Source organism: Mauremys reevesii, linkage group 1 (genome assembly GCF_016161935.1).
Source record: "Mauremys reevesii isolate NIE-2019 linkage group 1, ASM1616193v1, whole genome shotgun sequence".
Lineage (NCBI taxonomy): Eukaryota > Metazoa > Chordata > Testudines > Geoemydidae > Mauremys > Mauremys reevesii.
In genome coordinates this window covers 41,743,904-41,870,587 of record NC_052623.1, presented here as the reverse complement: position 1 = coordinate 41,870,587, position 126,684 = coordinate 41,743,904, and the positions used below count along the sequence as shown (strand labels likewise).

General features: G+C 43.6%; 2 protein-coding genes and 1 long non-coding RNA gene across 5 annotated transcripts; 1 reads left to right on the top strand and 2 right to left on the bottom strand.

Annotated features, from left to right (window-relative positions):
* Positions 1–30,828: 30,828 nt before the first annotated feature.
* RAB39A (RAB39A, member RAS oncogene family) lies at positions 30,829–48,882 on the bottom strand. The gene is made up of 2 exons (XM_039519362.1): positions 48,529–48,882; positions 30,829–31,334 (listed from the first exon to the last, which is right to left on the bottom strand). The coding sequence occupies exons 1-2, from the start codon at positions 48,849–48,851 to the stop codon at positions 30,908–30,910; spliced, it is 750 nt and encodes a 249-aa protein (XP_039375296.1). The 5' UTR covers positions 48,852–48,882; the 3' UTR covers positions 30,829–30,907.
* Positions 48,883–56,454: 7,572 nt separating this feature from the next.
* LOC120395194 lies at positions 56,455–67,039 on the bottom strand. The gene is made up of 3 exons (XR_005592512.1): positions 66,902–67,039; positions 58,178–58,316; positions 56,455–56,556 (listed from the first exon to the last, which is right to left on the bottom strand). It is a non-coding gene; the product is annotated as an uncharacterized LOC120395194 (long non-coding RNA).
* A 49-nt stretch (positions 67,040–67,088) lies between these two features.
* Positions 67,089–105,688, top strand: SLC35F2 (solute carrier family 35 member F2). Of its 3 annotated transcripts, none has more exons than XM_039519359.1 (8): positions 67,089–67,372; positions 79,391–79,566; positions 80,554–80,681; positions 89,983–90,142; positions 92,887–93,043; positions 94,103–94,155; positions 96,006–96,160; positions 104,126–105,688. In XM_039519359.1, exons 1-8 carry the CDS (start codon positions 67,236–67,238, stop codon positions 104,348–104,350), a joined length of 1,191 nt encoding a protein of 396 aa, XP_039375293.1. In that variant the 5' UTR covers positions 67,089–67,235; the 3' UTR covers positions 104,351–105,688. The 3 variants fall into 3 exon arrangements, with proteins under 3 accessions (XP_039375293.1, XP_039375294.1, XP_039375295.1); XM_039519360.1 differs by having other exon boundaries at positions 67,356–67,468; XM_039519361.1 differs by lacking the exons at positions 67,089–67,372; positions 79,391–79,566 and adding an exon at positions 67,430–67,468.
* Positions 105,689–126,684: the final 20,996 nt, after the last annotated feature.

Genomic DNA, 126,684 nt, shown 5'->3' with positions numbered 1-126,684 from the left:
CAAGCAGTTCCTATTAGTGTTTACCTCCTTAAAAACATTAAAGAGCTCTCTATCCATCTCTAAGCTAGATCCTGGCGGTCTATAGCACACCCCAATCACTATCCCGGTGAGGCTCTGGTAGTTTTCTTCCCCAATGTGACCATTGCCCAAACAGACTCTGTATTGTCCATTGCAGTGCTAGTTATCTCATTACATTTCACCTCATTATTGATATACAGTGCTACTCCCCCACCTTTACCTTTGCATCGGTCTTTCCTAAACAGCACATACCCTTCCATACCTGTACTCCAGTCATGGCTACCGTTCCACCATGTTTCTGTTATTCCTACGATATCCGGTTTCAATTCCCGGACCAGGAGCTCCAGTTCCTCCATTTTGTTACCTAAGCTTCTCGCATTGGTGAACAAACATCCTAATTTTTCCTGTTGGGCTCCTCTCACTCTTTTCACCCAACTCGGTAGGGACACAGTACTTCCAGTATGACTTGTAGATCTAGTATCTGTCCCCCCCCTCTTCCTTACACGTAACCGCCCCCCTCTGGCTATATCTGTTGTTATCTTGTTGTCCTCACTCCCAATGTGAAAATTTGGCGTGGAGAGCACTAGGACCTCTCCCGACCGTCTCCCCCCAGTGTCTAGTTTAAAGCTCTTTTAATCAGATGAGCCAGCCTCCTTCCTAGAAGTCTACTTCCTTCCCTACTTAGGTGGAGCCCATCCCTTGAGAACAGTTGTCTGTCCCCAAAAGCCTCCCAGTGCCCATACATCCCAAAGCCCTCCTTGTAACACCACTCCCTCAGCCAACTATTAATCGTCACGATCCTCTCACCCCTTTGGCGCCTTCTTCCTAGGGACAGGTAGAATCCCACTGAAGATCACCTGAGCCTCAATTTCCTTGAGCGTCCTACCCAACCTGGCATAGTCTCCCTTGATCCTCTCTAGCGAGAATCTAGCCGTGTCATTCATTCCTACATGAAGGATGATCAAAGGGTTCTTACCCGCTCCTCTTAGGATCCTTTTCAACCTCAGGTCCACATCCCGTATTTTAGCACCCGGTAGACAGCACACCCTTCTGTTCTCTGGATCGGCCCTGGTCACAGGCCTGTCCAACCTTCGCAGTATGGAATCCCCAATCACGTAGACCTGCCTTCGCCTGGGGACAGCACGGTCCTCTAACCTATCCCCTGTTCCCCCTGGTTGCAAGCTCCTTCCATTCCTATCATCCCTTGTGGTTCCCCTTAAGCCATCCTGTATCCTCCCTGGGCCCAAACTTGGTGCTACTTCCATCGACTCCTCCCCTTTTTCTATGGGACTGGCTGCTCGTCTCTTTTTCTTTGGCCTCCCACTGTCAGCTACCACTTGCTGTACCCCTTCCTCATTCTCCAAACCTTCAAACCTGTTCCTTAGCTCAATTTCCCCCTCACTGGCTCTCCTTTTCCTTGGCCTGCTTCTCACCGTCACATGCTTCCACCGCCCATCTTCCTCCTCTGGTGGTCCCCCTTCCTTGGCCTCGGCCCCTGCTCCCCCCTGTGCCCCTGGGCGTTCCCCTTCAGTTACTGCTTGCCATTGCTTCATCAGCCTCTCAAACCCCCTTCTATTCTCTATCAGGGTTTCTACCTGCAGCTCTAGGCCCTGGATCTTTTCCTCCAGCAGCTCTATTAGGCGACACTTCATGCATACATAATGATGATTTCCTGTTCTGTTCATTTCCTCTGGGGCACCTGGCTTTGACCACTGTCGGAAGACAGGATACTGGGCTAGATTGTCCTTTGGTCTGACCCAGTATGGCTGTTCTTATGTTCTTATGAATACAATCATTTAGTGAGCTAGGAGTACAAAATATGATGCAGCGAGTGTAGCAAGACTAAACAGAAATGCTTGTATTTTGCACCACTACTGTAGTCTAGTAGCAGCACCATTCAAACTTTCACTCTGACTAGCCGGGCTAAGAGTGCCACAGAGGCAGCATCCTCAGCCCCTAAGCTTTTTCTTTCTTGTTAGCCTTGCACGCCCTTTCCCTTTGGCAGCGTACAGAGTTATATTAATGTTGTGCTCTAGAAGAAGTCAGTCTCTCTGAACTGGAAGCAGGGTCACTGCAGTGGAGGGCCTCAGGGAGAGGAGGTAAATGGGGAGAAGAAGCAAAATGGAGTCTCAAGTTATACTTCATCTCCTTGAAAAAAAACCTACAGTCTATATGTTGTACATAAGAACGGCCATACTGGGTCAGACCAAAGGTCTATCTAGCCCAGCATCCTGTCTTCTGACAGTGGCCAATGCCAGGTGCCCCTGAGGGAATGAACAGAACAGGTAATCATCTAGTGATCCATCCCCGGTTGCCCTGGCAAAGCTGCACTAAATGGAAAAGGAAACAGGACTAAGATAGTGGCATAGTCATTAATTAGTTAGGCCCAGATCCACAAAGGGACTTAGGCATTGTGATGCTCAACATTGCAGCACCCAACTTCTAGGTGTCTAGAAAACCACTGGAACAACCATGGGATTCGCAAAGCCTGAGTTAGGCACCTAGCTCCCTATACAATGTATGCTGAGGGGGCGTTAGATGCTTAAGAATGACATTCACAAAAGCCAGCACGCTAAGTGAGGAGCTGCCTAAGCACCCAATGGGAGCTGTCAACAATGTTTCCTAAGCCCTGCCCCTTTCATGGAGATAGGCACTTAAGTCTGGGGGCAGGGAGGTGCCTTTCTCTGCTTGTGATCAACAACCGAGCCAGGCAGCTTCAACGCCTAAGGCATTTCTTGCAAGAATGAGATAGGCAGGTGTCTGCCTAGCTCCACACAAAATGGGGATGGGGTAGGGAAGGAGAAGGAGGAGGTGTCGGTGGTGATGATGGTTTCCACATTGTAACTTTTAGCCCATTAGTTAGAGCATACACCTGGGATGAGGGAGACCTAGGTTCAATTGCCCCTTCTCCCTGATGGGGAGAAAACAGTTAAAGCACTCACCCGAGGGGTGTGGGAGACAGGGAAAGTGGCAACTGAGCAGGGCTTTTGTGGATCTCAGTGGATCCTAAAACTGGGATTTAGGCATCTAAATTTGGAGCTTAGGCACTCGAGTCCCTTTTTGGATCTGGGTCCTAATGCACTAAGTTCCAAGAGGTGGGTTATTCCTTTTAGGATAGAAAATTAGTGGTCAGAAGACACTGGAATATTAAATTATCCTAATCCATTTTTATTTACAAATGCACGGTTCCCAGACTTTTGAACAAAAATGGGAATTAATTGCAAAGACAGCAAAATTCAAGCTTGCAGAAGTGGACTCATAGCCATGACTTTTCTCACCAAGGTCTCAATGTACAGTTCTCTAGAGGCAAAATGCTGACGTCCTTATTCAGGCAAAAGTCTCAAGGACTTCAGGGTTTGGCCCTTTTCCCATCAGAGCTCAGATGCTTTTCCATATAACTAATTTTTCAGAGGTACCTCACATAGCTTGAAAGGCTCTGTGTGCAACTCCAACCCAAACAATACTTCCCCTCAGTCCATGCTTGCTTGGTGCCTGTCCAGATTCCTTTGCTAGACCAGTCACTCCTCAAGCACTTCAGTGGGACTAGCTATGTGTGTGTCTGAAGTTAAGCAACTGCGTAAATGTTTGCAGAATTCGGGATAGAGAGGGTAACATGAGACAGGTCATTGAATCTGTGTTTCCATGAATCTATGAATTGAAGTTTCCTCTTTTTTTTAAAATGGGAATAACAACATTGGCCTCATAGAGATATTGTGAGGATCAGTCAGCGTGCATGTAGTGTGTTGGAGATATAAAGTGCTGAGTGTTAATATTAGTATAGACTAGAGTTATTGGTTCACAAGCTGACAGGCCTCGTCCTCTCAGAAGAAATAATACTTCCTACCTCTTTCATATATCTTGTTTAATATGAGGTTATTTCCAATGGATCTGTAATGATTTAGTTTCCATTTACAAAGTTGAATCCTCACCTCAGTTACTAACTGTTATACCTAACATTTTTGTATCTTTGCTATTTCTGCCACAATTTAGTGATTTTTTTAGTGATTTTTGCTTTTGAGAAAGGATTTTAGCCAAGATGCAAATTGATATGCAGAGGATGACTCCAGTTCTCAAACATTGGCGCGGAGTTTATAGTACAAAACCACAGTGCAACTCATCAGAATTTCATGACTTGCAAATTTTGCTTATCCAGCATTCAAACAGGATGAACTTGTAAGATTTTTTTTAATGTTATGATTTACAACAAACTCACCATGGAGATACATACATTGCTTTTTATTTATCATCTATTATTATTTATCTAATTATTATTTATCTTTTTATTTCTCTCCCTTAGTAATGCAGGTTGACAAGCAGTGGTGGTTCTTGAACTGTGTTGTGTCTTGTTACATCCTCTTTAGCTTTTGTGGTTGGTGTTGATAAAACAAGTTTGTTTCCTCCATAGGATTTTTACATGTGCTGTAGCTTACAGTGATTACACATTCCCTGTAAAAATATCAAATGCTGCAAGGCAAATGTAAATGCACCCAGGTTGCAGAAGTGTCTGAATACCCTGCAAGCTCTTGTCTGCATAAACATTTAAAAAAATTCTTCCACCATTGCTCTAGCAATGGTGTGGTTCAACTGGTGATGCAACAGTGAGAGCTTTAGCATAGAGAGAGCACATACCATTAGCTGAGGGGGAAGGGATTGCTCAGTGGTTTGAGCATTGGCCTGCTAAACTTAGTATTGTGAGCTCAATCCTTGAGGGAGCCATTTAGGGATCTGGGGCAAAAATCCATTTGGGGTCTGGTCCTGCTTTGAGCAGGGGGGTTGGACTAGATGAACTCCTGGGATCCTTTCCAACCTTGATATTCTATGATTTGTTCTAAAATAAGCTTTGGGAGAAAAGATAGCTAGGGAAGAAAGGGTATTTAAACAAAAAAAACCCACAAGGTAAAGAAATAATGGTATTTCTGCTGATAAATAAAGCTTAATTTATTCTGCATGGTTTTGACAATATCTATATGATCTTTCTATAAGGCCTATAGAGTATCTTTGCTGGAAAGGGAAGAGCTCTTTAAGCATCATGGTTTATTGTTTATTTAGTACCTGCCTCAATAGTTATATAAGTATGAATAATGAAGGAGTTACATAATTTTGTCTTATTAGTTTTAATGATTGCAAGCTGATTATTACTAAATGATGATGGTGACAAAAGATTAATGATTTATTAATGAGTACATGGTGTTACATTGATTGACAATTACAAATATATTGCATGAATTTAAAAGATAATAATGAAAGACATTTAGCAGTTATATCACCTTCAAAATGATTTGCAAAACATTAGCTAATTCAGATTTGGCAGATGACAGAAATAAATATTGGATATAATGTCCTAGAGATATTGGGTCGAATTTATCCCTGGTGTAATTCCATTGATGATAACTGATTTACATCAGAGATAAATTTGGGGCATTAAGAGCCTTACCAGGACTTAGTATCAGCATGTTATGCACAACCTGTATAGAATTTATCCCACTTTTTACTGAGTGCATGATGGGACAGTTTAATTATTTTTATGCCACCCTCCAATCAGGCTGGATGTATTCAATAAAGCTGTTTGGCCGAGATCCTCAGAGGTATTTGGGGTCCTAAACTCCACTGATTTCAATGAGAAATAGGAACCCAAATACCTTTGAGGATCTTGGCCCTAGTTCTTTATGTTCCATTGCTATTTGGCAACACTTGGCTTGTCAACCCAACACATAACCTCAACATTAAGGCAAAGGTAATATTAACAAAATGCCAATCTTCTACTTGGGTTTTATAAACTTCTTTGCACCTTTATCAAGTATTTTATACATACAGTTATAAGAATGTTATAGCAAAAATGTTAAAAATATAACAATTTTGCTATGTGTGGTTATCCCACCTTTGGCTCCCAAACACAAGAAAGTGTCATGAAAATGTAATACCCTCAAAGTGTTTGCTGAAACTTGCATTTAAAATTCATTTTAGTTTAATTTTTTATATGCTTTTTTTTTATGTTATGTTAAAGGGAAGTAACAGTTGTTAAAGTTTGTGCTTCTATACAGTTAACAAAAGTGGAATTGGTATCACCAGCAAATTAACTGTAAAAGATTTGGGTAAAAATTCTGTTACTAACTTTTTTGCTAAAACAGTGCTCAACAGGGGAAAGCATACATCTTCTCATAAAAGGTTGTGAGCATTTATTTTAGCAGTCAAGCATTATATTTAGTATAAGGCTGTCAATTAATCGCAGTTAACTAAAACGATTAACTCAAAAAAATTAACTGCGAATTAAAAAATTAACCACGATTAATCGCACTGTTAAACAATATAATACCAACTGAAATTTATTAAATATATTTGGATTTTTTCCCTATATTTTCAAATATATTGATTTCTATTACAACACAGAATAAAGAGTGTACAGTACTCACTTTATATTATTTTTTATTACAAATATTTGCACTGTAAAATGATATACAAAAGAAATAGTATTTTTCAATTCACCTCATACAAGTACTGTAGTGCAATCTCTATCATGAAAGTGCAACTTACAAATGTAGATTTTTTGTTACATAACTGCACTCAAAAACAAAACAATGTAAAACTTTAGAGCCTACAAGTCCACTCAGTCCTACTTCCTGTTCAGCCAGTTGCTAAGAGAAACAAGTTTGTTTACATCAGGCGTTCTCAAACTGGGGGTTGAGACCCCTCAGAGGGTCATGAGGTTATTACATGGGGGGTCGTGAGCTGTCAGTCTCCACCCCAAACCCTGCTTTGCCTCCAGCATTTATAATCGTGTTAAATATATAAAAATGAGGGCTTGCTATGTGGAAGGGGTCACCAGTACAAAAGTATGAGAACCACTGGTTTACATTGATGGGAGATACTGCTGCCTGCTTCTTATTTACAATGTCACCTGAAGGTGAGAACAGGTTTTTGCATAGCACTTTTGTAGCCGGCGTTGCAAGGTATTTATGTGCCAGATATGCTAAACATTCGTATGCCCCTTCATGCTTCAGCCAACATTCCAGAGGACATGCTTCCATGCTGATGATGTTCGTTAAAAAAAAATAGTGTGTTAATTAAATTTGTGACTGAACTCCTTGGGGGAGAATTGTATGTCCCTGCTCTGTTTTACCCACATTCTGACATGTATTTCATGTTACAGCAGTCTTGGATGATGACCCAACACATGTTTGATTTACAAACACTGTCACTGCAGATTTGACAAAACGCAAATGTGAGATTTCTAAAAATAGCTACAGCACTCGACCCAAGGTTTAAGAATCTGAACTGCGGTCCAAAATCTGAGAGGGATGACACGTGGAGCATGCTTTCGGAAGTCTTAAAAGAGCAATACTCTGATGCGGAAACTACAGAACCCGAACCATAAAAAAAATAAAAATAAATCAACCTTCTGCTGATGGCATCTGACTCAAACGATGAAAATGAACATGCATCGGTCTGCCCTGCTTTGGATTGTTATCGAGCAGAACCCGTCATCAGCATGGAGGCATATCCTCTGGAATGGTGGTTGAAGCATGAAGGGACATATGAATCTTTAGCACATCTGGCACATAAATATCTTGCGACGCCGATTACAACAGTGCCATGAGAACGCCTGTTCTCACTTTCAGATGACATTGTAAGCAAGAAGTGGGCACCATTATTTCCTGCAAAAGTAACCAAAATTTTTTGTCTGAGCGATTGGCTGAAGTAGGACTGAGTGGACTTGTAGGCTCTAAAGTTTTACATTGTTTTATTTTTGAATGCAGTTATTTTTTTGTACGTAATTCTACATTTATAAATTCAACTTTCATGATAAAGAGATTGTACTACGGCACTTGTATTAGGTGAATTGAAATATGCTATTTCCTTTGTTTTACACAGTGCAAATATTTGTATTAAAAAGAAAAAGAAAATGAGCACTACACACTTTGTATTCTGTATTGTAATTGAAATCAATATATTTGAAAATGTAGAAAACATCCCAAAATATTTAAATAAATGGTATTCTATTATTGTTTAACAGTGCAATTAATCGTGATTAATTTGTTTAATCACTTGACAGCCCTAATTTAGTATAAAATATTGGTAATGCACCTCAAGTGAAAATAAATGTCTATACAACAATTGCAAAAGTATAGCTTGTGTTATAAAACACTTGATCTCTATTACATTGTAAACAAACTAAGTTCATCTGTGTATTTTGGGTTACTGAAAACAAGAAAAATGTAAACAAACAAGCAAAAATTGTATTAAGTTAACTAACTTAAGCTGTTTAAGGTTGCATCCCACAGACCAAAGACACCAGAAGATATCACACCACAAAGACACCAGAAGACGTCAGTATACAGTGAAGGAATCCCCAAGCATCAAGAAAAGCAAAGTGAAGTGCTTTATAAATAAGACACTGGTCAACTACACCTCAGTCTACCATATATTGACAATTAAGTTGGCAATCAGCTCGAAACCACTAGCTGGACCAGGTTAAACTGTCATTTACTTAGAATTTGGCTACTGTATAAAAGCACCTGTATTACTGCTGTATTATGGCATTATTGCTTTATTATTGCTGTACAACATTTACAATGTGCATAACATTGCTAAACTATTTAACCAAAACACAGGTAAAAATCAACAAATGAATGGCAGGAAACAACATGAAGGCAAGAAAAAAAAATTGGTAAAGAAATTAAGTTACATAGTAACTATAAATTAGGTAAACAAATTCCCTGTTAGTAATAGTCACAAATTGGGGTCAGTGACACTGCATCCTAACTGAGGCACATGTAATTCAAAAACATCTTGTTCAGTGTCTGGGTACTAATACTAACTCCTAACACAGCAATATTTAATATATTGGTTACTGTCCATTCAGTAGATTATCTGGAAAACAGCATATATAAGAAACAAATGGATCTATGTCAACTACTGGTGTATCGCAGAGCAATGCAACCAATGGAACAGAGAAGCCAGCCGCTCCTGTTTCCTGCCCAGAAAAGCTTACCAGAGGGTGACAACCAGCAGTAAGGGTAACCTATAACATGGATGGACAGTACTGTGTAGTAACTAATTATAAACATATTATACGTAAAGGCCTCATTTGTAATGTCACTACTCCAAATTTTTGTTTTACTTCTTATATACATAGCACTATGGGACACACTGTAATACCTAGCCCAGTATTTCAAAACACTCAGCCTACTACTAATGATACAGGTAATAACTATAATTGCCCTAAAAGGAGTGTGTTGCTATCTGCGGTACAAAAGTAAAAGGGCCAGACTACACCACCAGGCTGGAAAAAGATTGTCATGCTTGGATATAAGGTGGCGTCATGTGTGCACATACATACTATACATATATACCCATATAAACTACACATATAGTTTATGTGCCCTCAAGGCTCAATTATAAAACTACATTCCTCAATACAAGTCCTGGGCCTAACATTCCCAGGCCCACCATAAAAAACTAAACACAATTAAAAAATAAAATCTGTCCATCAGTCGTACGAGGGAATGTGCAGCCCAAGGGCAGATGGGGCATGAATGGGTGAATGATAAAATAAGGTGGCCATATAACAGTGGTTAGCCCACTGGGTCATCTTCAGTCCATGCATTATGCTTTTCTGGGATGATGGGTAAACATCCTCCCCATAAAAAGACAAAAAATGGGGGGAATGTAGTAGAAAGAGAGACCTGAAGCATGGGCCTCGTGCAAGGCCTGAGGCCTGAACCAAAGTCAGCAAAAGTTATGCTATGAGCAACAGTCAGGCCCTAGCAAAAGCAGCTGCTTGCCTGCAAGTCAGTGTCTGGTACACGAACTCGGCACCACTATGTAGCATTGTTAAAACACACTGACTATGTAACACATTCCAGCTGGCCAGCACAAGAACACCCCAACCTAGCACACGATAAAATGGTTAGACAAAAATGATGAATAGTGATATTTTGTCTGAAACATTATTCCTGGGGGCATTCTGCACCAAAAAATTAAAAATTCTGCACATAGCATTTTAAAATTTTGCAAATATGTCAAAATAATACTAGATAATCACGCCAGTTTCAATTATTTTGGTAATTTATTTCAAAATACCTGTCAGGAAATATGTCTGTAACAATACAGACACACACAAAATTTCCCCCAGGAGTAGAGAGTTAAAGAAACCCCTATGACAACCCAGTTCCTGTTTCTCTGCCACCTTCCGCCTCACCCCCACCAAGCCCAGCTGCGGGGCCCCTGCTTGCTCAGATACCCACATTCCCTCCCCACCAGAGCCCATCCATGCCCCTCCCTTCCCATGGCCCAGGGATCCAGAGGGAGAAACAGCCTGATGCTGGGTCCCGGCTTGCACAGAGTTTCCTGCGTGCTGCCCTCTCCTTCCCTCAGGGCATGCTGGGAACTGCAGCTGCCAGGAACCCTCTAGCTCCCTAGGGATCACCAATGGGAGGTAACAAACATGTCATGAAACATGTAAGGTGATACCTACGTTATTTATCCCAGATTGTTTGTCTCAGTCTATAAATGTTGGGATACCTCGCTTTAACCTTTCATCCAGCCTAGGAGGCAGTGGAAAGTCCTGCCACTGAGCTGTGTCCATCGTCACAGGTATACATGTGCTAGTGTAAGCATTGATCCAGGAACCTAGGACTGTGCTTTGTTGGCAATAAACCTTACTGAGTTCCTTCGTTACTAAAACAGGTCTTGTGGTCTCATTGGGCAGTTCGATCGGAGCCTGCTGTATGGGCTAACTGGCCAGAGCCAGTGCGGCACACAGAAAGAACACATGCATGCAGCCGAACATCTGATGACATTCAACACTTGGCTTGTCAACCCAAAACACAACCAGCACCCATGGGAAAGAAGCAATCATAATCAGCATGTTGTGTGTATGAATTTAATGATGATAATATTAGTAACACAAGATGTCAGATAGGGTCAATTGGAATTATTTAATGAAAGATTATTAGTATGATACGGGAGAGTAGCACAATATGGGATACAGAAAGAAAGGCATAGTTTACCAAATCCTCTGTAACTGGTGAAGCAATAGCAACTTGTCCACTTTCAGCATAGCTAACTTTTCCCTTTTATAGGGTGTGGGACAAAGATATTCCTTTGGGAAGAAGAGAAGCTACTTTCCCACAGTTGATCCCACTATGTGTTGATATCTCAGTTTATGTAATTACTTACGGAACTTTTTTTATGGTATCACAGTTCACATGACTGATAGGGATTTCTAATCCAGTCATTATTGCTAAGAACGTGTGTGGCAACTAGCAATTCCTAATGAGTTATAAACATCTTTCAAGGGGTCATTATTTAATAAATCACAGAAAACAATAACAAATATATCTTACCAATCACAGAATGGATAGGTACTTGTTATTTATTACACTGTTCTAGTGAAGTGATGAATCATCCTTGAATTATAGCCTGATTAAACTACATGTGGAAATGAGTCGTTCTTGTGTTAGGCTCCAGCCAATCCACAAGCCAGGAGCTGGTCTTGTGACTCTCAGGGCAGGTACATACCTTACAGGATTAGACACAGCAGCTCAGTTTGCTCACCATTGCTCCATGGGGTGGAATGCTACTCTGCCTGATGTGACAGATTCCACAGGCCTCATCCCAGCTTTTGCTCCAGTCTTCTCTCTAGTCCTGCTCCAGCCTGGCTCCCAGCCCTGCTCTTGCCGTGTTCCAACCCTGCTTTTGAGTTCTGATTTCAGTGCTGACCCTTGGCTCTGACCCGTAGGCCTGACTAACATTGTTCCAATCCCTAGGCATGACCAGCCTCGCCTTGGTTTCTGACAGTCTTGCATTCTTTTTACAACACACATCTGTCATAACAGCCTCTGACACTTTTTTGGGCTAGCTGAGGTGTCCAGGTGAATCACTACCACCTGCTCACAGCAGGACAGAGTCTCCTCTGCACCCAGCAGAAGAAACTCTCCTCAACTACCAGCTAATGGCAACTTAAGCGCTCTGTTCCAGGCTCCACAAGCCCTGCCCTTTGTCTATGCAGGCTAGCAATTTACACACCTCACTTTGTTACACTTGAGTGCCCAGTCCCTTATCTTCATCTGCAGGATACACTGATTCGCTGTTTCCAGTGAAGTAGTGCACCCCAGTTCACTGGCTTCCCCTCAGCTCAACGCTCTCTTGAGTGCAAGTTACTTAGACAAATCTATAGTAAAACCAGATTTAAGTTTATTTAACAGAGCTTGAGATAGCAATTCAAATAAAAGTGAGGCTAAGGATTTGGAAACATAAGGTTACAGGAAAAAGAAAAACATAAGATGCAATCTAGAGCCTATACTTACCAACAGGTTACGTTCCTGTCTAACAATGTATTTCTCACCCCAAAGTTATTCCATGCAGTGCTTGGCCATGAGACATCCCTGCTGGCAGAGAGTCTCCTCCTGTGATGGGTAACAACTTCTGTTGTTTCTTCTGCTCTTTTACCATTACAGGCTATTGTCTCTTAGCCTGCCCCCCACCCACCCACTTCAGAGAGCTCTCCTGGGGTTCTTTTTCTTTGACAATATTCAACTCTCTACCTGGACCAGAAACTAAACTAAGTGCTGTCTCCATAGATGTCCATTGTTCTTAACGTTGTTTGAATTAGTGCTGAACCTGCCTTGCCTCAGGTGATAAGTCTCACTTCAACAGTTTTGCAACTTCATAGTCTACATTTGACATATCTCACAAACTGTTTTCCATACAAACATTTTGTAATAACTATGACAATGAGCTAGTTCTTAGCTTTTGGCAGAGACCACACACAACCCCTTTTGGTGTAATATCAAGAAGATGGTCTGACATAGGCGTACCCTGCCTGGGTATGCAGGGGCATGTCTGTGTCACACAGGTATCCTTTGTCAGTCACCAGAGGTCTCTTTCTGGACATGTGGACACAATTCTCCATGGGTTAACAGGGTCAGATTAAAGGTTATGTTATTAACTACATACATTTCTTCATTTGCTCATCCACTGTGGTTTTACCCAAAGTACAAAGAACTTTTCAGTTTGATACATAGAGAGCACTAGATTTGTAATTAAAAAACATATTGGTTTATACACGGAAAGGATTTTAGTTAGTGGTTATGGTTGTGAGAGGACGGGAAGTACCACCTTAGAACCAGGAAAGACCTCCATGTTTGCAGGCAGGGTGGCCCAAAAACATACATAAGAATGACCATGCTGGCTCAGACCATCATTCCATCTGGGACAGTTTCTTGTCTCTTCTAGTTGTCAGTGTAAGGTTCTTCAGATGGGGATGCAAGAAATACCATAGAGGACAACTATGGAATGACATCCACATAGGGAAACTTCTTTTCTAACGTCATCAGAAGTGATTGGCATATACCCTGAAATATGAGGGTTTATCACTCATACATTTTTTTCCTCCTAGCTAATGTTGCTGTGGATGTTCTCATTATCCATATAAATGTCTAATCCTTTTGTGAATTGTACTAAGCTTTTGCTTTCAATGTCTTGTGGGAATAAATTCCACAGTTTAATTGTGTTATGTCAAAGAGTATTTCTCATTATCAGTTTTAAAGTATTTGCTTTTGAATTTCATTTAATGACCCCTTGCTCTAGCATTATGAAAAAAGATAAATTAGAGTGCCAGAATTACCCTCACATTTTATTTACCTCTATTATATCCTCTCTTATATGAATTGTCTCTTAACCAAGCAGCACCAATCATTTCACTCTCTCTTCATATGGAAGTCCCTCACCCACGCCAGCTGATGAGCAAGCTGCTATTTGCTGGAAAGGGTAGTAAACTGGTTTGTATATATAAATATACATATTAGGGCTGTCAAGCGATTAAAAAATTAAACAACAATAGAATACCATTTAGTTAAATATGTTGGATGTTTTATACATTTTCAAATATATTGATTTCACTTACAACACAGAACACAAAGTATACAGTGCTCACATATATTTATTTTTATTACAAATATTTGAGCTGTAAAAACCAAAAGAAATAGTATTTTTCAATTCCCCTCATACAAGTACTGTAGTGCAATCTCTTTATCATGAAAGTTGAATTTATAAATGGAGAATAATGTACAAAATATAACCATATTCAGAAATAAAACAATGTAAAACTTTAGTGCCTACAAGTCCACTCAGTCCTACTGCTTGTTCAGTCAGTCACTCAGACAAATACGTTTGTTTACATTTGCAGGAGATAATGCTACCCACTTCTTGTTTACAATGTCACCTGAAAGACAGAACAGGAGTTCACATGGCACTGTTGTACCAGGCATCGCAAAATATTTACATGCCAGATGCGTTAAAGAGTCATATGTCCCTTCATGCATCAACCACCATTCTAGAGGACATGCATCCATCCTAAAGAGAGGTTCTGCCTGATAATGATCCAAAACAGTGCAGACCAATGCATGTTCACTTTTATCATCTGAGTCAGATGCCATCAGCAGAAGGTTGATTTTCTTTTTTGGTGGTTTGGGTTCTGTAGTTTTCACATTGGAGTGTTGCTCTTTTAAGACTTCTGTAAGCATGCTCCACACCTCATCCCTCTCAGATTTTGGAAGGCACTTCAGATTCTTAAACCCGGGGTTGAGTGCTGTAGCTATCTTTAGAAATCTCACATTGGTACCTTCTTTGCATTTTGTCAAATCTGCTGTGAAAGTGTTCTTAAATGAACATGTGCTGGGTCATCATCCAAGACTGCCATAAATGAAATATATGTCAGAATGTGGGTAAAATATAGCAGGAGACATACTACTCTCCCCCAAGGAGTTCAGTCACAAATTTAATTAATGCATTATTTTTTTAATGAGCGCCATCAGCATGGAAGCATGTCCTCTGGAATGGTGGCTGAAGCATGAAGGGGCATACGAATGTTTAGCATATTGGCACGTAAATACCTTACAATGCCAGCTTCAAAAGTCCCATGTGAACGCCTGTTCTCACTTTCAGATGACATTGTAAATAAGAAGCAGGCAGCATTATCTCCCATAAATGTAAACAGACTTGTTTGTCTTAGTGATTGGCTGAACAAGAAGTAGGACTGTAGGCTCTCTAAACTAAAGTCTTACATTGTTTTGTTTATGAGTGCAGTTATGTAACAAAAAAAAATCTACATCTATAAGTTGTACTTTCACGATAAAGAGATTGCACCACAGTACTGGTATGAGTTGAATTGAAAAATACTATTTCTTTTGTTTATCATTTTTACAATGCAAATATGTGTAATAAAAATAATAATATAAAGTGAGCATGGTACACTTTGTATTCTGTAATTGAAATCGATATATTTGAAAATGTAGAAAAACATCCAAATTATTTAATAAATTTCAATTGGAATTCTATTGTTTAACAGTGTGATTAAAACTGCAATTAATTGCGATTAATTTTTTAATTGCATTTAATTTTTTTTAGTCAATTGTGTGAGTTAACTGCAATTAATCAACAGCCCTAATATATATACACACAGCTCTTTATGTAGGGGAGTTTGGAAGTGAAGAGTTCATGAAACAAGCTCTCTTCATCTTTAGTACTGTTTTTGACATTACGCCCCCATATTCTTCATAGAAATATTGTTATGATATGAATATGGCATAACTAAGATATGTTTTATGCAAGATGCATCATGTGAGTTATCATTGGAAAGGTTATGATTTACTGAATATGATTATCCAATTTGTATACATGTATCATTTCTGTATCTGAAGTTAGGAATATTGACTATATAACAATTATAACTGTGTGTGTACTTTGAGAATGCCCACCAGACAGTAGGCAATCAGCCTGGGATGGGCCATTAAGAAGGACAATAGGACTTTGAAATTACTAATCTCCCTCCTTCCTGAGAAGTTTCCTGGGATGCTGCTTTGACACTGCAGGGTCATGTGATCATGTCACCTGGTACAGGATACCATCTTAAAATGCTGTGCCTATCTTCCTCCACATTGAGGGAGAGGGTGAATTCCATGAGCTTATGCTATATAGATCTCTATACAGTGTAAGACATATAATTTGGGGTTTGCAGTCCAGAGGGTGTGTGCACTAGAGTGCTGGGCAATTCCCCGAGCTGAGTCTTCCCACACAGAGCTTATTTCAGACTGTGAGATTCTACAGCTGGGTACATCCCTACCTGCACGCGCGTGTGTGTGTGTGTGTGTGTGTGTGTGTGTGTGTGCGCGCGCGCGCAGCAGGACAGGGTGAGGGAGCCCAGGCTGGTGGAATGGGCAGGCTCAATGGGACTCCAGCAAGTCAAGGGGCACCCCAGAAGGGGGGTCCAACCCGTCACACTGTTCTTAATTCATCACATGCATTTCTCTCTTTCACAACTGTGAAAATAAATGTTTAGTTCCTCACCTTAATCTTCTGTGAATGCAAATTGCTTAAAAAGAATTTATAGTATTATTGTTTATGACAATACAGTGTGTGACTTCTTTTCCGTCCTTTTCACTGATGGAATCTCAATGCTCTTTGTTATGTATTTGCTTTACATAGTGTGTTAATGGAATAACTAATGGTAACATTTTCAAAAGCCCCTAAGTCCCATTTTCAAAAGTGACTTAGGCCCTTAGGTGCATAAATTTACTTGAAAGTCAATGGGAAATAGGACTTTCACAGCTCATTCTTTTATTGCAGAAGGCATGGCTATATGTCATGCAAAGATGGAAAAGGTGCAGGTTTTCAAAAGGACCAGCATCAGCTTTATTTGTTTTATATACAGGAATGTCTATAGCATTTTTACTTTTTAAATTTACAAATCATTGTCCTTCCATTATTGCTTTAAAAAGTTTAGAAACATGTCCTATTTCTAGCAAGTCCTCAGATTCATGATCTGGAATATATAGCCTGAAGATTAGTGTAGTTCTGAGTCTGCTGGGCTGTTGAAGTTATTCACAATCGATTAATTTGCAAATGTATCTATTACTGCTTATTGGCTCCAAACGTAATTATCTAGTTCTGTCTGCTTTCTTATAACCGAGTACTTCTACTTTTGTATCATGACTGCATGTACTAAAGGTTAGTGGTATCTCAATGTAGGTAAGAATAAAATACACAAAAGGTGCAATCAGAGCCAATTTACAACAATGGGTATAGGTCATACTGACTGTATTCAAAACAGAGTGTTTAAATTGTAATGAAAGAGGTCTGGGGTTCAAGCAATGTTTTTACATTCATAAGTGATGCAGCAAGCCCAGAGGTGCAAGGGCTATGAACTGCCAAGCCCTGGCACAAATTAAGTACTGGTAATACTTACACTGTGGAGCATCCATTGATAGAGAGGGGCACAGTGTGGCTGGGTCATAATGGCTATCATGACTACTGAGAAAATAACAGACAGGATTAATGTAGTAGTATGGGAAGTAATCTGCATTAGAAATAATGGGTTGGGTTGGACAAACTAATATTAGGCTGTGACACTCTGTACCTCGGGGAAACACCCTGCACCCGCATGTTAATCCTTATAGTATGATTGTGTGGTATCCAATGCAAAGTTTGTCATGTCGGGTGTCTTCGGAAGGCTCATGATGCACTAAGCATTGTTGTTATAGTAAGGTTATAGTAAGGTTATAGGTTATAATTTCATGTATATTGTTATGAGGATGAAAATGTGTCCTCATGGCTTAAAACAAGCCCAGGCCAAACTCTCCAGGAGCAGAGGGGCAGTTCACACCTCATCAGGGCATGTATGGGACAAACCCAGCCCAGCCTCACAGGAACAAAGGACACTGGCCTAGGCAGCAACAAAGGCTCTGTTGGACTCTTGAGTGAGTCACCCCCCTTCCTTTGGGCAGTTTGGGACTACGATGAGGTAATGCTCACCTGACCCTGAGGGGGCAGGGCAAAGCCAAGAGGGAAGAAAGAACATGGTAAGAGGGAAAGATGTTTGTCATGCTCTTCCTCTCTCTTCCACCTCCATCTATAGACATCACCACCAAGTGACTGAAGCGCTGAGCAAAGGGGAGAGCCTGGCTGAAGGGCAACCAGCCAGCCTGTGATGAGAAGCATCTAAGTTTATAAGGGCACTGAAAGTGCTAAGATCAGCTTAGAATGCATTTTGCTTTTATTTCATTTGACCAAATCTGACTTCTTGTGCTTTGACTTATAATCACTTAAAATCTATCTTTTGTAGTTAATAAATTTGTTGGTTTATTCTACCTGAAGCAGTTTGGTTTGAAGTGTGTCAGAGACTCCCCTTGGGATAACAAGCCTGGTACATATCAATTTCTATGTTAAATTGAGGAACTCATATAAGCTTACAGCGTCCAGTGGGCATAACTGGACACTGCAAGATGGAGGTTCCTAGGGTTGTGTCTGAGACCGGAGATATTGGCTAGTGTCATTGGGTTGCACAATGCCAGAAGCTGTGCATGAACAGCTCAGGAGTGGGCGTTCTCACAGCAGAGCAGGGTAAGGCTGGGTCCCAGAGTCAAGGATTGGAGTGACCTGGCAGATCACCAATCCAGATAACACCAGGAGAAAGTCACATAGGCTAAGAAAGATACCAAGGGAAGTGGTACCATAGAAAGTCCATCACTTGGACCTTTAAAAACCATACTAGGCAAAGCATTTGAAAATGTATTTTAGGGAGTAATCCTGCCCTGATAGGGACAGGTATCAGATGATTGAATAGATCTCTTTGATTTTTAACTTCTATGACCTACAAGGTCCCTTCCAGCCTTAATTTGCGATCCAATTCTATGACCATTGTTTATATATGTGACTAGATTGTCAAAAAGTAACAAAAAAGTAATTCAAATTTGTTATTTAGCCTTAAAAAGCAATCAGATGAGTCACAGGAGTTTTAAAAATCAACTATTACTGCAACCATGTACTTTAAATAGTTAATCGATTACATGTATCTGGTTACTTTAACAGCCCTCTGGCTAAAATATGAGTTTGTAAATACTTTTTGAGAAAATCTGTTCTATTCTATTCTGCATAGGTTCTTATACTGCACACATCACCATATTATCTGAGTGCCTTCCAGTATGCATTAAATGACATGATTAACTTCAGTCATGTGTTGTTTGTTCTCTCAACCTCTTCCCCAGGCGGGGAATGATACTCACATATGTGGAACTCTCTGAGATCTGTAGATGAAAAGTGTTAAATATTATAATGAACTAAAGGAACATTTTAGACTTAAGTTTACTATAAACAGTGTAAATTTAGAATCACTCTCTCATGAACAATCTTTCTATTTTACAATTCTTCATTTTGCTTCAAAATGTGGGGGCACTGGGAAGCTATGAACTCCATAATGTCCGATTACATGCGCTCCATAATGTCTGGATGATGCAGCAACTTTGCTGTGTTGTTCTAGGGAACAATGCCTAGAAATTCATGGTAATAATACTCCAGCTGTTTAGCAGGGATTGAAACACTGTGGGAAGTAGAGACCATCCCCCTGGGAGAAATGAGTATCAGAGGGGTAGCCGTCTTAGTCTGTATCCACAAAAACAACAAGGAGTCTGGTGACGCCTTAAAGACTAACAGATTTATTTAGGCATAAGCTTTCATGGGTAAAAAATCCACTTCTTCAGATGCGTGGAGTGAAAATTACAGACACAGGCATAAATATACTGGCACATGAAGAGAAGGGAGTTACCTTACAAGTGAAGAACCAGTGTTGACGAGGCCAGTTCAGTAAGGGTGGATGTTGTCCACTCCCAATAATTGATAAGGAGGTGTCAATACCAAGAGGGGGAAAATTGCTTTTGTAGTGAGCCAGCCACTCCCAGTCCCTGTTCAAGCCCAAATTAATTGTGTTAAGTTTGCATATGAATTGTAGCTCTGCAGTTTCTGTATGAAGTCTGTTTTTGATGTTTTTTTGTTGAAGGATGGCTATTTTTAAATCTGTTAGTGAATGTCCAGGGAGATTGAAGTGTTCTCCTACTGGCTTTTGTATGTTACTATTCCTGATGTCTGATTTGTGTCCATTTACTTTTATGTAGAGACTGTCCAGTTTGGCCAATGTACATAGCAGAGGGGCATTGCTGGAACATGATGGCATATATCACATTAGTAGATGTGCAGGTGAATGAGCCCCTGATGATGTGGCTGATGTGGTCGGATCCTATGATGGTGTCGCTAGAGTAGATATGGGGACAGAATAGGCAATCGGGTTATTACAGGGATTGGTTCCTGGGTTAGTGTTCTGATGGTGTGGTATGTAGTTGCTGGTGAGTATTTGCTTCAGGTTGGGGGAGCTGTCTGTAAGTGAGGACTGGCCTGCCTCCCAAGGTCTGTGAGAGTGAGGGATTGTTTTCCAGGATAGATTGTAGATCATTGATGATGTGCTGGAGAGGTTCTAGCTGGGGCCTGTACGTGATGGCCAGTGGTGTTCTGTTATTTTCCTTGTTGGGCCTGTCCTGTAGTAGGTGACTTCTGAGTACCCATCTCACTCTGTCAATCTATTTCCTCACTTCCCAAGTTTTAAGAATGCTCTCAAAAAGATTGAGAAATAATCTAATAATCTAATAAAGAAAGAATAAAAGAATAAATAATGATTTCAGATGTTATCCAGTAAAACCATATTCTTCACATTATGAAAGTGAATATAATTGGATATGCTTTAATAACTACATGAGTTTAACAGATTAACTCAAAAATAAATTGTGATTAAAAATTAATTGCACTGTTAAACAATAGAACCAATTGAAATATATTAATTATTTTTGTTTTTTTTTTTTTTCATTTTCAAATATATTGATTTACAACACAACACAGAAAAGTGAATGAACAGTGCTCACTATATTTTTATTTTATATTTGCACTGTAAAGCGGAAAAAAGAAAAGAAATATTTTTCAATACACCACCTCATACACTGAGAGTGATGGATATGCAGAAGACAACAAAAGGTGTAGATTCCATTTATCCTTTTCTTAGAGACTGTCCAGTTTGGCCATGTACATAGCAGAGGGGGCATTGCTGGCATATGATGCATATTTACATTGGGGGTGGCAGGTGAATGAACCGGATGTGATGGTGTGGCTGATCTGGTTAGGTGGTGTGATGGTGTCGTGTGTGTGTGTAGATATGTTGGTAGGCAGGTTTGTTTGTTGCTGGGGCATGGATTGGTTCCTGAGAGTTGGTGTGGTGTGTGCAGTTACTGGAGAGAATATGCTGCAGGGTGCTTGGTGGTGGCGAGTGGGCTGACTGCCCTGCACCCAAGGCCTGTGAAGGCCTGTGGGGTCAGGGTCCAGATGGGTGTGGGGGATGCGTTTGATCTGGAGATATATATTGTCATCAAATTTGAAATAGTATGCTGGTTTTTTCTCCATAATGGATGGAGAGTAGGAGAGATGAGATGATTGGTAACATCAGAAGACAGGAAACAAATGACAGTTTGTGAGGAGCAGCATCACCTTCCAAGGACATGTAGTCAGTGAGATTGGGTTGGAACCCCAACCACAGAAACTGAATGTTATAAAGGACTGTAAAGTTCAAGCTAAATGTAAGATGATGTCACTCCTGTGGTATACTACAGCCAATCCACAAGTTAGGAACTGATCTGGTGACTCTCAGGGCAGGTATATAAGCCTCACAGGAAGAACAGCAACTCAATCAGCTCAATGTCACTCCAGGGCTTGCAACTCAATCCTGCCTGCCTGGCATCTTTCCCTCTGAGGCATCTGCCATTGGCCACTGTTGGGAGACAGGATACAGGGCTAGATGGACCATTGGTTTGCCCCAGTATGGCCATTCTTATGTTCTTATGTCTGTCTGTCTCTCTCTTCACCGTAAACCTGGAAAGCAAAATGTGCTTGCAGATGCTGTCAGCCAGGTGAGACCAGTGAGAATAGACTCAGCCTGGTCTTATGAGGACATCTGGCAAGAACAGACTAAGGACTCTGAATTATGTTCAATGTGCCAACAGCTCTACCAAAGGAGACCCAGACTGGGGAGGTTCAACGCAGCTCAAGAGCAATTATCCATTAATCCTGCGACTGACTTGGTGGTGTAGGAAGGTAACAGAAATGTCTTTCCAGTAATCTTGCAGAGAATGGTACTGAAGGGTCTTCATGATAACTGAGCAGCAGGCCATCTTGCACCATTGATTTGATGGTTAGAATCTTAGTCAGTGAAGACCAATGAGACTGGGGTATGAAGACACCTTTTGTTGTCTTTGCATATCCATCACTCTTCTTTATTAGATTATTTCTGAAATAATATAATTATTGTTGATATAACAGGCACCACACAAACTTGGTGGAATGATGATAATTAATGGACATGGTAATATTACGGTGCAAAATATAATGGAATGACAGAATAGGTCATCCTGGTGGGGGATTGGCACTATATGTGATAGAAAGCGTAGAGTTAAATATAGTAAAAATCTTAAATGAATCAAGCGATTCCATAGAATCTCTATGGACAGAAATTCCATGCTTGAATTATAAGAGTATAGCAGTAGCAATATACAACCAACTGCCTGACCAGGATGGTGATGGTGACTGTGAAATGCTCTGGGAGATTAGAAAGGCTACAAAAACAGAAAACTCCATATTAATGGTATAGTAAGATGATGCCCTGAAACATAAACCCTTATCAGAGGCCCAGTATGAGGCCTGAGGCCTGAACTAAAGTAATGGTCGAGACTTTGCTAACATAAAGCAAAGTTAAGCTGTGAGCCAGAGGCAGGCCCTGCTCACAGAAGCTGGCAAGGAAAGGGCTGATACTGCAAAAAGAGACATACCTAGAAGGTACTGGACACCAGATATAAGAACATTCGCATACTTGTTATCCGTGTGGAGTGTACAAGGAACAGGCTGACCCATCCCAATGACAAGGCCAAAAGGGTAATATGATGGATAGAGTTGTTTTGTTCGAACCAACATGTACAAGGTGAGAGGCGGCACCTTACTACATAGAGGGGTTATACCTTGCTACATAGAGGGGTTGCACCTCAATACGTCAAGAGTGATGTGTAACTTGTTTGTACCCATGTATAAGACTGCATCCCTGAGTGGATGTCTTTGTCCAGCCTAGGGGGCAGTGGAAAGTCCCGCCACTGACTGAGCTGAGCCCATTGCCAGGGGGCACATATTCGTAGTATGTCCTGCAGAGTAAAGTCTAGAAGGAATTATTATTGTGCTTTGTTTGACAATAAACCTGGCCGAAGTGCCTTCGTACCTTACTAGAGTCTGTGGTCATTGGGGGTTCTCTCGGGGTCTGCTGTGTCAGCTATCTGCGCAGAGCTGGGACAGCACACAGAGGGAACACATGCATGCAGCCGATTGATATCAACTTTGAACAGAGCAGAGCACCACACCGGTAGCATCTGACAACAAATGGGTGATTTCAACTACCACATATTAGCTGGGTACATCACCCCAGAATGAGATGTGGAGATAGAATTTGTAGACACCATTAATGACTGCTTCTTGGAGCAGCTATTCCTGGAACCCACAAGGGGAGAAGCAACTCTTGGTTTAGTCCTATGTGGAGCACAGGAGCTGGTCCAAGAGTTGAACATAGTTGAACCACTCTATAATAGCAACCATAATGTAATTAAATTTAACATCCTTTTGGGGGGGAAATACCAAAGAAACCCATCACAGGAGCCACTGTTGCAGGGTAAGTGTGGGGTGGGCTTGCTCTCCAAATCCCAGTTTCTGGGGCCTCCCCTCAGTGTTTTTGCACCTTTGCTTTCATGATATTTTGGAGTATTCTTCTTAAACACATTTGTCTCCATGGTAATTTTTTGAAGGCTCAGTTTCAGGTTTTGCCCTGGGCCCCCAAAAGCCTCCATATGTCCCTGCAGTGGAGTCTTATATCAGTGACCTGAGGACAGCATTCCAGATGGTGGAGGTACAGATAAGCAGGAAACACAGGAGTCAGGAAAGAGGAGAATCATGTGCCCATCCAGGAAGGAGAGAAGGTGTGGCTACACAACTGAAAAAAATCCCAAATTTACTCCTTTTTGGATGGGACCTTGCATGGTAATTAAAAAAACCTAAACAACTTATCCTTGCTGATAATACTAGAAGCAAAAGCTCTTCCCTTTGTAGCACATTGAGAACTGGTGCACAGATTCACTGACAGAAAGGTGAGGGCAAACATTGAAGATGCTCAACCACCATCCCAGAGGGATGCAGAAGATGATTTGGAAGTACCTTAGCAGATTCCCGTGGCTCATGGTGGGAGACCAGTTGTGGAGGAAGAATTGCCAGGCTGTCCTTGGGATCTCAACACGCTGCAGGGTTCAGCAGACACAGTGGATAGGACTGACCAAAAGGACATGACTCCTGCACTTGCTGATAATCTAGATCCAACTACTAGTGATGATTCATTGACTGAATATAGGACTTGAGCAGACAGACCAATAGGAAACTTGCGGGGGGAGAGACCGATTGCCCAGATTCTCTGAAATTACTATTTAAATTCTTATTCAACTAGAGAGGGAAAAGCTGTAATGATTACTGTAGGCAGTACCTCCACCACTAAATTGTGCTGTATCTTTATCTTAGTGTGCAGTTGTTGTGTGGTATGTTGTTATAGCTAACCTGGTTTAGCAGGAAGTTGAGTCTTGCTTGTGTGTGCTGGAGTTGGTATTTCCAGTATTACAGCATTTTTTATTCAAAATGTAATCAAAATTGTGAGATTTTGATTTCACTGTTCCCTTGTGCCTGCAACAAAAATATTTTGATGAAAAAGATGGCTGTGTGGAGCAATATGTTCATTGTGTCTCAGTCACTGGTGCTGACTCTGTGGGTGCGCCAGGGCTGGAGCACACACGGGAAAAAACATGGTGGGTGCTGAGCACCCACCGGCAGCCCCTAGATCAGCACCTCTCCCTCTCTCCCAGCACTTCCCGCTGCAATCAGCTGTTCTGTGGCATGCAGGAGTGCGGGGGGAGGGGGAGTGAGGGCAGGGTGCGCTTGGAGGAGGGGGCAGGAGGAGGCAGGGCAGGGCAATGGCACTGAAACATTTTTAATAGTGGAGGTGCTGAAAGCCAGCCCCCTTACCCTTGTCCACCCCCTCTTGCCCTCCCAGAACTGAGGCCGGGAGCAAAGCCCTGGGTGCAGGGCGGCAGCAGATCCGCAGGCGTGGGGTGCCCTCAGAGCCCTCGGTGCGGGGACAGCAGCCAGGACCCTGGTGCGGGGTGGCAGCTGGGACCCAGGCAAGGGGCTGACAGTGGGGAGGCTGGGGGTGATGCAGCACCCCCCGCAACCCTGGTTCCTGTGCCTATGGGCAGGGGCGGCATGGGGTGGGAAGAGGCAGGGTGTGGGTGGGGCCATGGGGGAAGGGATAGAGTTGGGGCAGGGCCGGGATCAAGCACCCCCTGGCACATTAGAAAGTTGGCGCCTGTGGTCTCAGTGGTTCCACATCAAATGTGCCTAGTTTATGTAAAAAGGAGGTTTTTCTAACTGCCATCCCTGCCCCACAAAAGGAACCTGGAATCTGAGAGTCAGGTTAAGTATTTTCCTTCTCACGTTTTGTCACCAGTAATAAATGTACTGTGGGCCAAATTATGTCTTCAATTACACCTGTATTATGGCCCCAGTTACATTTTTGCAACCTCACTGCCTTCAACAGATTTGCGCAGTAATTGTAATTTAGTAAACAATTCTGTTGTTGATGCACACAAAACAGAATTTAACGCTCTGTTTTAGATGTGTTAGAGCCTTAGTACTGAGGAAAGAATTGCTGAGTAAGAGGGTGCCATCTTTATATCGTCATTTTTCAGAGAACCACACTTTTAAAGTTTAAGCATTTTGAGCCAATCAAAAGTGTAGGTATACCAATGAGATACGCTTTTGGAAGTTTTTTTTCTCCTAAGTGGATGGACAGCTGAATGTGGCATTCAACACAAATACTCCTGTTTCTAAATACTTTCAGAAATTGGCAATACTATTCCTTATCCCGTTAGCCAGGTCCATGACTAGGACTCAAGGTGCTATTGCAATATAAATAAATAAAGAATCGCTGACAAGCAATCAGATTTTTCTTCTAGCACATTCATAATCTCTTTATTTTGTTGTGCAAATCATAGCAACTAATTCTTTTAAAGTGGTTTATATAATTTTACAAATAATTTGGTTACAACCTTTATTATTTTGTAGTACACAGTCTCTGAAAATATGTGTAGATTCAATTCCATAAAGGATAGTACCTGTTCCTTTGAAATTCGTAATCATTACTGTCAGACTACTGTGGTGTTAACTTGTGGGTTTTTGGTAATTAGGAATTGTTGTAAATATTACTACATTCAAATATTTTGTTCTGGGAACAGCATTCCATGAAATTATTTAAAAGATTGTCTCTGCAAAACCAGCAAGAAGAGTCTTAACTATTAACAATTGTCCTATGTGGTTTTGTAAAATATTTTAAAACATTTTGGCTAGATTGCCACAGCTCTTACAGGCAGGGGACTAAGCCCTGCCCCTCCACCCCTTTCTTCCCTATATGGCTGAATAAGGGCTGCTTAGGCCATGGCTCCAGCTCCTGTGGGAGAGCAAGGATGGCAAGAAGTGGAGAGTGAGAGGAGCCCAGGCTCTGTTCTCTCCACCTGCCAGCCAGAGTGGCTGGCTGGATGCACAGTGGGGAGCAAGCTGCATCAGGAAAAGTGTCTAAGTGTTATACTGCCCTTCCTCTCAGAGGATTGGGAAACAGGGGAGAAACTGACTAAATTTGAGTCACAATTCATTCTCTGATCTGCTCCTAAGCTATGTGCTGCCACTTAGGGTATATTGTAAGCCACAGTTATCTGAAGAACTCTACTGCGTAAAGCATTTCAGTGAGCAGAGCAAGATTATTTTTCTTCACTAAAATTTTAAAACATCTTAAAGCTCTAATAACATTTTTAAAATTGCAGTGGCACAAACCAAAGTTTTGATGCCAGAATTTTGTTAGATCAGTGGCTCTCAACCTTTCCAGACTACTGTACCCCCTTTCAGGAGTCTGATTTGTCTTGTGTACCCCCAAGTTTCACCTCACTTAAAAACTACTTGCTTACAAAATCAGACTTAAAAATACAAAAGTGTAACAGCAAACTATTACTGAACAATTGCTTACTTTCTCATTTTCCCCATAGAATTATAAAATAAAATTATTGGAATATAAATATTGTACTTACATTTCAGTCTATAGATACAGAGCAGTATAAACAAGTCATTGTCTGTATGAAATTTTAGTTTCTACTGACCTCGCTAGTGCTTTTTAAGTAGCCTATTGTAAAACTAGGCAAGTAGATAAGTTGACGTGCCCCCTGGAAGACCTCTGTGTACCTCTGGTTGAGAACCACTTCATTAGTGGACACTGGAATCCAAATGCAGACAGACTTGCTTTTAGGATTCTACTTATCCATAAATGGGACTTACCATACGTAAAATACTTCAGAAAAAATATTTAATTTGTAAAGGATTATTTTTCCCTCTACCATTTCTATATTTTAATTTGGCAGGCAAAATGAGCTATAAAGAACAATATTAAGCTCCACTATTAGTTTCAAGTGATTATCTTTAAACTTTCTTGAAAAAAGAATTAAGGTGCATTAAGATATAATCAGATATCTACAACGTGCTCAAGCTGTTACTTAGATATTGCACTGCAAAACATATAAAAGCAAGTTCATACGTTTCATCAAGTCAGCTATACAGCAGAGACTTCTATTAAACGTGTGTAGTGAGAAGGTACTGTATCATTTTAATATGTTATCTAGATATGCAATGTTGGAATTTACACATTACTCTACAGTTATAGGTGCTACAAATAAGATGAATATGTGCACAGTACTTTAAAATGCATTGCAAATCCTTTCTGGTTTTATTGGCTATGGCAATTCCTCACACAGTCAAATCTGGTTAAATCCTCCCTCCCATTGTAATTAACTGAAGACTACAACATTTCCAATAGAGATCATTAAGGCTGTATTCAGATGATTGTTTCATTAGTCTGTGCATTTCCCCAACGTTTCCCCAATGTTCCCACACCAAAAATCTTCCACATAGAAAGAAAAGTGTGTTGGCTCCAGAGCGTTCAGGAATCTTTTTTTTTTTTTTTTTTTTTTTACAAATGAACAACTCTGACCTGGGGATGCATGCAATTAAACGTAGACTTAAAATAATGATACTTAGCACTTACATAGCTCTTTTCATCTGTGTAACTATTATTTGCATTGTGGTAGAAGCCATAGTCTCCAGGCTCCATTGTGACAGGTGCTGTACAATCACACAGGTAAAATGGTCCCTGCCCCCAAGAGTTTATAGTCGTGCTAGATCTCAATAGCTTTGCAAAGGTGAGTAAGAATTATCATTCCAATTTTAGAGAGGAGGAAACTGAAGCACAGAGCTCAAGCGACTTGCCCATGGTTACACAATGAGTCAGAATTCAGGTCTCCTGACTCTCAATCTGATGCTTTAGCCATTGGACTTTGCTGTCTCCCTTATAAGCTATGAGGAAATATTTTGAGACCTATAAGCAAGGGCCCTGGAACCTTTGTAACAGTGGGAGGGCGATGCCGGAACCAGGGGGCTATGCACTCTCCCATTTTAACATGCTCATATTTTGGGTAGCAGGGAGCAGCATTGCCCCCCCAAACTGCAAGCCTCATGCAGGTGCGGAGCGGTGCTGGCAGGGGCTGCGCTTGGTGGCAGTATTGCCCCCCCAAACTGCAAGTCCGAGACCAACCCTGCCCCCCCAAACTACACCCATGTTAAAAAGCGGGGGGCATGGCAACAGCCCAAATGATATGCTGCTATTTTTAGCCCTACAGCCTGAGTCCCGCAAGCCTGAGGCAGTTGACTTGGGCTCTGAGACTCGATGCCATGGGGTTTTCTTTGCAGTGTAGACATACCCTTAACGTGCTGCACCACCCCAGCTAGCTGTAAACTAAGTGTTTGTATTGACAAGCTCTAAAAAGTGAAAGTCAGTGGAGAATCAGGCCCCTTGCCTCTAGCAGCATGTAATACACAGGAATAGGTTGGTTCACGGCACACAGCAGATTATGTTAATTGCTATAGTATGCAGGGGCGGCTCCAGGCCCCAGCACACCAAGCGCGTGCTTGGGGCAGCATGCTGCGGGGGGGGCACTCTGCCAGTCGCCGGGAGGGCGGCAGGCAGGCAGCCTTCGGCGGCACGCCTGTGGAGGGTTCTCCCGAAGTTGCGGGACCAGAGGACCCTCCGCAGGCACGCCTGCGGGAGGTCCACCGGAGCCATGGGACCGGCGACCAGCAGAGTGCCCCCCGCGGCATGACGCAGTGCTTGGGGTGGCGAAATGTCTAGAGCCACCCCTGATAGTATGGCACTAGACTCTTAGGGCCAGATTCCCATTTATACTAAGGTCCCTTTATATCACTCTGCCAGCATAAAGGGGCCTTAATATAAATGAGAATCAGGCCCTGGAAGAGTTCAGTTCAATGCCATTTGAAGTCAAGGGATTTTTAGTGCAGTTGATTCAGAGGTGAGCGCTCATCGCCATCCATCTGTTTTGCCACCAGGATACAAGTGACATTGGGTTACTTGGCATATAAGTGACGCATAGAGGAATATTCTGCACAAAGCAAGTATTGTTATGCCCATAGGTAGTTAGGAAGGTGAGCCCAAGGTCAGTTAAAATGCAGCAGGTTTGCTGGGTCAAATTTCTTAGTTTAAGATTCAGTGTTCTTTGTTTTCTTAGAACAGGGATCCTCCAACTTTTTTCATTCTATGTCTACCTCTTAAGAGTGAAATCCTCTTATGGACTCTCTCCCCTCCCAACATGCCAATTCCCAACTGCTAGATTCTCAGAACCTTTCATTCTGTGGATCACAATTTGACAAAGAGTGGCTGAGAATAAACCAATCCCTATTTTCTCCATATTCAGGGCAGGAGTCCCTTTAGGACACAGCCCTAAATATTTTCTTGAATCTTACTCCTAGTCAGAATCAGAATTATTCTCTAAAGCTAGTGGGCAAGATCTCCAGCTTGTGTAATTGGCATAACTTTATGCCAATTATCCCAGCTGAGGATCTGGCCCAATAAATATTAGGTTATCAACTGTGATAAATATTTTCATGGATGAATTAATTATTATACTTCAGAAGTGTAAACTAATTCCTTAAAATACACAACCATCATACTTGCCTAAAGCAACTCCTATTTTAACAAAAATTTTACACTTCACAAATTTTAAATTACCTTCTTGGTATCTAGCTTCTAGTAGTTGGAAAACCTATTTTCTATGCATCTAGAATAATGGCTATACCATTTGTTGTATTACATCTAGTTACACTGGTGATTCAGAAAATATTTCATACTAAACTTCATTTCTTCTATTCCCTGTTTTAGTATATAAATATATTAGTCTTCTCAAATACATTCTTTTTCTTTAGTAAGGCTTGTATTCACAGTCATAACAAAAGTGTTTGCTGATGGAGCAATCTTTCAGTTTGCTTTCTTCAAAGTGATTTATATTATGAAATTCTACAGTGCTCTAAATCTTAGCTGTCTTTTAGCAAATCCATTCTTCATGAATGAAGAATCACAATTAAAAAAATACAGGTTATAATATTTTTTATCCCAAAATGGAGGCAGGATGATTTGGAGCAACGAGCTTATCAGCACTTAGCCTATATACAAGAGCTTGATTTTAAACTCTGTTCAAAATACAAAGCCCATAAAGGATGCTACCATGATGATTATTGCACTCTCTCATCATCTTGCTACTTAGCACATATTTTTCCTTAAGCAATATCTAATTTATTTTCTTGAAGACTGCTCAAAGTTATTGTTATGTGGGGAAAAAAGCACTTTAAATGTTATGAAGTTATGAATTAGACAAAATGATACAAAAATGAATTATATTTTGGTGATTCAGCTACATCATGATCTATTATGTCTTCAGAATGATGTTATTTATGTTGGTATCATTCTCTAAACACCTGATATGCTCTTTGGCATGCAATGAGTTCAGCAGATGCATTGTCTTCTAGGCTTTACGGCCTCCTCTGATGAATGGACAACATTTGGAACAAAGCCACTTTTAACACCTTCCCATCCATCCTGTATAGAAATTTCTCCTTTCTTTACAAGTTCATATATGTCTCGGGTCAGAATCGTAAAGGATTCTTCAACATTTGTGGCATCTTTTGCTGAGGTTTCTATGTATTTCATACCACAGGCAGATGACAGTTTTTCAGCTTCTTCTCTTGTCACCTGACGCTGTGATACTAAATCACATTTATGTCCAACTAACAGAAACACAATTTGAAATGGCTGTACATGCATTTTAGCTTCTTCTAGCCAGTCTTTCACATGTTCAAAAGATCGCCGGTTTGTGATGTCAAACACCAGTAAGCCGCCAACAGAATTGCGGTAATAAGATCGTGTTATTGATCTGAAAAGTGAAGAGAGAAGGGGGGGGGGGGGAAAATAAGAGTTTAAAAGGGAATGTAATTACATTTCTCAAGTTAATATTTCAGTGCAGCAGTACATTCTTTACTTGCTACCATCTCTTCACAAAATACACATTTGTTCTTTTTCATGAGCCAGAATTTATTTACTGAAGTTGTCTTTGATCATGTTCATTGTCCATATTTTCTTAAAGCCAAAAGCTGTCACTGCATGCAGCATCTTTGGACTCAACATCTCTGATATCAGCTTTGGATGCAGACTCAGTTTGGAAAGAGGTATTTCTTGTAAAAAAATTACCATGTTGCACTTATTCAAGAAAAAAAAATTACAGCATTAACCACTAAATTTTTTTAAAGATAAGACTCTGATCCTGCAAACAGAGCTGTCCCTTGGGTAGGGTGAATCAGGGTGACCGCCCCGGCCCTGCACTTTGGGGGGGTCCCACACTTTGATAAAATTGGGACTGTCCTGATATTTAGCCCTTTGTCCCACATCCTGACCAATGTATGATCAGGACACCATTTGTCCTGGTATTCAAGTGAGGAGGCAAATGGGGAGGCGAGCGGTGGAGGTGGGGAAGGAGGCGAGCGGCAGGCGGGCAGGCAGGAGTGGGGTGAGGAGGCAGGCGGGTGGCAGGTCGGTGGTCGGGCAGGGCGGGGCACACCGGACAGATGGAGAGAAGACTAGCGGGGAGGTGGGCAGATGGCAAGAAGGAGAATGGTGGGTGGGGGGATGAGGAGGCGAGCAGCGGCTGGGTGGGCAGGTGTGCCAGGCAGACAGTGAGGAGACTTGCAGGGTGGCTGATTTGTCCCGGGCCCTGTACCTCCTTAGGGATGGCCCGGCCTGCAAACACTCATGCATAGACTCCACTCTGCTCATGTGAATAGTTCTATAGTTAAGCACATGGAACAGTGTTGACAGAATTAGGGCTTAACTTTGCCATAGACAAGTATACTTATTGTAATCTCCTCTCAAACCAATTCCTTGATATTAAACTCTGTGCAGATAATCATGCCTGTTGAGATCAGCAGCAATAAGACTTGTTATGTTCATGGAAAACGAAGAGAGAAGTTAGAAAAATAAAACACTCTTTCTGGAAGGCTGCAACACAACACTGCTTTATTTCTTAGAACCCTGAACCCTAACTTGCCAAAATCAAAAACAGAGGAAGACAAAGCAACTGCTCCCTAAGGCAAAGAGGCACAAGTCACCCACCTTGCTCTAGGCTGGCTCTCTGCACAGACTGACCCAGATGGCACGCTTTCCCACAGAGCCCCATACCTTACAAGCAGGATCAGGAAAGCCCTTGACAACTGAAGGTGATATTTTACAATTTTAACAGTTTTAAATATACCACAAGACCTAGAAAGGAAGTTCTGTAACACTGGCCAAAAAGAAATCAGAGGGGCAAATGCACTTATTACAGCTCTGACAAAGAACCTTTCTTTACCTCTTGCCTATCTATGGTACAGGGCTCCCAAAATTCTTTATGCTACAATCACTCAGGCTTGGAACAAGCCATTCAGCATTGGGGCTCTAGCCATCTGTAATTGATTCCGAGGCCAGAAGGGACCATTGTGATCATCTAGTTTGTATAACATAGGCCAGAGAACTTCCCCAAAATAATTCCTAGAGCATATCTTTTAGAAAAATATGCAATCTTGTTTTTAAAGGAGACTCCAATGCAACCTTTGGTAAATTGTTCCAATGGTTAATTACCCTCTCTGTTAAAAATCTAGGCCTTATTTCCAGTCTGAATTTCTCTAGCTTTAACTTCTAGCCAGCGGATCGCGTTTAATCTTTCTCTGCTAGATTGAAGACCTCATTATCAAATATCTGTTCCTCAGCAGGTAAATTATTATTATTAATTAATTAAGGTACCTATAAATTGTAATCAAGTTACCCCCTAACCTTCTCTTTTGTTAAATTAAATAAACTCAGGTCCTTGAGTCTATCACTATAAAGTATGTTTTCCAATCCTTCAATCATTCTCGTGACTCTTCTTTGAACCCTTTCCATTTATCAACATCCTTCCTGACTTGTGGACGTAAGAACAGGATGCATATTCCAGCAGTGATTGCACCAATGCCCAATACAGAGGTAAAATAACCTCTCTACTCCTACTTGATATTCCCCTGATAATGCAGCCATGGATTTTGGCCATAGCTTCACACTGGGAGCTCAAGTTCAGCTGATTATTCATCACAACCCCAAACTCTTTTTCAGAGTCACTGCTTCCCAGGATAGAGTTCCCCATTGTATAAGTCTGGCATACATTGTTTGTTCCTAGACATATTCATTTACATTTAGCAGTATTAAACCACATTGATCCCAGTTTAACAAGCAATCCAGACAGCTCTGTATCAGTGAGCCTAACCTCTTCAGTATCTACCACTCCCCCAGTTTTTGTGGCATCTGCAAATTTTATCAGTGATGATTTTATGTTTTCTTTCAGGTCATCAATAAAAATGTTCAATAGTGTAGGGTCAAGAACAGAGGCCTGTAGGACCCCACTAGAAACACACTCGCTCAATGCTGATTCACCATTTACAATTACATTTTGAGACCTATTAGTTAGCCAGTTTTTAATCCTTTTAATGTATGCCACGTTAATTATATATTGTTCTAGTTTTTTAATTAATATTCCTCTCACATCATCTGTCATGGGCCTTCAATATACTATGAAATGAGAAGTAATTCTTCCGCTCTGTTCTGTGCTGATTAGGCCTCAACCAGAGTATTGTGTCCCGTTCTGGGTGCCACATTTCAGGAAAGATGTGGACAAATTGGAGAAAGTCCAGAGAAGAGCAACAAAAATGATTAAAGGTCTAGAAAACATGACCTATGAGGGAAGATTGAATAAACTGGGTTTGTTTAGTCTGGAAAAGAGAAGAATGAGAGAGGACATGATAATTCTCAAGTACATAAAAGGTTGTTACAAGGAGGAGGGAGAAAAATTGTTCTTCTTAATCCCCGAGGATAGGACAAGAAGCAATGGACTAAACTTGCAGCAATGGAGGTTTAGTTTGGACATTATGAAAAACTTCCTAACTGTCAGGGTGGTTAAGCGCTGAAATAAATTTCCTAGGGTGGTTGTGGAATCTCTCCATCATTGGAGATTTTTAAGAGCAGGTTAGCCAAACACCTGCCAGGGATGATCTAGATCAGGGGTGGCCAACCTGAGCCTGAGAAGGAGCCAAAATTTACCAATGTACATTTCCAAAAAGCCACAGTAATACGTCAGCAGCCCACTCATCAGCAATCTCCTCCGCTCCCAGAGTCTCCCACTCCTCCCAGCCCTGCCGATCAGCGCCTCCCCCTCCGTCCCCACACCTCCTGATCAGCTGTCTCCTGGTGTGCAGGAGGCTCTTCGGGGGTGGAGCGAGGGCATGGCAGGCTCAGGGGAGGGGGCGGGAAGGGATGGAGTGGGGGCAGTGCCTGTGGCAGAGCCAGGGGTTGAGCAGTGAGCACCCCCCCGGCACATTGGAAAGTTGGCATCTTTAGCTCCAGTCCTGGAGTTGGTGCCTATACAAGGAGCTGCATATTAACTTCTGAAGAGCCACACGTGGCTTCAGAGCCACAGGTTGGCCACCCCTGGTCTAGACAATGCTTTAGGCCTGCCATGAGTGCAGGGGACTGGACTAGATGACCTCTTGGGGTCCCTTCCAGTCCTATGATTCTGTGATGACCTCTGAGGATGCTGCTAAAATAGTTTGGATCAGGGTAAACCCTACTTGAGAACATATTTTTCTATGGCAGTAACCCTCCTTAACTGTTCAGTTTATCACCTGTATAGTTTTTTATTACAATTTGAACATAAAGGTATAACAAACTCAAATAATGATGTTGCAGATGTGTACGTGAATCCTGGGATAATTAAATTTTGGTAGTCACAGCAAGTTGCATTTGAAGGGGTAGCAGCTGTATACTAGGGTAAGACTAACTGTTTACCCTAATATTTTGGACTGATCTATTCCAATATCTTATGGCCAAATTCGAGAGAGAGAGAGAGTGTGTGTGTGTGTGTAGTTCTAAAGTGAAGCCAATGGAATCTTACCCTCAATATTAATTCAAATTGGCTTGGATCTGAAAAATGACGTTGCTGAAAACTGGCTGAAGAACCATAAATACAGGGTAGATAATACTTTGTGTGAAGTGTCTAAAGGATCTGTGTCAGGCTCTGTCTTACTCAGTATTTTCACTAATGATTTAGAAAAGGGCATAACTAGAATGTTGCTGAAATTTTCAGATGATGCTTTGGATGACTTGCAAATGCAAGCAAGGACATAAGAAATAATTGAAATGGATCTAGAGAGACTAGAAATATTGCCACCAAAATGAGATTTAACTTGAAACAATGTAAATAATGCAAGCAATCTGAAGAAAATCCTTGAAAACAGTAATGCAGAAAGTGATATAAGCAATAGGGGACAGAAAATTAGATATTGGTTTATACTGGAATAATGCTATACAAGTACCATACTTTCTTATATAGAGTTATGTGGCATCAAATATCCATGAACTGTCTATTTGTCTTTAAATAATACCTCATGTACACCTGTGTGTTTTACATATACAGGACCTGATCCTCAGCTGTATATCAGTGTAGCTCCATGGCTTCACTACAGCAATGTTGATTTACACCACCTAAGAATCTGGCCTGTATTGTTTGTTTAATTGACTAAAAACAATTCTGCAAAATAAACAAATGATTAAAAAAGGCAACTGTAATTCTGGACTACGTAAGAAGTGGCATCATATAAGGGAGAGAATAGTTTCTATCTTTTGGTACAATTATAACTCAAATAAATCTTTCATTTTCAGATCTCGTTATTAAAGAGAACCTGATAAACTTGAGGGAGTTCAGAAAACAGCAAAAGAGGCGGGTTGGAGAAAATAACACGAGGGAAGATTTTTTAAAAAATGATTTAGATAGGTGTAGTTTGATTAAGTGACAGCTAAGGCGGGCAGATATGTGTGGAAATACTGTCTACAAATATTTGAAGAGGTTTAAACTCAAGGAAAGCAATTATTTAGAGTAGTGTATTACATGAAAGTATAATTATGAGTGATGAGATAAAATTAAGAAGTAGGAAATTGAGGATGAAAATCAGGAAAAAAAAATCTTCCTAGCACTAAAATCTATTAGGCTGTTGAACAGTCACTCCAAAAAAAGTCATGAAAGACCCCAGACTTGAGGTTTTTAAAACTAGACTGAGCAAACACTAGAAAAATATACTTTGGGGAACATTCCAGCATTGGCTGGGAAATGGACTATGACCCAGATCCTCAAAGTTATTTAGGTGCCTAACTCCCATTCAACTCAATGGGAGTTAGTCTCCTAAATACCTTTGAGGATCTGGGCCTTGGTGACTTAGTAGATGCATTTTATCTCTGACTTCAGTGGTTCTCATTCACACTATCCTCTAACATGTAGTGATGAAAGTGCATGGACTAGATGATGCACAATAGGTCTTTCCAGCTATAGATTCTATGAAACCATATGCAAGGGCAGAATTTGGTCCTTACTAATATTAAGGGAAAATCTTTTAGTATTTTCAATGGTATTAAATTTATTTCTCAACTCACTCTGTCCTGCCCAACCTTAAAGGAAAAGAGCTTAATTACATCTCAGACATTCTTCTTGTGACCACCGTCTGACCACCATCACAATAATTATGAACAGCATGATGCAGTTCATAAGCAAAACACCCATTGACATCACTAGCAATGTGCAAATAAGTGCTGCAATCAGACCCTAAAATAAGTTTATTTATTGTAAAAGAGAAAATAAAATATACAGTATTTCCCTCTTATTAGATTATTATATTAGAGTCATGATATCACAAAGATTTTCTACGTGCGAATCAAACCAAGTTTAGGAGTGTTACTAAACTTCAGTCTAAAAATCATTTAGAAAAAACAATGCTATATTTATTCTCTACTCCATATAAACCAGTTACAGGTTATGAAACCTATGAACCATTTGCGCTTTTGCTAATTATAGTAAAACATTCTAATCTTCAAAAAAACAAACAAACAAAACAAACAAATAAAAAACCCACCCCCAGTTAAACAATGTTAACTAAAGGATATCAGATTATTGAAAGGACTGCTATCATTTCAGATTTGCAACAAGAGAGTTTGTATCAAAACTATCAATAATACATTTGTAATCTTCATACAACACTTTTCAACAAAAAAGGCAGGTGTTTTTTTTGAGAAAGTTAATCTTTGTCGAACAGAACATGTTAAAATAAATCTTAATAAGTTTCTGCCTGTTCAATAGATTAAATAAGGCTACAGTAGATATTAAACCGGAACCAGATGGCTTTGATCCTGAATTCTACAATTACAAGGCCCACAAAATAATTCTGTATTCTACAACAGTTTCCTGTTGAAAATGAGATTGCTCCATCAGAAAATCATGCAGCAAACTGACCCTCCAAAGAATAATAATTTCACACTCTTTCGTTTTAATTGAGAGTATATTGTTGAATGTAGATTCTAAAATGCTTATTGAAATCATGACTTCTCATTTAGAGGAATCCTTCTGTAGGTTAATTAATCCTGATTAAACTGGCTTTACTAAAGGAGGAAATTGTTTATTTCAGAAGTCATTTTAGATTAAACTGAGTAATTAGGTTAAAAAAATAAGTCCCTGATAGTCATTCTAAATTAAAGCAATGATAAGATATTATTCACTGGGCAACTGTTTCTGAAAATAAATTAGAGGCTATACGAATCAAATCAAACTGTATTCTTAAAGTGATGCTCATTTTAGAGTGATGCTTATTTAGCTACCAGTTTCTTTTTTATTCTGATCTCACTGATTTTTACTAAAATGAAGGAAACTTTCCAAATGAAAGCTTTATCTTTATCTAATTTAGAAAGAGAATTATTTTTATTCCCAGCCTAAGCTATAACGCGACCGGATATAACACGCATTCGGATATAACGCGGTAAAGCAGTGCTCCTGGAGGGGGCAGGGCTGCGCACTCCGGTGGATCAAAGCAAGTTCGATATAACACGTTTTCACCTATAATGCGGTAAGATTTTTTGGCTCCTGAGGACAGCGTTATATTGAGGTAGAGGTGTATATTATAATGGAGTTAAATTTGAAAGTACATATCAATCAATTAAAAAATTACAGGGATGGTATAATTATCCCAAAACCATGCTTTACAAAGCCATAATGTATTAATATAATATCCTGGCTTTGTAATGCATAGTTTTGGGATAATTACAACATCTATGCAATATGTTTACCCTTAAGCTACTGATAAATACTCTCAACCTTATCTGCATCAAAATTTAGTTTTCAGTCTTCGAACTTCCCTGGTATTTAAAAGTTATTAAAAATTTCAAACATTAAACAAGAAACCTAAAGCAAAATTGACCATGTGAAATTTCTAATGCTTTGATTATATGTAATATCAACCGTAAATAATTTTTAAAAATTATCTTTTACGGGCAAATTCACTGCTACATTAGTGCAGAGCAAAACAGACAGTGTGCACTAGACAGTTAAGATAGGTGTACAGCTGCTTTGCATCACACCAGTGCAAACCAGTCAAACTTCACTGGTGACTCTGACCCTTAATTTCTTATTGATGTATGAGTTAGAGGGTGGTCTTAATGAGACAGGCAAAATATGAGAGTAGGTTTGGGGAGCCCAGTGCCAGAATCCCAATGACTCTGGGGTTTAAGGGCTCCCCGTGCACTCCTCCCTCAGTTTCCCCAGAAGGTCTGGCTTGGTGCTTAGTGGAGCTGAGGCAGCAGTGCTATGGGGAGACTTTCACACAGAGATGCCCAAGCTAGTATGCAGGCAAAGAAACGTTAGGGAGCAGTGATAATTGGGTCAAGTAATCAACCAATGAAAATTCTTGACACACTGTCCAGTCTGCTTCATACCACTGTCTCATTACAGCCAATAGACTTATTGCATGCAAATTAGCTGTAGGAGAAGGGTGGTAATTGGTTGATTTACTCTGTAGTCACAATGCCTCACTTAAAAGTTACCTGAGCCCATCTGTAGTATTTAATTATTATGATTATACAGACAACAATCATGAATAACTTAGTTTAATTTCAATCTATTTTTTTTCAAATAAAGCCTATGCACATGATTACAATTAATTTTAATTATATGGAAAGTTGAAGAGTCTGTGTTATTCCATTATTAAGATAATTCAGAACAAAGAAAAGATTGACACTGGCTAAATTTCTTAAAGGACTCACTTTTTAATTAATTTGAACTCAAACTGATTTACAGATTTAGTTGTATGTGAATGGAAAATTCATTCTTTACTCATAGAGTAAGTGCTGTGAGTTTGGGGATGATAATCTATTTTGACCCTAACTGCGGAGCCTTTACCATTACCTCCATAATAAAGGTATAGCCTTTCACACAATTTATATTTAATCTATATTAAAAACTGCATGTATAATTGTAAATATCTGAAAAACTAAGAGCAACAAGGCAAGCTAAATTCAAGTTCAATCTCTGTCTTTAACTCACCCATAGAATTTCAGGGTTGGAAGGGACCTCAGGAGGTCATCTAGTCCAACCCCCTGCTCAAAGCAGGATCAAACCCAACTAAATCATCCCAGCCAGGGCTTTGTGAAGCCTGACCTTAAAAACTTCTAAGGAAGGAGATTCCACCACCTCCCTAGGTAACCCATTCCAGTTCTTCACCATCCTACTAGTGAAAAAGTTTTTCCTAATGTCCAACCTAAACCTCCCCCTCTGCAACTTGAGACCATTACTCCTTGTTCTGTCATCTTCTACCACTGAGAACAGTCTAGATCCATCCTCTTTGGAACCCCCTTTCAGGTAGTTGAAAGCAGCTATCAAATCCCCCCTCATTCTTCTCTTCTGCAGGCTAAACAATCCCAGTTCCCTCAGCCTCTCCTCATCAGTCATGTGCTCCAGCCCCCTAATCATTTTTGTTGCCCTCCGCTGGACTCTCTCCAATTTATCCACATCCTTCTTGTAGTGTGGGGCCCAAAACTGGACACTACTCCAAATGAGGCCTCACCAGTGCTGAATAGCATGAATGTCTGCAGCTCAGATTACATAAGAGTAATCAACGTGGTTTAGCCCCAGGGACGGCTGAAAAAATAATTTAAAGTCCACACTACCTACTCACTACTGAACCAGGCAGGTAATAAGCACTACCCAGTCAAACTGGCAACCGATCCATTCTCTCTTCAATTCTGTCCTGACATTGCCAACGGCAAATTATTTGTTCCTACGAGGTACCTTTGCATTCAGTCATACATAGGAAAAAACCAAATGTGTTAACATGTGAGAAGGTCATGTGAAAAAACTATCCAGTCTGGATTCATGTGAGTTTCACATACAGATTGTTCAGAGTTTCCTCTCATTTAACCTGGAAGTTTATTTTTTTGCTTTAATGTATAGACAAATATACTATGGTACAGTGTCACTTCAATGGGAACTGGGATTGCTCATCTTCTTTGAAAACCAGGCCATGGTTTTAGTACTTAAAGATGGATTCAGGAGCCTGACTAACTTCAATCACTCATGTTTGCAAATTTTGTGCAAATAATAAGATCGGCTCCCAATTCAGAATCACATTCTGACTCACCTGTTGGATCTGCTTACCTAAAATCTCCTTCCATAACCAACGTCCTCTCTAGAAACTCCTTCTATGTTATAGAAACAGAATGCAGAGCTATGAAGAATGTGATAGGAACACAGGGTTTGCCATACTGGATTACATCAGTGGTCCATTAGTCTAGTTCCTATCTCTGACGGTGGCCAGTATCAGTTGCTTCAGAGAAAGGTGCAAGAAACTCTGTGATGGACAACTATGGAAAAAATCTGCCTAGAGGGAAAGTTTTTCCTAACCCCTGTCAATTAGAAGTTAATTTATGAGTTGAAGCATGAAGCTTATATCCTTTATAATGTTTTACCCTATCTGACATTACTATGGATGTTCTTATTAGCCATGTAAATGTCTAATCCTTTTAAAAATCTTACCGAGGGCTTGTCTATACAGTTGAAGTGTCCTTAATGTGGACACAGTTATACTGGTAAATGGTGCTTACATTGACATAGCTTATTTGTGTAGGGACGGATAACAAACTATACTGCTGTAAGACACCTTTATACCAAAATAGCTTAATCTACACTATGATTTGTACTGATTTAACTAATTTGATTAAAAATATACACCTCTAATCAAAGTACGGTAGTTAAATTGGTACAAAAACTGTTTGCTCACCAAGCCTAAGCACTTGGCTTCAATGATATCTTGTGAGCTACACAGGTTAATTATGCACTGTGTAAAAAAGTATTTATTTTATCAGTTTTAAATGTGACATCTTACAATCTAATTTAATAGCCCTTTGTTCTTGTATTATAAGAGAGTAAATAGGAGTGCCCAATTTACATTCTATTGTATAAATGCCATCAAGCCTTGGTGTCTTGTTGCTTTTATCAATATGTCTTAGTGTCTCCTCTGACACCTGGATCTCTGTCAGTACCTCTTCTTTATTACCTGAAATAAGTAAAGCTGGGATGTGTGTGTGTCGAAATGAAGAATGCTAACAGTAATAAAAGGTTCAAAAACCTTCATAAGAGATTAACTATACTAGGCAACTCTGACACCACATTCTACAGGCCATTATCCTCTGATCCCACTGAGGGTTACCAAAATAAACTACACCATCTGCTCAAGAAACTCCATGAAGAAACACAGGAACAAATCTACACAGACACACCCCTAGACCCCCGACCAGGAGTATTCTATCTGCTACCCAAGATCCATAAACCTGGGAATCCTGGATGCCCCATCATCTCAGGCACTGGCACCCTGACAGCAGGATTATCTGACTATGTAGACTCTCTCCTCAGGCCCTACCCTACCAGCACTCCCAGCTATCTTCGAGACACCACTGACTTCCTGAGGAAACTGTGATGTTGCACCCCATAATGCTTTACAGAAATATGCTTATGAATGTAAATATGACATAAATGGAATATGTTTCATGCTAAATATGCCATGTAACATATTTTTGCGAAGGTTTTGTTCTACTGAACGTAATCATCCTATTCATATGCATGTATAATTTTTATATCTGAAGTTATGAGTGTTGTCTCTATGCTTGTATTTAAAGTGTTTGCTGTAGGAAGCACCTAAATCTGGTCAACGTAGTGGGAAGGCGTTATTCAAGTAATTGGGAGTACTTGACTAACAATGGACTTGATAGATGCCAATCCACATCTGAGCTTTCCTGGGAACATTCAAACTAGCATGTGGACAATGGCATCAGCCTATAAAGAACTGAGTCATGCATGGACATGTGACTTGCCAATGTGACTCCAAAACTCCATTGTCTACAGCCAAGCTCTAAGGCCTGGTCTACACTGGGGTTGAACTAAGGTACGCAAGTTCAGCTAAGCGAATAGCGTAGCTGAACTCGAACTACCTTAATTTGAACTACTCACCCGTCCAGACGCCGCGGGATCAAAGTCCGCGGCTCCCCCGTCGACTCCGCCACTGCTGTTTGCGGTGGTGGAGTTCCGGAGTCGACGGGAGCGCGTTCGGAGTTCGATATATCGCGTCTAGATGAGACGCGATATATCGAACTCCAAGAAGTCGAACGCTACCCGCCGACCCGGGCGGGTAGTATAGACATAGCCTAAGATACAACTGCATTTGCTCCAATCTCTCAGACAGACACAAACACCTACAGGATCTCTATCAAGCGTTCTTAAAACTACAATACCCACCTGGTGAAGTGAAGAAACAGACTGAGCCAGAAGGGCATCCAGAAGTTACTTACTACAGGACAGGCCCAACAAAGAAAGTAACAGAATGCCACTAGCTGTCACCTACAGCCCCCAACTAAAACCTCTCCAGCGCATCATCAAGGATCTACAACCTATCCTGAAGGACGATCTCTCCTTCACTCTCGCAGACCTTGGGAGACAGGTCAGTCCTCGCTTACAGACAGCCCCCCAACCTGAAGCAAATACTCACCAGCAACTACACACCACACAACAAAAAACAATAACCCAGGAACCAAACCCTGCAACAAACCACAGTTCACATATTTATTCAAGGGACACCATCATAGGACCTAACCACATCAGCCACACCATCAGGGGCTTGTTCACCTGCACATCTACCGATGTGATATATGCCATCATGTGCTAGCAATGCTCCTCTGCCATGTACATTGGCCAAAACAGACAGTCTCTACACAAAAGAATAAATGGACACAAATCTGACATCAGGAATTATAACATTAAAAAACCAGTCAGAGAACACTTCAATCTCCCTGGATACTCAATAACAGACTTAAAAGTGTCAATTCTTCAACAAAAAAAGCCTTCAAAAACAGACTCCAATGAGAAACTGCAGAACTTGGAATTAATTTGCAAACTGGACACCATCAAATTAGGCCTGAATAAAGACTGGGAGTGGATGGGTCACTACAAAAACTAATTTCCCCCTGCTGATACTCACACCTTCTAGTCAACTGTTTGAAATGGGCCACCTTGTTTACATTGGCCTCATTAGCACTACAAAAGTGATTTCCACCCCTTCTTGTCAACTGTTGAGAATAGCCCACTTTTACCTTAATTGAATTGGCTCGTTAGCACTGGCCCCCCACTTGGTAAGGCAACTCCCATCTTTTCATGTGCTGTGTATTTATATCTCCCTACTGTATGTTCCACTCCATGCATCTGATGAAGTGGGTCTTAGCCCACAAAAGCTTATGCCCAAATAAATTGGTTAGTGTCTAAGGTGCCATAAGGACTCCTCGTTGTTTTTGCTGATACAGACTAACACGGTTATCACTCTGAAACCTATAAAAAGATATGCATTTCAAAAGCTGAGCCAGCGGAGTTCTGGAAGAATAAATGAGGCCAAGGATAATATAGTTGCCTTTCAGCATCCATAGTCTTCATGTGAACATACTATTCCAAAGCAGTATGACTATTCTGGAACATCAGCACCATTGATCTGATGTTGTAAACCCCCATTATAAAAAGCACTACCCCTAATAAATCTAGTTTCTCATAGCTTCATCTAGCTCACGAAAGACACTCCACAGAAGTGGAATCAGCATGGATGGGCATAGGCAAAAAAATTCTGAGAACTGCAGTTACTGGTAAGTAACCTTTTTTTCCCTCTATCATAAAATTGTCTCTGCAGATCCCTGATATAGTAAATTAGCCCTCCTGTTGCAGTTATCTGCTAATGCTTGCTGGTGAATACTTAATTAAATAAAGACAGAAGCAGTGCTTTCTGATCTGGGCATAAGCCGGAGTCTCAGAATCAAGAATAATTTTGTGAATAAACTGAGCAACAAATGGCAGTATCAGAAATTGAAACACTTTATAGGGAAGCTATTGATGTTAACACACTGGTAGAATGAGCTTTAAAACATCCCACAATCTCCCTGGTACAAACAATTTGTCATAACAAGCTTGACTATAGGCCATACTAAATCCACTTGGGTGACCTGTGAGCATAGATCATCTCTCCTTGGACTTTTTCTCAGAGTCCACAAACAGACTTTCTTAAGCTAGTTTCCCTGGAATAGTGTGAGGCTTAGGGAAAAAGGTAGGCAAAAAAATTAACTAATTTAGGTGAAATTTTATCCTATCTTGGTCAGAAATACATGGTGAATAACCACTTTATCTTCATTAAACATAGTCTATCTAGGTTCTTGTCCCACGAGATTGTAAACTCCTTAGGGTAGAGATCTTTTTGTTCTCTTGGGACAGCACCTGGCATAACAGGGTCCTGGTCCATAATTGCAGCCCCTTGGTACTACCACAATACAAATAAATTAATAATAATAAAACTGTATCCACCACTGTATTATCTGATCTCAGTATAAGGAGCCATCCAGGCTTGCAACTTGCTTACCCACTTTGCAGAGGTACTAAAAACCATGCCACTTTAACTGAAAAGTAATGCACTCCTCAGCAATATAAATGGTGTTTCCATGAGCCTACTTAGAATCAGATCCCAATCCCAAGACACCGCTGGCAGATCCAATAACTTTCTCAGAAGTTTTACCATAGGATGTAGAAGAAGGAAACAGATCTGAAAAGGGTGGTGGTGGCGGCAAGTACCATCAAAATGTACTTTTTCTCTGGGGATGTCCCCTAGGCTTGGGACCAGCAGTGGGCTGGCCTATAACTACTATGGATTCCCCTTACACAGGGAAATCCTCTGGGAGTGTATTAAGTCAGGCTCAATGTAGCTTTGCACCAGTGGGACAGTGCAAAGGAGCTGGAGCAGACTTGAAAAACAGACCTATACACTGCTTGGTCATTTTTATTGTTACAACAAAAGCATCCTAGTAAGTTTTGGCATCTTCTAATCTCCCAAAGGTTATAGCTTGATTATGATTTACAGTTTTCTTCATTTAAGTGTAATGAACAGAGGACAAATATACAAGTTTCCAACATACTGTTTATATTTTAGTAATCTATTTATAACGTGCTTGAATAGATTTAAAAGGCTAAGCACAATAATTGTTTTCATAATTTCTATGTATGCCAACTGTCAAGACAAGTCTATTAGCAAACCAAACACATTTAACGGTATTTCCTCTGGTAAGTATCTGCTGGGTATTGGAGAATACATATCATTTACACTAGTGGGTAAATGTCAAAGCAATGGCATACATGACTCACCATTGCATATCCCTTGAGCATCATCATGTTAAATGATGGCTATTATTTGATTTCAGATGGTATTTTATTTACATCCCTTTGAGTCAACTAACAGTCTTGACTGTATATATTGGCCCTTTGCCAGCAAAATCAAAATACAGCGACTACTAGTTATTAGGCCTGTGTTTATAAATTTTTTACATTTGTTTGTAGGAAAATACTAGGAAGCTGAAAAATATTAAGAGGCTGTTGTTATCAGTAGTGAATTCAGCACTAATCTTGGAGAGGCCTGACTGCAAAAAAATATTTATGCACTTCCAACTCATGCAAGCCCAGGAAAGTTGCTGGTTACTCTCAGGGGTGGCAGGTTTGTATAATTTTTGGTGGTGCCCAGAAGGGGTCCAAGTCCCCCCACCCGACACCTGCCTTGTAAGCTGAGATATATATTTTTAAATAATGTAAAAAAATGGACTGGAAACAGTACAGTTTCCCTATATTGCACAATGTGTGGGAGGGTATGCGGGGATGAGGGCTCTGGCTGGGGGGAGGGCTCTGGGGTGGGGCTGGGCATGAGGGGTTTGGAGGGTGAGAGGGGCTCAGGGCTAGAGGGTTGGGGTGTAGGGTGAGGGCTGTGGGGTGCAGGTTCTAGGTGGGGTGGGGCTGGGGATGAGGAGTTTGGGGTACAGGCAGGTTGCCCGGGGGCTTGGGCCAGAGAGAAGGACTCTACAGTTCCCTAGCCCTCTCCCCGCCGGCAGCAGCGAGCTCTGAGGAAGGGGCCTCCTTAGTCTCCCCAGAAGCACACTCACCCAGCACCATCACTACATGTGCTCCTAAGGGACAGGCCCCTCTCAGGTCCAGGAAGCCCCCTTGCCTCCCCTGTGGAGGGTGCCAGGGGGAGGGATGCCATCACGTGTGCACCTCCTCCTCTCCTCCCTCCACAGGCAGCGGCTGTGCTGCCACCTCAGCCTGCCGCCCGTGCTGCTCCCTTTTGTAGCTGGCAGCGGCCGGCGAGGGAGTGCACCGTAGAGCAGCAGGGCAGCCGCCTGCAGCCCACGGCGCAGGTAGGGATGTTCCAGGGGAAGGTATGCGGGGGTGGCAGGCGGGGCTGGGGGAGTGACCCGGCCCCGAACATTGGAGGAGCAGGGCCCCTGGGCCCTGAATTTGCTGGATCACGGGCACCATGGGCCCATACAACTTGCCGCCCCGGTTACTCTGTCTCCCTGTCCAGGGAATAGATTGCCCTGTCAGCTGTGGAGGAACTGTGGATCTGCAAGGAAGGAAGATGGTGTGTGTAAATGAATCTCCTGAAATTTCCTACGAGGGTCCCTGTCACAATTTAACCCCACCAGGCTCAGGAACATGCTGGAAGCACAGTGGTCATCAAGAGTCTGGTTTAAGAGAGGAGGATGTACCTTGGGGGAAAGAGGGATGCCTGGCTTTGCCTTCTCCAGAGGGAGGAGAGACAGGAGGAGGGCCCCAGTGGTTGGACTGGGAAGTGTGTGATGAAGGACAGGAGTGTGGGGGTTGGGGTGGAGGTGAGTTCCTGTGGCTACAGGCAATTCGGAGAGAGTGGGGACCCTAGAAAGCAGTGTCTAGGAGGACAGTGTGGTCCCTGGAGTGATGCGGGGGTCATAGGGAGCACTAGAGTCTATGCAGGGGAGGAGCAGCAGGAGGGTGGACCGGGTGGGATCAGGGTGCAGCAGAGTGTGTCCAAGGTGTGTTGTGGAGACAGGAGGGGTCCCAGGTGTGGGGTGTGGTCCTGGGAAGGCACAGGAGTGATTGGGGAAGGGTAGGGGCAGGCTGGCGGTCCAAGGTGTGGTGCTAGGGTGGCAGGGGGATGGGCAGGGAGGCAGGGGGTCCCAGGGCAGTGTGGGGAGGCAGGGGAGGGGTCCCAGAGCGGCACAGGGATGAGCAGGAAGCCAGGGGGTCCTGGGGCAGCATGGGGATGGACCAGGAGCCAGGGGGTCCTGGGGCGGTGCGGGGAGGGGCAGGGAAGCAGGAGCGGGGTCCCAGGGCGGTGTGGGGATGGGCAGGGAAGCAGGAGCGGGGTCTGGGCCACATGGGGATGGGCGGGAGGCAGGAGCTTGGTCCGGGGGCCGCACGGGGACGGGCGGGGAGGCAGGGAGTACCGGGACGGCGCGGGGAGGCAGGAGCGGGGTCCGGGCCGCACGGGGACGGGCGGGGAGGCAGGAGCGGGGCCCGGGCCGCACGGGGACGGGCGGGGAGGCAGGAGCGGGGCCCGGGCCGCACGGGGATGGGCGGGGAGGCAGGGAGTACCGGGGCGGCGCGGGGTTGGGCGAGGAGGCAGGAGCGGGGCCCGGGCCGCACGGGGACGGGCGGGGAGGCAGGGTCCGGGCCGCACGGGGACGGGCGGGGAGGCAGCAGCAGGGTCCGGGCCGCACGGGGATGGGCGGGGAGGCAGGAGCGGGGTCCGGGGGCCGCAAGGGGACGGGCGGGGAGGCAGAGGCGCTGGGAGGAGGCCGGGAGCGAGCCGAGCCGCCTGTACCTGAACCGCTCCTGCCCCGCCGTGTCCCACAGCTGCAGCTTGACCCGCTTGCCGGGCTCGATCTCCACCAGGCGGGAGAAGAAGTCCACCCCCACGGTGGGGTCGCAGAGCAGCGGCCCCGGGAAGCGGCCCTCGGTGAAGCGGTGCAGGAGGCAGGACTTGCCCACGGTGGAGTCGCCCAGCACGATCAGCCGGAACTGATAGATCCAGATCGCCGCGTCCATGGCGGCCCCGGCCTGGCCCGCTTCGGCCTCGGGGCCCTTCCTGGGGCTCCTCCTCGGCCGGTGCCTGCACCGCGCTCCCACCGCCCCTATCCCGGGCATCGGCGCTGCAGGCCGGCTGGGGGGAGGGGACGGCTCGGACCCGAGCAGCTGCACCCTGTGATGCCAGGGAGGAGCGGGGGCGGGGCCCCCTGGCTCCCGGTGGCGATGGGGAAGGGCTGGGGTCCCGCCGATCCCCACGGGCAAAGGGCAGGGGTGGGGGTCCCACGGACCCCGTCATGCAGGGGGGAGGGCTGGGTCCCTGAGATGCTGGGGGATTGGAGGAGGTACAGGTGGGGGAGGGAGGGCGCTGTCCCTTCAGCACCTGTTCTGCTCAGGTTGAGCTGAACAGGTCAGCCTGAGCCATTGCATCACACAGCCCGTGCCTTCCCTGCAGGATTAACTCATGCTCTTCTTGGGATGATGTCACCCCAGCACTCCTCCCATCCCCCCCCCCCACACACACAACCCTCTCACCCCCGTGTGGTGGTGCTTTCAGCCGTGCTAGCTGGCCCAGCTGGGGGATTACCAAACCACTTTGCAGTGAGGAGGCACGCTAAGCCACGCAGAGCCCACAGTCCTCCAGTGCCTTCCCACAATTTCCCCCCCACCCCCCCTGCCCAAAAGGACAGACAAGATCTCCAGAATTCAGTGGGAAAGACTCATGGAGTGGCTTAGCTTACTGCAGCTTAACCAACTGTGGTATGTTCCTGCACAGGTCCTAGTGACACATGGGAGCAGGGCCGGCTTTAATCTATTCACCCAATCCCCCAGAATCGGGCCCCGCGTCTAAGGGGGCCCCGCTCCAGGGGTCTTTGGCAGCATTTTGGCAGCAGGGGGTCTGCTCCAAGGGTCTTTGGCGGCATTTCAGTGGCGGGGGGATCCTTTGGTGCTGCAGAAAACCCGGAGCAGATCCCCCCCACCGCCTAAGTGCCGCCAAAGCCCCGGACCGCCGCCAAGTATTCCAATCGGGCCCCGCAGGTCATAAAGCCGGCCCTGCATGACAGCCACAAAGAGGACAGTGATTCAGATGTCTTGTTGCAGTGTGGCTGTTCATCCTGCAGCTAGGCTAGTCTGGGTGCTAAGACCTAGGTGCCAATTACCCGGGCTAATTGCGGGGAAGACATTTCCTTGAAGCAAGAGTTTCCCCTCCATCCCCAACCTCCAACTCACACATGCTAGGCCCTATTCAACAGCTTGTAACAACTCACAACAGATCCAACAAGGTCTGCAAGATGGGTGGATAGGGGGGCAAACTGGAGAGGCAGTGGTGGGGTGGGGGTGTACAAGCTAGGCACTGAAAGGGATGAGCAGGGAATTGGGGTATGATGTGGGACAGAATGGACTGTGGAACATGAGATGGGCAAGGGAAGGTGGGAGCAGGGCTGAGAAAAAAAAAAGAGGGTGTTGCAAGTAAAGGTGGCTGCAATAAAGGGTGATGGGCAAGGATGGTGGAAAAAAAAGATGAGCTATGAAGAGGAAGGGAGGGAGATGAGTAAGGAGTTGCAGAAGGGGTGGGAGTAGAGCTGGGTGAGATTTTCTTGTCAAATAGTTTATTCACTGAAAAAAAATGTAGTTTTGGGGCAATCAAAACTAGCTATGAATTTGGTTCCACTTTGGGGAATGGTTGTGATCAAATAAATGAAAAACAAATAATTGAAAGGCAAAACCATTTGTTTTGACATTTTCAAAATGAAATGCTTTGACCTTTTGCTTCAAAACAATGCTTTGTTTCAAAATGTAGCTAGATTTAAATATTTTTTTAAAGCGGTAATCACCCAAAAATGTAACAAATTAAAAAACTGAAAAAATGTTTTGCATCAAATGAATGTTTTGTTTGACCCAAAATTTTATTGCAATTAATTATTAACTCATTCTTGTATTTCACTTGGGGGTGAGAAAACCCCCAAAATTTCCATTTTGGTTTGTCCCAAAAAAGTTTGGGAAGGATTTTTCACTTCAGTTGCTGAACTGAAAAAATCAATTATTTGCTGAGCTCTAGGTGAGAGACAAACCAGGAAGGGCATGAGACTGATGTGGGGAGCTGTGAGCTGGGAAAGGAACACAAGACAGTCAAGGAGAAGCCTGGGTGGGTAAGAGTGCAAGTTAGTGAAGAGTGGGACCTGGAAAGGGGGAAGGAAAGCATGGGATGAGTCATATAAAGAGGGACTGAGGAGAGACTCATGTAAGATGACTTGAAAAAAGAGCAGTCCAACCCCCTGCTCAAAGTAGGACCAATCCCCAACTAAGTCATCCCAGCCAGGGCTTTGACAAGCCTGACCTTAACCTCTAAGGAAGGAGATTCCACTACCTCCCTAGGTAACCCATTCCAGTGCTTCACCACCCTCCTAGTGAAAAAGTTTCTCCTAATATCCAACCTAAACCTCCCCCACTGCAACTTGAGACCATTACTCCTTGTTCTGTCATCTGCTACCACTGAGAACGGTCTAGATCCATCAGGGCCGCCCAGAGGATTCTGAGGGTCTGGGGTCTTCAGCAGCAGGAGGCCACCCGCTTCGGCGGTAATTCGGCGGCGGGGGGGTCCTTCTGCCCCGGAGTGGAAGGACCCCCCCGCCAGCAAAGACCGGGAGCGGAAGAAGCTCTGGGGGCCAGGCCCCGTGAGAGTTTTCTGGGGCCCTCAGAGCAAATGAAGGACCCTGCAAATTGCCCCACTTGCCCCCCACAGGTGGCCCTGAGATCCATCCTCTTTGGAACCCCCTTTCAGGTAGTTCAAAGCAGCTATCAAATCCCCCCTCATTCTTCTCTTCTGAATTAACAATCCCAGTTCCCTCAGCCTCTCCTCATAAGTCATGTGCTCCAGCCCCCTGATAATTTTTGTTGCCCTCCACTGGACTCTCTCCAATTTGCCCACAGCTTCTCATCCACTGTAACCCCTAGGTCCTTTTCTGCAGAACTGCTGCCTAGCCATTAGGTCCCTAGCCTGCATCAGTGCATGGGATTCTTCTGTCCTAAGTGCAGAACTCTGCACTTGTCCTTGTTGAACCTCAGATTGCTTTTGGCCCAATCCTCTGATTTGTCTAGGTCCCTCTGTATCCTATCCCTACCCTCCAGTATATCTACCACTCCTCCCAGGTTAGTGTCATCTGCAAACTTGCTGAGGGTGCAGGCCACACCATCCTCCAAATCATTAATGAAGATATTGAACAAAACCGGCCCCAAGACTGACCCTTGGAGCACTCCGCTGGATACCAGCTGCCAATTAGACATGGAGCCATTGATCACTACCCACTGAGCCAGCTTTCTATTCACCTTATAGTCCATTCATCCAATCCGTACTTTAACTTGCTGGCAAGAACACTGTGGGAGACCATATCAAAAGCCTTGCTAAAGTCAAGGAATAACACCTCCACTGCTTTCCCCTCATCCACAGAGCCAGTTATCTCGTCATAGAAGGCAATTAGGTCAGGCAGGCATGACTTGCCCTTGGTGAATCCATGCTGACGGTTCCTGATCACTTTCTTCTAAGTACTTCAGAACTGATTCCTTGAGGACCTGCTCCATGATTTTTCCAGGGACTGAGGTGTGGCTGACTGGCCTGTAGCTCCCCGGATCCTCCTCCTTCCCTTTTTTAAAGATGGGCACTACATTAGCCTTTTTCCAGTCATCCGGGACCTCCCTCAATCACCATGAGTTTTCAAAAGATAATGGCCAATGGCTCTGAAATCACATCTGCCAACTCCTTTAGCACCCTCAGATGCAGCGCATCCAGCCCCATGGACTTGTGCTTGTCTAGCTTTTCTAAATAGTCCTGAACCACTTCTTTCTTGAGTACATGAACTTTTTCCACATCCTCGGTCACTAGGTTGCCTCCCTTATTCAGTTAGGGGCCCACACTTTCCTTGACTTTCTTGTTGCTAACATACCTGAAGAAACCCTTCTTGACACTCTTAACATCTCTTGCTAGCTGCAACTTCAAGTGTGATTTGGCCTTCCTGATTTTGCTCCTGCATGCCTGAGCAATATTTTTATACTCCTCCCTGGTCATTTGTCCAGTCTTCCACTTCTTGTAAGCTTCTTTTTTGTGTTTAAGATCAGCAAGAATTTCACTGTTAAGTCAAGCTGGTGACCTGCCATATTTACTATTCTTTCTACACATCGGGATGGTTTGTTTCTGCAACCTCAATAAGGATTCTTTAAAATACAGCCAGCTCTCCTGGACTCCTTTCTCCCTCATGTTATTCTCCCAGGGGATCCTGCCCATCAGTTCCCTGAGGGAGTCAAAGTCTGCTTTTCTGAAGTCCAGGGTCTGTATTCTGCTGCTCTCCTTTCTTCCTTGTGTCAGGATCCCGGACTCGACCATCTCATGGTCACTGCCTCCCAGGTTTCCATCCACTTTTGCTTCCCCTACTAATTCTTCCCTGTTTGTGAGAAGAGCTCTGCCCCTACTTGGTTCCTCCAGCACTGGCACCAGGAAATTGTCCCCTACACTTTCCAAAAGCTTCCTGGATTGTCTGTGCACTGCTGTATTGCTCTCCCAGCAGATATTGGGGTGACTGAAGTCTCCCATGAGAACCAGGGCCTGTGATCTAGTAACTTCTGTTAGTTGCCTGAAGAAAGCCTCATCCACCTCATCCTCCTGGTCTGGTGGTCTATAGCAGACTCCCACCACAACATCACCCTTGTTGCTCACACGTCTAAACTTAATCCAGGTTTTTCTGCAGTTTCATACCGAAGCCCTGAGCAGTCATACTGCTCTCTTACATACAGTGCAACCCCCCCCCCTTTTCTGCCATGCTTGTCCTTCCTGAACAGTTTATATCCATCCATGACAGTACTCCAGTCATGTGAGTTATCCCACCAAGTCTCTTATTCCAATCACTTCATAATTCCTAGACTGTGCCAGGACTTCCAGTTCTCCCTGCTTGTTTCCCAGGCTTCTTGCATTTATATATAGGCACTTAAGATAACTCACTGACCATCTTGCTTTGTCAGTATGAGGCAGGAGTCCTCGCCTCTTATGCTCTCCTGCTCATGCTTCCTTCTGGTATCTTCCCCACTTACCTCAGGGCTTTGGTTTCCTTCCCCCTGGTAAATCTAGTTTAAAGCCCTCCTCACTAGGTTAACCAGCCTGCTTGCAAAAATGCTCTTCCCTCTCTTCGTTAGGTGGAGCCCATCTCTGCCTAGCACTCCTCTTTCTTGGAACACCATCCCATGGTCAAAGAATCCAAAGCCTTCTCTCCGACACCACTGGTGTAGCCATTTGTTGACTTCCATGATTCAACAGATTTTTCCTTCCACGGGGGTGGGGGGGAAAGTGGGCGAGAATACCACTTGTGCCTCAAACTCCTTTATCCTTCTTCCCAGAGCCACGTAGTCTCCAGTGATCCACTCAGGGTCATTCTTGGCAGTATCATTGGTGTCCATGTGGAGAAGTAGGAAGGCGTAGTGATCTGAGGGCTTGATGAGTCTCGGCAGTCTCTCCGTCACATCGTGAATCCTAGCTCCTGGAAAGCAGCACACTTCTTGGTTTTCCCGGTCAGGATTACAGATAGATGAGATGCACTGTCCCCCTGAGGAGGGAGTCCCTGACCACCACAACCCATGTCCTTCTCTTGGGAGTGGTGGTCGTGGAACTTCCATCCTTAGGACAGTGCATCTCATGCCTTCCAATCAGTGGAGTCTCCTTCTGCTCCCTTCCCTCAGATGTATCATCTAGTCCACTCTCCGCATTAGTACCTGTGCTGAGAGAGCCAGATAAGGAAAACGTGGAACTTGGGTGGCAGTTTACAATAAAATGATCACTTGAGAAGCAGCAGTTGAAGGATTTGGCTTTTGCAACTGAATGAGACTTCAGTGACTCCTAGGTGGACCTAGGAGGTGTCATGTTCCATCCAGTGGTGGTTAAGAAAAGGTTGATGTTCTGTCCAAAGTTTCTTCTCTTTTTTCTTTTCACCTTACAGTTAGGCTCCCATCAGTTCTATGTCCATGGCATTTTCAATGGAATTAACCCCAGGCTGCAGAAATAACTAGTCACTTTTAGAAGACATTATTGCCAGCTTTGGGGCCAAACCTCATTTTGTGTGCAATTACTGCTATTGGCTCAATAAATATCTGTATACAATCCGCCCCTTCCCAGAAAGTTAGGGCAAAGAGCTTAGTCCCTATGGGAAGAAAACTGGGCTATGATAGGTCAACAATGTCACACTAATGTCTTCACCCGTTCCCTGCTAACTCTAAATAAAAATCTTAAATATATTATACTATTGGATTCCAGCAAAATTCTACTCAACTAGAGTACAGAGTGCAAAATGTTGGAGGTGTCAACATTCCCCAGCTTCTCTATCACATATACTCTGGTACTGTGATAAAATTATCCTAAGTTACTCTATGACACAACCTCTACAGTCTTACTTCTCAGGCTTTTATCATGCTCATTACACTATGGAATAAACTGTGTATATTAGACAGGTGAAAACACCCCTATTTCAGCGTGTCTTAAAAAAAAAAGACCACCAGTGATGACCCTCTTTAAAATAATTCCTTGATAATAATGGAAAGAGGATCGAGCCCCATTTCTTTAATCACATAAGTGTTGAAGGAAGTTCCTTCTCTCAACATGGACATTATCGTCTCAAGAAAACCTGGATAGTTTTTTCCTCTGCCTGGGAGCTTCAGTAATGTATCATGTTGTGATCAACCCACTGCACTACAGATTCTTCATTTTTCAAGCCCCAGGAATACTCAGTTGTACATAATTGGTCAACAGGAGAGAAGGCAAGCCTCAGACCAGTCTCCTGGCCAAAAGGTCCAAATGGATGGAAATTCTTAGGGGGATTTGTTCTAGAAATGGAACTTGCTTAGATGGATCTTGCAGCAGCTGCTGCCACCTCAGAGCTGGGACAGGGAGGTGAGGAGCAGGCAGCATGAGAGCTGGAATGAATAGGCTGGATGAGAACCAGAAAGCTGAGTCTGGAAGTAGCCAGTTGTTACTTTATTATTAGCAAAGAGTCCTGTGGCACCTTATAGACTAACAGACGTATTGGAGCATGAGCTTTCGTGGGGGAATACCGATGGACTCTTTGCTCCTTTTACAGATCCAGACTAACATGGCTACCCCTCTGATACTTTAGTATTGTTTCTCTTATTCTAATAAAGTTCCTTGTTCAGTATTAAAATAAAATTGATTTTTTTACCCTTGTCACATGACACAGGGTAAACTAGAAGTGGAGGATAGCAGGGGAGGCAGAAACTGGAGAAAGGACAGAAGTGATGAGTTGTTACAGAGTGTGGACAGGCATTAGGTTTGATAAGAAAAATAGGATATTCATGGAGGAGAGGAAGAGAGACTTGCTGGAAGAAAAGAGCATGGAGGAGACACAAACAGAAAAATATAAAGGGAAAAAGAATCTTGTGAGGAAGATAATTGAAATATATATACAGATATAATAGAAATAAAAATATACAGAAGGAAGGAAAAATGTCCATTCTAGGGGACATCTCCTCAATCTTATGAAGAAGAAAAGCAAAGAACTAACAAAAGGCAAGAGACATGGTACTTGTTTTATTTTCTTTGAAGTTTTCTGTTTTACATATGCTACATTCATAACAATTTATGAAAAATAGTATTAATGGAAAGCATTTTTAGTTTCTTTTCCATATTATGAGTAAATTGGCACACCTCTGTACATTTTATCCACATTTTGTTCTCTTGAGTAGAATGCTGGACATTGACATAACCTCAAGCTTTTTGGAGACCACAGCTGGTCCCCATAGAAATGAGGCATCAGGGAAAAATGTATAAAGGCACCTGTTTATAGAATAAATACATAAATAATAATAATAAATAATAAAAGTTAGCTTAAGTTTGATTAAGAAAGTAACATTTCCCCTTACAGTTTGTTACCAAAATGGAAAAGGCCCTTATTAGCAAGTAAATGAAGGCTATGAGAATAGTAAGTAGTGTTACTTGTAGTATGAGAAGGATGTATGGTTTTAAAAGTAACTAAAAGTAAAAACAGCTGCAGTAACAAGACAAAGGGAAATTGTCTCAAAAGAAAAAAACCAAACCTTCCCGCCGTATTGCTGTGCAAGCAAGGATGGCAGGAAGGGGGGAGCAGGTGGGGAAGAAAATAAGAGAAGGTCTTGAAGGAAGGAAAGTATCAGGGAGAAACTGCTTCAAACTAGCTTTTGCTAAAGCTAGTAAATTATCTGAAGTCAATTCTTGGCAATGATGTCACTTGTTTATATAAAAAGTAAACTCTTAAAGGGTTCATTACTAATACCTGCCTGACCACGTTGGAGCCAACCAATATGGGTCTAAGCACCCCTGGTTTAGCCTATTTGTAAGTATACTGATCACATGCTTATAAATATTTTTACTGTATTGAATTTAGTAACTGCTTAGTGCAATTGCAAAAGCAAAAGTTCAACTCAGACATGGCTATCCAGCGAGAGAGAATCACATAAAAGAGAAAATAAATTAGTAGTGTGCAGTTGTGAGATAGTTAACCAGTATAAATGCCTGATCCCTAGTGGTTGAATCTAATGACTGCAGTGCATGTTGTGAGGTTGTTATTGGTCTCTTTGCTTATATCCTCCCTGCTAAGGACACAGTGATCAGAACCTACTTCCTTTGCCGTTATTCCCTTTATTCAGGAGCTGTAGCTACCTATTTATTAATTATTATTACTACTGCTACTACTATTTAATGGCCGTACAAGACACAAAATAAAGACATTCCTAGTTCACAGTTTATAGTCTCAGAGACACACAGAAACAAGAGAACTCACTGGGAAGCTCAGAGGAGGGAATAACCTGGATTACTTTCCAGCTTTAACCTTCCTGGCTGTAGGCATTCTGGAACAAGTGAGACTTTAGGGAGGGATTTGAATGCAGAGAGGCTGGTGGCTTGCTTTACTGGGATGGGGAAGCACCTGGCAGCATGGAAAAAAAAAAGATATGGAAATGGGACTGGGAGCAAATACTAAATATTTAGGGCTTGATCCAATACCCATTAAGATCAATGGAAAGACTCTGATTAACTTTAATGGAAGTTGAATCATGCTCTTAGCCAGTAAACTCTTCAGGTTAAGGACTGTGTCTTTCCATAAGTATGTACATTGTCTAGCAGAGCGAGTCCCCAATGCTAACTGGAGCCCCTTGGTGCCACTGTAATCCAAGGGGATCATGTGCTTGATTCTTTTAGAGGCACTGTGCACTCATAACTGCAGCTGGTGGAACATGCAGGTGCTGAGCACCTCTGAAAAATTGGTCTCATTAATCATACATTGCAAGGCATCTGTCACCTTTGGTATCTAAGCATCATGTCTAGAAAGACCATTATCTAACTATTCTGTTAATGATCCAACAAGAAACCTCCATAACTTTTAGATCTGCAGAAAGGGTCAGTGTCATTCTGGGATGCTTACCTAGGGTTCAGCTTCTAGGCAAGAGTTAGCTCGATGTAAAACCACACCTCCGTTGCAGTTAAGACACTGCCCAAGAGATATCATGTCACAGAGTACGGTGGAATAGGATCCTCTCTCAAGAGCCTGAGTGAGATGATATCTGGAAAAAATATATATTCTGTCTGGTATCTCATTGCCAGAAAGATGTTGACTAATTGGAAGGAGTTCAATCAATCAGTTGGGCTGGAGGGATTTTCTTATGAGTAAAGATGGAAAATGTCAGCCTTAAAGGAGCCTAAGGGAGTTGGGTGACCACTGAAAAAAAAAAATCACAGTAACAAAGTATAATACTTAAGCGTGCACACACCTAGGAGGCAGATGAATTATTTACCATTAGGGTGGCACATGGGAGGTAATAATTTAGGAATCATATAGGATTCTGGCTAAGCTAACTCTGGCCCCACACACTATGCATCTTTACTGTTTTACAAAAGCTAGATATAATCAGAAGCAAGTAGTGGGTTCTTACCTGACAGGGAGACACAATGAGGGAAAAGGTTGAAATAATGCATTACACTATGGCCAGACAAAGTGTGATATTATAGTAGATATTGTAAACATGAAGCACTTGCGCTTTTAAGTTAACTGACCCTATTGCTAATTCCAGTAATAGCTAACAAAATCTGGAAGGACAGTCTGCCTTTATGGCCAGCCTAAACATGCTCCCTGAAATCCATCTTGTCCTGCTAGTGGGATTTGACACTGCCTGACAAATGATAATCAAAAGAGATGATGGGAAAATCTTGCATTTCTGAACCAGTCTAGCAGAGATTACAGTGAGAAAAAAATCCTATGCTGTGTCTTCTAGAGACAGACATAACAAAGGCAGGAAGCACACAAAGCTTGGAGCTACTTAACACACTGATTAATAAGAAAAAAAATCCTGCAGTTACCTTCCAACATCTAAATGAGGAGGCTGCTTTCTTAACCCTAAAAATATTTTGGCTCCTTCCTTCTGAGTCACTCTCCTGTGGTTTCAGGGAATCACATACAACACTCTGGTTTGGGAACATATAACTTACAACAAGATCTCCTGTACAGTTATACAACTTTTGCTGTTTGGGCTCACAGTATTGTTTTGGGGACTTTTTTCAGTTGACTGTTGCAGTGAATAGTACCATGAAAACATTGGAGAAAGTCTAGCAGAGCAACTAGAGTTGAAACCTAATGACAGTGATTTTGAAAAACTCCTCTGATAAAAGATGACATACTTAAATTGTCCAAAGACCTTCACTACACTCCTAAAATATATACACCTGAGGAACTTACTAACAGAGCAATTTTGATCCAGCAACCAAAGAACACTCTTTCCCATACTTCCTGTTAACATTTCTCAAGAGTTTTGGTATATGTGATGCACCTGCAATGCAGATTTAGCTCTACCTATAGAATGTCTCCATTCCAGGAACAATACCTGGGGGACAGAGGGAACAGTAAGTGAGGCAGAGGCAGCCTGGAGAAAAATCTCATACTGCTACTGCTTTTAAGGCCCAAGACCAACATTCCATAAACTGGGTGAACTGGAACTCTTCTTAGGGATTGCTGGGAAATGTAGTCCTAAAGGCAAACAGGATTGTAGTTTAGGGTCCTGGCAAGGCCTAGGGGGAACAAGGGTGGGAATATATAAAATGCATCCTTTTCACAGTCCAGAGACAGATTGGTATTTGGTATGTAGCCATAACTGTCAAGTGTACTTCATTTTATTCCCAAAATCACAATCACACATTTGGTGTTCCCTGAGTTTTATTGCTGAAAAATTATTTACATCAGAAACAAAGAATGAATGCACTGAGGCCATTTACACTAATAGAATTTAAACCTATAGCATATTAAGTTTCCATCAGGAATAATATTTGTGTCTTATCTTGAGCCTTTGTCACACATTGTGTTTCTAATAGAACCAGTCTAAGTTTTTCCAACAAAAAGTTAAAGTTTTATTTTTTTTACATTGCTGAGGGCCAGTTCCATTGGGCTCAGTATGGCTGGGTAGCCTGACCACCAAATGCTCACCTGACACCACCCCCCAGGGATAGATTTTGGTATCTCTAGTCCAGGCAAGTTCATATGGTCATTTTTGGGCTTTCAAGAGGGTGTTGATGCAGATCGTTTGTAGTTTAGAACCTCCCCCCAGACCTATTTGTCTAGGGTGACCCTACCAGGAGCACGAGGCTCCAGATGATATAGCCCTGGAGTTTGTTGGAACACACAAGCCCCTCCATCACAACAAGGTAAAAATCCTCAGCGAGAATTGGCGTGGCCACAGCACTGATGCAGGCACTGTACCAATCCGTGGTGGTGAAGCAGAAGCTGAGTTCTCAGACGAAGCTCTCTGTTTACAGGTCATTATTTCCTCTTCTTCACCTATGGTCATGAACTTTGGGTAATGGCCGAAAGGACAAGATCACAGGTACAAGCAGTGGAAATGAGGGCTCTCTGCAGGGTGGCTGGGCTTACTCTTTGAGATAGGGTGAGGAGCACGGCTATACGGGAAGGCCTCAGAGTAGAGCTGCTACTCCTCTGGATCGAGAGGCACTAGCTCAGGTGGTTTGGGTACCTGATAAGGATGCCCCCTGGGAGGCTTCTGTTGGAACTATACTGGGCATGTCCCACTGGGCATAGGCCCTGAGACTGACCCAGGACATACTGGAGAGATCTCTCACGGCCGGCCTGGGAATGCTGGGGAATCCCCCAGGAGGAGCTGGAACCTGTTGAGGAGGAAAAGGAGGTCTGGTCTTCCCTACTCTCCATGCTGACATTGCGACCCTCCCCAGAAAAAGCGGCATAAAGGAAAAAGAAGAAGTTTCAGTTTTATTAAAAACCCAATTTTTTAAGTGAAAAATTGAAATGGCAAAATTTGGAAAAAAATGAACACTTTTGTTCCAAAATTGTAGGTCTACCCTCCCTTCCCCTTGCTTTTCAAACACTTAGTAACTGTTTTACAATTGGCAAAAGTTGGGAAACCATCAGGAAACTGTGGAGAAAAACCTACTTCTCATGCATTGTTACTGTTTTAATGATGATTTCTCCACTTTGACCTTTACCTCCCTTTTAGGAGAAAAAAGTGTGTGTGCAAGGGTTGGGAAAGAGAATTGTAACAAAGCGAAAAAAGGGGGTGGCGAAAACCCAGAAAAGTTTTAAAAAGCCCACAATTTTTGGTCTAAAAACCAGACATTTGAAGTAAAAACAAATAAAGTGGAAACTGAAATTTTTCAACTGAAAACTCTAGTTACCCTTCAAAAATTCTGCAGGAAAATTCTACATATATGTACATTAAACAAAACCAGTTATCTTTATGGATAGCAATCCAGAGTTTCTCATGGAAAGCAAAATATGAATTAAGAAACAAATGGCATAAATAATGTTTTCAGTTTGAGTTGAACAGCACCATAAACCAGGCAGAAGAGATGGATATTGAGACTCAGATGTCACAGAGACATGTATGGATCATGTGGAACCCCTAGTGGTGAAAATGGTCTCCATTTTACAAAATAACAAAAACCTGCTTCTATGTACTGTCATCATACAGTGAAATCTCTGTTCACATTCAGAAGCTGACATGGCATTAATGGGATACAATCTTTCTTGTTTTTTAAAGATAAGAACTGAAGGAAATCTCATCTGTGTTTTGATTGTGTTATACTAATAACATAATACTATGCTTATGCTTGAGATGGCAGTTCCATTTTAAGCTCCTATTTCAATTATTGTAATGGGCACTGCCTACTTACAAATAAGACTTCTGCCTGAATATTGTATTGAGAGAAGTTGAATGGAAAAAGAAAGTTTTTTCCCCTCATCAAGTTTTTCTTTATGCATTTGACAGCACTTTGTGTGTGTAGCCAGTTTCACTGTTTCTCCTTTATTCATTTAGGGCCTGATTCAAAGCTGTTGAAGCTAATGGGGTTTTTTCCCCTTCCGCTCCTGAAACACTTATGTGAGTAACTTTATGCTAATGAATAATCAGTTTGATCTCAATAGGCCTATTCATGTGAAAAAAAAGTTACTCATATTGTGATACAGCATGGCCAGAAGGCAGCAAGACAGTGATCCTATTGGGATCCAGGAAGTGGGTGGGTGCCCACTGCGAAAGGACCTTCCCCCAGCCTAAGGGAAGGATCCACAGGACCTGGAAGCCAAGCGATTATGGGAGACAACTAATGAAATAACAGGGAGAGTGATGGAGGGGAGATATGTAAGCCCCAGGATGATGAGAGCCTTATTCCCTGTAGAGGGAAGAGAGGTTTCTATAGATTAGAGCACCTGAAGCCAATTAGAGCACCTGAAGCCAGTCACCTGATAAAATCCCCCTGCTTCAATCAGCCAGGGAAAGGAGTTGAAGCAGAGTGGTTTGGTGTTGGAGTAGAGCAGGGGTAGGCAACCTATGGCACAGGTGCCTAAGGCGGCACGCAAGCTGCTTTTCAGTGGCACTCACACTGCCCGGGTCCTGGTCACTGGTCTGGGGGGCTCTGCATTTAAATTTAATTTTAAATGAAGCTTGCTAAACTTTTTAAAAACCTTATTTACTTTACATACAATAGTTTAGTTATATATTATAGAGTTAGAAAGAGACCATCTAAGAGTGTTAAAATGTATTACTGGCACACGAAACCTTAAATTAGAGTGAATAAATGAAGACTCGGCACACCACTTCTGAAAGGCTGCCGACCCCTGGAGTAGAGAGCAGTTTGGAGGAACTGAAGCAGAGTGGTTTGCTGTTGGAGAAGAGCTGTTTGGAGAACAGTTTAGAGAAGTGCTGTGGCGGGCCAGAAGACCAAGACCCTAGGTAAAGGGAAACCCGGCTTGTGCAGAGCAGAGGGACTCCACAGACACAAGGGGTTGGGAGAAACTTGGCCCAAGCGGAGAGAGGGCAGGAAGCCCCACAAGCTGAAGGGCTGGAGAGGGAAGTGGTCCAGGGGAAAGAATTGCTAGTTCAAGTGATTTGCTGCTATCCCTAGGGCCCCTGGACTGGGACCCGGAGTAGAGGGCGGGCCTGGGTCCCTCCCTCTTCAACTCCTTTCTCTGGGACACTAGTGGGACAGTTGATACCTCAGATCAGGGGCGAGAAAAGGAGCCCTGAACCCCCCCTCCAGGAGAAAGTGCTGGACTCATCATAATAGTGCCGGCAATTTGCCACAATATGCATAAATATTTGCAGTATTAGAGCATGAGTCAGTTTCCCTTATTGTTTTGTGTAGGCTTTCACCCACCAACCAGGGAGGAAAAAAAATGTTAAAAGGAAAATACTGTTGTAAATGCACAAAAATTGGCACAGTTATGAAGAGCTTCACATAAGAAGCCATTTGCAACGAACAATAATAAGAAGCTGTACTGGTCCTACAAAACCCATGAACTATGCTGCATACTCTGGATTACCACCAGGGGCAGCTCCAGGCACCAGCGCTCCAAGGTCCTCTGAAGCCACGGGACCAGCGGACCCTCCGTGCTTGGGGTGGCAAAATGTCTAGAGCCGCCCCTGATCATACCTACTGGCATCTTATTTAGCTATCTAGCTATACACATAGACCTCTCTTTTATAGAGCACTCCTGCAACAATGGGGATTCAAGGGCAGGTGTCATTTTTTTAATTTGCTTTCAACTCGTTTTAAAAAAAAACCTGGCTAGATTTCAAGCTCCCCCTTTCAAACTCCTACTACCCAAAACTTATCTTTTGGGATGATATTTTCCAAAACCAATTACTTCAGGGCTGAGAATAAACAAAAAATAGATAACAGACTAACAAGCTTTTCTTATAACTGTGATTGTTTCAGCCATTATAATTGGTTTCAACCTTTTTTAAAAAAAAGGTGCAGGATCTTGGCTCCTTTTCACTCAAATAGTTTGGATTTAAAACTTCAACTTGGGTATAAACCTAATTCTCAATAAAGATCACTAATACTTTGCTAAGATTAATAACTTCTTAACAATTTTAATGTGTGCAGTGTTAAGTTTGTATTGTTCTAATTTTTTAATCAAAATATAGTGCAGTACCAAGTCAAATGCCTCACAGAAGTCTGTTACATCAACACTATTATCTTTATTAAATCAAACTTGTAATCTCATCAAAAAAGATATCACGTAAGATTGACAGGATCTATTTTCCATAAACCACGTTGATGGCATTAATTATATTACCTTCCCTTAGTTCTTTATTAATTGAATCACATATCAACTATGATATTATCTTATTATGGAGGAAGAAAGATTAGGACCTGGACACAACCTGGCTGTGAGGAGCAGAGGAGAAGGAGTAAAATATTCTCAAGTCATATGTCTGAGTGACAGGGAAGATAGTGATAGTCAACAGTGAGACATAATGTGGCACAAAAGGGAAGAATTAGCGAGGAAAAATCAGCTATGTTTAAATTACCAGCAATTCTTTCAGGAGATATCACCGAGAGACAACCTGAGATGTGGATGTGGACAGATAGAGACAAATCAGGCATGGAAAGCTAGATTTGTGAGTCATTCGCATAAAGATGGTATTTGAAGCTTTGTGAATGGATGAGACAACTGAGATTTTTATAGGCATAAAGGTTGGGAAGTTATGATTCCCAGAGTAACTCTGATTCACTTCATTACGGATGAGCTCAAGCTGCAAAGTTCACATCTGCATCCAAGATCTGAACTCCCCCAAAATTAAGGGGATTATGTTCCAGCCTTTACTGTAAAGGTAAGGTCTACAGATGTAAGGTCACATCTGAATCTGAAGTTTCTCAAAGCCCAGGGCTTGGTTTTGGGCCCTCTAGACACGCAGACTCACCCCTGCGGCACCTCCTGCTGGTTGTCCTTGGGAATTAGCTCGGTTCCAGCTCTGGAGCACCCTCTGCAGGCTGGTGATCCATCTGTCCTCTGGCCCTCCTATCCCTCCCTGGACCCGGTGCCCTTTTACATGGGGTACTGCCCCCTGGCAGTAACCCCTTTCTCTCAGACCCTCACCCACTATTCCCACCTCACCTCAGAATAAGGCTACTGCCACTCATTGTCCAGCCCCATGCCCTGGGGCAGACTCCAGTATCAGCCACTCATCACTGGAAAGATTGGGTTTGAACCTGCTGCCTTGGCTTACCCCTCAGCTGCCCTCTGCAACCCCCAGTACCTATTAGCCCAATGCTAGGCCCCAGGCTGGAGCTCCCTTGCCCTTCTTCACTCAAGTACCTTGTGTCTAGCCCCCTGCAGCCAGGCCCTTCTCCCTCTATAGGGAGGGAGAGAGAGTGACTAGTTGGCCTTTTGGCTCACAGCCTCTTATGGGGCCAGCTGGGCCTGATTGGAGCATGGCCACAGCTGAGCCTACTTTCCCCAATCAGCCCAGGCTTCTTGCCCCAGCCACAGCCTTCTCCTGGGCTGTTTTAAGCCCTTCAGGGCAGGAGCAGGGGACCACTCTGCTACAGGCCCATCTTTTTCTATACTAGACATACATATAGTAAAGAAAAAAAATCATGTATGGTTACAAAATATCTCATATGTGCCAGAGGACCAAATTTGAAGTTACTCTGGGGACAGTCACTTTAATTTTCAAACTTAAAATCTGATCCAGAAAGTTAAATTAGCACCAGATTTCTTGAACCTTATAAAGTAGGCTTGCAGTGTGTTGTTTTGTTCCACTTTCATTTGAGAAAACTTGCTAAAAATCCCACTTTTTGGCTTACTTAATTTTTGAAATTTGATTTGTTATTGGGGCTAGTGGGTTTTTGTGCTTGTAGAGCATCATTACCAAAAGTTAAAAAGAAACAGAAGTAACTGGAGAATGCAAAAACCTGTACGTAACAAATCAACAATTAAATTAGGCCAACCCTCTTACAGGGAAAAGAAATGTAAAAGAATTGATAGTTTTGCACTATTAATCTCCCTTGACAGATGATATGAACATTCACATAGCCACACTAGGTACTTTCACCCTGGTTCAGGAATAATAAGGGCTATCTAAAAATCATTGTATAGGAAGGTAGTCAACCAAACTTAGTGAGAAATTATCCACTCTCCCTTTTGGATCTTCCAACTTTTGCTTGGGGCAACTGGATTCATGTTAAAGCAGCTCTCAGGCATGTGTACATTCCAGATATTCACAATCTTGCTTGTTCTTTGGCAGTTCACCCTTTCAGATTGTGTCAATGAATGTGATTCAGCTGGTTACTTCCTGATTTGTTCAATATTTTGAAAAGGAAACTCTGAGCCATGCTGATTGACACCAGCTAAAGACCTGGTTTGCCATCTCAAACTACCCACAGATCTATTATGTGCTCAAAATAATGAAGGGACTGACTTTCCCATAACTTAAAATGATGGAAATCAGAAGAAACCCTATAGACGTCAAGAGTTACACTGGTGTAAAACTCGTGTATGATTGGAAGAGAATCAGGCCTTGGGAAAGCAGCTCTGATTCACTGCAAGTCTGATTTAAGTAAAAAAGAAGGAGGGGTATACTTGTGGCACTTTAGAGAGGAACAAATGTATTTGCCCAAATAAATGTGTTAGTCTCTAAGGTGCCACAAGTACTCCTCCTCCTTCTTTTTTCTGATACAGACCAACACTCTGAAATCTCATTTAAGTGTTTGCCTCTTGCAAATAGGGGCGCACGACAAATCCATTCTGAGTGAGAAAATCCCAGAGATTTGGGGCATGGCCTCCTCTGCCACAAAGACACCCGAGAGAGGAAAAACGAGAACTAACATCATTATGCAACCTCACCTGCAGGTAGACAAGGAGGGAATGAGTGACTAGCTGGCAGCTCCTCAGATCAGCCAGGAGAGCAGAGCAGAGGTCTCTCCCCCTTCCTGGAGCAGGTTACAGCCCCGGAGAGAGATGACAGCGTGCGATCTTGACTGGATTGTTTGGGTCTTGTCTGCTGACTGTTAATAATTTGCTGCGGAAGCCACCCGCACAGGAGAAAGATTTTGCCGAGCAGCTGAGCCAGCAAAGAAGCCGCGCGCTAGCAGCGCCCTCCCACCTCCTTCCTCCCAGTCTGCGCTCGCCTCCCACCCAGCTCTCTAGACAGCAGCTGCTCGGCGGCGTCTGGCTCCGAATGGAAGTGGCTGCTCCGGAGGCTGCCCCCTGCCCGCGGGCACCGTCGGAAACAGCAGCTGCTGCCGCGGCTGCAGCAGCGCCTCCGAGATTGTTCCCGGGCCTCTTGCTCGGGATCAAAGACAAACTCTGCACATGGTGAGTACAAAGGGCAGAGGGGCCGCGTGTCTCTGCCCTGCTGCCACCCGGAGGAGCCCTGCCGAGGCTGAGCCACGTGTGATCAGCAGCACATGGGTAAGCGGGGAGCTCCCTTCCCGAAAGGGATGCCCTACCCCCCCCCCTCCGGAGGGCTACCCTATTCAGGGCAGCCCCCTGCCAGTGCCCAGCTACCAGCGTGTGCGAGCTGCGTGGGGCGTTTACACGTGTCTCTCTGGGAAAGCCCTGGCACCAGGGGTAATAGCGGCTCAGCTCCGGGACGACTTGGGAGGTAGAGAAGAAGCCTGAGGGTGAATTGCAGGATCAGGAATCAGGCGGGCAGTTCCCAGCTCTGCCGCTGACCTGGTGTGTGGCTTGTAGGCAGCTCATTTAATCTTACCGGGGATAACAACACTTCCCCTCACCTCCCGAGTGGGGGTGTTGTAAAACGCGTGGAGATCCCCGGGTGGAAGATGCTACAGGAGAGCACGGTATTAGGTGGCTTTTGCAATTAAATTGGTGTCCCCAGCTTCATAGCAAACGTGCCCCCTTTCCCTGATCTACCAGCCACTTTATTGTGCACCCAACTGGTGTTGCCACATGCGAACAGGATGGACAACGGGATCCTGTTTTGGCACCAAAACAGCCCCCGGGTGCAACCGAACCTGGATCTGGCATGTGGGATGATATTCTGCAGGCTCTAAAGATGAAGTGGGGGCCTGCTAGTGGCTCATGAACAGAATTTGCAGTTTGTGGGATTACCATGCAGAAATCAGTACCAGGAGGATGAATGCTTGAGTGGCAACCCTTTATGGGTCCCCTTTGATCCCTTCACTCATCCCTATTTGGTGTCTCTGTAAGGTAGTATCAATCTTTTGGGAATGAGGGGCAGGGCAGAGCTAGTGACCTGAATAGGGAAGAGATTCATTCTGTCCACTTTGGCTGCAGTCCTGGCCTCATTTACATTATTGGTAAAACTCCCATTGATTTTAATGGGCTCGGGATTTCACGCTTTGTGTCGTATGGATAAAGTGGGGGAAGGGAAGCATGAGGTAATCTCCCATCTATCTTTCTGCCTTTTAAAAACCTGCAGCAGTGAAGTCTAGGTAGGGTGTCACACATACGCTTACGTCCGTGGTGGCCTTGCCAACCTTTTTACGCCCACAATCACTTTTTGAATTTAAGGGCAACCCAGGATCTCCCCGCCCCTTCCCCAAATCCCCACCCTGCTTACTCCACCCCTGCCCTCACTTGCTCTCCCCCACCCTCACTCATTTTCACTGAGCTGGGGTAGAGGGTTGGGGTTCAGGAGGGGGTGCAGGCTCTTGGCTGAGTCTGGAGCAGGGGGTTGGGGTGAGGGGTGCAAGCTCTGGGAGGAAGTTTGGGTGTATGATGGGGCTCCAGGCTGGGGCAGAGTGTTGGGGTGCAGGAGGGGGTGTGGGGTGTGGGCTCAGAGGGAGTTTGGGTGCAGGAAGAGACTCCGGGATCAGGCAGAGTGTTGGGGTGTAGAGGGGGCATGGGATGCTGGCTCTGGAAGGGGGGTTAGGGCTGGGGCAGGGGGATTGGGGTGCTGGTTCTGGGAAGGGGGTCATGGCTGGGCAGTGTTGGGGTGCAGGAGGGGGTACTGGGTGCTGGCTTTGGGAATGAGGTCAGGGCTGGGGCTTGAGGTGCAGGAGGAGGCTTGGGGTGCTAGCTCGGGGGGGCTCAGGGCTGTGGTGTAGGAGGAGGTTCAGGGTGCAGGAGGGGGCTTGGGGTGCTGGCTCTGGGAGGGGGTGCAGGGCTGGGGTTTGGGGCAGCTTCCCACCAGGGCAGCACTTACCCCTGGTGGCTCCTGGTCTGTGGTGCAGCATAGCTGCCGCAAAGGCAGGCTCCCCACCTATGCTGTCCCCACGTTGCTCCTGGAAGGGGCCAATGCTCCCCTGTGGCCCATGAGGGAGGGTATGTGGCGCCACATGCTCCCCTCTCTGCAAGCACCACAACTCCCCGTTCCGGGCCAATGGGAGCTGCGGGGCCGGTACTTGCAGGCAGAAGCAGCATTTGGGGGGAGACCCCTGCCCGGGGCCTTGCTGGCTGCTTCTGGGCAGTCCCGCTTCTCCACCAGAGATTGTGGTCAACTGGGAGATCCTCTAGGATTGACCGGCTGGTGACCACTGCCTTAAATGAAGAATCACCATGAAAGGCTGCTTTTAACTCTCCCTGTGTGATTTTGGTCCTGTAAGATGTGGAATGTGCTGGTCCTGATCCGGCAAAGCCTATAAGCATATGTTTAACTTTAAACATGCCAGTAGTCCCATTGAAAAACTACTCATATGCTTTCATTTAAGTAGGTGCTTAAGGCTCTTAAATCAGTGAGGCATTGCAATGCTGAGTACAGCAAAGCCTAAATACCTTTTAAAAATTTGAGCTTAAATGTTTTGATGGATTGGGGCCTGACTGCTTTGTACCTTGCAGAATCGGGCCTATATCCCCATAGCTATCTGTCTGTATCCCAGAACCACAACATAGTAGGAACATTTTTTACAGTTTTGTAGCATCATGGGCCAGGATGACAAGAGAGGTTTCTAAGAGTCAAGTCTCTCAATGAGGATCCTTTTAGCTGTTGTATAACGTTGGACAAAACTCAAGACTACAATCTCTTTTGCATCTCAACGTCCGGAGAGTTGACTTCAGCTGAGACAAGCTTAGTATTGGAGAGTATTAGTATCTGGTTGAAAACACAAATGGGAAAAAAATCTTCACTAAAATTTGGAAGTCATTTTCTTTCCACGGGTTTAGAAAAGGAACTTATATTCTTTCAAAATATTCACAAACATGTTGAATAACAAAAGTTCCTTTTCAAAACCTATGGACTGAAAATTACTTCAGAATTTTTCATTCAAATTTTTATATGACATTTTTAGTTTACAATTTTTTGAATGTTTTGGGACTCTTTTTTCCTCCCTGCTTCCCACTTTTCTCACATTTTAATCGCCCCCCCCCCCCATCTGCACCCCTTTTTCCATTTTCCACAGAAAAAGGGGGAAAGAGAAAAGAGGAAGGAAAAGGAAGGGGAAAATAAAAAAAATCGTAAATAACATTACTGAGACTAATTTTTTCATTTTCCAATTTTGTGAAAATTAAAAAGCCCCCAGAAAGTTTGTAAAAAATGTTTTTTCTAAAAATTCTGATGTAAAGAAGAACTAATTTTTAACAATAAAACAAAGTCTTCATATGGAAAAAAAATTATCCAGCCCTAGAATTAGTTAGAGGTGGACAAGGGTTAGGTTTCACGAAAGCTTATGCTCAAATAAATTTGTTACTCTCTAAGGCTTGGGCTACACTAGTCGGGGTGGGGTGTTCGAACTAAGATATGCAACTTCAGCTACGCTATTCACATAGCTGAAGTCGAAGTATCTTAGTTCGACTTACCTGGCCATCCTCACGGCGGCAAGTCAACTGCTGCAGCTCCCTCGTCGACTCCGCTTACTCCTCCTGCTGAGGTGGAGTGCGGGCGTCCATTCACGGATCGATTTATCGTGTCCAGACGCGACATGATAAATTGATCCCCGATACATCGGACACTACCCGGCGGGTAGTATAGATGTACCCTAAGGTGCCACAAGTACTCCTGTTCTTTTTAAAGTCTGTTAGGTCATCTAGGCCAGTGATGCACAAACTTTTCCAGTCGCATGGGGCCCCCTCTTACTATTAATGGAATCTGTCCGTGACCCCCCATTACTGCACAGTCAAGGCTTCCTCAGCAGCATGCTGCTTCTATATTGTTGCCAGGCTGCATCGCAAGGGCAGGGCAGGTACCTGCCCCTCAGTCTCTCTCCTCTTGGGTTTTCAGGATGGGGGAGGGCACATATGATAGTCTCTAGGGGCAGAGGCAGTGCTGGATGTGGAGGCTGGTGGGAGCAGAAATCGGCATGGGTGGCCTGCTGAGGTGAGTTGGGGGAGGAGGTGGTGCTCCATCCCTGACCCCCTGTGGGGGCTGGCATGAGCTGTCTGGCATCGCTGTTCAACCCCCCAAACATTCCTTCGTGCCCAAAGTGGCGCCCCTCACAGTTTGTGCACCACTGATCTAGGCTATCTCACTGCCAATGCAGGATTGTTCTCTGAGAGCTAGCTAAGTAGTGGGATCTCAAAAAGGGGGAAAAAATGTTTTCTTTGTTTCTGTGGATGAATTTTGGCCAAAGTTGTGAAAGGCAGTTTATATACCCTGAAGTGTACACAGCAGAGCCATCTACTCTCAGAACCATTTTGGGAACTGTAATAATAATTCATATACTATTTTGCACTTTTATCTCAAGGCTCTTAATACACTTTACTAACATTAAATGCACTTCTATTCTGAAAAGTATCTCTGTAAAAAGGCATTGTTGGGCTCTATATTAACTGGTGTCTAATAACTTTTGTGTTAAATATGCTCAGCTTACTTTTTTTATATGCCAGCTCTGCACTTGCAGTCTGCAATCCATTTCTTTTTCATACATCACCAGCAGTAACAAAAACCCTCAGTGACACCTCTGCAGTGCCATTAACTTTCAGTAGGTTTGCATAGGTGACACCAAACAACTCTGCTGAAGTGTCACTAGAAGGAATAGAACCCAGCTCACACTAGCTGTGCAGGGCTAACAAAAATAAAAAGTAGTAAATTTTATTATTAGCACTCACGCCAGCAGATCTGACTGAAATATGCACAGGTACCAGGGGCGGCTCTAGGCACCAGCAAAACAAGCTGGTGCCTAGGGCGGCCAAATCTAGGGGGCGGCAGGCTGGGCCGGCGGACCTGCCGCAGTCATGCCTGCGGGAGGTCCACCGGAGCCCCAGGACGACCGGACCTGCCGCAGGCGTGACTGCGGAGGGGGCGCTCATCCCGCGGCTCGGCTGGACCTCCCGCAGGCATGACTGCGGCAGCTCAAGCGGAGCCGCGGGTTCCGCGAACCGTCCGCAGCCACGGGGGGTCCAGCCGAGCCACGTGGGACCAGCGGACCCTCTGCAGTCATGCCCACGGGAGGTCCGCTGCTCCCGCGGCTCCGGGGCGCCTCCCGCGCATGACTGCTTGGGGCGGCCAAAACGGTAGAGCCGCCCCTGACAGGTACAGAGCTCTTGAATAAGAAAATGTAATTTTTATATAATTTATCTTCAGTGTAGACCTTTTTAATTAATTTAGCCTCACAACACAACTAAAAACTGCTTTAAGTTACAGCTGCCTGGCTGTTACAAGCTTAGTTGCTAGTCTGTGGGTATGTCTACACAGCGGCTAGGAGGTGTAATTCCCACATTGGGTAGATGTGCATGTCCTAGCTCTGATTGAACTAGTGTGCTAAAAACAGCAGTGTTGACATGGCAGCATGAGGAGTGGCTTGGGCTAGCGTCCAGATTACAATCCTGTCCGAGATCCTAGGTATGTACTTGAGCAGCTAAACTGAGCCACCACCTGAGCCACAGCAGCCACCTTTTGGCCTAGTCTGCATTACCAAGTTAGGGCGATGTATGCCTTGCATCAACCCAGTTGTGCATGTGTCTACACTTAAGGCCCTGTCTACACTATAATGTTTGGCTGATGCAAGTTACATTAAAATACCACTGCCGCAGTTAGCATATTGCAGACTTAGCTCCTTGCATTGGCACTGTGTGTAGTCATCAGGAGTGCTTGTGTTGATGCAGTGCTGCATTGTGGGTATTGTAGTGAGCAACCCACCGCCGTTCAGAACGCTGTCTTGGGCGTGAGTGAACTGGGCAGGCGTGACTGGGAGCAAGGTTTCAACTTCCCATAAAGCAATGTTCTCCATCCCATAATATTGGAATCCCATAATTGTCACACCTGTTTTCAATTTCCCACAAACCGATGCGGGGCTTGTTGCTGTCTGCCATCTCTGACAGAAGCATGGAGCCTGCACAGCTCTGCAGTATTGTCGTGAGCGTTGCAAGCACAGGAGGCACGGTCCTCTGGTATTTGTAGAGCCGCAAGAACTGCAGGGAACATGCCAATTTCTTGGAGGACAAATTGCCATGGGACATAGTGAGAACCAATTCATGGGTGTTAGTGGCATTCACAGAGCATCTGCAGACTGTGGAGCACCGCTTCTGGGTTGAAGAAATGAGCACCGACTGGTGGGATGGCCTCGTAATGCAGGTTTGGGATGATAGGCAGTGGCTGCAGAACCTTTGGCTGTGCAAGGTCATATTCCTGGATCTCTGCACTGAGCTTGCCCCAGCCCTCCAACTCAGGGACACCAAACTAGGAGCAACTCTGATAGTTCAGAAACAAGTGGCAATCACACTGGATGCTTGTAATGGTGGATTGCTACTTCTCAGTGGGAGTCATTTTGGAGTGGTGTAGATGTGCGGCCTCACCCCTGTGGCGCCTCCTGCTGGTGACTTCCAGGAATTAGCTCGTTCCAGCTCTGGAGCGCCCTCTGCAGGCCGGTGATCCACCTGTCCCCCATGTCCCTCCCTGGACCCCGGCACCCCTTTAACTGGAGTGCTGCCCCCTGGCAGTACCCCACCAATCTGGGTCTCCCCTCCCTGGGGAACCCCCAACCCACTATCCCCACTTCACCTCAGTTTTGGCTACTGCCCAGTGTCCATCTAGCCCCCATTCACTGGGGCAGATTGCAGTATCAGCCACTCATCATCAGCAAAGGGGTCTGGACTGGCTACCTATACCCACTCTCAGGCTGCCCCTCTGCAAGCCTAATACCTAGATGGGCCTAGAACTAGGCCCTGCAGCCTGGGGAGTTGCTGGCCTAGGGCTTCCTAGCTCCTAAGGCCTTGCCCCAGCCCCGCCTCACTCTAGGTCCCCTGGGTGAGTTCCCCAGCAACCAGGCCTGTCTCCCTCTCCAGTCAAAGAGAAACTGCTCCCTCTAGCTTCCCTGGCCTCCTTATAAGGCCCAGTTACCTAGTTTGGGGCATGGCCCCAGCTGCAGCCACTTCCCTCAATCAGACTGGGTTTTACCTTGCCCAGCCCCAGCTCTCTGCAGGGCTTTTCCAACCCCTCCAGGGTCAGAGCGGATGCTCACCTCGCTACAAGTGGAAAATCCACAGTGAAGGTCGTTGTGATGCAGGTGTGTAGGGCCATTAATAGTCTCTTGCTGCGGAGGACGGTGACTTTCAGCAATGTGCAGGACATTGTGGCTGGAGCAATAGACGACACACATATCCCTTGTTTGGCCCCAGAGCACCTTTCCACAGGGTACATGGATAGAAAGGGTTACTTTTCTACAGTTAGGCAAGTGCTGTTGGATCACTGGGGATTTACTTCATTGCCATCAGTGTTGGCTGGTCAGGGAAGCTGCATGATGCTTGCTTCGTTCAGATCGCTACAAGCAGGGACCTTCTCTGCTAACTGGTGGATTTTACCGCTGGCAATGTTGAACTGCCAATAGTGATCTTTGGGGGGACACAACCTACTCCTTACGCCCCTGACTCATGAAGCTGTGTGCCAGTCATCTTGTCAGCATCAGGGAAAGATTTAACTATCAACTCAGCAGGTGCAGAATGACAATGACAGTGGGAGGTGACAACTAGGTTTGTGTAGTCAGAGGGGGTTTTATTGTCACCTTGTTGTCACCATCCCACAGCTATAACCCACACTCAGTGAGGACCTGTGATGTGGGCTCTATTCACCACTGAACGGTGCCTCCTCCTGGTGGTTCTGGTGATTAGCTCTGTCAGGCCAATGCCCCTTCCTTCCATTGTCTCTTTCTCCAATGTGCAGCCCCTCTCTCGCTCTAGGAGCTGCTGCTGCCTCTTTGTGACTCAGTCCTCCGACCAGGTCACTCAGCCATTTCCCCTTCCAGGGTAAAGTCCTTCAAAGTCTCTTCTGTGCAAGCGGCATTAGGCAGTCCTCACATCCACCTCCCTGACCCTATCTCTGCTGCAGTGCCCCAGGCAGTCTTCTAATTCATTGTCCCACACAGTACCACTGTGCAGTGGTTTGTAGAGGAACCTACCAAGGGCGCTTTACCAAGCAGTCAAGGTTTGCAGCTTCCCTGACCTTATTGATCTCATTGCTGGACTACTTCTTCCCTGCTTCTTCTCTTCCTTCTCCCTTATCTCAGGGAGTGGGACTTCAGGCTTCCTCCCTGCTGCCTTCCCACACTATTTCCAGCCTCCCAGATATATAGAAGCCCTGCCTGTTTCCTGACAGGTGAGCTTCCTTCTCATTATCTCCCTCCACATAGGGTCCTAGATCCTGGGCTCCAGCCCGGGCCCAGAAATCTACACAGCCATGAAACAGCCTTGCAGCCTGAGTCGGATGGCAGGAGCCAGCTATGGGTTGTTTTTTTTTCTGTGTTAACATGCCCTAAAAATCATGGACTCAGTAGAGACACTGGATTTATGGCTTATTACAACAATCTATAACCCACTTACAACACCCATCCCAGCTGCTTCCCCCTCCCTTCATTTCCTTCCTATGACTGGAGTGGTCTTAATGGGCCGTTTCACCTTGAGTGGTTCCTTGAAATATGTGTCAACTACTTATACCAGTGGTCCCCAACCTTTTCGTCTGGCGCCCACCAGACGAAGGACTGTGGCGGCGGTGGAGCACCCACTGAAATGCCGCTGAATTTTGGCGGAATTTCGGCGGCAATGCCTCTCGATGACGTCGCTTGTCGGCGGCAAGTGACGTCATCGAGAGGCACCGCCGCCGAATTTCTGCGGCGTTTCGGCGGCAACACCTCTCAATGATGTCACTTGCCGCCAACAAGTGACGTCATCGAGAAGCAGCGCCGCCGAAACACCGCAGAAATTCAGCAGCATTTTGGCGGATGCTCCACTGCCGGCCAGGACGCAGGCGCATTTAGATGGCACCCGCGGGCACTGCGTTGGGGACCCCTGACTTATACTAAGCAATCTGACTTATACTAAGCAATCTCTTGAATTTAGCAATGACACTCAGTTTCCCAGACCTGAAGAAGAGCTCTGTGTAAGCTCAAAAGCTTGTCTCTCTCACCAACAGAAGTTGGTCCAATAAAAGATATTTCCTCACCCACCCTGTCTCTGGCTGTTCCTGGGACCATCACGGTTACAACACTGCACAGACAGAAGGGCTATCAGACAAGCTCAACGAGGAGCTATATGGCTTAAGGAGGCTTTGAAAGAGCACTTTAACAGCAAAGCAAAGTAATGCGCTCTAGTGTACTGCACTCAACCTGGCACTGCGGTTTGGGGGCCTGTTAGGAATTGTGTGATGCTTGCAGCTAATAATGTTGGGATGCTCGCTATACATTTATGATGACTACTCTGTTTGGCATTGGCCCTCTGGGTTGTGAGTGTACAAGACCACAACTTTCACTGCCACCAGGCATTGTGCCCCTGCAGCATTTCAAATGTAGACAGGCCCTTATATTTTTACTGCACTAACGTGCTCAGAGCTAGAACATGTACATCTACCCAGACTAGAATTACACCTCCCGATTGCAGTTTAGACACACCCTAAAACTATGTCTTCACTGCAGTTAACCCAAGTTAATGCCTCTTGAATTAGCTTAGTCTGAGTGCAAAATAATTGCAAAATGACCCTAGAACAGCACAAAATAATTGTATTAGTGATTGTATTAGCAGCAGCTGAGTTTTGGTAACTTGAGCTGTCGCCCATAGCCCATGATGGGCCAGCCAACTTGAGTTAAAAGCACCAATGCAGTCCAGTTTTGGGTTCTTGAGTATGTCCGCACTACAGTGTATAGAATAGACATACCCAAGATGGTTTTGATCTAGCGAGTTCTAATAAGAATAGCAGTGAAGCCACAGCAGATTGAGTGGCCACATGGGCTGCACAACCCCATCCAGGACCCTGGGTATGTATGTATTCGAGCGGTTAGTCTATGCTGCTGTAGATTCATTGCTATTATTATTTGAGCTAGCTAGTTCAATGCTAGCTGGCGTACGTCTACATGCTAACTGCAGTGTAGAAATACCCTTTGGGTTAGTGTACAGTGCAGCCATGAGTGTGATTTACAGCTCATGCAGCCATACCTCTGGTAGCTTTAATCTAGCTAACTTGCTAAAAATAGCAGTGAGGATGTGGCAGCATGGGCTGCACAAGGCTGTCTGACCCCCCAAGTATGTACTTGCATTGCTAGCCCCAGCTGAAGCCCATGCTCTCACTGATGTTTTTAGTGAGCTAGCTAGCTTACAGCTAATGCTGAGACATCTACATGTACTGCAGTTGCAGCTCAGAGGTACCCATATGCCTATACAGCAAATGATGATGTGATTTAGCACAGATAAGCATACCCATGCAAGCTTTAATATAGCTAGCAGAGCTACCAATAGTAGTGTAGATGTGGTGCCCAGGGCTTCGGCATAGGCCTTCTCATACTACAATCACACCTTCACTTGCAGCATAGACCTACCCTAGCGTGGGGATGAGACTTGAGTTAGGGTATGTCTACAGTGCAATCAGAGATGTGACTGCAACACACGTAGACATATCTGAGCTAACTTTGAGCCATAGCTAGCTTGAATAACAAGAACAGTGAAACTGGCAGCATAGGCTAGCTGCATGGTTACGTTCCAGGGTCCCCCATGGGTGGGTTTGTACAACCTGTGCTGCCAACTGACCTGCTTTGGCTTCACTGTTATTTGTGATTTAAACTAGCGTAGCTATGTCTACCCATGCTGCAGTCGCACCTCTGACTATAGAAGTACCTTTACTGGGGCAACACTCGACTTAGCTTAGCCATGAAGAACAAGCCCATAGTCAGATAGTTTTCAACAGCCACAGTTTTTTGTGATGTACATGAAAATCTGGTTGTATCTTTGCAATATTGCCAACACCAAGCATTCAACAATCATAGAATTTCAGATCAAGTTCATGGTCTTGGTCCTTGTGCTCAAAGCACTCCATGGCCAGTATATGTAAAAGATTGATGGTGGTTGACAACTCCACTCCTCTGGTACATGGGAGTTCTTATCACTAAAACTCATCAGTGCAGGAGACCGTGTGATCTGAGATTGTGGAATAAACAAACACCTCAGAAAGTAAGGAGCATCACAAACCTCACCATCTTCCACTCCAAGTGCAAGGCACTTTTCTTTGAGCTTGCCTTTTCAAACATAAACAGGTAGCAACAGGTGTATTTATTAGCTCCCCACCACCCTCCCCAAAACCAAACAACAAAACCCTTATCACAACCAGGCACCCATAACCAGCCTGTGAACTAGGCTAGGAATATAATTTGATATATTAACCTTGAATGTCTAGGAATACAACAAAGCTCAAAACTACTTTGAATTAAATAGAGAACATGCTTGAAAACCAAAGTGAGCTAGAACCCTTTTCCCATTTTTAGCTGGGCATAGGAAGAGGTGTGTGAGTTAAAGCAATGCTTGCACAGGAAGCGTTCGTTCTAATCACCATCAACAACTGCAGCGGAGTGTGATAGAAAATAGCAAAAATATCCACAGCTAATAATAACACTTTGCATTTCTGTAGCACCTTCCCTTCAAAGGTCTCAGCTCACTTCAAGTCACTCAGGAATTGAGCTTCACAGGAGGCTTGAGTTAGATAAGTATTATCCCTCTTTTACGTATTGGGTAACTGAGGCACAGAGAGTTTAGGTCGCACAGGGAGTCTGTGCAGAGCAAGGAATAGACCACAAGCCCTGGGTATCAGAATACCTAGCTACACTGGGTATCAGAATACCTAGCTACACTGGCGATATTCTCTGACTGGTTTTAAAACCACTTCAGCTAAACTGAGTTTAAAATTATTTAAAGAGATAGTATGAACTCAGTTTTAGATGATTTAAGTTGGCTTGATCTATTTTTACGGAATGGGTTCCAAGACTGTATGAGGTTAGAAAATGCTTCCAGTGTAGACAAGGCCCCATGTGCAAGTTTAAGTAGGAGGTGCGCTAAAAAATGGTATCAACCACATGTTAGAGTTGAGGAGCTAATGAAAGGGAGTGGAAGAAAGAACTAGATGCCAAGCTAAGAAATGGCTTCTTATTTTTCTCTGTAAATATTAAGATAATTAATTTTTTTGTTTAATTCTAAATTAATTACATTTTTCTTTTCCATTTACAGTCATATTTTGAAAACACTTGCGCTGGGTCAGGTTCTTTCCTTGTTTATCTGTGGGACTGCTGTTGCAAGCCAGTATTTAGCAGAACAGTACAAAGTGAACACTCCAATGCTACAAAGTTTTATCAACTATTGTTTGCTTCTTCTAGTTTATACAACAATGTTGGCATTTAGAAGAGGTATGTGAAATACTGTGGGAGGGATTTTGGTTCATAAAACTCTGTTTTCCTTGCATACTTTTCAGATTAATGCACTAAAACAGTGAGACATGCACTCTGTGAAGTATGGGCCAACTGAACACCTTGAGAGATCATAAAAGTAGGGGTCCACTCCTGCACCCACTGACATCAATGGTAAAACGCCCAATGACTCCAGTAGAAACAGGATTGGGCCATAGAAGAGTGAATGCACCTGAATATTGTGGGGAGAGTAAAGGAGGTTTTATTTGTTTCATAATTACTTTAAAATATAAACAAAATGTTTTTTTTTAAATGATCAGTGATAGCATAGTGAGAAGCTGGCAATTTTATGGCCCTGACCCCACCTTCAGATAAGCACGAGTGGACGCCTTTTCTTATACAGAACCCCACTGAAGTCTGTGGACCTAATTCTCAGTTACTGAATTCCTATACTTCTGTCAGGAATGAAGAGGGGCAGGATGTAACGGCAAAGGCAGCTTTAAGATACCTTTGCACTTCCCATATTCTGGGCTATATAATGCTATGCTCAGCCTTTTGAATAAATTAGAGCCGTCCTGAGGCTGCTGCTTTTCTTATTCATCTGCTCTTTAAACAGCCCTAGTCTTGTCAGTTTCTTTTCAAATGGAGCTCTTTCTATGAGGGAGGGATAGCTCAGTGGTTTGCACATTAGCCTTCTAAAACCAGGGTTGTGAGTTCAATCCTTCAATTCCCCTTTAGGGAACTGGGGTGAAAATCTGTCTGGGGATTGGTCCTGGTTGGAGTAGATGACCTTCCAACCCTGATATTCTATGCCTTTAATCATTTCTATTCCCTGTCTGTGGGCTGTTCTGTTTCTGCTTTACTTGTCTTCAGATGGGCCAACTAGAACCAAACACAGTAATATTGGTTCAAAGCAAGAGCTCTGAAATAAATATCCAGCATTCCTTTTGAAACAAATGTATATTGACTGAAGTTTTCTCTAACCAGGCAGTGACAGCCTTTTTCAAATTCTGAAAAGGAAGTGGTGGAAGTATATTCTGTTGGCACTAGTGGATGTCGAAGCTAATTACACAATTGTAAAGGCTTACCAGTACACAACCCTAACGAGTGTTCAGGTATGGGTTCTTTTCCCTTTCTGATTTGCTGTTTTTAAATCCATTTGAATCCGTTACTAACATGAGATTTTATAGTGCAAATATGGAACTGTTTTAAAATGGAAAAGGTTGTCAATATATGGAGTCCTCTCTGCAGTCTGGGGAATGGAGCATGCTGTGCCATGAGTAATACTTCTGGGAAGCAGTGAACATTTGCTCTTGGTATCCAGTGCCAAGTCTCTTGAATACAGCTATTATTTTGATAGAATGTGTTTTTAAGAGTTTGCTGACAACTGCTCCATTTCCTGGGTGGTGCAAAACAAGGATTTGGGCCAGATTGTGTCTGTCGGGCAAAGGCCCTTGTCAGGGGCAGGGTGGTGCTGTCCCCGCCCCAGGGAGCTCTGGGAAGCATTGTAACACAGTGGGGCACACCTGTTGCATGACACTCAGGCGGGTGCATTCTCATCCACGACCAACCAGTATTTCCGACCAGTGTGGAATGGGAGCAGGGCCATGGCCCCACCTGCCTCCTGTTCCTTTTCACCTAGTTTTGATGCGGCTTGTATCCCAAGGAGCACTGCAGGGAGCAAGGACTGCAGCTATGGCTGCCCCTTAGTGTGAGGAGAAGAGGGAGGTTCCTTTCACACCCTTCTGCTTGAGCAGCTGCATGGGAGTCAGCCACAGCCTGGCCCTAAGGGGCTCCAGCAGAGACAGAGATTTGTGAGTGTGACTGAAAGCACCCCTGTATTCACATCCTATGCACCACTGTAATAATCTTAGTACTAAATAGGCCTGTGAGGTATTACAAGGCTGGTCAATAATATCATGGTGGTGAAATGTATGTAGCAATATTATATGTAATGTTATGAAATCCCCCTGCATGGTGTTCCAACCCACACAGCCCTGCCCAGGCAGAAGTTGTTGAACAGGCCTATCCTAAACAAAGGAATGTGTGACATGAGTAGTAGACAGGGTCCTCGAGACAGCAAGGGGAGGAAATGACAGGAGATGAAGCAAAATTTGCATTTCAGCAAACACAGGTGAAAAAGAAGATGATGGTGCCTTCTTCACCACCAGATTCCCTGTCGCCTTCTTTACTGCTTGATTAAACTTTGCTTTGAGGATAACCTTCAGAAGAAACCACTTTAGAGGTTCAATGGACTATACAAGAGTGGGGCAGAGAACCCTCATTATCTCTCTCTCTTTCACCTAAGGAGACAAAGTAACCAGGGCCTTTGAGCCTCTGGGAGAGATCTTGACCAAGGAAAGGGTCAGTCACCAGATTGCTGGAAAGACTGTGGGTGAGAAAGGCCATCTTAAACAAAGCCTTGACCAAAAACTTGCTAGATTAGGTTTATTTTTTAGATTTATGTTTTCACTTTCATCTCCTGTACCTGAATTCACTTAAAAATCCTATCTTCTTTTGTAATAAACTTGTTTTATTTTTTAAAATAAGCCAATCCAGTGCTGTGTGTAAATTGAACTGTTTGGTAACTCCAGTTAAAGTAGCAAACTGTTGAATATTTACCCTTTACAGGGACAATAAACCTTTAATATCTGAACTGTCCAGGAGATACTCCTGGGGAAAGGCTGTGCAACTGCAGTGCAGCTGAATAATGCTCCCCCTCTCCCCCCAGTCCCTTTGCTTCCTGGCAGAAAATTGTTTCTGTCAGGAAGCAAAGAGTAGCTGCACCAGTACTCACCTCACCCTGGCAGCTCAGATGCTCTGTTTGGGCTGGGGGCGGGAAGGTAAATCTCTGGGGGAGGAGGGTCTGGGGATGCCCCAGCCACCCAGAGACTGTTAGTCCCAGCTTGGGGGTGGGGGAGAGGATGGAGACAGAGTTCTCCCTCCCCCTCCCCTGCACAGAGCAGCCGGGGCTGGGTCAGATCAAGACCCAGAAATGTACCCTAGCTGCAGGAAGCTCTGCACCGGGGGTGGGGGATTTGGCTGCAGGGGCAGGGTGAGGCTTCGGCTGAGGGAGGGTTCCAGGTGCGGGGGGGCGGCGGATGAGGCTCAGTGGGGTTGGGTGCAGGACAGGAGGGCCAGATGCACGGGGTTTGGGTGGACAAGGAGCAGCTCCTGTACAGTGACCCCTCCCCCCAGCCATGCACCAAGAACCCCCCTCCTCCGGAGCCCCCTCTGCATCAGGAGCCCCTTACACCTAGGGTGACCAGATGTCACGCTTTTATAGGGACAATCCCGATTTTTGGGTCTTTTTCTTATTTTGGCTAATTTTCCCCCCCCCCCCCCCATTGTCCCGATTTTTCACATTTGCTGTCTGGTCACCCTACTCCCGCCCATAAACCCGCCCCCCCCACCGATTCCTCCAAGCCCCAACCCTGCCAAGCCTCACTCCCTGCATCAGCAGTCCTCTCTCCCCCCGCACTGAACCCTAACCACTGTCACCTGGACTCCCCTGCAGAGTCCCATTCCCCCTGCACCCAAAACCCCACACCGAGCTGCCCACACCCATATTGTGCCACACAGAACCCTGGAACTCTTGAGGGAATTCAGCAACAAAAAAAATTAAAAATTAAAATTCTGCAAAATTCTGTGTATTTTAATTGTCAAAATAGCACAGAAACACAACAATATAATCACACCATTTTCAATTATTTTGGTAATTTATTTCAAAATACTTGTCAGCAAATAGTTGAAAATGGTGAGATTATATTGTTATTTTGACAAATACAATATGCAGAATTTTTCACAATTTTAAAATATTGTGTACAGAATATTTAATTTTTTGTCAGAGAATATTTAATTTTTTTGGCTCAGAATTCCCTCAGGAGTAAGGAGAGGGCTGGATAGTGCAGAACTCACATTTCTGGGAAATGTTGGGACTCGGAGTGTGTTGGGTCCACCCTACAAATAGTAACCAAGGGTGAGGGAAGCCAAAGTGTGACCGGTGTGTTGCTGACAGGCTGCTGGGGTCAGAGTTGCTGGACCAGGGCTGTAGCTATACACAGGGTGTGACATGCTTGCTGTTTGGCTGTTTGTGTGCAGCCCAGGTTGGGAGCTACAACAGCAAAGCACTTTGAGGCACCCAAGCTTGCACGGGAGGTGGTGACACAGCCCCTCACTGGTCTGTCCTGCATCTAGGAATGTGACAGTGAATGAGCCAGTCAGGGAGAAATAGGTGTTTAAAATACAGAGAGAGGCCCGAGTCATAATGTTTAGCCCTGTCTCCGGCTCTGGATTTCCTCAAGGCTGGTCACTGCTGGATACAGGCTACTTGACAAAATGGCCCTGTGGGCTGCCCCCTTAAAGCAAGTTCAGGATCCTCTGCATCAGTGAATCGATGGAGCTTGAAATCAGCCTCATGATTCTTCTCAGTGGGAAACTTCCACTCAGTGGGAAACTTCCATATGCTTTCAACAAAAGAAAAGCAAAATGATTTTCTTTAGGTTAGCAGATGTTTGCACTGCAAGGAAGGGTCTTGTAGATTTTTTGCAGCGATAACATTGAGATGGCAACTGCTATTTCCCGGTAGGTAAAGGAAAAAGGATTTTGGTGCACATGTGCAATGGTTTATCCTGTCAGAGTGCAGACAATGCCAGTGGAAATTAGAATTCTAACAAGGACATGTTTAATTTCATGCCATCGTCTAGCTGAACTAATAATTGAAATAAGTTGTTTGACCATATACTTCACAGCACAAAATATGCGATATTGAAAGAAAGATCGCTTTATATTAAGAGCCCATTTACAAATGGCTTTTGAATAATTATAGATGTTATCAACATGTTCCTAATATAGACAAAAGTATTATCTATTATAGACGTTTATAAGCACATTAGTTGAAGGTGTTCTAATGGTTATAAGCAAATCTGTAATAATTGACTAACCATTTATTAAAACATCTATTAGCTGTTTATAAATGAAACCTTAGTATAAAGTGTGGCCAAAAACTGAGCTGAGACAGAACATCTGGTAAATCAAATTGGAGGGTCATTTTTTTCCTTCCTGTGAAAAAGGAGGGCAAAATTGAACAGCACCAGAGAGTTTGCTGAGGTGCTAGTAGCAATAACTCCAAATGTCAATTGCCTACTGCCCCATAGGTGTCTTAGAGCGCTATTGTATGAACCATTATTCTTATAAGTAATCCCAGTGACATCAGTGGGCCAGATTCACTGCTATGCTTCAGCTGCTTTGCCCTTCTCTGATCATAGTGCTAGAAGATGGTATCCAAGGCCAGCTGTAGGCACTGCAGGGCCTGATTCAAAAGAGCTGCCGCTGAAGACAGTGGCGGGACTTCGGTGGCAGCTCTATTGGCTGCCGGTGCCTTCGGCGGCCGTTGGTGGAGGGTCCTTAGGGGCTCGGGGCCCGATTTGGGGGAGTCGGGTGAATCGCCCTAAAGCTGGCCCTGATGGTATCTTATACTAGAGGGCTCTGTAATCTAGCACAGTGGTCTCCAAACTTTTTTGATCGCGCACCCCTATCAGTAACAAATTTTTGAACACGCACCCCCAATATATGTATATTTATTTATGTATAAATTATATACATGTACTACTATACTAATATATTATGTACATTATAAAACATACACAAAAAATAGAAATTAAAAAAGGATGAGATAAAGATGCAATAAACAATATTTTTTTTAAAATCTTATTTATTAACGGTACAAAAACCCTTTTTGCTCTCACAACAAAAATATTATAATATTTTTTAGTGAGAGCAATGTGATTAAATATGCTTCCTGATTTCTGAACATCTTGGTTTAACACTTTGTGATATAGCGATTCGAAGGTCTGGATTAGGGTTAGGGTGCGGGAAGGCGCTCAGCGTGGAGGTGCGGGGTCTAGGAGGGAGTTAGGGTGCGGGAGGGCACTCAGGGTGGGGTGCAGGATCTGGGAGGGAGTTAGGGTGCGGGAGGGCGCTCAGGGTGGAGGTGCGGGTCTGGGAGGGAGTTAGGGTGCGGGAGGGCACTCAGGGTGGAGGTGCGGGGTCTGGGAGGGAGTTAGGGTGCGGGAGGGCACTCAGGGTGGAGGTGCGGGGTCTGGGAGGGAGTTAGGGTGCGGGAGGGCACTCAGGGTGGAGGTGCGGGTCTGGGAGGGAGTTAAGGTGTGGGAGGGCACTCAGGGTGGGGTGCAGGATCTGGGAGGGAGTTAGGGTGCGGGAGGGTGCTCAGGGTGGAGGTGCGGGGTCTGGGAGGGAGTTAGGGTGTGGGAGGGCACTCAGGGTGGAGGTGCGGGGTCTGGGAGGGAGTTAGGGTGCGGGAGGGCACTCAGGGTGGGGTGCAGGATCTGGGAGGGAGTTAGGGTGCGGGAGGGCGCTCAGGGTGGAGGTGCGGGTCTGGGAGGGAGTTAGGGTGCGGGAGGGCACTCAGGGTGGGGTGCAGGGTCTGGGAGGGAGTTAGGGTGTGGGAGGGCGCTCAGGGTGGGGTGCAGGATCTGGGAGGGAGTTAGGGTGTGGGAGGGCGCTCAGGGTGGGGATGCGGGGGAGGCTCAGGGCTGGGGCAGGCAGGAGGTGCAGAGCACTTACCTGGGGCAGCTCCTGTTTGGTGCAGGGGGTGTGCAGGTGGCTCTGTGCAGCACAGCACCGCCCCCTTGGCCATGATTCTGGGAGCCGTGATTCTGGGAGCTGCACCCCCGTCCCCTTCCCCCCCGCCAGGCAGGGCCACCTGAACACAGGGGCTTTAGGGGCTGCAGGGCCCGGGGTTAAGGGGGCCCCGGGGCCCTGGCCTGCAGCTCTAAAGCCCCTTTCGGAATGCGGCCCTGCGAGCACAGGCTGGAGGACTCAGGAGGAGCAGGGGCAGCCGCGCAGCCAGCGGCCGGAGAGAAGCGGCGCTTTCCCCTTCAAAGCGCCACTTCTCTCCAGCCGGCTTTGAAGGGGAAAGCGCCACTTCTTTCCAGCCCCTGGCTGTATGGCTGCCCCTGCTCCTCCACAGGCCGGAGGACTCAGGGCCGCATTCCGAAAGGGGCTTTAGAGCTGCAGGCCAGGGCCCCCTTAGCCCAGGGCCCTGCATCCCCTAAAGCCCCTGCGTTCCAGGTGGCCCTGCCTGGCTGGGGGGAGGAGCTTCCCCACTCGCTCCCTCCCTCCCTCGGCTGCCCTTTCCCCCCCCCCCCCGGCAGCGCTCCTCCTACCGCGCCTCCCCAAATGATCGTCTTGAGCACCCCCTGGGGTGTGCGCACCCCACTTTGGAGACCACTGATCTAGCAGATAAAGACATAACAAGATCCAGTTGAAGTTGGAAAAATTCAAACTGAAAATAAGATTTTTTTTTTTAACTGAGGGTGATTAACCGTTGAAACAGATTACCAAGAAAAATTACCCATCCTTTGGATGTTTAAATCAAGATTGGAACTCTTTCTAAAAGATGTGCTCTAGCTCAACCACAAGTTATTGGCGTTATTGGGCTAGATGTAGGAATCACTGGCTGAAATTCTGTGGAGGTCAGAATAGATCCTCTCATGGTACCTTCTGGGCTTAAAAATCTATTAAAGTTTTTTATTTTAAAAATGATTTTTTTCGGTCTGGGCTGGAGGGCTGTCTGATGATTAGAAAACTAGTGAAATGGTGACTGCATTTATCTATAAATAGTGAAAGGGACATTTTTAGACAGATTGTCTAAAACTCTTTGCTTTTGCTTATTTTTGGTAAAACCTATTTGACATCAATGACTATCATTTCACGCAGATGAGGCTTTGTTAAAGATTCAGCAATCTCAGATAGATTCCCTAATATCTCTGGCTGGTCTTTCAGCAAAATCAGGGAAGACAAGATTTTACATTCCTGACATTTCTAAAGGTTAAAAAAAAAGAAAGCAGAAAACAAACAAACATCCTTAAACACTCTCCCCACAACTCCTTTGACTTTATCCATCACTGAAAACCAGAAAGAGGACACACACAGTTTTAAAAATTCTTTGCAGGTCACATTTAAGTGCTTCATTCTACGAGACAACCACCTTAGAGCTTAGTTATGATTTATCCCTAAGCAGATGCACAGGGGAGTAACTGGACATAAGGCTGTATAGCCTGTATGGCTGGGCAGGGCTTGTGAGTCTGTGCATGGTGGAGGGAAGAGATGGAGCTTTGCATCTGATGCTCATTTCTCTGAGCAGGTGGGTTGGAAGCGGGGCAGAGACTAGACAGAGCAGTGGTAAAGCTCTCTTACATGTCACTGGCTGGATGAGAAGGGGGAATATACAGAAGGTAGAAGTGGGCTGTTGTTGCAATTTCCCTTCACCCACCCAAAAATATTAGCTCAAGGGAAACTGATGCAGAGGGACATCTCAGGCTATGTCTATACTGCAGGTGCTACAGTAGCACAGCTCTGGTGCTGCATCAGCATTGTAGTGTAGACATTTGCTACAATGAAAAAAGGATTTTTTCCCTCGAGAGGGGGTAGCTAGGGTCAACAGCAGAATTCTTCCATCAACCTTGTGGTGTCCATACCTGGGCCTAGGTCAGCTTAGCTACATCGCTCAGGGGTGTGTATTTTTACATCACTGAGTGAAACGGCTAGGTTGACCTGTTTTAGATGTAGATCAGTCCTCAGAGTCACCATTCCTTTCTGGAACTCCTCCTGGGATGGGGTAGTTAAACACCTCCCTACATAGGGCTGAAAGTAAACTCTCAACCTAGCCTTTAATTACAGATAATGGAGTAACAGAGCTGTGAAATCTAGAACAATGTGCATTGTTGTTCCAGCAAATAAATGACACCTTTAGTTTAACACTAGACAAAACCACAGAATTCAGTGGTGCCAGAGGAAGTGTAAATGTTTTCATTCTTACGATAAAGCAAATGCTACAGTGGAATGTTTGGTCAGAACATGTTCTCATAACAGCCTTGGTAGGTCCCTGTACATCTGTGGCCTTCTCAAATAGGGCAAACTGGAGAGAATCCAGGGAACAGAGAAAAAATTGATAGCAGGATTAGACGGAGCATGTGATTTATGAAGCACAATTAAGATTTAACCTGTGACAATTCCTCTTTCTGCTGTCTTGATTTTAGTTGAAATATTCTGTATAGATATGAGCAAGTGAAAACATGGGGTAGTAAACAAAAGTCATTTCGCAGCCTTGCTTTTGTAAGTGGTAATCACACTTCAGTAACAGGAGTATGCAGAATAAAACACTGAAATGATGTATTTAGAAAGGCAAAAAGTAACAGTGAACATTAAGGACGGAGGGTTAAATCTTGATCATGGTACTTACGTGAGAAGTTCCATTGATTTGGCACTTATGTTTGGATATGACTCCAGGAGATCAGTTTTTAATAGGTATGTTTTAGTTCTGGTAAGTTTCAGTGATTTGAAGTATAATGTACAGGGCCTTGTGGGAAGCTGGACCTAAATTTGGCTGTAGTCCCTTGACCCTCACTTTCTATGGCAGACTAGAAAGTCAACATCAGTTTCTGGCAAATTCCTACAGGAAAGGTGTTTTTTGTTTTTACTGAATTAGATATAAAAAATGAATAATACAATTGGCACAATGTTCTTTGTGTTGCTTAATTTTCTGTTACATTCAATCTGTTTTATACTGCAACCCAGTTTTCAGTTTTGAGTATACTACAGAGTTTATGATAATGCATTGCTGTATTGTAGATGTTTTCTGGAAGAAACTGGAGGCTTTGAAAATTGACTATGGGATAGCTGTTTCCCTCAAAAATTCTTTACAACTTTCCTTTCAGTAGCACTAAATGAACCAAAACATAGTTTTTTCAGCAGAAGCCATTTTAAAAATGCAGAGCCAGATTTTGGTCTCAGTAGCATTAGTACAAAGCTGCAATAACTCCATTATTTTTACTGGATTTACTCCAGATTTTCACTGGTGTAACTGGGATCAGAATCTACCCCATAGTTCAGCTTTCAAAGTAGAAAAGGGGAAAAAGAAAAAAACCCAGATGAGCATGACCAGATTTAGCTACTTTAGTGTGGCAAAATAAAACCACATAAAAAGAGAAAAAAGCGAAATCCACACAAAAGTCCTCTTTCTAGTAGTTCAGTGGCCCCTGGAGGAACTTGGGGTTAGCAGCAACATTTTCAACACTCTCACTCCTAATGATAGTAGGAGTGAGCAGACCCATTGTGAGTATAATACACTTAGTTTATAGATACGAGAGACTTTCCACTCAGTAGCATCCACACCTGCCTAAGTCACATAATGGCTTTGATGGCAAAATGTGGGCCCGATTCCCCTCTGACCTAAACTGGCTTTACACTGGTGTCACTTCATTGACTTCCGTAGGCTTACTCCTGATGTACTCTGGTGGAGAATGAAGTCCATGGTTGCCCTCTGGATGGTGAAATCAAGATTATTTTTTTTTGGCAGGTTTCTAATTAAAAACTGTTTCTCTATACACATAGCTTCTGGACTGCTTTGGGATCCCTGTGTTGATGGCTCTATCATGGTTCATTCTGCGTGCAAGATACAGACTCATCCATTTCATAGCTGTTGCCGTCTGCCTGTTGGGTGTGGGAACTATGGTTGGTGCAGACATATTAGCTGGGAGGCAGAACAGTGAAGGTAAGGAATTGGTTATCATCTGGGAAGAGTGTGGAGACATGGGTTTCACGACATTCTTACTTTCAAAGAGGAGACAAAAGAAGAGAAATGAATGGGTTTGGCTCTATTCCAGGGTGACACCCTCTATTTCAGGTTAACATCCTTCCAAACTCTAGGACTTCTGTCTTTTCAGACTGCAGACATGGGGGTGGAGCCATATGTTACAGGATTCTCTTCTACTTGTCCTGGAGAACAACACTCCCACTTTTGGTTCCTTTGTGGAAGTGTAGTAGCTCCTCACTCCCCAAAGACAGTATTTGAGGACTTGTATTCAGGCTTATGGGGATGGTGGTATCCGTTTATCTGCAGACCTGGGTTAATGCTACTGCCTCAAAGACTGAGGCCAAGATTCTCAAAAGTATTTAGGTGCCTAACTCCCAATGAAATCAATGGGAGTTAGGCATCTAAATACCTTTGAGGATCTGGGCCCAAGTTCACTAAGCCCGGCTCCTATCTTTTTGCACCACCCCAAAGGCATGAAGGGGCCAGAAGGCTAGCAGCTCTCTGCAGCTGGAGATGCTGCTTCTATAGGGGAATCCCTGTGTGGCATAGAAGTCGGTGTCAGTGGCATGCTGGGGATGGAGGATGTGTGACCAGGAAGGCTGGCTCCTTGAGGCCAATGGCCAACTGGGCATAGATTAGAGCAGGATTAGGGCTGCTCTAAACTATGCTGGGGCCAAAACAATCTTGAGCCAGCACCAGCATTAGGGAGCCACAGCGAGATCCTCTGCAGCTTGCCCATTACCTTGGGTTGCCAACATTGTATTTCAAGAATAAGGGACCATTTTCTTAGTACCTCTGCCCCACCCCTCCTTCCGATATCATTATTAATTATCATTATTAATAATAGGCAGTACTTATCTACCTTCACCAAGGGTATTTCTTGCTGCTTTTTGCAGCACTCAGCAACTCCTGATCTTGTTGTACAGAGTTGAAAAAATAAGGGACATCCCTTATTTTTTCATCTCTGTACAACAAGATCATTGGCAACCCTGCTGTGTACAGCACTTATTGGGTGCAGCTGAGTACTGTGGCCTATGTGTATGTTTATCTCTTTTAACCTCTCCTCAAATAAAACTTTGCCCTTTAGATTTTGGAGTTAATTAAAACTTCTAGTAATTAGTACTGTTGCAAACCAAAGAGCATGTGGATGAGTTCTCTTTGGCTAGAGCTAACATATCAACATGTCTTTAGTCCAATTAAAAAACTTATAATGGGCCTGGAACTGCAACTGCTAAATATACTGAATAGCACCTACTTACACAACCAGTCTCATTGATGTCAGTGAGTCTTTTCATATGACTTAGGCTTTGTCTACACTATAGAGCTTTTAGCTATCTCAATTATCAGAGCAGGAGCCGTGTTAGTCTGGATCTATAAAAAGCGACAAAGAGTCCTGTGGCACCTTATAGACTAACAGACGTAAATCCTAGGAGAAACGAGTCAAGGTGAACCTCAGGTGGGAGGTGTAGTTTGACCTCGACTAGCTACATGGAGGTAAAACCCCCTTCTGCCTTGTCTCCACCAGGATTTTACAGCTATCTCAATGTAAAAAGACATCTTTTTTGGAGTGAAGGCATAGTCATAGTGCTACTTGACATTAGTAAGCATGACTAATGTTTGATAATGGGCTCTTCAATCTAGCAGAGAAAGGTATAACACGATCCAGTGGCTGGAAGCTAAAGCTAGACAAATTCAGACTGCAAATAAGGTGTACATTTTTAACGGTGAGAGTAATTAGCCATTGGAACAATTTATCAAGGGTCGTGGTGGATTCTTCATCATTGACAATTTTAAAATCAAGATTGGATGTTTTTCTAAAAGATCTCCTCTAGGAATTATTTTGGGGAAGTTCTATGGGCTGTGTTGTACAGAAGGTCAGACTCGATGAGCAGAATGGTCTCTTCTGGCCTTAGAATCTATGACAGAATAGAGTCCAAAGGGAAAATCTTCCTTCCCTGAGATTTCTAGATTTGTCATGATTCATCCATCATAGATACAACTTAGATATACTTCTTGCAAGAAGTGTCTTAGTCCTTCCCCCAGCTCCCAGTCATGTTTCCTAAAGAATGACTATCAAACTGCTTGGGGAAGAGGTTTTAAATCAAATCAAGGACTTTAATGAGAGCAACGATCTGGCTATTGAACTGATGCATAAGGGCATTACCTGAAGACTGTTGGCATTACAGGGAATCCCATTAGTATAGTATAAAAGGCTTATTTTAGCCCATATCATGCAATCACAGACTCGTAGCACCCACTTAAGAGCTTTCATAGACTTTGAGCCTAATTCAGCTCCCCCGGAAATCAATAAATTGACTTTAATGGGAGCTGAATCAGGCCCTTAATGCAGAAGAAATGAATCAATGGTCTGAAAGGTAGGATTCTTCTGGATTCTGCTGGAATTCCCACACAGTGCTTAACCCTATCAGAACTACATAGAACTAGACCTTACTAAGTGTGTTTTTTAACCTTTAAAATAAAAACCAAAAGCTAAGCTGGTCCCAAACTTTTCAAGGGTGGCTGGAACCTTTGGCATTGTCAGCCTTCGGTTTGCAAGTGATTGGTCACAAGCAGGACAGAAACAATCCCCTCTTCCTAACCTGAAAGGTGGAGACATTAGAAATAAACTTGTTTATTTAAAAAAAAAAAGCTAAAAAGTGTTTACAGTATTTCCCTTTTTGTGGATTAATATTTCTGTACAGGAAGTGACGTGGTGGTTGGCGATGTCTTAGTTCTGCTGGGTGCTTCTTTGTATGCCATTTCTAATGTGAGTGAGGAATACATTGTGAAAAATCTGAGCAGAGTGGAGTTTCTAGGAATGGTGGGCTTGTTTGGGACTATTATCAGCGGTCTACAGCTGTAAGGATCTAATATATTTACTTTAACCCTAATTAAGAACACACTGCAGAATGATTTTTTTGTGTACCACCAAATGGTGATATTGTTTTAAAATTAATTAATTGTTAAGTCTGCATCTACCTAGGCATTTGGGGTCCTTTTTGTTCATCTGCAGCATGCATTTCATTTCCTTTTTACATCTGCTGTCAGGACCGGCTTCAGTGTTTTTGCCGCCCCAAGCGGCAAAAAAACCCAAAACAAACAAACCCAAATTGCTGCCGAAGCGCCAGAAGTGCTGCCCCTTTCCGTTGGCCACCCCAAGCACTTGCTTGCTCCACTGGTGCCTGGAGTCATCCTTGTCTGCTGCCTAGGTCATACATGCTGCTGCTTCATGTAGCACCCTTGAGGCCCAATTCTGCAAACCTGTCTGAGTGTGGGCCCAGATTCTCAAAGGCATTTAGGTGCCAAACTTCCATTGATTTCAATGGGAGTGCGGTACCTAAATACCTCTGAGGATCTGGGCCATAGTCTGTATTTGTGTGAATAGTCTCATTGACCTTCATGGGACCACTCATGTGACAAAAGACTACTCCTGGGATTGCATTTCTATAAAGGTTTTTCCAGTGGGAACCTGCAGGAGTTACTCCCCGGCAGACTGACTTCTATGATTTTCTAAAGTGACTAAAAAAATCAGTGTTAAAATGTACTTAAAAGGAAACGGAATTAAAGAGGGGTATTTGTGATGTTTAAGTTTGAATTTAAAAATGAGGCAACATTAAATATTGCAAACAAACATAGAGACAGAGAGAGCAGGCAAACAAGGCCTACTAATTAATTTTATGTTCCTCACTTCTCAGCATCACAGTTAATCATTTTCTCAGATGGTATGTTAAATACCAAGTGAACCCATGAAAGGCAAAGAGCCTTTTTATTTAACTCTTACGTATTCTTTCTTTATTTATAAGAGAGAAAGAAAGTCAAAGCATTTCTTATACATGCTTATAATTAAATCCACTATTTGAATACATAGAGAAAACAATGCAAAGTAATTTTCATTTCAGCATGTCTTTTCTTATGTAGAGCCATTGTGGAACACACGGACATAGCTCAAATTCAGTGGAACTGGAAAATTGGTATGTGTACATTAAAATTATGTATAAATTAAAAAACCTCAGAAAAATGGATAATTGGTTGAATTTATCAGAGCTATGATATCTTCATTTCCCTTTATTTCATTTGTTGGCATAAAACAAGCAACATTCATACTGTGTTTGAAAAAAAGCTGTACTCTGTGCAAACTCTGGGTAGCAAAGAGCAGGTTTTGGACTCCAAAATCCACGTAGGTCCATGGAACTGAACCACATTGACCGCCAAAGTACAGAAGACCCAGTCAAGACAGAAGTTATGGCATTGCCTGCTATTTCATAATATTTTACTCATGCCACCAACATCATTGTCTTGACTGGGTTTGTTTCAGCCAGAATATTTCAGGCAGATGCTGGTGTCCCCTCTAGGCAAAGTTAGTCTTAACTAGAGCTGCTTGGAGGACAGAAATTCAGTTTTGCAAAAGATCAAGATTTCAAAATTTGGCTTTGTTCCGAATCTGAGCGAAAACCAAAAATCTTGAGATTCTCTGCAAAGGAAAATTCCAAACTAAAATTCATTTTGGGTCAATCAAAATGTTTCATTTCAATTCCAACGTTTTTCTTTTGTATCATATAATACAAGATTCAAAAACTTGAAATGAAATGTCATTTCAAAATTAAAATTGAGAAGTTTTTGCTTTGAAAGGGTCAAAATGGGATGTTTCAACCTGTTGCAGTTTTTCTGATTTCTTCTGAAATTAAACTCCAGCAAAAATGACGTGATTTCATGAAGTGTTTTATTTTAGATGGAATTGCATATTCTGATGGAATATGGTTCCGTCAACATTTCTCTGACCAGCTCTAGTATTATCCAGTGAAGACTGAAGGAACAGGATTATTCCTTTTTTTTTTTTATGTTATAGGCCCCCTCCTTCATCTCCCTGTGATCAAGGTCTGTATAGAAATTCAGTACCTCCTCCCTGCCATTCATCCACACAGCATCTGAATCTATACAAGACTTTTACAGACTTATACAGAATATTTTACAGACTTATACAGAATATTTCAGGCAGATGCTGGTGTCCCCTCTAGGCAAAGTTAGTCTTAACTAGAGCTGATTGGAGGACAGAAATTCAGTTTTGCAAAAGATCAAGATTTCAAAATTTGGCTTTGTTCTGAATCTGAGCGAAAACCAAAAATCTTGAGATTCTCTGCAAAGGAAAATTCCAAACTAAAATTCATTTTGGGTCAATCAAAATGTTTCATTTCAATTCCAACGTTTTTCTTTTGTATCATATAATACAAGATTCAAAAACTTGAAATGAAATGTCATTTCAAAATTAAAATTGAGAAGTTTTTGCTTTGAAAGGGTCAAAATGGGATGTTTCAACCTGTTGCAGTTTTTCTGATTTCTTCTGAAATTAAACTCCAGCAAAAATGACGTGATTTCATGAAGTGTTTTATTTTAGATGGAATTGCATATTCTGATGGAATATGGTTCCGTCAACATTTCTCTGACCAGCTCTAGTATTATCCAGTGAAGACTGAAGGAACAGGATTATTCCTTTTTTTTTTTTATGTTATAGGCCCCCTCCTTCATCTCCCTGTGATCAAGGTCTGTATAGAAATTCAGTACCTCCTCCCTGCCATTCATCCACACAGCATCTGAATCTATACAAGACTTTCCCTGTTACTGTAATTTTCTTTCTTTCTTGTTTTTGCCATACAAGAGAGTTATGTGTAAGGAACTTGCTTGTACCCAGTCTAATATTTATTATTTGTATTACTGTAGCACCTGATAAAAATCTGCAAAGATTTACAATGTCTGAAGAACATCAGCCTTTTTTGCTCTCTTATTATTCATTCCTTTTAGTGTAAATTGTTGTCTTGTTTTACAGTGTTACTATTCGTGGGTTTTGCCCTCTGTATGTTTGGGTTGTATAGCTTCATGCCAGTAGTGATTAAAGTTACTAGCGCTACTTCTGTCAACTTGGGCATTCTGACAGCTGATCTCTACAGTCTGTTTTTTGGACTGTTCCTGTTTGGCTATCAGGTAAGCAAACATTCAGTTAAGTTTCATTCCAAAGCATAACCATCTTAACTGTCTCTAACAGCTATTCGCAGTTGTGAGTTTGTGAAGATTACGTCATTCATTTATCATGGAAATGAAAAAGTTAATCAGAAGACTCAAGTTTAATTGCATAATACTGCACTGTTAGGTAGATGGTGATTTAAAAATCATTTCACACTTTCTGGATTAAGTTGCTAAAGAGCATTGCAAAACCCTCAGAAAGTCTTGCAATCAGCGCAAGAAACTGTAAATAAATTAGTGATTCATCCTAGTCCCAGAGTTCTTTTCTTAATCCGTATTTTGAATCACCTTAACTTTGGGAGTGTTCAGATCTGGTCAGCCCTCAAAGGCTATTAAAAAGTTCAGATCCAAAAGTTCAAGCATGTCTACATCTGAAGCAATGGCTTGGACTGATCTCAAAAGTAAATGTTTTCTGCATGTTTAATTAGTTACCAGAGACATCTGTGAGAGAAGAATCAAGCCTATGCAGTTGTAGCTCTGAACAGAATGAAGACAAATGTATCTGTTCTACACTCTGACTAGGGCATTCTATGGAACTGCTTCTGTAAGATTTGTTTCTTTAGCATTCTGTTGTAGCTGTGTGGTCCTGTTAAAACCAACCCTTCCACTTTAACTGATCCTTTGTACCCAGAGTCATTCTGAGCTCACTATCATCTTTTTAATCATTGACCCTCTCAGTGGATGGAAAAGCTTAGTGAGAAGCTTGAGAACTTTGCTTAAGAGGCTTAGCTGTATTACTCCAGGAGGTCACTTGCCCTCAGCCATACAGAATTCAGAAGCTTTTATATCAAATTTGGTTCTAAAGGTGAAGGACCGTTTATTTTGGTTCTGAAGCATAAGAGCAGAAGTATTGTAGAGTGAAGCACACACAATGGCTAGAGTTTCCTTTTGAAGAGATATTTAGCAATTGACATTCCTCACTAGATTACAACAGTTTTGAGCATTAATACATTTTGGATCTAACTTACTCAACAGTGTTCATTTAAAAAAATTAAGTAAATATGAGAAACTGAAAATGTCTGCACTGTGCATTGTAACAGGCAGCTCAGTTACTGCATCCATTTCTAAGTCACCTATCAATGATGTGTTTTGGCACCAAACAGCTAATGGCATAATTCAAGAAGGGATTAGACATTTATATGGCTAATAGTAAATATTTTTTAAAGATAAGTAAACATTTTGGAAGGGACATATATAAACCCTGAAGCATGAGGCTTTAAGACAACTTCTTACTTTGGATGTTGGGAGGAAGCTTTCCCTAGAGGCAGATTGTCCCATAATTGCCCGCTGCAGAGTTTCTTGCATCTCTTTCTGAAGCATCTGGTACCAGCCAATTAAAAAAAAGGTGAATTTCAGAAGGCGTTGGAGGTAAGTTATAAGAGAATTTCAGGCAAATATAAAAATAAGAGTGAAGGACACGATAGGAAGTGGAGGAGATGGCAAGGACTAATTTATTGAAGGTTAAATTAATTCTTTGCTAGTGTCTTCACAAAGCAAGTGATGTTTGAAACCATGATACATTTTTCCTGGGCAAAAGGAGCAGTAACATACTCTGGATTGCACTATGAATGATCTATGAATGAAATTGTCTGGAGAATGACAACTCCACAATCAGAGCGCTTCTATAAGTAATTTAAAACAGCCAAGGGGAGACAGCAAGAGAATGGAGCAATACTAATGCAGTATCTACAGTTACAAGCAGGTCTAAGGGGAGAACTAGGTAACTACACACAATTTTTGCATATTTAACAGGAGCAGCAAAGTTATGTTATCTTTCCTTTGCTGTTGCGCAAAGACACCAGGAATGATGTTTCATGGATTATAAAGGTATAGGGAATTGAATATACTACAAAAAATGCAAGGAACCACTCAACTCTTACTGAAGAAGAACAGTTTTTCTCTAGTCACTAAATGATATTTCATATAAGGCCCCTCAGAGGCTATTGCAGGTGAAGTTAGAGTATCTCTTTCTTCATCTTAGCTTTATGCCACAGGGTGCCTTTATTCTACTATACTTTTCTGATTTCTGCTAACCCCAGGGGTTCCTGTTTGTGGTCGTCTAGTACATGATGGTTTTGTTAACCTTTGTCATTATTGCCACTTGGAATAAGCTCATCACAGAATGGCATCTGGGGTGGAGGAAGTTCCCATTCCTATTCCTGTGTGGCGCTGTAAGCCCTTGCCTACCACTGGAATCAATAGGAATTAGGATACTTGGCCCCTAACTGGATGAGGCCCACAGGGGCCTTCATATGGCCATCCCTCCCTTTCAGAATTACATTTTCACCCCTTCTGTCATTGTCTTACATGCAGCTGCAGCTGAGATCTGAAATACAATGCCAAATATCAAACAAACCAAAACCCCAAGAGCTCTCCAAAGACTGAGCAGGGAGGGAGTTTGCTTGCCACAAATATTTTCTGCCCTTGCTTCTGTTGTATAAATGTCTAGGAAAGAGTCTGTTGCAAATCTGGGCACTAGGTGGAGTTACCGGATTACCAATCACTTTGATAGCAGACTTTAGACTTGGTAGTGGATGGTGCCTTGTCTAAACACAAAAATTGTGCAGATTTAACGAAAATTAGTTTCTGTGTGATTTAAATTGGTGCAACAAAGCCTGACTGAATAGAACAGAGTAAAAACTGAACATAAATAAATACTTGTTCTTGAGTGAGGCTTTTAGTCCTCTGAACTCAGCCCTGTTCCACATATAAAAGACAAGCTGAGGGTGTCCTGGTGGAAGGGGAAACAAAATCTCTCCTCTCAAAGCAGCTAGAGGAGGGCAAGCAAAACAATGTGAGAAAACTCAGTTTATTTCTTCACCAGTGTGAGGCGTAAAACACACTGGAGCTGTGAAACTACCAAGGCAAAAGGTGTCAAAGAATGGAACAATGGCTTACTTTGTGCGTGATGAATAACCCCCTTTCTGTTTCAGTTCCAAAGGGAAGACGCTGCAGTCAGTGCCACACATTTCTCTCCACCCCCAAGTTTAATGAGTTCAACCCAAATGAGTTCTAGTGACACCGGATTACTGAGCAGCATTTCTGTCTACTTTAATCCCACCCCCCCATACTTATCTGGCCCCATCCCCATCGTATCCGAGCACTCTCCCAAACATTTAGCCCCACACCATCCCTGCGAGGTCAGGAAGGATTTTGATCATCATTTTACAGATAGAGAATCTGAAGGCCAGAGAAGTGAAATAAGTTGCCTAATGTCACATAGGAACGTCTGTGACAGAGCTAGAAATTGAACCCAGTCCAGTGTGTACCAGAAGGGTTAAATTACATGTCTCTGCCTATAGGAGGGAAGGAGGATGGAAGACCCTTTCCTGCCCCAGTGCAGGAAGCAAACATGGTGTGGCTGCGCCTGTTATTAGGGCCCAGTCTGATTCCCATCACTGTCACTGTAAAGACTGCCTTTGTCTACACAGATTCAGATTGGCCTTCAGAGCATAAGTGAAGGAGGCCAGCCAGCAGTAGTCTTAGCATGGAACGCTTCAGGAGGCGTTTGTGGAAGCAGGGTGGGAGTTTAGCCCTGGCCTTACACCTCTCCCCACAGAGCTAGTAGGGCGGTGCTGGAGGGATGCTGGCTGTAGCTTTTGACAAATGCTGCTTTAGTGCTCTCCTCTCAACTTCCGCAGCCATCCGTCTAGCTAACTAATGCTGTGCTATCTGTGCAGGCATTGAGATTTACACACAGGGAGAATGGCTCCAGCCACAGTGCTTGGACTATGATGGAGCTTCCTCCTCCTTGCACGCTCCCTGTACTCAGAGCCAGGATTTAGCCTTTATTCTATTATTTCAGGAAAAGTATCTCTGCCTTGGTGTCTAAGATACATACCTTATTCTCAAGCACATGCTCTAGTGGTTAGAGTAACTTATGTATCAGAAAATCCACTTTTAATTTTCCTAATTACTCATCTCTAAAAAGTTGAGTTGCCTGCCTCTCTAAAATGGTTGTGTGTCTGTGGTGCAAATCCCATACTAAGCATAGGCAGAAGTGGGAGGATACTTTTCTTGGCTTATAGGTGACCAGGCTGACCACACCCTAGTACAGGTGCTGGAATTGCCAATCATGGAGGCATGCACCACAGCTGGGACCAATAAAGGAAAACAAGCCCAGATATAAAGGAAGGAAAATGGAGCATGCTGGGGAAGCAGAAAGGTTTGGGAGAGTGTAGGGATGGCAGCACCATGCCCAGCTACCTCTAAGGCTTGGTCTACACAACAGAGTTGAGTTGATTCAGAGCAGCTTATGATGACCTAACTATGGAAGTGTCTACACTTAAATGTTGCTCCTGCTGACATAACCACCTTGCTATGCCACCACCACAAGAGGCATAGAGCTAAGGTCAATGTAACGTCAGTGTAGACACTATGCTACTTAGGTCAACTGTTACTGGCTTTCAGAAGCCATCCCACAATGCTCCCCACTGACAGCACAACTGAGTCAAGCGATCCTGTAGAGGATGCGCACTGCTGATATGAGCAAAGTGTAGGCACGCACAATTAAAGAAATTACTGCGGCGGCTGTATGCTGACGTAAGTTAGGTTGACTTAATTTAGTAGTGTATTACATGGCCTAAGAAAATGATAGGGAGACAAAGGAAGTCTGCACACCAGAGTTTAAGGGCTGAATGACTCATTTTGTGCTAAGTTGATTGAATGGACTAATGTGAAGAAGAGAGGGGGACAGGTTAGGAGGAAGCTGGAACCTCTAGAGGGAGACTGCCCCAAGAGCAGTTGGTAGTATCCTATTGAAAAGAAATTACATTAAAGTGACTGGTAAATATTCTGGAATAATTGATGTCAGTATAAGAAATCAGTGCAACAATTAGGTAAAACATAAATATGATTGGAAAGCTTAGGGAACCATCATCTCTAATTATAGGATTAATGTAAGTTTCAGCAGTCGTTTTGTGGGTACATACAAATGGACTCCAATCACCCCTTTTGCTTACATGCAGTTCCTATGCTGTGTGATAAACTCAGGACAGACAGCTGCAAGGTGGAGGGGGGTTAGAAATCAGTCTCAGAGGGTTAAAAGGCCCTCCTCCCTATCAACTGAGGAGGGGTAACTACAGGTCAATCAGGTTCAGCTGAGAAGGAGTTACCAAAGTATCAATTAGAATCAGCTGAGAGGGAGCTACCTGAGGTTAATTAGGATCAGCTGATTCCAACTAAGGGCTGCCTGAGACCTTTTCAAACCCTCCCCTGTGGGGAAGGAAGGGAGGAGAGAAGAGAAGAGAGAAAAAAAAAAAAAGAGTCCTGCTGCTGCTAGGAGGTTAGGAGCAGCAAGACAGCGAGCCTCACCAGGAGGAGAGGCTGCATTCCCTCCCACAATGGAGAAAAATAAGCTAAAAAGGACTGGGGGAGAGAAGGAATGGACTTTCCCTGTGCCCTAAGGAGGACTGAATTACTCAAGCCTCTCTTGCTAGGGCTGAAAGCAGTGGAGGCTGGGGAGACTGAGAAGGTGCCTTGCCACAGCTGCAAGCTATTCAGTGGTCAGAACTTTCTCCAGTCCATATTGTAGCTGTCTGTTGTACATTATGCACTCAGGCCTTCTATCAATGACTGTAGGAGTTTCATGCATGGTACAAGGTTATGCCACAGAAATCCACAGTGCAGATTGGAGATAAGAGTTGTCTGTCTTATTCCAAATCACAGCAGGTGCTGTGTGTCCAGAAATCCCATGTTCAGCAGTGAAAGTGCAAGGAAGAGGGTAAAATCATTGTTCTCATTATCTCCTTTTAAAGCCCTGAAGAAACTGTCTTACAACCCCTCCTTGAAAGGCAGAGGCATTCCTGGGTGGGTACAGGTATGATCTTCATGTTTATGGCTGTGTGTCTCCCTCTGACCTGGCAATGGCTCTGTACCTAAGATAAGACTTTCAAAGGTGACTATTCTGTGTACCTCAAGTTTTGGCTGCACCCCAAAAAGGGTCTGAGTTTCAGGGCTGAGTGCTCAGCATTTTCTGAAAGTCACGCCCCCAGATGTCACTTTGAAAGTCTTAGCCACAGATCCTAAGAAGAATAATCCTTTTAGGTGGGGCATAGCAGGGGAAGCCGTGCATGAGAATGCTTATTAGAGATTATGGACACCAGTACACTCTGCTTTGCTGCGTCTGTGTGCCTGAGAATTTAGCTGCCTGTTTATAAGATAACTATGGACATAAATCAAAGGCTCTGTGAAAACAGACCCTCTTCATGGGAACCAATAAATACAATTTAGACATCCACAGGCAAAATTCTGTCTTCAGTTTAAACTTTTGTAACCCTGGAGTAACTCCATTACAGCTAAGAGTTACTTCAGATTAACATCAGTTTAACTGAGCAGAATCTGGCCCAATTTACATAATTTCTGAAATCCTTAAATTTAGAAGATGAAGAAGAGTTGGAATTGTAGCAGCTATTTATCCTTTCTTAGTAGTTCAACTTCAGTTGTACCTGCGTGACCACATTAACCTAATGCCCCTGTCCATTCTGAGCCAGCTCATCTCTCCACGTGCAGTATTATATGGTGCCCTTCAAAGTGCTCAACTATCAAAGGGGCTTGAGTCTGAAGTCCCAATTTTTCCTTCATTTTGTGACTGTGAAGAGTTACTTGTTTTCCTCAAAATTGATGACAGTGTTTGGAAAGTTCTAGCTAGTATTAATGCCAATACACCAAGCAACTGAACTTGTTTATAGCTGGGTTGCTATACTGAATTCTGATTCAGCTGAAAATAATTTTCAACACTGACTTTGTCAACATTAATTGTATTCAGGAATAGAATCCTCGTGACACCAGAACTGTCAGTGCAAGTGTTAACAGAGAAATCAAACAATACAAATCTCCCCCAGAATTTATGGTATCCTTTAGACAATAATCATAAGACATAATTGAAAATCTCAGCCATAAGACAATAAGCATATAACAAAGACGTAGGGAACAATCCTGCACGAGTTGAAACTATGAGAATCTTTCTACTGACAGCAGGATCAGGCATCAAAAGAATATTATGCCTGTATTATTACTGGGGAGCTAGTTTTGAGCAGGGATATTTTGATTTCAGTCATCCAGCTGCTTCAGTAATTATGGTGTTGGGAAGAAAATCTGTAGCTTTTTGTGTCTGCTGACAAACTGTTCCCAGCTGAGGTTAATTTGACCCTTTTACATTTTAAATCCAATTTTATAAAGTCAACACTTTAAGTGGACTCTTATTTTCCTATCAAGATGGTTTGTAATAATCCTTCCTTTTTTAGAATGTTAACAGTTTACTGGATGATAATAATGGACCAAATCCTGTTTGCTGGATCCACCTAGTAGTCTGTTATCTCTTTACACTGGTATAACTTCTGTGAAGTTAAACTGGTGTATATCAGGAGACAGGAAAACCGGTTTGGCCCAGTAATAACATGTATATAGCCCATCAAATGGTTAAAAGTGACGTACAACGCACCTACTGATCTAGTGACTTGCAGAATTCCAACAACAGGGACAAATTCTTTCTCAGAGGTGAAAGTCTGGAGCAAATCCATCACAGAATTTGGCCATGTTGCACTTAAAATTGAAAACACTCAGTGGTACATTACATTAGTGTTCACTTGCATAAAAAATTACTCCTTGCCATCACCATATCTAGAACCATGTTATCCTTGGTCACATCTGTCAAGATGGGTGTCTAAACTTAGGAAAATAATTCCCTGTATACCAGTGTTAAGAAGGGGAAGTGGAGAAGGACATTAAGGTAGTCTGAGTCTGACAGTGGACTAAGCTGCTGAGTTTTGTTTTTTGGGCCCCATATACTATGGTGATGGATGCACTCTAAATATTGAGACATAAAGGAAGTGTAGCTGTAAGTGATGCTCTTGCTGCAAGGCACAATCATAAGACAGGATTACTAACCCACATCTATTTCCCTTCCCCTTCCCATATCCTTGTCAGTTTTCAGGTCTCTACCTCCTGTCCTTTGGTGTCATTATGGTGGGCTTCATTTTGTACTGTTCTACTCCAACTCGAACTGCAGAAGAAGCCACAACCAGTCTGCCACAACCAGCCAGCATTGGGTTTGATAACCTTGGACTAAAAATTGAGGAGAACCACCAGGAAACTCTGGCTGCTACCGTACAGCTTACTAAAGAAGAAAATGTGCGGGTGAACACGGGTTAGAAAACTAGCAGCATTTTAAAAGAAGCTTTTGTACTGCCAAATTTATTCCTCAATATCAATATGGAGAACTGCTCTGTTGCCAAAGGTGTACATCATGCTGCATTTGTTTTAGTACACTGGATAGACACTTAGCTGATAAGGCCAGATCCTCAATCAATTAATCTAATCCAAGTGAAGATCTGTCCCTTAAAGTGAAATAGAAAAATATTTGGAAGCCTCTGGGAAGTGACAGAACCTTATGTTCAGAAAGTTTGATTAATTTAAGAGCAAATACTTTATAAAGATGAAGCCAAAGCTAGCTCTCAGGTCACTAGCAGGAGCAAAAATCCTTTGTTGTGTGTTAATTATTAAGGGCCCAATCCTGCAAGGTGCTAAAGGAGTGTCCTCTGCTCCCATTGAAATGAGTGGGATTTGAGAGCACTCAGCACTTCAAGAGGCCCTCAGCACCTTGCAAGATCTAGCTCTACATGCCATAACACATATGTTTGCAGTGTTGTAGCTGTGTTGGTCCCAGGAGATGAAACACACAAGGTGGGTGAGATATCTTTTATTGCACCAGCTTCCATTAGTGGAAAGGACAAGCTTCCTCAGGTCTCAGGAAGGAAGCCCTGTGTGAAGCTTGAAAGCTTGTGCCTTCCACTAACAGAAACTGGGCCAATAAAAGATATTCCTCATCCCCCTTCTCACTCTCTCACTCTCTCTCTCTCATAATACCTAGGTACATCTACCAAGTGATGTAGGACTCATTCCTTCACTGGAGCCACGTGTAAAATTGGCAGTCCACGTTTTTTAAATTTTTTTTTAAAAAGGGAAGATGCAGCTAAGTGAACATGGGTGGGGATGCTGCTGGTGCCCCACGTCAGTTCATTCTTTGTAACAAAAATGTCTGGCTCTCCAAAATGTTAAGTACTTTTGCTAGACTTGTAATTCATTTGTCTTTATTTGTGCCATTTTTTTCCCATTTCTAATCTGTGATTAAAACTGATCTGTCACTACATGAAAGTGAGGTTTTGAGATTGTTTAGACATTCTATGGCCAGACTTGTAGGTGTAAATTTGCATAGTTCCACTGAAGCTGTGTCAGTGGGTACCAGCTGAAGATCTGGCTCTCACTCTGTTTTTGCCTGTTGGAATTTCACTTTCTGTTAAAGACTGTATGTATTGATTTTTACTGATCAAACTATTTTTTAAACTAACAGGTTTTGTCTTAAATGGTAAATGATCCTCTTTAGAATATACTGGTTATCAAATGACAATGTGATTATTTTGTGATCTCTAAAGAAAATTGGATAAACCATTTTGCTCAAATAAATTACAACTGACCTATACAAAAAACAAATATTCAGTACACAGTGAGTATTCAATATTGCCTTCACGTTGAATACTCCATGCAGACAATGATTAGAAGAGCTGCTGATGCTTTGAGACAATTTGGGTCAAATTTTCCGCTGCCTTGCACCTTGTGCTGCCATTTGCACCAGTGCAGAACACTACCACTCAGGATTCGTAGGTGAAGGGTACAGAACACTGAACCTAATTCCTTAGTTACAGATCAGACTGTTACAATGTTGTAGCCATGTTGGTTCCAGGATATTAGAGAGACATGGTGGGGGAGGTAATATCTTTTATTGGACCAACTTCTGTTGGTGAAAAAGACACACTTTCGAACAACACAGAGCTCTTCCAAAGCTTGCTTCTCTCATCAGAGGCGGTTGGTCTAATAAAAGATAATACCTCATCCACCTTATATCTCTAAGATCATACCATAGGCATATTGTACTAGTATTGACTTTGTGTGGGCACTAGATGGAGCATCGAGAACCCATTCTCTAAACTAAGAGTTTATATCATAACAACATGGTTTGTCATATTCCATAGTGTGTTGACATGTACCATATGCAGTGCTGCATGGAAAAGACTGCACATTTTTATTGTCTTTACTTACAGCCATTTTAGTTAAAGCAGGACACACAAAAGAACAGTGCGCTCCTTTACCCAAATGGTGACTGAATCATAGAACAAAGAAAAGAAAGTGCACCTCTACCCCGATATAACACGGTCCTTGGGAGACAAAAATCTCACCGTGTTATAGGTGAGACCATGTTATATCAAACTTCCTTTGCCCCCCCCTTGTTCCCTGACAGCCCCCTCCAGAAACCTCCATCCCTAATCACCCCCAGGACCCCACCCCCTACCTAATCCCCCTGTCCCCTGACTGCTCCGACCTCTATCCACCCCCTGCCCCTGACAGGCACTCACCGGTGAGTGCAGGGAGGTTGGGGAAAGGATGCCCCACGTACTCACCTGCGGCGGGAAGCGGAGCGCTGTGGCTGGGAGCTGCCGGAGGGGAGCGGGCTGGAGCCGGGTTGCTCCACTTCCACCACTGCTGGTGAGTGCAGGGGGATCCCTTCCCCCAAGCCACACGGCTGGAGCCGGGGCAAGGGAAGCAGAGCGGGCTGCTCCCGGCCCCCCGCTAATCCCCCGGGCCACTCTGGAACTGCAGGGCCCCCAAAAGTGCCCTCCCACAGCTCCTGCCCCCGAGACCCTCTGCCCCTTATCGAATCCCGGCCTGGCCCGGAACCCTTAACACGCTGCGTGTCAGAGCTTTACCGCCTTGTATGTGAACCCGCATTATATCGGCTCACGCTATATCAGGGTAGAGGTGTACAAGACTACAGCACTAGCATCTAATAAGTGTCATTACCACAGAAACGCTACCTGACTTGCAGTCTATCAGAAACTGACACAGGCATAATAAGAGGCGGTGACTGCGCTGCTTGGGAGAATGGCGAAAACAAAGGTAAGTTAGCTCCGATATTCACATCCTCCTCTCTGATATTTCCCATTGAGGGGATGAAAGGAGAGGAAGGTCTGCTCCTGTGTGCCAAAATCTTTCCTCAGAAGAGTGGTGGGGGAGGGTATTGTGGCTATGTGGCTTCATTCACCTCATGTCAGAGCAGTCCTTGCATGTGAGGTGTACTCAACTGGTATTCCATTGTGCTTTGGGAGCAGGCAAAGCTCTCCATCAAACTCCTAGAGCCCCCTGGAGATTTCCCCTCAGTCTGAGGGTGCCCTGTTTGCACTGATTTATACAAACTCTTATGCCATGCTTTGAAAACTCCCACTGGGTTAGGCCAGGCATGGGCAGGTGTCCATGACAGCATGATTCCCAAGTGACTCAATATAAAATTTAAGGGTTCATCCAGTACTTAATTTCTAATGAAAGGGGTGCCAGGGCTCAAGCAATTTTTTTACATTCATAGCTGATGCAGCAAGCCCAGGGGTTATGAACTGCTTAGAGGTGTGGCGGGGCTCAGCCCTGGCAAAAATGAAGCACAGGGTTCATCACATTTAATCTGTGACTCACTACTGTAAAAACTCTTCTTTTTATGGGCAAGAATTTGGTAAATTAGCTAACTGGTGGTGGATATGACACAGGGATTTTACCTGTGGTTAAGGTGTGTGATGGGTGTGTATTTCTTGGTCTAAAAGTCAATAAGAATATTTTTTTTTGGCCTTACTATTTGCACTTCACTTTCCCTATATATAAAAGGAGAATGATGAGCCTGTCGCCCCTTGCTGAGTAAAGCAGCTGTTGAGGCCTTGCAGCTGAGCTTCCTATTTGTTGAAGAATCAGCTATGTGGAGTCAGGGTATATTCTCAGTGAAGCTTGTTTTATTTACACACATGCTATCCTAGCTCAGTGGTGGTCACAAGCATCATGCAGGGCCATCCCTTCTTTCTGTGATCTCAGCCCAAACTTGAATGCCTGGTTTCCAGGGAGCAACTCTGTCTCTAGAATTCTCTCTCTTAAAGACAGAGAGCGAAAAGCATAGGAAAAACTCCTTTTCTGCTTGCCGTAGCTCCTAAAGAAACAAAAGCAGAAAAACTCCCCAAACCAGCACATCAATATAACATTTACTTTCAAGACTAAATACTTGCTCACACGTCAAGGAAAAGGAGCTTGTAAGAGTGAGTATCAGCGCCAGCTGGTGACCCCTGTTAGTATATAGACTTGTTTGCCAGTCTGAGATCGAATTTTGAGTTTGACTTTTTGATACTTTTATACTAATATGGTGAAGAACAATGAACAAAGAGACACTGTGTTGCATTTCCCACAACTTGATGGGGCAATGGTACAATGGGAAAAGTTAAGGGATACAGATAAAGTGTTACTGGGCCTGGTGGGAATGTATACATGAGTGCACACTTAAAGACTCCTTATCGCAAGGCAAGGTCAAGCAACCAATCAGGAGGGACAAGGGGGGAGTGGGTGGGGGGAAGGTAAAACACTGAAACACCAGAGAAATGCCTGCCCCTGACTGGAGTGCAACCTCACTCCTTACCCCTCCCATGGGGTACAAAAGAAGTGGGATGAAGAACCCAATTCATGACCCTCCCAAACGGAACATGACCATAAATTATAAGGGGTGTGACTAGGGACGTGCACTGAAGGTATATTCGGGCCTGCTAAGGAGTGGGGGATGGGAGGTGGGAATGGAGAAGGGGGACACAGGCAAGGCTCTGTGGTATCAGAGCTGGGAATGGATCACTGGGAAACAGACTCAGCCAGCGCGTAGAGCTATGGATATGTTTGCTTGGAACTAACCCCATAAATATCGAATTGCCTGCACTTCGGACTTCTGGTCTTCTGCTTTCTGTCTGCATGACAAGAACCAGAGGAGAGGGTGAAGGGAAAGCCCTCTAATGTCCCCTGCTATAACAATACTTATCTAGCTTGTCAGGCACTTGTGAGGTTTAATTAATCCCTATTTGTGAGGAAGGCAAATACACCTGCAGTGGCAAACACCCTAGAAATGCCTATAAACCTTAAAAAAGGTGAGCTAGAACATTTAACATTCCTACATATTGTAGAGGTTTTAGCTGCGCCTCCAAAGTGAATGCTAAATTGAATTTTACACTTAAAGCTGGGATTCAACCTGTTATGTATGATGGGACAGGGGCGAGGGGAAGTGTATTCTCCCCAAAATCAAAATGCTTCCAGGGATTAAAGTTTTAAAATGGTTCCTTTAAGAAGTTTAGCACCCCGGTTCAGTTTTATTTGTCCCAAATGATTATTACAGAGTAAACACAAATGCTTCAATCTTGCCCTATAGTTTAAACCCACCTAGTGTTGTGTGTAGGCAACATTAAAGAACTTTAACTCGGCCAGGTGTTGACATCAAGAGGGAAATAAATAACTGACTTTTAAAGACTTTCAGGTAGTCTGGGCCAACAAATACTAAAATCTTAATCATAATCAGATGGTTATTACATGGTGTCATGACAGGGCAGCATTAAGGTTGTTAGGATGCACTTATTGTTTATTTCCATAGCTTAACGTGCTTGGATTACTTTTAGTTTTAACCTTATCTGAATTTCCTGGGTTTATGCTTCTTTTTGAGATAATTGCAATAGTCCTGTAATGTACTTACCCTAAATTACTGAGATGCACTCAACCTTAATGCCATCTGAATGTAGATTTTTATCTGGGAATACATACCGATAAGGGCACAAATTCAAATTCAGGCCACTCTTCAAAATGGAATGCTGCCAAGTCTAATGCTGGTAATTCAGAAAAGTCTGTCTGCATATTAGGCCTTGTCTACACTACAAGACTATTTCGAATCTACTTAAAAGTGATTTGTGGATTCGACTTGTGTATCCACAGTAAATACACTAATTCAATTTCTGACCATTGGAATGCTGGGTAGAGCTCCCAATGCCTGCTGGGAAAAAATGTGTCGAGGTGGTTTTGGGTAACTGTCATCATCGAACCGTCAATCACGCCCTCCATGGCCACAGCACTGCGAGCATGGAGATCATCGCTGCACTTATGGCCGTTGTCAACTCCTCATCTCTTCCACAGTCAGCTGCTGACCTCTCAGAAAGCAGTGGTGATCATGGTGGCAATGGGTCAAGTTCATGGTGTGGAAACAAGCACGGACTGGTGGGACTGCATAGTGCTGCAGGTCTGGGATGAAACAGAGTGGCTGCGACTTCAGGGATGCGCGTGGGGGCACTTTCCTTGAACTCTGTGACTTGCTGGCCCCTGCCTGCGCGGACACACACGGATGCGAGCAGCCCTGAGTGTGCAGACAGCTACCGGTCAGTAGCGAACCACTTTGCGTGGGGCAAATCTGTGTGGGGTTGCTGTGATTCTCGTTGAGCAACTGCTCTCAAAGGTAGTGACTCGGATTCCCAAACTGCGGTGGGGCTATAGATGGGACTCACATCCCTATCCTGGCACCAGCCCACCAGGCCAGCCAGTATATTAAGCTACTTTTCAATGGTGCTGCAAGCACTGGTGGACCATAGTGGGCAGGCAGAGTTCATGGCGCGCTGTGTTCAGGAACTCTGGTCTGTTCAGGCAGGAAGTTTCTTCCCGGACCACAAAATAACGGTTGGGAATGTGCAGATGCCTACAGTCATCCTCGGGGACCCAGCCTACCCGCTAATGCCCTGGCTCATGAAGCCCTATACAGGCGCCTTGGACAGTGAGAAGGAACTCTTCAACTACCGGCTGAGCAAGTGCAGAATGGTGGTGGAGTGTGCTTTGGACGAGTGTCGGAGATGGCGGGACATCAGCGAAAGAATATCACAATGTCTGTTTTGGCCGGATGGGAGGTTGAGGCAAATCGCCTGGCTGCTGTTTACGCTCAGCCAGACACCAGTGAAGAATATCCCAGCGGCTTTGAAAGCAAGTTTCCTCGGAGAGCAGGGTAACCTATGACTTTCCACTTGATTTTAAGAGAAGCTGATCCTGGGCCTGTGTCTCTATGTGTTGAGTGAGATCTCAAGTTTCCCCACTTCCAAAACACGTTTTAAAAAAAAATTAGGAACACTTATTGTTAATAAATCTTTCTTTTACTTTGCATTTCTGTTCAGGGGTTGAAACATGGGTGTGCACTGATGTACAGACCACTTGTACAATAGAGGAATGACAGCCTCCTGCTCCTACATAGGTCTCTGGGGTGGGGGGGGTTGCAGGTGGGTTTGCAGGAAGGGTGGGTTTGCAGGAATGTGGGCTGTGGGTTTGGGCGTAGGAAGGGTGAAGAGGGTGAGTATCTGTCCGTGGATGAGGGCTCTTGTTGGGGCTCAGGGCAGCGGAGGCTCGTGGCTATGGTGGAAGTGCATGGTAAGGGCAGCCTGCCTCAACATTCGGGGATGGCAGGCGCTCCTGGTGCCTAGTGACTGCAGTCTGTGTGTGTCCTGCTGTTGACCCTGCCCCAAGTCTGTACCCTGGTAATGTAGGCTATCCAGTGCAATTAAAAATCCCCCCCACACAAAGTCTTCTTACGAATAACAGCAAACCGCTTTTAATAATCTACTACACAGTGGGGATGAAACTTGGATTTGGGACTGGGTGATCCTGTACAAATTTATAGCGTGAGAGGTGTCTGGTACATTAGCGCTCTGCTGTGGTGCAGTGACAGTTCTCCTCCTTCTTGTAATTTTGGGTGAGGGGACAGGACGGTTGCAGATACAGTGCAGGGGCTCTCTCCTCCTGCCTGGTCCTGCAGAACATCTACCTGCTGGTCTTCCTGCCGCCACCTATCCTCACTGGCTCTGCTCTGCCGCCTTGGAGCAGGCCATCAGTTAAGAGCGAAGCTGTGTGATGGGAAAAAGTAAGTGATTTCCTTGAACAGATACATGTTTGCGAACAGTGAACACAGTCTAGTCAGTTTCTGTGAACAAGACCATACAGGACACCTAGTCTCACGAGATCTCAGGACAAGTTGGACAGCTGAATCCGTCTAGCAGCCAGTCCTGGTAAGCCTTACAGTAGAGTCTGTAACAGTTAATGGATAGGCAATCTGGAAAGCATAAAGTCTGAGCCTTTTCCAGCCCTCCCGGCAGTGCGAAAGATCACTGTATGCTTTTCCTCTGTGGCCTCCAACACGTGGCTGTTAGCGAGGTCATCATTCTTGCAAGTAGTAAAGTCTACCATTCACAATAGTAACAGTACACTAATTGCCTAATTAGATGCAGCACTTGAGACAGAGAGCGGATGCTAAGAGAAGCCCTGCCAGACCAGGACCATATGCTGCCATGCTTGTCTCTGAGAGCTTTGTTGAACTGTCCGAAGAGGATTATTGTTCAATCCCTATATGTGTGGACCTACTTTTTATATAGTTTGACATTGAAAATTTTTATATAGTATTTCTATTTTTCTATACCTGTTTTTAAAAATAAATGTTTCCATGTTTATAGCACTTACCTCCTGATCCTTCCCTGATTCTGAGTCCGTGATGAAGAGATCCTGGCTGTCAAACCCTTCCTCATCTTGTACACTATGCCATCCTCAGAGTCCACGGTCACTGGTGGGGCAGTGGTGCTGTATCCTTTGTCTATCATGGCTTTGGAGACCTTCTCGAGGGTCTTTGCATTCGAGAGAGACTCCTCGCCCCACACAGCGATCAGATCCTGGACTTCCCGGTCACTCCATGCTGGGGACCTCTCTTCTCTTGATTGCCGCCGACTCCTCTGCTGGAGAGCTCTGCATCGTTGCAGGTGCTGACTGCTGTTTATATAAGATTAGTTACTGCTCAGAGTGTAAGTAGATGGGACCCAATATCAGCTACTCTTCATTTGCTTTGTAACTACTGGAGTTAAATCGGTGTAAAATTGGTGTAAGTGAGATTACAGTAAGGCACAAATCCTTTGGGAGCCACAAAAGGTGTTAAGGTGCCCGAGCCCCAGAATTAGGTGCCTAAGTTTGGGGTTTAGGTCCCAGTTTTAGACTCCACTGAGATTCATAAAACTCCTGCTGAGCCCCATAGTTACCTCAACTCACTTGGTGCCTAAGGGTTTCAAAGTAAAGGATCCCTAGACACCTCTGTTCCTGCCTATGGGCACCCATACTGCTGCCTCCCTCTAGGCATCTGGACTCCCAAGCCTCAGTGCAATTCATGAACTGGGGGAAGGCAGGAGTTCAGCTGGCTAAGTCACGTGCAGGACCTGATCCAATAGGTGGCCTGTGAGCACACCTGCTGGATCAGGTCCCATTCAGAAGATAGCCAGAGGCGGTGCCCATGTTATAACTTTTAGCCCAGTGGTTACAGCACTTACCTGGGATGTGAAGACCCAGATTCAATTCCTCCCTCCTTGTGAAGCTGTTGCACTCTGGATAAATGATGTAGGAGCAAATGGAGGTGGGGGATTAAATGCAGGGTCTCCCATGTGCATACCCTAAACACTGCACTACAGAGTGGTTCCCATGCTGTTTGTCTCACTCTCTGACTCCCTGCGGATGAAACAGTCATTGGGAAGACAGAGAGCATGTGTAAGAGAATGACTCTGTAGCCCACTGGTTAGGGCACCAAGGTGGGAGACCCTGGGTCCAGTCCCCCTACCCCAGACACTCTTTCATTATTTATCCAGACTGCAACAGCTTCAAGAGGGCCGAATGAGGGAGCCCCCACCTCAGAATGTCCTGTAGCTCAGTGGGTAGCACATTCTCCTGTGAGGTTTAAGAGTCCTGTTCAAATTCTTGCTCCTCCCAGAAAGTGGGGAATTGAACCTGGCTTTCTCACACCCCAGACAAGTGCTATAACTTGTAAGGGGATCTCCTCCTCCTACCATTTTGTGTGAAACGAGGCAGGCGCCTAATTCATTCCCTCAAAAAGCAGCCTCGGTGCCTGAGCCGTCCGACTGCAGGCAGTGAGGTTCCCATTCATGGACTGCTGAAGATATTTAGGTGCCTATTTTCATGAGGGGGCAGGGTTTAGCACACACCCCTCCTGTGGCCATCTGCCATTGGCTAGCCCAGGCGGCTCTTAGATTTGTTCCTCTCTTAAGAACACAAGTGACACATGTTCACTGTTGCTGGGGGAATGAGTGTCAAGATAATGAATCACATATAAGAGCATACAGCACCTGGGGGAGAAGTTACATGCAAGCACTGTACTGAAAAAAAAAAGAAAATAAATTCAGATGTTTCAGATGAATTGGATCTATGTGTCCAAACCAAAGAGCGTGACATCCTGCCTTGCTCCAGGGTTTGGTTTTAAAGACATCAGAAATCTAGCTGGCATTAGAATGTTGTGATGTGTCGGAAAAAACTGAGTGCAACGGAGTATGAGTGTGTGACATTATCTCCACTGGAAGTTGAGGAAGCAAATAGAGCTATTGGCTATTAAGTATTTTAAGAATCATGACCTTTACTCATAAGACACACGCTTAGTTCTGCATGATGTGATGTTCAGGACAAACAGATCAATTCTTGTCAGTGGCGTTTCTGCATGCATTATATATTGTTCAAGAGTTTATGCAATTCTCTGCCACCTTGCAAATATCCGTTTAGATCAGTTTGGGAAATCTGATTGGAAAAGTTGCTCTATATGGTTGATCTATGAACAATGTGGGACAAACAGATAGTTTCTAAAGAATGCCAAACTAAAGATTTTAGAATTTCATCAGCCTTTAATCAAAAATATTCCCAGTGTCACCCAAATGCCATTGAAGGATTTGATCCTGCAAGCTCCTGCATGATCATAAAGTGCCATGAATTCTGATGAAGTACATGATTAGGCCTTAAAGCAGCAGTTTTGTATTTTAAACTGATCATTATTTCTTTGCAACACCTTGAGGCCTCAGCCAAGAACAGGGCCCCATTGTGCTAGGTCCTCTCCATACACAGTGAGAGACTGTCCGCACCCAAAGAGTTTACAATCTGAGTAGACAAGACATGGCATATATTACCCCCATTTTACAGCAAAGAGAGGTTAAGTAACTTGCCTAATGTCACAGAGGAAACCTGTAGCAGAGCATTGGCCCTCTAGTTCTAAAGTCCTAGCACTGTTCCTTAACCACTAGGCTATTGTGCCTTTTAGCAGTTTTTCCATCTTTCTGTAAGCTATTAGGCTTTGTAAAGAGTGCACTTTATCATAGATTTTAAGGCCAGGAGGGTCACCTCGTCTGATCTGCATAACACAGAGCAAAGAATTGCTCAGACGCATTATATAGCATTCAAGAATATTTCTTCACTTTGTATCCTAGAAGCAGTGATACCCTTTTTGCTCAAGCTTTCCAAAAACCTTCAGGCTGAAACTGAACTAGAAAGTTAGCCCTAAAAGTGAGAGTGACAAAAGTGCTAAGCAACTGGAAAAGAGTCCCTGTATGTTCTAGTGATCACATTTGTGTCTTGTGCATGCACCAACAGTAGTCAGTGAATACTGAAAAACATACAGGTGTGAATGTGTATTTTATACACGAGCATTGTTTATTATTCACAATAGCGCTCTGTCAAATTCAGTTGCAAAGAGCCTGTAACGCTGTATAAAGCTAACACTCTCTAATTTGTCTTTCTCTGACATTAATGTAAGTGCTTGTTGGAAGAAATTCTTTTCATTTAATAAAGTTCATAAGCTGCATGTGTTAAAAAAGGAACCCTACCAGGTAATCTTATCATGTGTAACATCTGTAAATTAATGTATTTCTTGAGAACAACAGTGATTTATAACTCACAAGGAAACTAAATTAAGGGGAGCATTTGGGCGGTTGGAATGAAATCACTATATGACTGCACACACCATGTTAATGCAACACTAAGGTTAAGAATTTAGTCAAACAAAACTCAGTAGGCACAAAGTTATGGTTCCTCTCATTAGCCACAAAATGGCCCACATCTGCAAAATACAAAAAAAGTTGTATTATTTTATATGTGGTTAAATGTTAGTAAATAGATAAAACCATAGAGTTAGCAAATATGTGTCCCATGTACAGATTCTGCACCCATCTTACTCTCAGCTTGTAACTGAGGAAATACGGACTGTGCTCTCTCATGGAGACATCACTTTTACTCCTGTTGTTTTTCTTAAATCTAAAATAAATCATCTGACATGGAAGCACAGTTTCTTCTTTTATATCAAAACATACAAAGAGCAACCCAGGGGTGCTCTACCGCTTGAGAAATGCCTACACGTGCCACCTAGCAGTCACATTATAGTAACTACCAGGTGTTTCTAGTTTGGGGACTCTCACATTGGCCAGGATTGAAAGTTCCTCCAACTGAGACTCATTGGAATTTTATGCTCCTTGTCCTCCCACAATTCCCATGCTCTGACAGCCACTTGCTGTTTGTGGGTGAGTTTTGCCAGGATCTGTTAGCTGTATCCACTTACACAAGTCTGTACTGAGGTACACAGATCACTGGCAGGACACAGGTTATGTTGCTAGTGATTTCCAGCAGCATGAGGTAAGGAACACGAACACACACCTCTGTGCTACTGGGTACTTCATCTCAGAGTTGGCTTCATTCACTCATGAAATGCAATGAACGCTGTGTAAAGTATGTAGATCAGCTTTTGTTTGTGAAACACTTGAGGATTCTTCAGGATGAAAAAAGCACTATATAATGTAAGGTACTGCAGGGTCAGATTAAAGTGCACTGTCATGGCTCCAAACCTGTGCTGTCCTTCAGCTGAAGGTCAGGGCACTCAGTACTTTGCAGGATCCGATCCCCAAGGATGTCAGAAAACATTATGAAAGTGGCAAATTTGAACCAACCCTCTATTTCTCTCCATCCTTATCTTCTTGCTCACCTCAGTACAGGTCTCCCCTTTCATTTTCCAAGTGATTTAAAATTTAGATTCTCTGACAGCTGGTAGGAGCCACCAACAAGGAAACAGAAATACAACCCCCAAGGCACTGCACTGCCCTCTTATCATGCTTCATACAATGACTATGCAAGGATGGTTTTCTGAGGAGGGGAAAAAGTGACACTCAATTTGGCTTGTTGTCAGGGTCTTAGTTCCCCAAAGCCACAAAAAGCAAGGTGGGACAAAGTCCTAATCCAGTGGAGCAATGCTTGTATGCAGGGGGATGGGAAGGTGAGTGACAATGTCCCCAATACTTTCCTGAATATTGGGGTCTGTAATAGAGAGCCCCTCACCAAAGATTGGCCAGCACAATTAAGTAAGTACTTTCCTTTAGAATATGGAATTATAGCAGTTAAAGCTAGAAGAGACCCAATACCAGCAAGGCCCATTTAGTCAATCCTTTAGGGAGTAGGACGCCAAAATAGAATTTTGCCATCCGTATAGTATACTCTTCAGAAATGGGAATGCCAGCACTATTCCACAGTGTGGACATAAGTCACCAGTGATCTATAAGATAATCATTATTTTCCTCTTATTTCATCCAATTACTCCTGTGAATGGAGGACGATATTGCACTGTCAAACAATGTGATGTGTTCTGCTCCCCTGTGTTGTATAGTTTCTGAGATGAATCAGGTGCTGTCAGTGTTACAAAGTGTTCCAATGGGACTCTGAGTTTGTGACTCCTGTCATTTGACTGTCTTTCAAATGACATAAGCACTGGAATCAGAGTGCTGCACAATTTTCTTTAAAGTGATTGGCTGTTCAGTTGAGATCAGGATGCTTCATGTTAACTACTGGATCTAAGGTATTAAACACCTTGACCTTCAGCCTCCGTGCTGAACATTTGTAGGTGTTTGTGCATATGGCAGTGTAGATATGAGTGGACCTACTCAAATAAAGGCTCACTAACATGAACAAGAGTGGTATAGTCAAGGCCCAGGAGAACTGAGAATTCCAGGTACTGCTTTGCCACCACCTTCTTAATGATGTCCCCTTAAAAAGTTGATCAGAGACCAGGCAATTGTCAACAAACTTGTCAATTATTGCCCCAGCAATGGACCAGTGTCTCACTGTGAGATTTTATCAGTTGGGCATGAGTCCGTCATAGATCATGCCCCACAGTTCCCTATGCTCCTCTTGAACACTTGCTAAAATGCAGCAGAGAACTTGGTCTCCTTTTAGCATGCTCACCAACCACTGGCTGAGCAGTCCTGTCCAAAACTAAACAACCTTGTGTGTGAAGTAGACAAGAAGCTCTTATCGGTGAGACACACTTAATACTGTATCCTGGCAGAGACAACCAAGAGCCACTAGGCAGCTTTTCTTCTGAAGCAGTGCCACCACCCTGGGATTTTGTGGATGCGAGGGCGGAGGATGAGAACCTGTCCCTTGCTTCCATTACTACAAATATGACTCCCACCACTAGCACTCTAGCTGCTTTCCTTCCAGCTTTGCCTGTTAGAAGCCATCTGGATACCATACTCAGGGCCGGCTCCAGACCCCAGCATGTCAAGCGCGTGCTTGGGGCGGCATGGAGCAGGGGGCGCTCTGCCGGTCGCCGGGAGGGCGGCAGGCGGCTCTGGCGGACCTCCCGCAGGCGTGCCTGCGGAGGGTCTGCTGGTCCCGCGGCTTTGGTGGAGCATCCGCAGCACGCCTGCGGGAGGTCCACCGGAGCCACGGGACCAGCGACTGGCAGAGCGCCCCCTGCGGCGTGCCACCATGCTTGGGGCGGCGAAATCACTAGAGCCACCCCTGACCATATTAACGATGAGGCTGGCACAAAAGAAAGGGGGCATTTAGGAGTCACCTTTACAATAACTCACCAGGCCATCTTTGATAACACGGTCCACTGGGTGAAATGTGAAAGCTGGTTAATATTGTGTAGCTCAATATGGCCACTGTTAAAAGAAAAGCTCTGACACCACATTGAAATGTAATCCTGCCTGTTTCAGGAATGGGATAAGATGATTAGTAGAGCTAAATATATAATAAACGATCAAATGCACACTGGGATGACTGTAGCAGGAACAGAGAACTGTCATTGTCATCCCCTTCACAATTGCATTTGCACCAGCTCATGTGGTTTTACACCTGTGCCCTGCTGGTGGTGACCTTGGGTACAGTAGGACACGCTGAGATGTGGAAGCTGTGAGTTCTCACCATCCTAATGAGGTGTCTGTGTGCTCTGATCATCAATTCATTAGCAGACTGCTCCAGCGGCAGGAAACCCCGTTAGAAATGAATGAGTGTGAGTATAATGCTGTGAATAGGTAAAGTGGTTTATTGTACCATCTAGTTAATTGTTTCATTTCACTTTTTCATGCAGAAATACTATGTGGCATGAACTCTAACTCTTTGACCAAGTATTGACATTTTGATTAGTTGCTAAGATAGAAATCTAGGTTAATGGACTGAGTGGTTTGTACAAACGTCCTGCAGATTTCTGCATATTGGAAATTGGATCCAATAAATAAAAAGTCCACAGTTCCTTCTGGGAATGTTACTAACCTTCAGTTCATATAGCATTTTCTTTGTCTGTAGTGTGGCAGCGCCTCAAAGTCCTGATCTGGGCTCACTTTGCTAGGTCCCAGTGACAGAGCAACTCACCAGCTGGCGTGCCACTTGGCAGCAAGGTGCAGTGATGCAGGATTTTTTCTCCATAGACCTGCTGACCCAGTCTGCTGGTGGTCCCCTTCGCCTTGTGACTCAGCCTTCTGGCTGGGTCACATTTAGTCTCACCCACTTCTGGGGTTTTAATCCAGGGTTTTAATTCAGTAGTTCCAGAACCTCACACCAGGTAGACGACCCAGATCTAGGCCCAGCAGTGTGTCAGGGCCCTTGTGCCTGGGGTCTTCACTTTAGTCTCCTCAATGAGGCTGTAGTGGAACCCAGATGACCCCCGTCGCTCCCCCGGCTTCTGGCGAGTGGTTAAGATCCATCTTGCCAGGCCTGATGCTTCTTCCCTGAGTTACTTCCTACATCAGCCCACCTTCTCCTCTAGGGGCTCACATTCTCAGAGCAGTCTGCCCTGGGGTCAAGCCCCGGTCCCAGTTCCCCACATAACAAAGGAAAGAAACTAAATTAACAGCAATAAGGAGCTGCACCAGCATCTCTGTCCTAGCAGGATCCTCCAGCCATCTGTCCGACTGCTCTGTGCTCCCAGGCACCGAAAGCAGCTTGGCTCTCTGCTGTGCTCCTCTTTGAGAGTGAGGGATCAGAGGTCTGTTCACCACCCTGTGCTGGGGCCCTTTGGGTATGTCTACACAGCAATTAAACACCCATGGCTAGCCTGTGTCAGCTTACTCGGGCTCACTGGGCTTGGACTAAGGGGCTTTTTAACTGCAGTGCAGATGTTTGGGCTCGGGTTGGAGCCGGGGCTCTGACCCAGCTGCGGGTACACCTCTACCCTGATATAACACTGTCCTCAGGAACCAAAAAATCTTACTGCATTATAGGTGAAACCGCGTTATATCAAACGTGCTTTGATCCGCCAGAGTACGCAGCCTCCCCCCCCCTCCCCCCGGAGCGCTGCTTTACCACGTTATAGCTGAATTCATGTTATATCGGGTCATGTTATATTGGGGTAGAGGTGTATTTAATTGAAGTGTACAGATAGCCTCTGAGCTGGGGGTTTGTCTTCTCCACCAACGCAGGCATGCGTTACAGACACAGCCAGGTGGGGCTGCCTGAGCCCTTAGCTAGTCTTTAACCCCTGCTTGTCTAGTGAGGGGTTTTTATCCTTCATCACAGGTCCACGGTATACATCTATTGTAAGCCACAGTCCCTACCCCAGAGATCTCACTGGGATGTCTGATTTGGGTGATGAGGTGGAAAAGGCAAAGATAAAACTACTTTGTACTTCTTTAGCCCTTTCCATCAAAAGATCTCAAAGCACCTTATAAACACTAATGAATTATGTCTCACAGCAGCTCTATGAGGAAGCAAAGGGAGAGTTAGGATCCTTATTTTATATAGATTAGTAAACTGAGGTACAGAGAGGTTAACTATAGACTGTACTATTTAGCCTCTGCCATAAGTAGGGGCTGGCTTCAAAATATACTGCCCCATGGAAGCACAGGAAGGTATTGTGCTTCAGAACATAATCCTTCCCGAGACTTCTGGGTTATAATGGTCCTCCTCGGACCTCTTTATGTCTGTCTCTATATGTCTTCATGTCTGGCCTTTGGTAGCATGGGGGTGCAGATCCATGCAGTCCACCTCATCAGCAGCTTGTGGTTATCTGTCCCAGATCCTGCTAAGCCAGTAGCTTGTGGCAAAAAAAAAAAAAAAAAAAATGGTGAGTGGAAATTTGCTGGTCATGTTAGTCAGTTTTCCCTTCCAATGGCCTTTGTTTCAAAATACTGAACCTCCATGTGGAAATGCAAGAATATTAAAAATTCAAACCAAAAGGAAGACTATGTTATTATCCATGAACAAGTTATGGAGAGGCACTGCAGGTGTATGAAGCTGGTAGGAGAAAGTTTATAGTGAAATCTCCATTTTAGCTGGCACAAGGACTCTCTGAATCCCTTTGAAGTTAGCATTTTACATTCTAGTTTTCCTGCTTAATGGTGGAAGCACATGTTCCAGCTGGCAAATCACACCTGTGTCATGAGGTCTAGCAAGAACTGAGTCTTATCTATTTGTTTTCTAATGCAGTGGTCAGTGACTATTTGACTGCCTAGCAAATGGTACATCATATACCAATGTCCTTCACCATTACTTTAGTTTAAGTTACTGATTTACTAGTTATTAGTGACTAGAGGGCATATTGTGTCATCAGTTTTTAAGCAGAACTCCCATTACGTTCAGAGAGGAGTTCTGCCTTAGGGGAGCTGATCCTAAATCTGCTGAAGTCAATGGAAACACTTCCATTGGCATCAACTGACTTTGGATCAGGCCCAAAATGTGAGAGGACAACATGGCCCTTGGAGAAGTGAATGAACTGCAGAGGAACAGTACAACAGGGATGTACAATAACATCACTAATAATTTGCCTCAGACAACCAGGGGTAGTTGTGTCTGAGCTCCCCATTAACTTTGGAGTGTTAATGTTTTTCTGACTCATGAAGATCAGAGTTCACTAATATATGTAGGGCTCCTTGGGCTGTTTTCACAGCTTCCATTATGATTTTGACCATTTACAACAGGGGTCAAGTGAACCCATTTAACATAAGTGACAGTACACCTGAGCTCCGGAATACCAATGCCCTGCATTTGTGTGCAGTACAATGTCTGTGCACAGCACATAATGATGCAAACCATATATTCCATACACAGATAAGTAAAGCTATTCTGCAGCTGAATTGGAATAACCAGCATTGATTTAATATATGCATATTGAAAATATAAACTTTAGTCTGTTGGCAATGGCACAAGGGGCTAGGAGACAGAGGCTCCTTTCTGTAGCTGGGGCTCTCTTTTATAGGCTAGTAGCTGTTAGCTATTTCTTTTTAACAGGACATTTTTATGTTATACATCTTTATATTCTGGGTTTACTTTAATACAAGGGTTCTTTTTTTTTTTTTTTTTTAATAGAATACCTAGCACAGGGGTCGGCAACCTTTCAGAAGTGATGTGCCGAGTCTTCATTTATTCACTCTGATTTAAGGTTTCACATGCCAGTAATACATTTTAACGTTTTTAGAAGGTCTCTTTCTACAAGTCTATAATATATAATTAAACTATTGTATGTAAAGTAAATAAGGTTTATAAAATGTTTAAAAAGCTTCATTTAAAATTAAATTAAAATGCAGAGCCCCCTGGACCGGTGGCCAGGACCTGGGCAGTGTGAGTGCCACTGAAAATCAGCTTGCGTGCCGCCTTCGGCGCCCGTGCCATAGGTTGCCTACCCCTGACATAGCATATGATAAGTTAGGCTGAGCCACTCAAACCTCACTGAGTGAATAGGCTTCTGCCAACAGAAAGTTGTATAAAAATACTGGTAATGGATAGAATTACAGCAGAAGGCTCCTATCATGCCTTTTTCTAAACGACAAGTGCCCTCAACTTCTATTGAAGTCACTGGGAGTAGAGGGCACTCAGCACCCAATAAAAGGCGCTCAGCACCAACCAGATTCAAATCCTGACCAATAAACAAGACCAAACTCTGTCAAAAGATGGATTCTGACTTACAAAGTTGGAACAAGAGTGGTGGGCATTTGTCCTGCTCTCTTTAAAGAATGATAAGGATTGGAAGTGCTTTGAATCCCTTCCCTTACCCCAACATAAGATAATTAAAAAAAAAAACTTTAAAATTTCACAAAATGTAATCAAAAAAGTTTTGCCACATTTTTCTGAGTTTGAAAAATGTTGACCAGCTCTAATTCACTCCAGTGTCACAACTGACACCAGAAATCTGGATCTTCCTCATTTGCCAACATCCTTTACATTCATAAGGTCTTCCCAAGAAAAGCAGAATTCTAATAAGGAGAATGACTTATTACATTTTGGGCTCTTCTCAGCACTGAAAGGCGACAGTCCAGTCACGTAAATAAACACTTTTCATATTTACTACTTTGAAAATAACATTGATATATCTAACCAACACAGAAAACTCAGCTTTTTCCACAATGTTAAGAAATATTGTTTAATAGAGCTGCAAAGCTGCTGTGGCTAGCATCTGTTTCGTACCATCTTTATCCATAGTGACACATTTCTGGCACCAGCCTTATCATAGAGTACAATGTTGTAGTCTTTAAATGGCTGACACATTACTTAGTTAAAAACCAGCTAAATGTATTTACCAGTCCTTTTATCGTGTGCTTGGTTTTGATCTTCAGAACCCGTTCCTAGGAGCACTGCACAGCAGCCAATACACTTCAATTAAAAACCCACAAGTGGAAATACACTTTTTAGCATAAAAGACATTGTCCTATTTTCAAAGCTTTTTGCATCAGGAATAAAAGATTTACTTGCCTACAGTCAACATCTTTGGAACATCAGAAGCAAAACACAAGCTATCAACGAATGGCATTAATATTAAAAATACATATATTTAATTATTTATGGCACAGCTTTCTTGTATTCTTTTCATAAAGCTTCAGGGTTAAGGAGTTGTCTTGAGACGAGTTTCTCACTGATCAGTACAGTACCATGGGGAACAATTTATAGGGCTTTTACTTATCAGAGATCACCAGCAACATTCAGCTATCCTATTAGAAGTATAATAAAGCCACTTTACACATTGTGGGTTACTTTACTATTTGGTTGTGAATGTAAGAGTCAGTGCAGCCTTACTAAGTGTACTGTATACAATCAGGGAATGACTAAGGTGTGTTAAGTGAAGATTATGTATGAGTCATGGAAACAAGTCCTTTTGATAAGGCCTCTTGTACAATGCAGTGAAATGTGCACTGAAATAATTCTACCATCTGGTCAGTTTGTTTTCGTCTGACCATCTTTCAGCAGATAGGACATCAGGATAAGAACCAGGAGACCTAGCTCTGCCACGGCCCTGTTGTTTGACCGTGGCAAGTTACTTTGCTTCTCTTTACCTCAAGTTTCCCCATTTGTAAAAGAGTCAATGAGGATACCAACCTTCTTTGGTAAATGTGTTTGGAGATACAGATGCAAAGCACCACAAAGGTGAATAATATTATTAATGCTTATTCAAAAGTGTCTACAGAATGGGTTTGAAGTGTTAATGAAACTGTTAGTTTCTAAGAGTCAGCTCTATATAGTCACATTATTGTGACTGCTTCTCCCACGCAGAGCCTATTTATGGGCCCAATTCTCGACTCTGTTACATCCGTTTTATGCTCTTGTAACACCAGCGGCAATGCTAGCCCATTGGAGGACCTAAGCAGGAATATTTTTGTGCCCCCCCAACACATAATAAAAAGTGAATAGCCCCCTCCCACCCCTTGAGCTGCTCAGGGCCCTAAGCAATTGCTTAATCTGCTTATGCCTAGTGCCGGCTCTGTGTAACTCCATGGGATACACCAGACTCATAATAGTGTGATGACACAGCAGATCAGACCCTAAACTGTTTACTTAACACTTTGTAACAGGAGTGTTGCCTTCCCTGGGGGAAAACTGGGCAGGAGGTTGGGGGCTGCGGCTCCTTTTGGCTGAGTCAAAAAGGAAAAGGGGATAAACACACACAAAACACCCTTGTAGTCTCATGAAAAACAAAATAAAGTCAAAAACTTTCCCCCAGCTACAGTCCAAATGAAACAAAACAATTGCAAAGCACCCCTTTCTTCAACCTCAGACAATTGGAGAGAACAACCCAAAATAGATTTTACCATTGTTACAGTGCCAGGCATGTAGTCTGTCTCAATACAATCCAAGCAAATAACTCTCCAGCTCCTCTTCTCACTCAGCCAGGGCCTAGTTCAGCAGTCTCAGGTGTTCTCACTTTCAGGTGACATTGTAATTAAGAAGCAGGCAGCAGTAGCTCCTGTAAATGTAAACAAACTTGTTTGTCTTAGCGATTGGCAGAATAAGATGTAGGACTGAGTGGACTTGTAGGCTCTAAAGTTTTACACTGTTTTGTTTGCAGTTATGTAACCAAAAAAATCTGCATTTGTAAGTTACACGTTCACGATAAAGAGATTGCAGTTCAATACTTGTATGAGGTGAATTGAAAAATACTATTTCTTTTGTTATTTTTACAGTGCATATATTTGTACTAAAAAATAACAATATAAAGTGAGCACTGTGCACTTTGTATTCTGTGTTGTAATTGAAATCAATATTGAAAATGTAGAAAAACATCAAAAAATATTTAATAAATTTAAATTCTATTCTACTGTATTGTTATAAGCGCGATTAAATTTTTTGAGTTAATCTTGTTAGTTAACTGCGATTAATTAATAGCCCTAATTCATACATCTTTTTTTCCTAGTTAGACATGGCCTCAGGGTGAAATTCACTCTTGTGTTGATGACTCACACTAATTAAGCCCTGCAGAATCATGAAATCATACAAATGTAGGGCTGCAAGAGACCTCCAGAAATCATCAAGTCCAGCTGCCTCTACTGAAGCAGGATCAAGTAAACCTAGACCATCCCTGACAAATGCTTGTCCAATCTGTTCTCAAAAATTTTCAGTGATAGGGATTCCACAACCTCCCTTGGAAGCTTATTCCAGACCTTAATTATTGTAGTTAGAAAGTTTTTCCTAATATTTAATCTAAATCTCCTTTGATGCAGACTAAAGCCATTACTTCTTGTCCTACCTTCTGTTGACATGCAGAACAATTGATCACTGTCTTCTTTATAATAGCCCTTAACATATTTGAAGACTGTTATTAGGTACCTCCTCAGTCTTCTTTTCTCAAGACTAAATATGCTCAGTTTTTTAAAAATCTTCTTCATAGTTCAGGTTTTCTAAACCTCTTATCATTTTGTTGCTCTCTTCTGGACTCCCTCCAATTTGTCCACATCTTTTCCAACCTGTGGCACCCAGAACTGGACACAGTATTCCAGTTAAGGCCTCATTAGTGTTGAGTAGAGTGGGACATTTATCTCCCATGTCTTAGGTACAACAATCCTGCTAATATATCCCAGAATATTAGCCTTTTTCACAACTGCATCACATCATTGAATGATATAACTCCGAAGCCTTTTAATCAGCACAACAACCTAGCCCGTTATTCCCCTTTTTGTAGTTGTGCATGTGACATTGCACTCCATATTCTTTATGAAAATATGCTTATGAATGTGAATATGACATAACTGGAATATTCTTTATGTAAAATGTCTCTTGTAAGGTATGATTACAAA

What these genes read in the sequence shown, in the direction of transcription:
- RAB39A (XM_039519362.1), bottom strand. Translation starts at nt 48,851, where the DNA reads ATGCCCGGGATAGGGGCGGTGGGAGCGCGGTGCAGGCACCGGCCGAGG. An exon ending in GCGGGGCAGGAGCGGTTCAG is followed by an intron (nt 31,335 to 48,528) that starts GTACAGGCGGCT and finishes TTCACTTTTCAG; the next exon opens with ATCAATAACACGATCTTATT.
- SLC35F2 (XM_039519359.1), top strand. Translation starts at nt 67,236, where the DNA reads ATGGAAGTGGCTGCTCCGGAGGCTGCCCCCTGCCCGCGGGCACCGTCG. An exon ending in CAACCCTAACGAGTGTTCAG is followed by an intron (nt 80,682 to 89,982) that starts GTATGGGTTCTT and finishes CTATACACATAG; the next exon opens with CTTCTGGACTGCTTTGGGAT. An exon ending in TCAGTGGAACTGGAAAATTG is followed by an intron (nt 94,156 to 96,005) that starts GTATGTGTACAT and finishes CTTGTTTTACAG; the next exon opens with TGTTACTATTCGTGGGTTTT.